Source organism: Cervus canadensis, chromosome 6 (genome assembly GCF_019320065.1).
Source record: "Cervus canadensis isolate Bull #8, Minnesota chromosome 6, ASM1932006v1, whole genome shotgun sequence".
NCBI classification, from domain to species: Eukaryota; Metazoa; Chordata; class Mammalia; order Artiodactyla; family Cervidae; genus Cervus; species Cervus canadensis.
The window spans coordinates 22,055,275-22,199,453 of NC_057391.1; the positions used below are offsets into that span (position 1 = coordinate 22,055,275).

Here is a 144,179-nt window from a genome sequence, read left to right on the forward strand (position 1 = left end):
TTGGTTTATATACTTTGCCAAAACAGCAAGAAGTCTATCCATTTCATCCACCTTCCAGGAAGAACGTCAAGAGGCAACTGAGCACATGCTGGCCACGTCAACCATTTTCAGAAGCTTCACCCCTCAGCTCCTACTTGCATTTCACTCACGAGTGTTAGTCTGTGTCTCCACATTTCTTCCATCGGCAAAGGAGACAGGGGTATCAGGATTTTTTCAGTCTCTGCATGTTGTCGCTCACACAAAATTGTTGTTCTCAGTTCAATTCAGCTTAGTCGCTCGGTTGTGTCTGACTCTTTGCGATCCCATGGACTGCGGCACGCCAGGCTTCCTTGTCCATCACCAATTCCTAAAATTTGCTCAAATTGATGTCCATTGAGCCTGTTATGCCATCTAACCATCTCATCCTCTGTCATTCCTCTCTCCTTTCGCCTTCAATCTTTCCCAGCATCAGGGTCGTTTCCGGTGAATGAGTTCTTCACATCAGGTGATCAAAGTATTGGAGCTTCAATTTCAGCATCAACCTTCCAATGACTATTCAGGACTAATTTCCTTCAGGATTGACTGGTTTGATCTTCTTGCTGTCCAAGAGACTCTCAAGAGTCTTCTCCAGCACCACAGTTCAAAAGCATCAGTTCTTCGGTGCTCAGTTTTCTTCATGGTCCAACTCTCACATCATACATGACTACTGGAAAAATCATAGGTTTGACTATATGGACCTTTGTTGGCAAAGTAATGTGTCTGCTTTTTAATATGCTGTCTAGGTTGGGATATCAGGATCTTTTCAATCTCAGCATATTGTCACTCACAACAAAATTTTGGTTCTACCATAATTGAAAAAGACACGTGTACCCCCGTTTATTTAAGCACTATTTACGATAGCTAGGACAAGGAAGCAACCTAGACGTCCATTGACAGATGAATGGATAAGGAAGTTGTGGTACATATGCACAATGGAGTATCACTCAGCTATAAAAAGGAACACATTTGAGTCAGGTCTAAAGAGGTGGATGAACTTAAAGCCTATTGCACAGGGTGAAGTAAGCCAGAAAGAGAAAGACAAGTATCATGTATTAATGCATATATATGGAATCTAGAAAGGTGGTGATGATGACCTATTTGCAGGGCAGCAAAGGAGACACAGACATAAAGAACAGACTTTTGGTCACAGTGAGGAAGGGAGAGGGTGGGAAGACTTGAGAAGGTAGTACTGAAATATATACATTACTATATGTAAAACAGAGAGCCAGTGGGAATTTGCTGTATCACGCAGGGAACTCAAAGCTGGTGCTCTTCTAACAACCTAGAGGGGTGGAAGCGGGAGGGAGGTGGGAGTGAGGTTTAAGAGGGAGGGGACATGTGTATGCCTGTGGCTGATTCATGTTGATGTATGGCAGAAACCATCGCTAGAGTATAAAGTAATTATCCTCCAATTAAAAATAAAAAGATAAAGTATATAATCAACAAGGACCCACTGTAGCACACAGGGAAGGCTGTTCCATGTTCTGTAATAACCTAAGTGGGAAAAGGTTTGAGAAAGAATGGGTCCATGTTTATGTAACTGAATCACTTTACTGCTCACTTGAAACTAACATGACACTGTCAATCAACTATACTCCAACATAAAATAAAAATTAAAAAATGTAGTTCTATTAGAAGTAGTAGAAAATGAGCATTCTATAGGCAAATAGCAGTTTCTGTTGTACTCTCAATATCGGGTATATTAAGACTCATGTAGGTTTTTTGTTTGTTTGTTCTGTTTAGTGATATTCATTTTTGAAGTACTGTCTCCAGTCTGCTTCCCAGTTCTGTTGACTTTGTTTCCTAAAAGTCCTCTAGAAGGTGTCACAAGCCCCACAGCCCAACTCACCTCCACAATCCTCATTAAAAATCCATCTTAGTCTCTCGTTCAACACTCGACACACCCCATCACTCTTCCATGTAGTTCCTTGTACCATGGTGAAAGCGATTTTGTCAGAGTGCAAATTTTAGCCTGTCAGTCACCTGGATCCGCATTTGCTCTGAGGATAAAGAAAAGCTGTGTCTCCAGGTTCATTTCACTGTGTCCTAATCCCCATCTCTGTCTCTCCCTCTCTCTCAACAGAACTGATACTACGTTTGTCAAAGGCACTACTTTCCTCTTATATAACTTATTCATAGAAATTTTAGGTGATTTTTAAATTTTTTTCTTTTCCTAAAATTCTTTTCCTTGCTTCAAAAGAGTTAGAAGAGAAGAAAGAAGAGAAGTCACTCAGTCGTGTCTGACTCTTTGCCACCCCATGGACTGTAGCCCACCAGGCTCCTCAGTCCATGGGATTTTCCAGGCATGAATACTGGAGTGGGCTGCCATTTCCTTCTCCATCAAAAGAGTTAAAAACATAGTCAATGCCTACTCATTCTTGTATACTTGTCCAGGAGTCAGTAGCTAAGGAAAGCTTAGTGGATAATTTTAGAATTATAGACCTCTGCATTTTCAGGTTTGTGATTTATTTTTATTTCTTTCATTATTTGTTTAAGGTCTATTTTCAGTCCTACTCTGTGATCTCCTTAATGATAGTGTCCATAGCTGTGTTTTTCTTTCTTGAAAACTCAGCATCAGTGTATCTTAGGCATTTGTTGTTCTTGTTTAGTTGCTAAGTCGTGTCCAGCTCTTTGTGACCTCATGGACTGTAGCCTGCAAGACTCCTCTCTCCACTGGATTTCCAGGTGAGAATACTGGAGTGGGTTGCCATTTCCTCCTCCAGGGGATCTTCCTGACCCAGGGATTGAATCCACATCTCCTACATTGGCAGGTGGATTCTTTACCACTGAGCCACCCGGGAAGTATCTTTGGCATTAGCATCATTCAGTCTCCTTCTTCTTTTCTATCCATTAATGTGTTCTTTATTTTAAGCCTCCTCAAACACCTATGATAATATTTAGTGAAAAAAATAATCTTTAGAGGTTTATGGATAAATTCTAGGAGTAAATAGGGGATTGGCAAAGGATAGCCACAGGGCAAAGTAGCTTGATGCTTATGTTTATAAGTAAAGTTTTGTTGGAAGACAGCCGTGCTCATTTATTTATGCATTGACCATGGATACTTTGTGCTATACCAGCATGGTTGTAGCAGAGACTATATGACTTCAAAACCTAAACTATTTACTATTTGACCTTTTATGGACAAAAAAGTCTGCCAACCTACAGGGTGTAGGAATTACATTAGAATTTTTCAATTTGGATTTTTTTGTTTGATGACAACAAATTAAATAATAAAGGCATATTTCTAATCATCTGTTGGGCTTATTTAGAATACTCCCCGTCTTTCTGAAGATTTTGTGTTATGTCATTTTTAAAATCTAATTAAAGACAAATGGAATAATGACACTTTACAAATAAAAGCATCATAGGTCTTTAAATGGATAAAAGTTTTAAGAATATTTTTTAAACATTTACAAAGTTTGAATGTATCAACATGGAATTCAGTAGAAAAAAAGAGTAGCAGTAAATGCACAATATTTTTTTCAGTGCTGATTTTTTGATGCTTTGTTCAATAATAGAGTTATATAATGCTGACTTAAACGGATATTTTTGAATAGAAGTAAAAATACTGGAAATCACTAATCACAGTAATTCAGACAATAGTGCATGAAGCTCCAAATCATTTTAATCAGGTGAATTATTGAATGACACCATCTATAGCTTTCTTCTAATGAGATTTTACCACCTCTTTAATTTCAGCAAAATATCACTCCTCACATTAATGTTTTAATATGAATTTTATTAATTTTGTATTTTGTATGCATGAGTTTCCCTGATAGCTCAGTAAAGAATCCACCTGCAATGCAGGAGACCCTGGTTCGATTTTTAGATTGGGAGGATCTGCTGGAGAAGTGATAGGTTATCATTCCATATTCTAGAGCTTTGCTTGTGGCTCAACTGGTAAAGAAATCCATCTGCAGTGCGGGAGATCTGGGTTTGATCCCTGGGTTGGGAAGATCCCTGAAGAAGGGAAAGGCTATCCACTCCAGTATTCTGGCCTGGAGAACCCCATATAGTTCAAGGGGGTCGCAAAGAATCGGACACGACTAAGCGACTTTCACTTTGGTGATTAAGAACTGTGAACCGAAGACATTTATACTTAACTTGAGTTTTGTATGTATTAGTTCAGTTCAGTTGCTCAGTCGTGTCTGACTCTTTGCATCCCCATGAATTGCAGCATACAAGGCCTCCCTGTCCATCACCAACTCCCAGAGTTTACTCAAAACCACGTCCATAGAGTCGGTGATGCCATCCAGCCATCTCATCCTCTGTCATCCCCTTCTCTTCCTGCCCCCAATCCTTCCCAGCATTAGGGTTAATGCTACAATATTTTTTAAATAGTCAGTATGAGAGTGGTCTCTTATATGAAGAACTGTGTCTTAGTTTTGAGAAATACCTAATGCCCCTGTGTTCAGACCCTAGACATGCGTCTGGAAGAAGCTCATCATACCACGGGCCTGAGAACTATTTCTTGTAGAGACTATACTTCATAAACAGATCATTGTACACCCAGACATGTCCACTCATTCACTTATTCATTCATTTTTCAAATATTTTTAAACCATTTGTTCTGAACTAGCGTTCTGTGTATTTTGAGAAGTTGGCCACTGAGATTAAGTTCCTGATCTCAGGTGCATCAAACCTAGTTTGAAAAACAACACACAAATGATTCCAATATGGTGTAGAAATGACAGTGATATATGTGCATACAAGGTATGGTGGGAAGAGAGGTGGGTCCTAAGTCAGCCTGAAGGACTGGATCAGTACTTTCATAAGGAGTTGGCATGTAAATTGGTTCTTAAAGAAGGAATAAAAAGTTGCCTAGGCGAAGATTCTGGGCAGAAAGGAAGAACATTCTAAGCAGAGACAGCTCATCCCGCAGTTCTAGGGGGCCAGTGAGGGAAATGACAAGAAGAGATCTCAGTACAGTCTTTTTTCACACTCATACTGTAACTTAAGTTGCTTAAACGAGCTTATTGCTCAATGTGATCAGACAATAGATGCTGGGTCTGGAAAGCCTTAAGGGAACTGTATTTCTCTGCATCTTAAAGACAGAGGAATTACCAACTGTCTCAACCTCGGGCACCATTGCTAAGTCTGCAGAAATTATTTGGTGCTTCCTTCCTTGAACCCTACGCACACCCCAGATACCTATTTCCCTTCTATGCCTACAACTTGAGCTCTTTTTCAGGGTAAATACCAGATGTACCCTGGAGAAGGAAATGGCAACCCGCTCCAGTATTCTTGCCTGGAGAATACCATGGACAGAGGAGCCTGGTGGGCTACAGTCCATGGGGTCGCAAAGAGTCGGACACGACTGAGCGACTTCACTTCACTTCACCAGATGTACAGCAGACTGCAGGAACAGAGGGAGAACAACAGAGGGCGCTGCTCCCTCTCGCTGGTGGTTTGATATCAATTCATCTTTCATGTCTGAGAACCTTTCTCTCTTGCTCAGCCTACAGCATGATCGTGTAGGGGAGTTTGGCTTACATAACGCATGAACCAGTATTTTCTTGAAGATTTCAACAAAAGATCAAGAAACTAGAGGAATAGTTTTTTCAACTTTCCTGTATCTCCAAACTCAGCCTCCCACTGCTTCTGGGCCAGCTATGCTGTCTGCTTTGTGCTTAGGACTTGTGGTCTTGTTGACAATGCGTGAGTAACATTTATTTAAAATTTCTAAGATGTTCTATTCCTTGGTTTTAGGTTGCCATGTAACCTCTATCAAGTGGGAGATGGTCCCTCTTCCTTAGCCAACTTAACAAAGTCTTACCGTGTGTGTGTGTGTGTGTGTGTGTGTGTGTGTGTGTGTGTTGTTGTTGTTTTTAAGGAGGGACCAGTGGAGACTCGGTGACCCAGACAGAAGGCATTGTCACCCTCCCCGAGAAGGCTCCTCTGACTCTGAAGTGTACTTACCAGTCCAGCTATTCAGTTGCTCTTTTCTGGTATGTCCAGTACCAAAACAAAGAACTTGAGCTGCTCCTGAAAAGCTCATTAGGAAACCAGGTGACCAGCAGAGGTTTTGAAGCCACTCATACCTCGAGTGACAGCTCCTTCCACCTGCAGAAATCCTCCGTGCAAACATCAGACTCAGCTGTGTACTACTGCGCTCTGAGGGACACAGTGAGGGAGGCTGCAGGGGGAGCTGAACGCAAACCCAAGGGCACAGATGGGATCAGGCTGTGGGCAGCTCTCCAGAGCTCTATGCCAGAGGCATCATCAAAGCACTGTCAGCTCGGGAGCTCAGAGCTAAGAACCTTGGAATTCTTGGATTGCCCTACAGAGAGGAATCTGGGGCGGGACAGTGTAAAGAGGAACCTAAGGGCTTTTCTCCAGAAATGCCTGTTTTCAGCCCATTCACATTCCCCCAAAAGGCACAGAATCCCTTGAAGTGTCATTAACTCTTCAGTGACAATTCAGTTGATATATGCTGAAATATTTCACAACCTGTTAATGAAAACTCCCAGGAACATTGTTAGTGGATGACTGTGTGATCTGGAAGGTAGTCTCTGGTTTTTATAATTCAGACTGTGATTGTATGTCTTGCTGAGATACACCTGCAGACACTCCATCTTCAGTGACTAGGAGCTTTATTCTCTCTTCCCTTGACTTTTCCATCCCCTCTGGTTGCTACAGCAATGCTGCTACCTAAGTAAGTTCCAGGAGGAGAGTTTTCTGACAAGATATTCCTTCTGTCAATGGCCTTGTGGGTCAAAGCAGTCCTGTTGGTAAATATTGCATGCATGATGTGTACTGTTTGTATTCAAACAGGGTACAGGGTATTCTCTTTGCAGTAATAACATCACCTCAGGAGAAATTTATTCATTAGTCAGTCAGACTTCTGATACATGAAAAAGTGTTTATGTACTCTTACAATAACTTTGGAGTGGAGTGAGCTTTTCACCTGCTCCAAGAAACTAGGAGCAAGTATCACCCACTCCCAAGGCAGGAACATCTCCCCCCTCCTCTGCTCATGAGCAGGAATGTGGAGCCACTTGGGTCGGTGCTCTGCATCTCTGCAACAGTCATGCCCATTGCACAGAGCATCCCCTCTGCATCTCTGAAGGTGGAACTCCGGTCCGCGCCTTTGGGGACCAGACTTTCTAGAAGGAGAGTGGGGGACCAGAAGGTGTGAAAAGAGATAAGGTTTACTGCCAGGCAGTCAGGGAGTTGTGGCCTAGACACTGATTATTTGTCATCTCATAATTTATAAGCACAGCAATCAAAATACAGAGTTTAATAGTTAGAATAGTTCTAATTGTCCTGGAGGATGTAGTCCCCATCCTCATTTAACAGGGTGGATGTCTGGACACCTACCTGAAGGTCAGTGCAGACTTCCTCCCTAACATCCTAGAGTCTGCCCACTGGGTGTTGGCCACCTGAGCACTGGGGCTTCAACATCTTGATAAACAGGCCAGAGAAAGGGAGAGGGAGATGAAAAGACAAAAATAAATCTTACAGTGGAAAAAAAGTATTCAAGCAGGTTTTATTTCTTGGTGGTAACTGTATTAGCTCTCTGATACAGTTCTGGTCTGATCTCTCATTCCACATCTCTGGGTCCAGGCTAGTGGGACTACAGACAAAATTTGTTTCATGTATTTTGTCCAGTTTTCTAGTTGTAAGGTCAACTCTACCTTTAACTGTGAAAAAGAAGTAACGGTAATTTTTTTTTTTTTATTTTAAAAAATGTGTCATTTTATGATGGTAGGGTATATAATAATAACCTTCTCATTCAACCACATATTATTTGAGACCTGCTGTAGATAAGGTTTCCTCCATGGCATGTTGACTGAGTCTTGGGGATGAACAGAGCTAATTCAGGCAAAGAACTTGAGGAGAGGAAGGAGCACTTTCCATTCAGGGAGATCCTTCTCTGATTCTTGGGAATCTTGGAGACATATGGAAGGAAGAAATCTCTGACTATTCCATCTAGAAATTGTAACTGGGGTTCTTGCGAAGCTAGAGATACCTGTACCATGCAAAAAATTATGGAAGTACTAATAGTTTGCCTAAGCACGCTTATGTTTAGGACTCTCTTCTTAGGGTCCTGTCCCATTCTCCTGTATGTAATCCCACAAGCTATTATCAGGAGGAATAGGTCAGACTCGACTGTGGTGCAATTCTCACGATCACCACCAGATGGCGGGGCTTCCTTCAGATGCGGTTCCTCGTGTTCAGGAGCCGGTTTCACTTGCCTACTTTGCAGCCACAAGACAGAATACTGCCATGGTACAGAAAGGGGCTCTCAGTTTCTGAGTGAGGAGCTTCTGTAACATTCAGATGGAGACTAGATTTATTAGATTTGCGTATTCCAGGGAACAAGAATCGTTTTCTTTTGCCAGCATGCATTCTGCTACTCAGTTCTTCTGATCATTTTAATATTCAGTAAGTAGCATTTTATCCTAAATGTTTATGATTTTTCACTTTCCTATGATTATAGGTAAGTTTTATTTTTCTTCTCTGGCTGAAAACTCTACTCCTGTACATTTCTATCATAACAAAGTGATTTTCTTGTAGGAGGGACCAATGGTGATTCAGTGAACCAGACAGAAGGCCCAGTGACTGTCTCAGAGGGGGCTCTCATGACCCTGAACTGCACTTACCAGACTGCTGGTTCGGCTCCCTATCTTTTCTGGTATATCCAGCATCTCAACAAAGCTCCTCAACTCCTCCTGAAGGGCTCGATGACAAACCAGAGGCCCGAGCATGAAGGTTTTCAGGCCACTCTTGTTAAGAGGGACAGCTCCTTCCACCTGCAGAGACGGGCAGTGCAAGCATCAGACTCGGCTGTGTGCTACTGCACTCCGAGTGAGATGTGACTCAGGGCTGCAGGGGGAGCTGAGCACAAGCCCAGAGCGCAGATGGGGCTCTGGCTGTGGGCAGACCCAGAAGGTCTGTCTTCACTGTCTTCAGTTTTTTATGCTAGCTGTGTTGTTGTTTATTTGCTAAGTCATGTCAGACTCTTTTGCGACCCTATGACTGTGGTGGGCTTCTCTGTCCATGGAATTTCCCAGGCAAGAAGACTAGAGTGGGTTGCCATTTCTTTCCCCTGGGGATTAACCCGACCCAGGAATGGTACCCATGTCTCCTGTTTGGCAGGCAAATTCTTTACCACTGAGCCACCTGGGAAGCCCCTGTTTTATGCCAGAGGCATCGTCAAAGTACTTCCAGCTCTGAAGTGCAGTGCCAAGAACCCTGGAATTCTTGGATTGGTCTACAGAGGAGAATCTGGGAGGGTACACTGAAAAGAGGAATCTAAAAGGCCTTCTCCAGAAATGCCTGTTTTTAGCCCAGTTACATTCCCCCAGATGGCATAGAATTCCTGGAAGTGACATTAACTCTGTTCAATGACAGTTCAGTTGATATATGCTGAAATATGTCAGAACCTGTTGATGAAAACTCCCAGGGCACCTCGTTCAAGGATGAATGTATGACCTTGAACCTACTGTCTGATTTTTATAATCCAAACCAGAATTTTGTGTCTTGCTGAGTTTCACCTGCAGACACTCCATCTTTAGTGACTGCGACCTTTACACTCTCTTCCCTTGACTTTCCCAACTCTTATGGTTGCTCAAGAAATGCTGCTGCTGTGAGTCCCATGAAGATGGTTTCCTGAGAGGATATTCCTTCTGTCAAGGGCCGTGTGGGTCAGAGCAATCTAGTCAGTGAACATTTTGTGCGTGAGGTGTCTTGCTTATATAATGCTGACACAGCCCACCTTCATCTTGTCATCATGGCAGCTCTTTACAAAATGCTAGGTCATGATCCCGATTCTGGTCTTGAGGATCTGTGCTGTGAGAAATTCTGGACATGAACATGACCACGTAACCAGACAATTATCTTTATCGCTGTATTGAGGCCTCTGATCCTTTTGAAGTGTGTCAAATTCAGTGACCAAGCAAACACTTGGTCTGTTAGTGAAAAGAGGGCACATGGACTCTTGTTGACTGGGATTCTAAGTTCTTAACATATTCACAGCATTCCCACAGCAGAGGAGCAGAAAACAGAGAAATGTGTGGCTCTTACTGTAAGTTGCAATGAATGAAACTCACCAAGAGAAACTTGTCCTGGCATTCTGGAGGTCTCTGAACCTCACCTTGTGAGGCGAGCAGAAGTAACGCAACTTAGATTAGGAGTAGGCCTTCCTACTTGGTAAGATTATCAGGTAGCTTTCGCTTAACAATGACCACTGTTTGCCAATTAGGACCAATTGGCATTCACTTAACACTGACCGATGTTTGCCAATTAGGAAATTAGGAATGGGGCAGAAACCCCCAGGAAAGTCCTGCGCGCGCAAAAGTATTGACCAATGAAATTGTTTAACCAATCCGCTTCTCACCCTATAAAATTGTGTAACAGCTTGGGCTCGGGGCTCTCTGACCTGCACCACTGCATTGGTTGCGGCAGGGAGTCCTGACTCGAGTCAGTAATAAACTTCCCTTCCTGCGAGTTGCATTGTCTTGGAGGCCTTCTCTCTTCCCGCTCGGGGATTCGGACATCAGGCATAACATTTGGGGGCTCGTCCGGGATCCCTTTACCGGGGGAAGAGAACACTTCCAGGACAGAGGGGAAGGATAGATAATAGCACCGGTGCTCAGGAAAACTCAGGGGGCCCGAAAACCCAGCGCTGTGTTGTCAGCTGTCCGTGTGTTTGTCTTTGGCTCTCCATGTTTGTGTGTGTGCTGGCATTGTCTCAGGCAGGACAGGAAGTCCAGAGTAATTCCAGGGCCCTGCTGTAAAGCAGGAAGGTATCTGGCACAGGAGAAAGCTTTCTCCAGCTGGCGTAAGGCCGAGGCCAGCGAGCGCGCTGGAAGGCAGCTGGCTCTGTGGGAAGGAGAGTTCCTCTCCTGATCCCGAGTCTGGTCAGGGGGCCCGAAAACCCAGCGCTGTGTTATTGGCTGACGTTTGTCTGTCCGTGTGGTTGTCTTCGGCTCTCCGTGTTTGTCCGTGTCTGTGTGTGTGTGTCGGCATTGTCTCTGGTCTCGTTCCTACTCTTTCAGGAGTTTCAGTGAACAGGCGAATGGTTGTGGGGCAATTGATGAGTCCCGGCCAGGGCTACACTCTGGCGGACTCTGAAGGCCCTACAATAAGTGAGCCTCAGTAACTAGAGCCCAACCAGGTGAAACTCTCCTTTCACTATGATTGTCAGCAGCTGTTGCAGGAGTGAATTCTGGCAGAAGCGCGGAAACGGGTCCCAGGGGCCGACGGGAGGCCAACCGCCCAGCCTCATCTCGTGGACGAGGGGTTTCCTCTGTAGCGGCCTAACTGGGATTTTGAGCGAGCGGAAGGTAGGGAGCGTCTCCGAGTGTACCACCAGACTCTGATGGCTGGCCTGTGGGCCGCAGCAAGAAAGCCGACAAATTTAGCAAAGGTAAATTTAGTAAGGCAAGAGCCCACTGAGAGCCCGGCAGCCTTCCTAGAGAGGCTAATGGAAGCCTTTAGGCAATATACACCTATGGACCCCCAGGCTGAGGAGTCAGTGCTGCAGTTCTGTTAGCATTTGTAAATCAGGCAGCCCCAGATATTAGGAAGAAGTTACAAAAGATAGAGGGATTGGGAGAACAGACGATACAGGATTTACTGAAAAGGTATTTAATAATAGGGAGACCCCAGAAGAAAGGGAAGAACGAGGGAAAGGGAATTAGCTGAGAAGATCAGGAAGGAAAACCGGAAGAACCAGAGGGAGCTAGAGAATCTCCCCTGGAACTTGAGTTCTATGCGGGGGAAGACAGTGACTACGGGAGTCAAGACTCGGCACCCCTCCCCAAGTCCTGGGTAATGAAAAGTAGATCTGGGGACCCACCAGGTGTCCCATTCGTTTTTGGTGATACCAGAATGCCCAGCCCCTCTACTTGGAAGAGACTTGTTGAATACTACCGATGGCATTCCCTGTGGATATGTTGGATAATTGCAGTCATGAGGAACTGGAAAATTCTGCTGAAGATTACATGTTAGATCTGAGGTGTTGGGACCCTGAAAATCGGGATCCTATTAGCCTGTCAAATGTAGGCTTTGTACATCTCTATGGTGGAGATCAGACCCAGAAAGTTCTTGCTCTTTTGCACCTGAGGACTCACTCACAGCTGTGGCACTTTACCTTGCTGATCAGTGGTGGGCTATTGATGATATTGTGAAAACATCTGTCCCTTCTAGAGAGGGGCTTAAGCAGGTGAGAACTCTTGGGGAGAGAGTGGTTAAAGCAGGAAATAGAGAGAAATGAAATCCCATTCCTGTGTCATAGCAGTACTAATTATGCTAAGATTCTGTGGAAGAAAGGAGAGGCCATTGGGTTTTATTCAGTTAAGCCTACAGAGCTGGGAGAATGACAGTCACATGTCTTATCCTTAGCCTTAAGAGATGAATAAATACCCGTTGGCCTGGGCTGAAACGGCAGGGATGGGACTGGCCAAACAGACATCCAGTCGTCATCGAGCTAAAGGCCTAGGCAACTCCTGTGAGGGTGAGACAGTACCCCATAAGCCAGGAAGCTCGGTGGGGGATCACTCCCCACATTCGATGTCTCATGGATGCTGGAATTCTCAAGCGGTGTCAATCCCCTTGGAACACCCCCTTACTGCCGGTGAAGAAGCCAGGGGGGACAGATTACCTGCGAGAAGTCAACAAACGGGTGAGTGACATACACCCCACTGTCTCTAACCCGTATACCCTCCTGAGCAGTTTGCTGCCTGAGTACACTTGGTACACTGCGTTGGACTTGAAAGATGCCTTTTTCAGCCTACCCCTGGCGGCCCAGAGCCAGGAGATATTTGCCTTTGAGTGGACTGAGGGGGAAGGCCAACCGGTAATCCCACAGAGGTTCAAGAGGCTCTGAGTGAGGACCTCTACGAATATCGGACTTGCCACCCAGAGGTCCTTCTGCTACACAATTAATAGCCCAGCAAGAGGTCACCTGTTTGGGGTATAAGATCAGGCAGGGGCAAAGGTGGCTAACCCAGACCATGAAGGCCCAAGACCCCCCGCCAGGTGAGAGAGTTTCTGGGGACTGTTGGATATTGCAGACTGTGGATCATGGGGTTTGCTGAGAAGGCCCGGCCCTTGTATGAGGGAAGTAAAGAGACCCCAAACTGGACTTGGACTGAGCCAATGAAACAGGCTTTCCAGACACTCAGACGGGCCCTACTAGAAGCCCCAGCCCTTGCCCTGCCTAACCGAAATAAGCCATTCCAGCTGTTTGTAGCTCCATGATTGCAGCGAGATACTGGCTGAGGCCCTGGTGGCATGAAAAGACTTAACTGATGTACCCCTAGACAACAGTGAGCTAGTATGGTTCACCGATGGGAGTAGCTATGTAAAAGATGGGCAAAGGAAAGCGTGAGCCGCCGCGGTAGAAGAGTACAGTTGTGAATATGGCTCCGCGAAGTTTTATGCACTATGTGGCTTTGGTGGGGTCTTAAGTTGTGGTCTGACACACACTGCTGTTGTTCCTCTGGATTTAGTGAAATGCCATATGCAGGTGGACCCACAGAAGTACAAGAGCATTCTTAATGGATTTTCAGTTACACTCAAAGAGAATGGTTTCCATGGTTTGGCCAAAGGATGGGCCCCGACCCTCACTGGCTACTCCCTGCAGGGGCTCTGCAAGTTTGGCTTTTACGAAGTACATGTTTGGAGAGGAGAATGCCTATCCATGGCGCACATCACTGTATTTGGCTGCCTCTGCCAGTGCTGAATTCTTTGCTGAGATTGCTCTGGCTCCTATGGAAGCTGCTAAGGTTCGAATTTAAACCCAACCAGGTTATGTTAACACTCTGAGGGATGCAGCTCCCAAAATGTATAAGGAAGAAGGCTTAAAGGCGTTCTACAAGGGGGTTGCTCCTCTTTGGATGAGACAGATAACATACACCATGATGAAGTTTGCCTGCTTTGAATGTACTGTTGAAGCATTGTACAAGTTTGTGGTTCCCAAGCCCCGAAGTGAATGTTCAAAGCCAGAGCAGCTGGTTGTCACATTTGTGGCAGGTTACATAGCTGGAGTCTTCTGTGCCATTGTTTCCCACCCTGCCGATTCCATGGTGTCTGTGTTGCATAAAGAGAAGGGTAGCAATGCCTCTCAGGTCCTCAAGAGACTTGGATTTAGAGGTGTATGGAAGGGACTCTTTGCCCACATCATCATGATCGGCACTCTGACTGCACTATCTATGATTCTGTGAAGGTCTACTTCAGGCTCCCTCGCCCTCCTCCCCCTGAGATGCCAGAGTCTCTGAAGGAGAAGCTTGGGTACACTCAGTAGATAAATGAAAGCAAATATGGACTGAATCTGCGTGTTGATCAATGTTTGAGGAAAATACAACTGGACGAGAGATAATCCAGGCTTGCAAAGCGTGCCAGCTGATGAGGACAGGGAAAAAGCAGCACACAGGAACCAGGTACTGAGGGGAAGAGCCAGGGCAACACTGGGAGATAGATTTCACTGAGGTAAGGCCAGGCAAGTACGGGTATCACTATCTGTTGGTTCTGGTAGATACCTTCTCAGGGTGGGTGGAAGCCTTCCCCGCTAAGGGAGAGACAGCAATAGTGGAGGAGATAGTGCCTAGGTACGGGCTGCCACTGACTATGGGCTCTGATAACGGACCTCCCTTTGTGAGCCAGATTGTACAAGGGCTGGCCCGAGCTCTGGGGACAAAATGGAAGTTAATATAACCCCCAGAGCTCAGGACAGGTTGAGAGAATGAATCGGACCCTAAAAGAAACTTTGACAAAGTTGGCAATAGAGACTGGCGGGGACTGGGTGACCCTCCTTCCCTTCACACTCTTTCAGGTGTGTAACACCCCTTATAAGAGATTCTGTATGGAAGACCCTCTTCTGTGTGTATTAGAACCTAGATGGAAAGGCCCTTATGTTGTTCTCCTTACCACTCCTACTGCTGTCAAGGTCGGCGGGATTGAACCCTGGGTTCACTGCAATCACGTGCGGCAAGCCACACTGGAAGAACAGGAAAAAGCACGAGAAGAATGGAAGGCGAGTCCTCACCCGTCAAATCCTTTGAAACTGAAACTCGTCCACCGGGAGGTCTCCTAATTCTCCTGCTGATTATTGCAGGAGCTGAAGCTGCGTAACCTCTTGTGATGGGCCCCGGGAATGGGACGTAGGAAACAGAGATTTGGTAGCCCCGAGTGTGGCGCAACCCGCAGGGCCAAGTACCTCAGATATGGGTGAACCAAGCTTTACTATCTCTGCAAGGCCAAGGGCTTTCCTCCCTACGAGCTGCTGTAGATGACTTGATTTTTTTCTCCAACAAGATAGGGTCTGCAAGGTTTCTATGCAGACCATACAAGAGTGGTTAGAGAATCAATCAGTCATTTAGAGAAGTCTTTGACTTCCTTGTCTGAGGTGGTCTTGATTAGAAAGAGAAAATGGGAAGCCCAGCAGAGATGGTTTGAGTCTTGTTTTCAACACTCCCCCTGGCTGACTACCTTAATTTCCACCCTCCTGGGTCCACTTATAGTGTCAGTGGCCCAAGATTGAAAAGAGGAAGATTCCTCTATTTGAACAACAGACAAGGGGGAATGTGAGGTGAGCAGAAGTAACGCAACTTAGATTAGGAGTAGGCCTTCCTACTTGGTAAGATTATCAGGTAGCTTTCGCTTAACAATGACCACTGTTTGCCAATTAGGACCAATTAGCATTCACTTAGCACTGACCGATGTTTGCCAATTAGGAAATTAGGAACGGGGTGGAAACCCCCAGGAAAGTCCTGCGTGCGCAAAAGTATTGACCAATGAAATTGTTTAACCAATCCGCTTCTCACCCTATAAAATTGTGTAACAGCTTGGGCTCGGGGCTCTCTGACCTGCACCACTGCATTGGTTGCGGCAGGGAGTCCTGACTCGAGTCAGTAATAAACTTCCCTTCCTGCGAGTTGCATTGTCTTGGAGGCCTTCTCTCTTCCCGCTCAGGGATTTGGACATCGGGCATAACAACCTGTCCTTTATCCCTCTTGTATGACTCTGCGGGACTGACAGGCACAGATGAAAGTTTTGCAAAGCCTGAGCCTTCTTTGATTTCAGAGGCTCTTCTTAAGAAAAAGAAAATGAAATTACAAAATCAAGTTTCTTGACCCAGGACACTAAGGGATCCTGAAATACAAGCTGACTTTGCATCATGGTAAACCCTCATCATAAATTTTACCCTCCTCTTTAAAATCAAAGCGTTATAACCGTCTTATATCTTTTTGTCCTGATATTGGCAGATTAGAACCCCCCAGGACTCTTTCTGTCCCAGAACTTGATCTGTAATTAATATGAGTATTTTCAGCTCTATCACTTTTTAAATAATGGCTTTATAAAGGTAATTCACATATCATTAACTTCCTACTTTTAACTGTACAATTGAGTGGTTTTTAGCCTGTTCACAGAGTTGTGCAGTTATCAATACTATCTGATTCCAGAACTCCATTCCAGGAAGAAACTTTGTACCCATTAGCAGTCACTCCCATTCCCCCTTTCACCCAGACACTGGCATCCACCCCTCTGCTCTCTGTCTCTGTGAATCTGACTGTTCTGGGCGTTTCCTGGAGGTGGAATCAGACAGCAGATGGCGGTGCCTGTCTGCTGTCACCTGGAGGACTCTCTCCACGGCACGTCTCTACGTCAGCTCTTCACTACTCCTCATGCTCAGTAATAGGCTGCTCTGTGATCCCACCTATTCTGCTTATCCATTCTTCCCTTGAAGAATGATTGTTTTGGAAACATTTTGGCTGTCTCCACTTTTTAGCTCTTATAAACAATGCTGGTGTGAGCACTCGTGTGCAGGAGCTCCATTGTTCTAAATGAATGTACTTACAGTTAGAGGTTTGACTTTTCATGTTTTCATATTTGTTTCATTTCATTTTGCTTTATTTGGTACCAACATTTCCTTATGGATGTAAAATGAGTAAGTACAAGAGAAAATGCTCTTTAAAATTATGACTTAATGCTTACATGAGATAGAGTCATTCCAAGCTACACCTGCGTTCATTCAGGAAAGCTTTTGAGCACCTACTCATATGTGTCAACCGTATGAATAAGTGTTGAGAATAGAGTAAACATGACTGAGTCTCCTGCTTTAGGATTGTATTGCTTTAAGACACCACACATGTCTTAAAATAACGTTTCTTTCACAAATCATTTTATTCACTCATTGAGCTCCGTTTGTCCCCAGTATGTGACATTGACAGGTTTATGGGCAATGGGCTAAGCATTTTAAATCCCTCTCCACCTCTTCAGGTAGATGCTAGGAAACTTCCAATTTACAAATGACAAAATTGGGGTGTAGAGATGTTTAGTAACTTAATTAAGGTTACATAACCAGTTAGGAGCAGAGCTTGGGTATGACCTCAATCAGTCTGAGGCATGGCTAATATTCTTAAAAGCTACTTGATAGAACCATCATGAAATCTGTTTCTTTTTTGTTAAATACCATTGCATTCTTAGAATTTTATAATTTTTGAAATTTTCATTTGATGAAAAATAAGTTAATGGAATAATGAAAGCTGTACTTTACTCAATGGGCAATCATAGGAGTCTATATATATATTCTTGAACACTGAAGCCAAAAAGTTGCAGTCATCATCTTTTATGTCTTTGAACAAAAAGTTGCTCAGATTCTCTGTGATTGAATAATCTGCTTATTCCAGGGCTTATAGCTGAGCCTTAGCAGCCATATTAAAGGGGACATACACTACAGGTCTTCCCCATGGTAATGAGGACTATATTTTTCAGGAAAAAAAAAAAAAAACCCTTCAGGTGGCAAATATGTCTCCTCATTGAGACTGTAAGACACAGCATTTTCTGTTCTGCCACAGTGTATATCTTATTAAAGCAAATTCTTTTTTTAGACAATTAGTAAATATGGGTCTGGGTGCCCCTGGGGGCTCAGTGGTAAAAAATTCGCCTGCCAATGGAGAAGATCTTCAGGATGAGTTCAATCCCTGGGTAGAGACGATCCCCTGGAGAAGGATATAGCAACCCACCCGAGGATTCTTGCCTCAGAAATCCCATGGACAGAGGAGCCTGGTGGGTTACAGTTCATGGGGTTGCAAAGAGTCGGACACAACTTAGTGACTAAACAGCAACAAATATGGGTATGATGAGGAAGTTTCATTGATTTATCTAAGCACTTCAGTAATTTGTGCCAAAGCCAAAATTTTCAAAGGCAATTTTCTATCAATAAAAAAGCCTAAAATCTAGTGTTTGCTTTAGTGGCTTCAAGAATTTCTAGGGTTTTCAAGCGAAAGCTACCTGATAAAGCTGAGAGGGAGGGTAAAAAGAATGCTGGTCCATCTTCATCTCTAGCATTAAGCAAATTGATTTATCAGGAATTCTCCAGGTCAGAATACTGGAGTGGGTAGTCATTCCCCTCTCCAGGGGACCTTCTCAACCCAGGGATCAAACCCAGGTCTTCCATTTTGCAGGCGGATTCTTTACCAGCTGAGCCACCAGGGAAAGCCCTTATGAAGAATAATAATATTTAAAATTTGGATGACCTTGGTCTTACATGTCCTCACAGTGAGACACAGCTCCCAATATTAAGATGGCAAAGAGTTTTAAGACTGTGATGCAAGGAACAGACATCAGTGGAGATTGAACTCTGCTGGCATTTCTAATAGGATTTCTATTGCTTTTGATAATGCTTTGGCTCCAGACTTGTGTATTTTTAGGGTTTTCCCTATCCCAATTTCCACCACAATTAATGGGCATGGTTTGGAAGAGTTGGGGGTGATTCAGAAATACATGGATTGAGTTTTAACAGGAATTCTTATTTTTAGGCACTGACTAAAATTTTCTGAATTTACTTTTGTTTACACACATACACACATGTAAATTGTGATCACATATACATGTATTTCTCCCCCTGCTGCTATTTAGCATGGCACACACTTGACAGATTTTGTGACGCAGAGGCAAGATATGAGATCATTCATAGACAACAAAATATTCCGCAGGTAACTTTTACTAGATTCCATAGGAGGCAGAAACGAAGATGGAAGCAAAATTCTGCCTTTCTGTTAGAGCTGAAACCCCATGATTACTTTTGATTCTCTGATCCAAAGACGAATGAACTGAACACGATTCAGTTTTACCACTGTTTATTTCTAGTCTGATAGTGTTATAATTCTACAAACTGTTGTGCAGAAGTCTAGCATTTCCCTCCTATAAAGGAAGCGTGTGACGTGACACAAACTGCCCTCCCTCTGCTGACTCGTGGGGCAGAAGCATCACAGCCCAGGAGCTCCGCCTGTGCCTCTTGAGCAGAGGGCACAGAATTTAGATCTGGATTTGAAATGGGACAGGGGACGTTTCACTGTAGGGAGGAGCTACCAATATGCTGATTGCCGGTGTGCTGAGGGCAGGCATAGCCTCTGTCTGTCTTGGTAAGGATGCTCACACACAGAACTCATGCTCCTCTCTCAGTTCCAAGGTTGTGGGGCTGGACAGATCATTGTTATCTGATGCATCTTGAAAGGAAGGCGTAATGGGCAATTGGAATCAGGGCATTAGGTCCAAGCCACTTCATCCCTTATACCATCATGGTTATAAATAAGGGCTCTTTCCTGCAGGATCCAGCATGACCTAGAAAGTAACTCAAGCCCAGTCTGCAATTTCTGTGGTTGAGAAGGAGGCTGCGACCTTGGACTGTGTATATGAAGCTAGTAGTTATGGTTATTATTTAAAAATCAGACATCACATTGAAAACTGGATTTCTATTCTCTATAAAAATATCTAAGAGCACAACATCCTCTGGGGTAGAGATCAAAAGTTGTGTTTGATTGCATATTATGCCTTTGACATAGGCTCATTTTATGTTTAATATCTATGCAAATTTACAACATGAATAGCCCAACAATAAAATTTTAAATTATTAGTCATAACATAGAAGCTGATCCACAAAGCAAACGAATCTGAATTAACATCTCATGGAAATATACCTGTTTTTCCCTCCCTGTGATTTTTATCATCACAGCATGGATTCCAGTGTGAGAAATTTCAGTATAGTTTACTCATTAATTCTTAGTTTTCTGGTAAGCACTGGGGAAACGTTAGTTGGCAAGACAGATGTGATTTCTGCTTTTATGGAACTCATGTCCCAGGGGCCTGAGTGGTATCCAGTACCGGATAGTAGGCAGAAAGGACATCACAGCACAGACTGTGTGGCCTTAAGCAGGTTGTTCGCTGTGACTTTCTGTTTCTTCGTCTGTAACATGTGGAGGTTTGTTATGAAGCTGCTGTTGAGTTATCGTTAGTCGCTCAGTCGTGTGCAACTCCTCTGCGGCCCGGTGGGCTGGAGCCCACAGGCTCCTCTGTGCGTGGGAGTCCGCAGGCAGGAATGCTCCAGTGAGCTGTCACTTTTTCCTCCAGGGGGTCTTCCTGACCCAGGGACTGAACCCAGGTCTCCTGTATTGCAGACAGATATTTTTTCCGTCTGCGCCACCAGGGAAGTCCTTTCCAAATTTTTACTAACCTTACAGGACCACTTAGTTCACTATCCTTTTTGAGTTCCTAACACCTACTATTTACCCCTCCCTTAGTTAAGAAAGGACTATTAGATGTTGTAGACATTATCAAGGTGCTTCTCACATTGTCTCACAGTGTTAGAGTGATAAGAAGCCATGGGCGCAGGAAGAGAGTAGAGTGACATGGGAAGTCACCGACCTTTAACGCATAGAAATACTGTTCTGTGTCGCTGGATGGGAGAGGGAGGAGGGAAAGGGAGAGGAATGCAGGCAGGGGGGAGGGCAGGCACCGACTTTGTTCTTTCATCCTGAAAGCTTTTGTATACGTTTGATATCCTTAATAAAATGATGAGTTGAAATTACGTGGGTTTAAACCGTGTCATCTGCATCACAGCACGACTTCTGAGGTCCTCCTTAGCCTCTCTGTGCATCAGTTTCTTAGTATGTAAAATGGCAACAATAGAACCTACTTCATGGACTTAAGAATCAAAATCATCTATATATCTCTATCTGTTTAAAATCATTATAAAATTAAATTTTATATACACACTTGCCTGTGTGTTTTATATAAATAAAATTTTAAGCACAGGTATATATTATGGCATCTTGATACAGCAGGGATCACTCACTGATGACCATTATTAATATAAAAGGCAGAGTTTCTTTCAGTACCTACATCAGATTTTCATTCATGTCATTTTTTTATAACACAAAGTTTCTCTTTATTTTTCAAGAAAGGAACCAAAGCTCAGTGAAAAGCCAGGGCCATGCTGGCACTGCTAGAAATGTCGCCTGTGGTCAATGTTCCCATCCTCAGCAGCCCCTCCAGACAAGCCCCTGGTCCTGACAGAGAAGAGCAGGTGACTTATGTTCAACATAAAGGTGCCCTTCTCAGGGCCAGGCAGGGCTACTTTAATTCCCCTGACTATATAACTGAAGGCGTATTCTCCCATATTTGTTGACAGATCAATGAAAAAATGCTCTAAGACATGATCAATATTCATTGCAGCCTTCAAACTGATTTGGTTTCAGCCTTGCACACAGTTAATAAACATTCAGCAAAGTTCCACATGTCAAGATAAAAGATAATGAAGAAATGGCATTTTTTCACCTGAAAAAAAAATATTGCTATTGGATAACGTGTGAGACACAATGTTTTTATTTTAAACACTTTTTCAATATATCTGAAATATGATTGATTGATGAATTAATTTTCCCTGAGATGATGTGATCACTGGCAAAGAGGATATTCTCATCCTGTATCCAGTTTGAAGGCAGACTGCCATTGGAGTGGAGTGAGTTTTTCACCTGCTCCAAGAAACTAAGAGCAAGTATCACCCCCTCCCAAGGCAGGAACACCTCCCCGCTCCTCTGCTCATGAGCTGGAATGTGGAGCCACTTGGGTCAGTGCTCGGCATCTCTGCTACAATTGGGCCCATTGCACAGAGTGTACTGTCTGCATCTCTGCAGGCCAAACTCCTGTCTGCAACTTCGGGACCAGACTTTCTGTAAGGACAGTGGGGGACACAGAAGGAGAAAAGAGATATATGTTTTATTTCTGGGCAGTCTAGGAGATGTGGCATAAACACTGAATCATTGTCATTTTATAATTTATAGGCACAACTATAAAAATGCAGAATTTAATAGTTATAATGGTTTAATATTCCTGGAGGATATAGTCTCCATCCTTATTTAACAGGGGGGATGTCTGAACACCCACTTGAAGGTAAACACAGATTTCCTCCAAACATCCTAGAGTCTTGCACCCTGGGTGTTGGACACCTGAGCACTGGGGCTTCAACATCTTGATAAACACGGCTTAGGAAGGGAAAGGGAGATGAAAAACAAAGCTAAATCTGAACAGTGAAAGAAAAGTGTCCAAGCAAGTTTTATTCCCCTGGTGGTAACTGAGTCAGCTCTCTACTTCCGGTCTGATCCCTCATTCCACATCTCTGGGTCCAGGCTCCTGGGACTACAGACAGGGCAGAGGATTTTTTTTTTTTTTTTTTTTTTTAACCTGCTCCTCAGTCAACTGAAAGCAGTTTGAAATAGGAATCATGTCTGGTTTTGGTTTCCACGTTGTAGACAACTCTGTAAGTTTCCAGAATGAATGCTGGAGCCTAGGGATTCCTGAACATGCACAAAAGTTTACAGAACCTTGGTGATCCACTGAGCCAGACAGTCCTGCCAGCATGATAACTTGACTCAATAACCTAATTTTAGGGAGAACTTTGGACCAGGGTATAGGACTCTGTGCTCCCAGTACAGGAGCCCTGAGTGTGATCCTTGATCAGAGAACTAGATCTCACAAGCCGAAATTAAGACCCAGCACAGCTGAAAACAAAAACAAAACAGAACAACTCAGCAAACAGTTGTGCATTAAAAAAATACCCTAATTTTAGAAAAACAGGTCATTTTGACTGTTGAGAAATTCTATGTCCATTAATAGGTATCATTTGAAGAAGACTGTTTTTGTGTTCAACTGACTTGGTCATTGTCATTTAGAAAAATTTATATTTAATTGGAAGATAATTGGAAGACTATAGGTAAAAGGATGATACTAGAACCCTTCCAAACACCATACACAAAAATAAACTCAAAATGGATTAAAGACTTAAATGTAAGGTCAGAATCCATAAAACTCTTAGAGGAAAACATAGGCAGTACACTCTTTGACATACATCACAGCACGATCCTCTTTGACCCACTCCCTAGGGTATTGGAAATAAAAACAAAAATAAACAAATCAGACTTAATTAAACTAAAAGTCACAGCCATTGTTCCTGGGTAGACAGCACTGCCCTGAGAGCCTGTGTAAGGCAACCTCACAGCTGTCTGCAGCCGCAACTATTTGTGGTAAATCCCTCATGCACTGGTGCCTAGAAGCTGCCTCCATGAAGTAAGCTGGGCAATGTTAGTGCTCATTTCATCTGTTTTCCTTATCTCGGTGCTTCCTGATGTTCAAGGTCCAAAAATAGTTTTCTAGTTAGAAGATCAACTCTACTGTTATCAGTGAAAAAGAAGTCACGTATTTTATTTTTATTGTGTTATACAAATCTATCATTCCATGATAAATCAGGATAATAACCTTATCATTTGACTACACATTATTGGACACCTGCCTTAGATAAAATTTTCTCCACGGCATGTTGACAGAGTCAACATGAATATAACTACTTCAGAGAAATGACTTGGGGAGAGGAGGAAGCACTTTCCATACAGAGGGATCATGCTCTGACCCGACGGGAATCGGAGACATACGCGAGGAAGAAACCTCTGGCTATTCCATCTAGAAATTGTAACTGGGGTTTCTTGTGAAGCTAGAGGTACCTGTGCCATGCAAAACATTATGGAAGTAATAATAGAATATTTCCCTAAGCACGCTTATGTTTAGGACTCTCTTCTTAGGGTCCTGTCCCATTCTCCTGTATGTAATTCCACAAGCTGTTATCAGGAGGAAGAGGTCAGACTCGACTGTGGTGCAATTCTCACGATCACCACCAGATGGCGGGGCTTCCTTCAATGCGGTTCCTTGTGTTCAGGAGCTGGTTTCACTTGCCTACTTTGCAGCCACAATCAGAATATTGCCGCTGTGCAGAAAGGGGCTCTCAGTTTCTGAGTGAGGAGCTTCTGTAACATCCAGCTGCAGGCTAGATTTGTTAGACTGGTGTATTCCAGGGAACAAGGATCGTTTTCTTTTGCGAACATGCATTCTGCCACTCACTCAGTTTTTCTGATCATCTTAATATTCAGTAAGTAACATTTTATTTTAAATGTTAATGATTTTTCACTTATAACCATAGGTAAGTTTTATTTTTCTTCTCTGGCTGAAAACTCTCCTCCTGTTCATTTCTACTATAACAAAGTGATTCTCTTGTAGGAGGGACCAGTGGTGACTCAGTGAACCAGACAGAAGGCCCAGTGAGTGTCTCAGAGGGGGCTCTCTTGACCCTGAACTGCACTTACCAGACCACGTATTCAACTTCCTATCTTTTCTGGTATGTCCAACATCTCAACAAAGCTCCCTCAATTCCTTCTGAAGGGCTTAACAGCAGACAAGAAGGTAGAGCATGAAGGTTTTCAGGCCACTCTTGTTAAGAAGGACAGCTCCTTCCACCTGCAGAAACAGGCAGTGCAAGCATCAGACTCGGCTGTGTACTACTGTGCTCTGAGGGACACAGTGATGGAGGGCTGAAGGGGGAGCTGAGCGCAAACCCAGATGCAGATGGGGCTCCGGCTGTGGCAGACCCAGAAGGGGGTGTTGTCTCTCTTTCAGAGGTACTGTCAAAGCACTCCCAGCTCTGATACTCCGAGCCAAGGACCTTGGAATTCTTGGGTTGCCCGACAGAGGAATCTGGGGCAGGACAGTGTAAAGAGGAACCTAAGCACTTTTCTCCAGAAATGCCTGTTTTCAGCCCATCCACATGACCCCAGATGGCATAGAATCCCTTAAAGTGACATTAACACTTCAACAACAATTCAGATTATATATGCTGAAATATTTCACAATGTGTTAATGAAAATTCCAGGGTTCATTGTTGATGGAGGACTGTGTGATCTGGAAGCTAGTCTCTGGTTTTTAAAATTTAGGCCAAGATTGTGTATCCTGCTGAGCTTCACCTGCAGACACTCCATCTTCAGTGACTGGAGCTTTATTCTCTCTTTCCTTGACTTTTCCATCCCTTCTGGTTGCTCCAGAAATGCTGCTGCCTAAGTAAGTTCCAAGAGGAGAGTTTTCTGACAAGATATTCCTTCTGTCAAGGGCCCTGTGGATCAGAGCAGCCCTCTCTGTAAATATTGCAGGTGTTGTGTGTATTGTTTGTATTCAAACTGGGTGCAGGATATTCTCTTTGCTAATAACCTCATCTCAGGGAAATGAATGCCAAAGAATGTTCAAAACACCATACAGTTGCACTCATTTCACATGTTAGCAAGATTATGCTCAAAATCCTTCAAGCTATGCTTCAGCAGTACATGAACCAAGAACTCCAGATGTAGAAGCTGGGTTTAGAAAAGGCAGAGGAACCAGAGCAGATCCAATATCTGCTGGATCACAGAAAAAGCAAGGGAATTTTAAAAACAAATCTACTTCTACTTCATTAACTACGCTAAAGTCTTTGACTGTGTGGATCACAACAAACTGTGGAAAATTCTTAAAAAGATGGGGATACCCAAGAATCCTGTATGCAGGACAAGAAGCAACAGTTAGTACTGCACAGGGCACAATGGACTGGTTCAAAGTTGGGAAAGGAGTACATCAAGGCTATATATTGTCACCCTGCTTATTTAAATTATATGTGGAGTACATCAGGTGAAATGCAGGCCTGGATGACTCAAAAGCTGGAATCAAGATTGCCAGGAGAAATATCAACAGCCTCAGATATGCAGATGACACCACTCTGATGGAGAAAGTGAAAAGAAACTAAAGAACACCTTGATGCAGGTGAAAGAGGAGAGTGAAAAAGCTGGATTAAAACTCAACATTAAAAAACCTAAGATTACGGCATCCGGTCCCATCATTTTATGGCAAATAGATGGGGAAAATGTGGAAACAGTGAGAGATTTAATTTTCTTGGGCTTCAAAATCACTGCAAATGGTGACTGCAGCCATGAAATTAAAAGATGCTTGTTCCTTGGAAGAAAAGCTATGACCAACCTAGACAGCATGTTAAAAAGCAGAGACATTACTTTACCACCAAAGGTCCCTATAGTCAGAGCTATGGTTTTCCCAGTCATCATGAATGGATGTGAGAGTTGGACCATAAAGAAGGCTGAGTGCCAAAAGAATTGATGCTTTCTAGCTGTGGTGTGGGAGAAGACTCTTGAGAGTCCCTTGGACTGCAAGGAGATCAAACCAGTTCATCCTAAAGGATATCAACTGTGAATATTCATTGGAAGGACTGATGCTGAAGCTGAAGTTCCAATATTTTGGCCACCTGATGTGAAGAACCAGTTCACTAGAGAAGACCCTGATGCTGGGAAAGATTGAGGGCAAGAGGATAAGGAGGTGACAGAGGATAAGATGGTTGGATGGCATCACTGACTCAATGGACGTGAGTTTAGCAAACTCTGGGAGATAGTGAAGGACAGGGAAGGACACACACCTGCAATATTTACAGAGTGAGCTGCTCTGATCCACAGGGCCCTTCAGAAGGAATATCTTGTCTGGAAGCTCTCCTCTTGGAACTTACTTAGGCAGCAGCATTTCTGGAGCAACCAGAAGGGATGGAAAAGTCAAGAAAAGAGAGAATAAAGCTCCTGGCGTGCTGCAGTTCATGGGGTCGTAAAGAGTCAGACATGACCTAGGGACTGAACGGCAACAAAAACAGGGAAATTTAATTCATCAATCAGTCATATTTCAGACATTTGGAAAGAGTGTTTATGCACTCTTACAATATGCTATCTTGGCAGCAGAGTGAGCTTTTTCACCTGCTCAGGAAACCAGAGAAAGTATCACCCACTCCCAAAGCAGGAACGTCTCCACACTCCTCTGCTCATGAGCCACTGTGGTCCCTGCTCTGCATCTCTGATACAATCATGCCCATTGCACAGAGAGTCCCCTCACCTTTTCAGGCTGAACTCCTGTCTGCAACCTCGAGGACCAGACTTTCTGGAAGGACAGTGGTGGGCACACAAGTGGGAAGAGATGAATGTTTCACTGCCAGGCAGTCTGTGAGATGTGGCCAAAATATTGAATCATTGTCATTTCATAATTTATAGGTGTGTGTGATTTGCTAAGTTTTGTCTGACTCTTTGTGACGCTGTGGACTGTAGCCCACCAGGCTCCTCTGTCCATGGAATTTTCCAGGCAAGAATGCTGGAGTGGGTTGCTATTCCCTTCTCCTGGGGATCTTTCTCACTCAGGGATCGAACCCTCATCTCCTCAATTGGCAGGCAGATTCTTTATCACTTAGCACCTGGGAAGCTCAAATTATAGACACAGCTACTTAAATGCAGAGTTTAATAGTTATAGTAGTTTTATGGTCTTGGCAGATGTACTCACCATCGTCACTTAGGGTGGGTCTGGACACCCACCTGAAGGTGAGCACTGCCTTCCTCCCTAACATCCTAGAGTCCTGCTCACTGGATGCTGGCCACCTGTGGCCTGGGGGTTCAGCATCTTAATAAACAGGCTGAGAAATGGAGAGGGAGATGAAAGAGCAAAAATAAATCTTAACGGTGGGGAAAAAGTATTCTAGCAGGTTTCATTTCCCTGGAAATGAACTGCTTCAGTTCTCTGCTTTCAGTCTGATCCCTCATTTCAAGTACTGAGGGCCAGGCTAGTCGGAGTACAGACAGGGCATAGGATTTTTTTTTTTTTTTTTGCTTACCTGCTCCTCAATCAACTGAAAGACTTTTGAGGTAGGAAATGTGTCTCATTTTTGTTTCCACGTTGTAGACAATCCTGTAAATTTCCAGAATGAATGTTGTAGGGATTCCTGAAAATGCACAAGAGTTTAAGAGAATCTAGGTGATCTGCTGAGCCAGAGTCCTACCAGCACGATAACTTCAACTAAACATTCTGATTTTAGGGGGAGCGTTGGTTCAGTGGCTGGGACTCTGCACTCACATTGCTGGAGGTCCAGGTTCGATCCCTGGTCAGGGACTAGATCCCACAAGCCTAAACTAAGACCTGCGCAGACAAAAGAACAAAACAAGCAAAAAGAACAGCTCAGCATCAGATGTGCATTAAAAATGATCCCAGTTTTGGTAAGAACTAACAAAGTTCATTTTAACTGGGGAGAAAATCTCTGTAGGTGAAAAAGGCACATTTGAAGAAGACTGTTCTTGTGTTCAGCTGACTTAGTCACAGCCGTTGTTACTGGACTGACAACACTGAGAGCCCGTGTAAGGCACCCTCACAGCTGTCTGCAGCCACAACGTCCCCAAGCCTTGAAATGGTTTATGTCAGCAAAGAACAATGTTTTGACTTCTTACCATATTATAGTTAGACTTTGCATAAAGTAAACTCAATCCTACAGAAAAGACAAGCTATGAAATGACCCCATTAAATCTTCTGCTGGGTTCACTTCACTAGCTCAAATAATTGCACAGGGAACTAGACAAACAGGCTGACAGACACTGAGCAAACAGTTCTTTCCATTGAGATTCCTGAATCTCTAATAAATAAACAGAAGACAGATAAATACCACACACATGCCTCTGGAATGAAGAGTGTCTGGCTAATATATTCAGCATCTAAACTTGACATTCTAAAAAAAAATACTTAGTTGAATTAAAGCAAGAATGTGACAAGAGGTATAAAGATGTTTCAAGAACCAGATTACCTAAGTAAGGTCACCTGTGCCTCATGAGGCTAAAGCTGTAAGGACCATCACCCAGGATGGTCCAACTCCCCCCCACTCGCCACCCCCCCCCCCCAACCCCTGCCTTGCTCTTATTTCTCTCTCTTTCTCTCTTTTTTTGTCAACATTCCTCCCCTCTGGTACAGAGGTCCACAAGTTTTAGGTATTTCAGGATCTCTGCTCTCCTATTCTGTCTCAATCCCACAGAGAGACAGCTGCACTTTTTTTGGTAAATCCCTCATGCACTGGTGCCTAGAAACTGCCTCCATGAAGTAAGCTGGGCAATGTTAGTGCTCATCTCATCTGTTTTCCTTATCTCTGTGCTATCTGATGTTCAAGGTCCAAAAATAGTTTTGTAGTTGGAAGATCAACTCTACCGTTATCAGTGAAAAAGAAGTCATGTATTTTATTTTTATTGTGTTTTACAAATCTGTCATTCCATGATAAATCAGTATAATAACGTTATCATTTAACTACACGTTATTGGACACCTGCCTTAGATAAAATTTTCTCCACAGCATGTTGACAGAGTCAACATGAATATAACTACTTCAGAGAAATGACTTGGGGAGAGGAGGAAGCACTTTCCATACAGAGGGATCATGCTCTGACCCGACGGGAATCGGAGACATACGCGAGGAAGAAACCTCTGGCTATTCCATCTAGAAATTGTAACTGGGGTTTCTTGTGAAGCTAGAGGTACCTGTGCCATGCAAAACATTATGGAAGTAATAATAGAATATTTCCCTAAGCACGCTTATGTTTAGGACTCTCTTCTTAGGGTCCTGTCCCATTCTCCTGTATGTAATTCCACAAGCTGTTATCAGGAGGAAGAGGTCAGACTCGACTGTGGTGCAATTCTCACGATCACCACCAGATGGCGGGGCTTCCTTCAATGCGGTTCCTTGTGTTCAGGAGCTGGTTTCACTTGCCTACTTTGCAGCCACAATCAGAATATTGCCGCTGTGCAGAAAGGGGCTCTCAGTTTCTGAGTGAGGAGCTTCTGTAACATCCAGCTGCAGGCTAGATTTGTTAGACTGGTGTATTCCAGGGAACAAGGATCGTTTTCTTTTGCGAACATGCATTCTGCCACTCACTCAGTTTTTCTGATCATCTTAATATTCAGTAAGTAACATTTTATTTTAAATGTTAATGATTTTTCACTTATAACCATAGGTAAGTTTTATTTTTCTTCTGACTGAAAACTCCTCTCCTATGCATTTCTACAATAACAAAGTGATTTTCTTGTAGGAGGGACCAGTGGTGACTCAGTGAACCAGACAGAAGGCCCAGTGAGTGTCTCAGAGGGGGCTCTCATGGCCCTGAACTGCACTTACCAGACCACGTATTCAACTTCCTATCTTTTCTGGTATGTCCAACATCTCAACAAAGCTCCTCAATTCCTTCTGAAGGGCTTAACAGCAGACAAGAAGGTAGAGCATGAAGGTTTTCAGGCCACTCTTGTTAAGAAGGACAGATCCTTCCACCTGCAGAAACAGGCAGTGCAAGCATCAGACTCGGCTGTGTACTACTGTGCTCTGAGGGACACAGTGATGGAGGGCTGCAGGGGGAGCTGAGCACAAACCCAGATGCAGATGGGGCTCCAGCTGTGGGCAGACCCGGAAGGGGGTGTTGTTTCTCTCTCCAGTGTGCTATGCTAGAGGTCTTGTCAAAGTGCCTCCAGGTCTGCTCCTCAGAGCCAATTAGACCTAGGAATTCTTGGGTTGCCCTACAGAGAGGAATCTGTGGCAGGACAATTCTAAAAGGAACCTAAGAGCTTTTCTCCAGAAATGCCTGTTTTCAGCCCATCCACATGACCCCAGATGGCATAGAATCCCTTGAAGTGACATTAGCTCTTCAATGACAGTTCAGAAATATGATGAAATATTTTACAATGTGTTAATGAAAATTCCAAAGCACACTGTTAATGGATGACTGTGCAACCTGGAAGCTAGTCTCTGGTTTTTAAAATTCAGGCCAAGATTGTGTATCCTGCTGAGCTTCACCTGCAGACACTGCATCTTCAGTGACTGGAGCTTTATTCTCTCTTTCCTTGACTTTTCAATCCTTGCTGGTTGCTCCACAAATGCTGCTGCTTAAGTAAGTTCCAGGAGGAGAGCTTCCTGAAAAGATATTCCTTCTGTCAATGGTCCTGTGGATCAGAGCAGACTTCTCTGCAAATATTGCAGGTGTTGTGTGTATTGTTTATATTCAAATTGGTACAGGATATTCTCTTTGCTAATAACCTTATCTCAGGGAAATGAATGCCAAAGAATGTTCAAATTACCATACAATTGCACTCATTTTACATGTTAGCAAGATTATGCTCAAAATCCTTCAAGCTATGCTTCAGCAGTACACGAACCAAGAACTTCAGATATATTGAGTTTAGAAAAGGCAGAGGAACTAGAGATCAAATTACCAACAGCCACTGGATCACAGAAAAAAGCAAGGGAATTAAAAAATCTACTTCTGCTTCATTGACTATGCTAAATCCTTTGACAGTGTGGATCACGACAAACTGTGGAAAATTCTTAAAGAGATGGGAATACCCAAGAAACCTGTATGCAGGACAAGAAGCAACAGTTTGTACTGCACATGCAACAATGGACTGGTTCAAAGTTGGAAAATGAGTACTTCAAGACTATATATTGTCACCCTGCTTATTTAACTTATATGCAGCTGAGCTGGATGATTCACAAGCTGGAATCAAGATTGCCAGGAGAAATATCAACCTCATATGTGCAGATGATACCACTCTAACGGCAGAAAGCAAAGAGAAGCTAAAGAGCCTCTTGATGAGGGTGAAAGAGGAGAGTGAAGAAACTGGAGTAAAACTCAACATTCAAAAAACTGAGATTATGACATCTGGTCCCATCACTTTATGGCCAATAGATGGGGAAAAAGTGGAAATAATGACAGATTTTACTTTCTTGGGCTCCAAAGTCACTGCAGATGGTGACTGCATTCATAAAATTAAAAGACTCTTGATCCTTGGAAGAAAAGATATGACAAACCTAGACAGTGTATTAAAAAGCAGAGACATTTTTTACCAACAAAGGTCCCTATAGTCAGAGCTATGGTTTACCCAGTAAGCAGGTATGGATGTGAAAGTTGGACCATAAAGAAGGCTGAGCGCTGAAGAATTGATGCTTTTGAACTGTGCTTTTGGAGAAGATTCTTCAGAGTCTCTTGAACTGCAAGGTGATTAAAGCAGTCAATCCTAAAGGATATCAACCCTGAACATTCATTGAAAGGACTGATGCTGAAGCTAAAGTTCCAACATTCTGGCCACCTGATGTGAAGAACCGATTCACTGGAGAAGACCCTGATGCTGGGAATGATTGAGGGCAAGAGGATAAGGAGGTGACAGAGGATAAGATGGTTGGATGGCATCACTGACTCAATGGACAGGAGTTTAAGCAAATTCTGGGAGCTAGTGAAGGACAGGGAAGACTGACGTGCTGCAGTTCCTGGGGTGGTAAAGAGTCAGACATGGCCTAGGGACTGAACAACAGCACAAGCAGGGGAAATCTATCCATCAGTCAGTCATACTTTAGACACATGGAAGCAGTATTTATGTACTCTTATAATAGGCTATCTTGGCAGTGGAGTGGGCTTTTCACCTGCTCAGGAGACTAGGAGAAATTACCACCCACTCAGCGAGCAGGAGCATCTCCACACTCCTCTGCTCGTGAGCGGAATGCAGAGCCACCCTGGTCCCCGCTCTGTGTCCCTGCTACAGTCGTGCCCATTGACAGAGAGTCCCTCATCTTCTCAGGCTGAACTCCTGCCTGCAACTTCTGGGAGCAGACTTTCTGGAAGGACAGTGGTGGGCACAGCTGGTGGGCAGAGATGGATGTTTTACTGCTGGGCAGTCTGTGAGGTGTGGCCAGGACACTGAATCCTTGTCATTTCATAATTTACAGGCCTGTGTGTATTGTGTCTGGTGCTCAGTTGCTAAGTGGCCTCCAACTCTTTGCAATCCTGTGGACTGTAGCTGCCAGGCTCCCCTGTCTGTGGAATTTTCCAGGCAAGAATACTGGAGTGGGTTGCTATTTTCTCCTCCAGGGGATCTTCCTGACCCAGGGATGGAACTCTCATCTCCTCAATTGGCAGGCAGATTCTTTACTGCTGAGCTACTGGGGAAACCCAATTTATAGACACAACTACTCAAATGCAGAGTTTAAGGGTTATAGTAGTTCTATGGTCTTGGCAGATGTACTCACCATCGTCACTTAGGTTGGGTCTGGACACCCACCTGAAGGTGAGCACTGCCTTCCTCCCTGACATCCTAGAGGCCTGCACACTGGGGGCTGGCCGCCTGTGCCCTGGGGGTTCAGCATCTTAATAAAGAGGCCTAGAAATGGAGAGGGAGATGAAAGAACAAAAATAAATCTTAACGGTGGGGAGAAAGTATTCTAGCAGGTTTAATTTCCCTTGGGGTAACTGTATCAGTTCTTTACTTCCAGTCTGATCCCTCATTTCATGTATTGGGGTCCAGGCTAGTGCGAGTACAGACAGGGCATAGGGTTTTTTTTTTTTTTTTAATTCTTACCTGCTTCTCAATCAACTGAAAGCAATTTGAGATAGGAATTGTATCTGATTTTGGTTTCCACATTGCAGACAACCCTGTAAATTTCCAGAATGAATGCTGGAAGCTAGGGATTCCTGAAAATGCACGAGTTTAAGAGAATCCAGATGATCTGCTGAGCCAGAGAGTCCTGCCAGCATGATAACTTCAACTCAAGATTCTCATTTTAGGTGGAGGGTTGGTTTGGTGAGTAGGACTCTGCACTCACATTGCTGGAGGCCCAGGTTCGATCCCTGGTCAGGGAACTGGATCCCACAAGCCTAAGCTAAGACCTGGAGCAGACAAAAAACAAACAAATAGAACAACTCAGCAAACAGCTGTGCATTAAAAAGGTCCCAGTTTTGGTAAGAACTAACAAAATTCATTTTAACTGGTGAGAAAACCTCACTAGGTGATAAAGGCACATTTGAAGAAGACTGTTTTTGAGTTCAGCTGACTTAGTCACAGCCATTGTTACTGGATTGACAGCACTGCCCTGAGAGCCCGCCTAAGGCAACCTCACAGCTGTCTGCAGCCACAACATTCCCATGCCTTAAAATGGTTTATGTCAGCAAAGAACAATGTTTTGATTTCTTACCATATTATAGTCAGACTTTGCATAAGTAAACCCAATCCTAGAGGAAAGAACAAGCTATGAAATGACCCCGTTAAATCTTCTGCTGGGTTCACTTCACTAGCACAAATAATTGCACAGGGAACTAGACAAACAGGCTGACAGACAGTGAGCAAACAGTTCTTTCCATTGAGATTCCTGAATCACTAATAAATACACAGAAGGCAGATAAATAGCACACACATGCCTCTGGAATGAAGAGTGCCTGGCTAATATATTCAGCATCTAAACTTGACATTTAAAAAAAAAAAAACTTAGTTGAATTAAAACTCTTGCCTTAAATGTGACAAGAGTTAAGAAGATGTTTCCAGAACCAGGTTTCATAAGTAAGGTCACCCTTCCCTCATGGGGCTAAAGGTGTGAGGTGGCGGTCATCCAAGTAGGGTCCAGGCCCCAAAGGAGGCCCCTTCAGGGAGGTTTACCAAGCTCATTGGGTCTTCTCTCTTTACTTACAGGTCAGTACTCAGTCCAAGATTCACAGTGACTCCTCCCCCCACCTCTTTGCCCTCATCTCTCTTCCTCTCTCTCTTTTGCCCACGTCCCTCCTCTCTGGTACACTGGTCCACAAATTTCTAGGTTCCTCAGGATCCCCAAAATATTATTCCATCTCAGAGTGAGACAGTTGGGCCATTTTTGTTAAATCCCTCATGCACTAGTGCCTAGAAGCTGCCTCCGTGAAGAAAGCTGGGCGATGTCCTGGCTCATCTCATCTGTTTTCCTTATCTCTGTGCTACCTGATGTCCAAGATCCACAACTTGTCTCATATATTTTGTCCAGTTTTCTAGTTGGAAGGTCAACTCTACCTTTATGAGTAAAAAGGAGTAACAGCAATTTACTTTTTAATTTTACAAATATGACATTTTATGATGGATAGGGATAATGACCTGCTCATTCAACCACACATTAGATGAGATCTGCCTTAAATGATCAGGTGGCTCAGATGTGTGAAAAATCCACCTGCAATGTGGGAGATGCAGGAGACGCTGGCTCATTCCCTGTGTTGGGAAGATCCCCTGGAGGAGGGCATGGCAAGTCACTCTAGTATTCTTGCCTGGAAAATCCCATGGACAGAGGAGCCTGGCAGGCTGTAGTCTCTAGGACCACAAAGAGTCAGACACGACTGAGCGACTGAGCCCAGCACAGGGCGCAGGGATCATTCATTCACCTGATTGTTCAGCCACACATTGAGACCTGACTTAGATAATGTTTCCAACATTATGTAACATTCCAACATTCCAGCAGCATGTTGGCTGTGCCTTGGGGATGAATAGAGCTAATTCAGGTGAAGGTCTTGGGGAGAGGAGGGAGCACTTTCCATGCAGAGGGGTCCTTTTCTGACCCATGGGAATCATGCACATATGTAAAGAAGAAACCCTCTGACTATTCCTCCTAAAAATTGTTAACTGGCATTATTTGCAAAGCTAGTGATATCATACCACACAGAAAATAATGGATGTAATAATGGAACATTTCCCAAAGCAGGTTTGTGTTTAGGGCTCTCCTCTTAAGAGTCTTGTCCCATTCTCCTGTGTGTACCCCACAAACTCTCATCAGGAGGACTAGGTCAGGAGTAGGTCAGGATGAGGAGAGTGAAAAAGCTGACTTTAAACTAAGCATTCAAAAACTAAGATAATGGCATCCAGGCCCATCACTTCATGGCAAATAGATGAGGAAACAATGGGAACAGTGACAGACTTTATTTTCTAGGGCTCCAAAATCACTGCCAATGGTGACTGCAGACATGAAATTAAAAGACACTTGCTCCTTGGAAGAAAAGCTATGACCAACATAGATAGCATATTAAAAACAGAGACATTACTTTGCTGACAAAGGTCCATATAGTCAAACCTATTGTTTTTCCTGTAGTCATGTACGATGTGAGAGTTGGACCTAAAAAGAAAGCTGAGAGCCGAAGAATTGATGCTTTTGAACTATGGTGTTCAAAAGAGAACCCCTTGGCTCTTGAGAGCCCCTTGGACTGCAAGGAGATCAAACCTGTCAGTCCTAAAAGAAATCAGTTCTGAATATTCACTGGAAGGACTGATGTTGAAGTTGAAGCTCCAATACTTTGGCCACCTGATGCGAAGAGCCGACTCATTAGAAAAGACACTGATGCTGGGAAAGATTGAAGGTAGGAGGAGAAAGGGACGACAGAAGATGAGATGGTTAGATGGCATCCCCGACTCAATGGACATGGGTTTGAGCAAGCTCTGGGAGCTGGTGTTGGACAGGGAAGCCTGGCCTGCTGCTGTCCATGGGGTCACAAAGACACGACTGAGCTACTGAATGGAACTGAGGTCAGACATGACTGTGGTGTAATCTTTAAGATCACCACCAGAGGGCGGGGCTTCCTTCAAATGTGATTCCTTTTTGTATTCAGGAGCTGGTTTGACTTGCCTCCTCTGTAGCCACAAGACAGGTGACTGCTGCTGTGCAGAAAGGGGTCCCCATTTTCTGAGTGAGGAGCTTCTGTAACATCCAGCTGAAGACTACCTTTGTTAGATTTGATGTTTCTAGGGAACAAGGACTGTCGCCAGAATGTTTTCTGCCACTCACTCAGTTCTGGTCATCGTCTTAATACTTGGTAAGTAGCATTTTATCCTAAAATGATTTCTCATTTTCCTATGATAACAGGTCAGTTTTATTTTTCTTCTCTGGCTGAAAACTCTCCTCCTGTTCATTTCTACTATAACAAAGTGATTCTCTTGTAGGAGGGACCAATGGTGACTCAGTGAACCAGACAGAAGGCCCAGTGACTGTCTCAGATGGGGCTCTCATGACCCTGAACTGCACTTACCAGGCCACGTATTCAAATATCTATCTTTTCTGGTATGTCCAGCATCTCAACAAAGCTCCTCAACTCCTCCTGAAGGGCTTAACAGCAGACAAGAAGGTAGAGCATGAAGGTTTTCAGGCCACTCTTGTGAAGAGGGACAGCTCCTTCCACCTGCAGAAACGGGCAGTGCAAGCATCAGACTCGGCTGTGTACTACTGTGCTCTGAGTGACACAGTGATGGAGGGCTGCAGGGGGAGCTGAGTGCAAACCCAAGGGGAGCAGGAGGCTGATGTCAGGAAGAGGTATAGTCTCTCCTTGATCAGAGTTTAGTGTACATTTAGAGTTTTTCAGGGAAACCAATCAAACTCAGGTCTAATCCTAGAAACTCAGGGGGTTTGGAATTGCTCTACAGGATAATAGGGTGGATGTCAGTCTTAAAGAAGACCCAAGCTCCAATCCCAGAAGCACCCCTGTTCAGCCAGAAGGATTCCTCTCTTCTCTAGACGGACCTTAAAAAAAATCTATTTTTCTCACAATGTAAGATGGATATTAGATGTCACAAAATTAGTAGTTCATGTAGAGAAAAGAAATAGATGATTAAAAGCGCATCACCTGAATCATAATCATAAACCAACACAGAGGTACCAGGCAAATCACATAGCAGTCTGCGTGTGGCTGAGATATAACGCTATTGAGGTGCTGTTTGCAGTGAAAGCCTTTGGACCGGAGCTGCTGCAGCCGTGGGATGAAAAAGCGTTTGTGACTTTTGAGTGGCCATGTTTCTTTTATTACTTATTTGTTTGTTTTATTTTTGGTCCGGCTGGGTCTTTGTTACTGACCTTGGGCTCTCTCCAGTTGCAGCGGGTGGAGGTTGCTCGTCATTGCGGTGCAGGGGCTTCTCACCGCGGCGGCTCCTCTTGGTGCAGAGCGCGGGCTCCCGCTGCACGGGCTTCAGTAGCGGCGCCGCACGGGCTCAGTAGCGGCGGCACGCAGCCTGTAGGGCTGCATTTCTGATGTAAGGAAATAAGGATGCTTGGTCTGGTGAGCTTGTACTCATTTTGGCTATAGGGTGGACATTTAAAAGCAAGATTATTTTAGCACACTTTATTGATTCCTGTTAGACACATACAGCTGGACAAATTTTGTCCACCAGGAAGCTTGCTGTGATTGCATTAAACAGACAAGGAACTTTATCCAGTGTAAATTTCCACAGAAACCCATGCCTTAGAGTGTAGGAAGAAAAGTTACGACGATTAAGAGTAAACAGTTTTATCTTCCTGTATGAAAGAAAAACTTGCGAGCTTATTTCACTGTAGATTTGGGCTGCAGATCTCTCCTCCCCCAAAAAGAGCTATACAAAAATGGATGCCTATTTGTTCTCAGAGGTCACTATAATCATAATAAATTGTTTTTGTCACAAAATGTATGTCTATCCTAGATGCGTTGACTGAATATGCATGCAGCCCTGATGTAACTGTTGTTAATTTAATTACAGCATGGCAACCCACTCCAATATTCTTGCCTGGAGAATCCCATGGACAGAGGAGCCTGGTGGGCTACAGTCCATCGAGACACAAAGAGTCAGCTATGACCAAGTCTAAATAGGCAGCTTACAATCACCAACCACATCAACAAGCCATGACATGACGCAGGCAAACTGGTATCAGCCAGTTACATCTCCTGTTCTGATGCAAAAGCGTCTCACAGTTCAGTCACTGTGCCTGTGCCCTCAGGCACGGGTCGGGCATCTACTCAGAGGAAGAACTTCCCACATGGGGCTCCCTGGCCTGCTCAGAGCTCTCATAGCTTCTGTCTGCCTTGGTAAGGCTGGTAAGGATGACCGCCAGCAGACTCAGCTCTGCTCAGCTCCCGTGTGAGAGGTAGGGCAGGTGATTATTGTCTGTTGGGGTTTAGGAGAGTTGGTTAACTGGCAGAGGGATTAGAACTCTTAATCCTCTGTTTGTTCCTTGAAGCCCTCTGAGTTCCACCAGGAGAATCAGCCTCTTCCTCTCTGTCTCTCTCTCTCTCTCTCCATATATATATATATATATATATTTTTTTTTTTTTCTTTCTTCTCTCTAGGATCCATCATGGCCCAGAAAGTAACTCAAAACCAACCAGAAATTACTGTGCTGGAGAAGGAGGATATAACCTTGAACTGTGCATATGAAGCTAATAGTTATAATTATTTATTCTGGTACAAGCAACAACCAAGTGGGGAAATGATTTTCCTTATTCATCAGGAGTCTTTCAATGAGTTGAATACAACAAAAGGTCAGTATTTTTTGAACTTCAAGAAAGCAACGAGTTCCATCAGCCTCACCATCACAGACTTACAGCTCGAGGACTCAGCGGTGTATTTCTGTGCTCTGAGAGACCATAATGATGCCGGTGCCTGAGGGAGCCCCACAGAAACCTCAGATGTCAACATGTGGAGTCCCCCAGCTATGAACACCTTCGTGAGATTCTCAGTAAGGACAGGAACAGGGGTTAGAAGTGAAAACCTCACTGTAAGGAAAATGCTATCTCTTTGGCTCAGAGAGCATATCTCAAAGTGTCATTCATCAAAAATACCTTTATCTTCAATTCTTTATCTTGCAGAAGATCGTTTGCCAAATTAAAAAAAAAAAACTTAAATGGTGATTTCATTGAAGCATGAAATTTGGCTTTAAAAAATTCAATAGTATTTGACTAAATCTGCATCTGAGTTGTTAGAGTTGTAGGTTCACTGCACAAATATTTATGCATTGCTAAGTCTGGCCATCACTGTGGATCTGAAATATCTCTGAAAGGACACTTCTTGGAGCCTCCCTGTGCCCTGCCTCACCTGTGCCGTGAATGACTTGGAATGATGTGCATAGAGTAACTGTTACACAAATCTTCACCCCAAGGGGAAATGAAACCCTGCAGTTTGCTCAGAACTAACCTCATCACCTGGTCACATTCTTTATATGTGATTACAGAGTTATGTACATTTAAGGTAGAAAATAGAATATGCAAAGAAGGAATGCTAAAAACAAAATAACTCACCAATTTTACTAGTCACAAAGAACTCTATTAGAGATTCATACCTTATAGGATATTTCTATTCTGAGTTTTTACCTGACAGTATATTGTGAAATAATTATTTCACAACAATATTTGCAGGCCAACATCACACATTCTAATGGTGATATTCCAATGTGTGATTTTATCATACTTTTGGGCTAATTCCATTTTACTAGCTTTTTAGGTTGTTTTACTGACTGTAGTAAACAATACTGGAATAAACACAAAAGCATTTTGTGTTTTTCTTGATGACTCCTAGGAGTTTAATAGGAGTTTACCATTAAATCTTTCTGATGTGGCTCCCTGCTCATTTCTGTGACCCTGGAGTATAGAGCATTTTCACTCTGCAATTACTAAACAGTCATATTTTCCTTGTTTCACAAAATTCTTTTATAGGAAGGCTTTGCTTTATACTTTAGTCCCAGTTAACTCCAGATGGCTTCAATTTTGGATGATTCCGCACCACATGTGTGCAGAGTAGCTGCCATATAACATCTAAAAGAGTTAAGTCTCTGCACTATTCTTGGTGACATCAGGTGGGAATTAACCTAGTAGATTTGCTTTCATCTGGAATTCCAAAAGGGAAGATACTACTCTTCCTTGTGTAAGGATTTTCTGTCCCTATTGTACAAATAACAAGGATCCCAATAAAGAGCAACTTTCCAGAAAAGAAAGTATAAGCGTGTGTGTGTGCATGGCACGCAAGTGTGTGAAGGAGAGGGAGAGATGAGAGAGACAACAGACTTACATAGCCAAGTCATCAAGTAATTAGTTAAAAGAGTTAAATTTGTAAAAAATATTGGAAAGAAGGAAGTAAAGTCACCTAGAGACCAACTTTTAATGAAGAAAATAGATGTAAGCAGTTTCAAGGAATAAATCAAACATGTGAAAGAAGAAAAATGTATCCTAGAATTGACTCTTTGCAATCCCATGGACTGTAGCCCACCAGGCTCCTCTGTCCATGGGATTTCCCAGTAAGAATGCTGGAGTGGGTTGCCATTTCCTTCTCCAGGGAATCGTCCCGACCCAGGGATTGAACTCGCATCTCCTGCATCGGCAGCCAGATTCTTTACCACAGTAAAGTGAGAGAAGTTGTCATTGCAACCTAATGTGAGCCTCAAAATCCTCCAGACTTCAGGGGAATATTTCAAACTCTCTGAGTCAACCCTTTGAATCTCCTCTAACTTGAGGAAGATTGAGAAAAACACGCACCATCAGAGCTTCACTTTTTTCTCTTTTGTTTTTAATATTTTTTTAAAATTTATTTGGCTGTGCCAGCTCTTAGTTGCAGCACATGGGATATTTTCTGTCTGGGGTCAAACCCAGGTCCCTAGCTTTGAGAGTTCAGCATCTTAGCCACTGCACCACCTGTGAAGTCCCTATTTATTCTAACTCTTTAGTAAATTATCAGTTTTCTCATATATCATTATCGTGCAGAACAGGCTAAGGAAAGTTAAAAAGTGGGCTTTATATATGTTTTGCAAGTGTCTTCAAGTATGTATTGTGGTCTCTCTCCATGAGTTCTCATGTACTGCAGGCTGTCTTCAAAGCCCAAGACAAAAGGGATGCTGCAATTAATATGCTTTTATGTATCTACATCTATATCTATAATTATGTATTGTATTTTTCAGTAGCTAAGTCATGTCCGACACTTTGTGACCCAGTGGACTGCAGGACACCAGGCTTCCCTGTCCTTTGCCATCTCCTAGAGATTACTCAAACTCATGTCCCTTGAGTCAGTGATGCCATCCAACTATCATCCTCTGTCATTCCCTTCTCCTCCTTCAATCTTTCCCAGCATCAGGGTCTTTTCCAATGAGTTGGTTCTTTGCATCATTTGGCCAAAGGACTGGAGCTTCAGCTTCAGCATCAATCCTTCCAATGAATATTCAGGACTGATTTCCTTCAGGATTGACTGGTTTGATCTCCTTGCAGTCCAAGGTACTCTCAAGAGTCTTCTCCAACACCACACTTCAAAAGTATCAATCCTTCGACACTCAGCCTTCTTTATGGTCCAACTCTCACATCCACACATGACTACTGGAAAAATCATAGCTTTGACTATATGGACCTTTGTTGGCAAAGTAATGTCTCTGTTATGACTATAACTGTGAACTCCATAGGGTCAGGAAACGTGAATACATTGTACATTACACAGTACATAGCACATAGTGGTTGCATATTAAATATTCGTTGACTGAAGAAGAAGAATTAATTCATAAAATCAACAGATATAGAGCTTCTACCCTTTGGATGCTGTTAGGTAATTGTGGATCTATTTTTTCTTGTAGTTCATTTCTCATCACCGTAAGAATACTTCTGTTTATATGTGTCATAAGTTCCCTTTCTGTTTGAACAGATTTTCTTCATATGGTACTATTTTCAGGCTTGCAATTAAATTAAATGGTCTCCCTCCTGTTGGCATAGACAGAGCCATCTTAATCACCTGAGTGAGTCTATAGTGAGGTATATTGACTTGTTCTCTTGTAAACTTGGAAGTCCCTCTTATCAGTGATTCTTCTAGGGTTCAGCCAATGTTAACGTACCCCTGTGTTATCTCTTTCTTGCTTTCATTTCTATACTTTTTAATCTTCAGATTTTAGCCTCAAATATTTACTTGCTGTGGCTAAAGATATGAATCCTATTAAGCTAAGGATGGTAGTGGGCAAGGAGGGAGCAGTGGTCCAGACTGAAAGAAAGTCATACTTACCTTAGTTCTCTTTGAGTCCCAATACTTTTCCTTTCCATCCTAATTTCTAGGGTTCAAAGGAAATGACCTTTGTATAGCAAGTAGTCTCCATACACTAGATTTTGCCCATGAGTACAACTGGATGGTGTCAAACTATCTGTTTCTATTTATCTTTACCATTGCCATGACTTGAGCTGCTTCTTTGTATGTTTTTTCTTTCAAATCTAAAGACCTAGTTTAGGGATAAATACTCCTACCATTGGGAGTCCTAGCCCAAGACAAGAAAAGTGCCTTGTCTGTATTTCTAGTTTCTGTTTTCAAGGGCTGACTTATTTTGATCAAGAAAAATTTTAAGCTCCTGGATTCACAACACTTAAGAAAGTTTTTAGAAAGTGTTATCCTCAATTGTAATTCTATATTTAAAAAATTGGTATTTAAAAGACTCTGCCCCTGGGACACTAGAAAGAAGAATGACTACATCCTTGGAGAAATGAGCTGTTTGACCTTGGAAAGCTGATTGTGAAAAAAAGGTCAATGGAAACCTATAATTTTAGCAAAAAGTAATAACAGAAAGAGGGGATTTTCATTCTTGGGACAATTTGTAAAGAATATTCTCTTCTTCAAGAAACACATGCTCAATTATAGGAAAGACGTTACAGACAAGGAAGGAGATTCTGACGTTTAGCTCAGTTTGATGACTTAAAGATTGATAGGCATCTTTCTCAGAGAACTTTAAAGTTTAAAATGTGAATGTTAGAAGAGATTACAGTTATCTTCAATCAAAAGACAGATGTAACCATTTTCTGAATCTATACTAGAAAGCATTGCCCTGTAACACATGATAGAGGATTTCAGAGGCGATGAATTGAGAAGGGCTTGGCTTTTTACTACAATTTTAACTTTACTCTTTAGGTAGAGAAATCACACTAAGTATAAAAAGGGAAAGTCACAGGCTCAAATAACATTTTTTTTTCACTCCCCTATGAGAAGTCTTCAATCCACACTTTGGTTATGTTGCTTTGAAGTAGTTACTTGATAACAGCAAATAGGTAAAGCCTGAAACAAAGATGATGACACAGCCCTTTAAAAAATATTTTAAAAATATATACATTATAAAAGTTAGCTCAAAATGGATCATGGACTTAAATGTAAAATATAAAACTATGCAACTCTTAAAAAAAATGAGAGAAAAACTTCAGGCTTGCATCTAAGTAAATCTTAGATTTGACACTGAAAGCATGATACACTCACACACACATGCACACACCAAACTGAATCAAAATTAAAAACCTTTCCTCTGTAAAAGACCAGGGATTTTCCAGGCAAGAGTACTGGAGTGGGGTGCCAATGCCTTCTCTATGGGGTGTCATAGAACCAAGCAAATTAAGCAAGGCTAGTTTTGCTATACTTATCTTCTGCTACCCACTCTGCCCTGTGACTTTCTGACCTGTCTGATGTCTATATTGGAGAGCTCTTCTTTCCCTCTGCCATGATCGCCCATTCTGTCCTCCTAAGATCTATCAAGTTCTTGACCCTGAGTTTTAGTTATGCTTGGTCCCTGAAGCCAGACATAAAGTTATTTGATGAAATGGATTTCTTAACTTATATTCCCAATTCTCTGTCAAAGAGGTTTCCAGACAGATGCACAACCATTCTATCCCTCTGCTTCTCTCAGCACTCTGGTCTTTTTAAGGTCTCCCCTGCTGAGACTCTTGTGTACCGTAGAGGGAAACACAGTCCATTACACCAATGCCAGTGCTGCTATGTCCCTTCAGTCGTGTCCGACTCTGTGCGACCCCATGGACTGTAGCCTGTCAAGCTCCTCTGTCCATGGGATTCTCCAGGCAAGAAAACTGGAGTGGACGGCCATGTCCTCCTCCAGGTCAACTTTCCGACCCAGGGATTGAACCCACGTCTCTTACACCTCTTGCACTGGCAGATGGGCTCTTTACCAGTAGTGCCACCTAAGAAGCCCCATTACACTGATGCTTGGGCTCATCTCCTAGAACCCTTGGTAGCAGTTTAGCTTTAAAGTGCATTCAAGGAACAATGACATGATTAAAATCGCAGGCAGAGAAGGCTTTTCTGATTACTGCTTTAGACCTCCTAGGTACTGTGCCCACCAACATAAAGGATGTACTTCCCTCAATATTTGTCTTTGTAAGTGGCATAGTTGTCCAGTGAGATGTTTGTGTTTGTGACCACCAGGGGGAAGTGATTCCATTCCTTTCATTTTTCCAGTGTCTTAAAAGTCAAAAGCATGAAGCTACTTGAGGATTTGCTCATGATTGGCTGAGCCCAGCAGAAAGGCTCTCTTGTGCATTAGAGAAGAACAAAGACACAGGAGCAGCTCCTCAGGGGAGAAGATTTGGAATCACTAAAATTGCATCAAGAGTGAGGTGGCAGGATGGAGAACATGCTGGAATGTGCATTCATAGTCTTGCGGGTTCAGCTTGGATATAAGTTGCCGGTTAAGAGGTGAGAACTTACGGGCGCATTTTTCCAAAGACGGGGAGGAGAGAGAGAGGAGTCTAGACACTGCTCATCCCAGGCTTTGTGTTGGGATTTTAAGCACTGCTGAACGGAAAGCTTTGCGCTGTTTCTGACTTTGTTCTCCTGAACAGGGCTGCGTGGAGAAGACCGAGTGGAGCAGAGTCCTCAGACCCAGAGAGCCCAGGAGGGGGGCAGTCTCAGCCTCAACTGCAGCCACACTGTCAGCAGCTTCAGAGGGCTACAGTGGTATAGACAAGACCCCAGGAAGGGCCCTGAACTCCTCTTCCTTCTTTACTCAGCTGGGGATGAAAAGCAGAAAGAAAGACTGAGAGCCACCTTGTTAAAGAAGGGAAGTTCTCTGCACATCGATGCCCCCAAACCCGAAGACTCAGCCACTTACCTCTGCGCTGTGCAGACACAGTGCTCCCCAGGCACCTGCAGACCGTACCCAAACCCTGAGGCTGTGGCTCTAGAATAAGGGCGTCTTTGCTGTTTTCCTTCCTCCTGAGCAACCAGAGACTCTTCCCAAGTGGTCCTATGGAGAACGAACTCTTGTGACGCAGCCAGACAGCAGAGATTACTGGGCATTCTGTCCAGGATCCTAGACAGTCCCCCCCACCCCGGGTGTCCATGGATCAGTCTGCTCTTTTAAACAGCCCAGAGCTTCCCCCGTGTAGATTCGAAAGGGATAGTGGTGGTATTGGAGTCTTGGTTTCCAGTCTTGGGCCCCTTGAAAAGATACCACAGGAATGCACCTTCTTCCCTGAAATAAATTTTTCGGCATTCTCTTATAATAATCTGGCCACATGTCTGTAAGAAAATCTTTCCCATTTTAATATATTCTCAAAGGTCATATCTCCACCAGCCCTATTACTACATTTTTCTTCTCCTTAATAATCAAGTTAGTTGACTGTCTAGACTTACTGTCTCCATTTCCTCAAGTCCCAGTCCTCCTCTCCTTGAACCTGTCTTCTGTGAGCATTACTCTGAGAGAAGCTCTCACTTAAACCAGTGGCTCTGGTGGTGATAAAGCCAATGATTATTTTTCAACCTCGTCTCATCTGAGATTCTCACTTTCTCATCCTTTTTAAAAATAAAATTTCTTTTTTAAAAATCAAAATAATACTCTCATTTATTTACAAAATCAAATAACACTCTCTTTTTCTTCCCACTCTTCCACATAGTCTATTTTTGCCTCCCCAGAGGAACCACTTTTTATTCTCAGGTGATGACACTGACGTTTATCTCAATATTCAAAATGTTTCTTGGCTTTCTCTTCTCTCTCTCTCTGTAACTGAGGTACAACACATATAATAAAATGTACAAAATGGAAGCTTAGAACTCAATGAAATTTTACACTTGTTAATATCTACATGCATAGTGTATATTATCTCTGGTTTTCTTCACTCAATATCTTTGCAATTCACTGGTGTCATTTTGTGTATGTCTTGTTTGTTCTTTTTTTAATTGATGCATAGAGTTCCTCTACATGAATATCTGACAATTTAATTATCCATCCTCCCAGAAGTAGATATTTGGGTTGTTTGGATTGATTACGGTTTTGTGCTATTGTGAAAAAAGCTGTGTGTGAGGGGGAAAAAACAGGTTTTTTTCCTTCTTGTGTAGGGAAAAACCGAGTTCTGCCCTATTATGTCCTTCTTTCCTATGAGTCTCCTTTACTACTCACACAAAACATTTCCAGTCAACAAATGTGTTTTTTCCCATACCAAGCAATTCTTTGCAATCCCACCTGAGTATCCTATCATTCTAGTCAGTTCTGACACTTTCTACATGAAAAAAGCATGCCAGTCACAAGACCAAGTGATCAACTGTGCTTCTGAACAAAAGACTGTAGATAGAAGATTCCCAAAACAAGACAAAACAAAACAAAACCCTGGGCTCAATTAATTTGCTAGAGTGACTCATGGAAATAGGAGAAATATTTCACTTATTTTTACCTGTTTATTATAAAAACCACTACAATATTGTAAAGTAATTAGCCTCCAACTAATAAAAATAAATGAAAAAAAAAAGGCTATGATAAAGGATGCAGATGAATATCCTGATGGAAGAGACGTGTAGGGTCAGGTTTGTGAGAGGAACTGTAGAGCTTCCATTTCCTCTCCAGGGACCACTCAGCTAGCACCTCTGTGTGTTCACTGATGGAAAGCTCTTCAGTAGGTCTGGGGTCTGGGCAGTGGTCCTACAAGATGACTCTCCAGCCCACTTGTTCTGCATTTTCATTTTAACTGCACTCCACAAATGATATAGCAAGTCCTACTTAACTGGCTAAGATCACCTATAAAATGTTGAATACAATTCTTCTTATTACCAAACTCAGAGGTAAAGCATTCCATATTTCACTGTGCCTATTAATTATAGTGTTTTTGATAAATATTCTTTATTTATTTAAATTGATTTTTAAATGTGAAACCAACTTTCATTTCTAGAGTTAAGTGCTTTTAGGAATGTTGTTTTGTCCTTTTTACATAATGAAACATTGATTTGGTATTATTTTATTGAGCACTTTCCCCCCATTTTCCTGAATGATACTAGTATTCGACTTTTTCTTTTCTATGTTAATATCAGATTTTGGTATCAAGATTGTAATGGTTCATTAGGTAACTTTCAATTTATGGCTTCTTTTCTACCTATAGAAGAATTTGTGTAGGGTTTTTAATGATTTAGAAACAATTTTCAGAAAGTTCACTATAGTGAGGCCATGTAGCATAGCCTTATGGGAGAAACTTGCTAATCCTTAAATTATGGATTCAGTTAGTTTAACAGATAAAGGGTTCTTTATACATTTATTTTTCTTTTATGACGGTTGATAAATTGTGTTTTTTTTCTGCTCATGTTTTATTATTTGCTACCTTTACTTTTTTTATTTTAACTTGCTACTTTTTCTAGTTCTTTGAGTTGAAACTTTGCCTATTAACTCTCAACATTTCTTCTTTCCTGACAAATATAATTTAAATTCATAAATTTGTCTCTAATTTCAAATATTCCTTGACTTAAAATGGTGTTATGTGCCAAAAAACTTACCATAAGCTGATAATATCTTTAGTCAAAAGTTCATTTAATATACCTGAACTCTGAACCTCATAGCTCAGCCTAGCCTACCTTAAACATGCTCAGAACGCTTATATTAGCCAATAGTTGGGCAAAATTATCTAACACAAAGCCTATCTTGTAATTTGATGCTGACTACCACATATAATTTATTTGGCACTGTACTGAAAATGAAAAGCTGAGTGGTTGTCTAGGTTCAGAATGGTTGTGTGTTGGTTGTTTACCTTTGCAGTCGAGTAACTGACTGGGAGCTGCAACTTGCTGCTGATGTTCAGCATTAAAAGACAGCATCATGCTAGCCCATGAACAAAATTCAAAATTTGAAGTGCAATTTCTACTGAATTCATATTATTTTTGTACCATCATAAAGTTGGAAAACAATAAGTCAGGGACTTTCTGTACTGCTTTTGCTGCATCTTACATGTTTTGATATGTCATATATTCATTACTATTCATCTAAAATAATTCCATTTGAAGTGGGACCTAAGAATGGCCAAATCCTGCCCTGCTCACCACAGGGAAGATTCCTGAAGATGCTGTATATATTAGCTTAATACAAACCGAAAGTGAAGAAGGACTTTTAGCTGACCCCTGGACCTAATTTCCTCCAGGACCTAATATCACTGGTCCTCTGATTACCTCTAGGAAAGGTGGGTTTGAGGTTCATGCCTAAGTAGAGTTTCCTACTTCCTTCTGAATCTAGAATAGCAAGTTCAGCATTCCTATAAGGATGACATGGAAAGATAGGACACACCTCAAACTGGCCAAGAGTTGATTTACTTTTCAGGCATCTGGGCTGAAATAGAAAGAAGAGGCAGCCCATCCCAGGGCACTAAATTAGCCCTCTATAGAAATGCATTTATCACAGGTAGGCAAAACCTTCAAAATGCAGGAGCTATAAGCAGAATAAGTGGACTCTGGAGCCCTGTGTTTAAGTTAGACTGAGAACTCATCTCCTGGGCTTCTCTGGGGGCTCAGATGGTAAAGAATCCGCCTGCAGTGCAGGAGACACGGGTTCAACCCCTGGGCCAAGAAGATCCCCTGGAGAAGGGATTGGCTACTCACTCTAGTATGCTTGCTTGGAGAATTCCATGGACAGAGGAACCTGGCAGGATACCGTCCATGGGGTCGCAAAGAGTTGGACATGAATGAGCGAGTAGCAGTTTCACTTTTTTTTTTCAATCTCCTACTCATAAATGGACTCTGAACGACAGAATCAGCCCTCCTCACTCCTCCTTTGTGGGTAGAAGAAGAGGGGAGGTTTACAAAGAAGGGAAGAAGTGGACGCTTCCTGATTCAAGGAGAGGTATTCTTATCCATACCTCCTGGTTTTGTTCAGTTTTGATCTTTTGGGTTTTTAGCTTTATAGTCTGCCCAATGTCTTCAGTGGAATAGATCCGAGAATTATCATGAGATTCTTGTTTCTACCTGCTGTCTTTTTGTCATTCTCATCTTCAACACCAGAGTCTTTATTATCATTTATTGAACCACTACCATATGCCAGGTCCATTGTTCAGCACTTTGGATACTCCTTCTGTAATCTAAAACCCACAAAGTAATATTAATCTATCCTCAGGTAAGGAAACTGAGCCTTAAACATGTTTAAAGATGAAGGGATTTCTGAGATAAATGCTGCAGGCAACATAAAATGAGAATTAAAAAACACAAACTCCAGAGTTAAACAGTTCAAAAATATTTCTGCTATACAGCAGAAAGTAACATAACATTGTAAACCAGCTATACTTCAACAAGAATTAATTTAAAATGTAAATAACCAGGTTGAATAAGTCCAAAAAATCTTTGCAAGTCAGAAATAAGTCTACTTACTCTTTGACACCTGTATAGTATATTATAATATAGATATATCATAACATATTGAATATTTGTATTGAAGGATATTTAAATATCCTTGCTGCATACAATATGCAATTTTATAATGTATTTATAAGGCTATTTCTTAAAAAATTCTCAGACAAGTGGAATTTCTGGCCAATGACATGTGAATAGTACCTAGGAATCTTATTTCGCTTATACTTCATTATAGGATGTGAAAGTGCCTATTTCCTGATTTATCACACACATTAAATGTGAATATTAATGATTCTTAACTCTTTTTGCAACCTGATGGCTGAGAAATTATAGAAAGGGGTTTTCAAGAAAGTGTGAATTAAAGAAAACAGTTCTTAAGAACTGAAGTGGCAAGAGGAGGGAGCAGTTACAGGAATGTGAAGAGGTTCAGCTGCAGCTGTGCGGTGAAACTTACAATTTCTTCTTTTCTAACATAAGCATTTAGGCTTACAATTCTCTCTAGGTACATGTGTGTATTAGTTACTCAGTAGTGTCTGAGTCTTTGTCACTCCGTGGACTGTAGCCCACCAGGCTCCTCTCTCCATGGAATTTTCCAGGCAAGAATACTGGAGTGGGTTGTCATTCCTATCTCCAGGGGATCTTCCCCATCCAGGGATCGAACTTGGTTCTCCCGCATTGCAGGCAGATTCTTTACTGTTTGAGCCATCAGAGAAGCCCCTCTAGGTACATACTTAGCCACATTCTGCAAATCTGATGTGGTAAAAATTGTTTTCCCTAGGAGGAGGGAAAGAGGAGGGAAAGAGATAAGCATTTCTCTGGCAACGCTGGGCTTGATCTGGAGATGACAGTGTTTCCATGGCAACCTCGCACTCCTGGCAGATGGGTTTCTGGCGGGTCCTCCTCCGTGCCTCTGTGACTTGCTCTGATTGGCTGGGCTGACTCTGTGTTTCCTGTAGAAAGTTTTGAACACAGGAGGCAGCAAAGCAGGTCTTTTATCCTGCGAGTCCTTGAATATTCTACAGACACAAGAATTCAGTTCTCCAGTGAGTCTAAATGACAGAAGGAATGGACAAATCCCTGAGCCTGCTCATCCTTTGGTTACAACTAAACTGTGAGTTAGAGGGATTTGGAAATGGGCAAAGAATGGGCGACTCCCGGATATTCCTCCCTAGGGAACACAGGAAGTCAGGGAGTTGTACTTGCATGGTTTCTGGGAGTTCCTGTGGAGAGCGAAAAAGTAAATTTAAAATTAGTTTCCAAAAAATAATCAGCCGCTGACCAGCCTGTCTCTGTTTTCTCTTTCTGAACAGGCGTGAACAGTAAGCAGGACGTGAGTCAGAGTCCTGAAGCTCTGAGCGTGAGAGAGGGAGACAGCGTGGATCTCAACTGCAGTTACACCGACAGCGCTCTGTACTTCCTGCAGTGGTTTAGGCAGGATCCCGGGAAAGGGCTCACATCCCTACTGTCAATTCAGGCGAATCTGAAAGAGCAAACAAGTGGGAGAATTACAGTCTCGTTGGATAAACCATCAGGACACAGTGCTTCACACATTGCGACTTCTCAGCACAGTGACTCGACCACCGACCTCTGAGCTGTGAGCCCCAGTGCGCAGAGGGAGCCTGTTCCCAGGACTCAGACTGCAGATGGGGCTCCAACCACGTCCTGGCTTGGCGCTGAGGAAACTTCTTCCATTATGGGGTTTTCTATATTGACTTTCCTTCCAGAAAGATGCAATTAGCAAGGGTAGGATGATTTGAGAGAATAGCATTGAAGCATGTATATTACCATAGGTAAAATAGATGACCAGTGCAAGTTCCATGCATGAAGCAGGACACCCAAAGCCCACGCTCTGGGACAACCTGGAGGGATAGGGTGGCAGGGGAGGTGGGAGGGGTGCTCAGGATGGTGGGGACACAGGTATACCTGTGGCTGATTCATGTTCATGTATGGCAAAAACCATCACAATATTGTAAAGTAATTATCCTCCAATTAAAATAAATAAATTAATTTTTAAAATCTGATAAAATGATCTAAAATTATATTGTGAAATCTTTGATCATTAGATTTTCATCAACTTCAATTTAAATTATAGTTTTACAATTTAAATGGGAAAATAATTTGAAAAGGAATAGATACATGTATATTTATAACAGAATCACTTTGATATACACCTGAAAATAACACAACATTGTCAACCAGCTCTTCTCTAATATAAAATAAAAAGTCAAAAAATAATAGTCTTGTTGAGTTTAAGTAACATTTCACACAGTTCACTCTTTTAAATGAACACCTAAGTGTGCGTCTAGTATATTCACAACACGGCACAATCATTGCCTCTATCTAGATCTGAAACCTTGTCATCACGCCGAAAGGAAACCACGCGCCCATGACACAGTCATTCCCCGCGCTCCCCATGCACACGTCCCTGGGAGCCACCCACCTGCTTTCTGACCACGGGTTTGCTTATTCTACGCATTTCATGCAAGTGGGATCTTACGATACATGGCATTTTGGCATTGTTGACTTTACTTAGCATAATACTTCGGAAGTTCATTCAACTCAGGACCAACAGCTAGTGTTAGTTAGTGAAAGGCTCTCAGTCGAGTCCAACTCTTTGTGACTATAGAGTCCATGGAATTCTCCAGGCCAGAATACTGGAGTGGGTAGCCTTTCAATTCTCCAGGGCATCTTTCCAACTCAGGGATCAAACCCATGTCTCCCGCATTGCAGGTGGATTCTTAACCTGCTGAGCCACAAAGGAAGCCACAAGGGAAGCCCAAGAATACTGGGGAGCATATTCCTTCTCCAGTGGGTCTTCCCTGCCCAGGAATCGAACTGGGGTCTCCTGCATTGCAGGCAGATTCTTTACCAAGTGAGCTATGACAGAAGCCTAGGACCAACTGGAGAAAGGCAAATGTTCATCCTTAGCCAATCACATGGGATGCCATACTGCTAATTAGCCTGCTGACATTGTCCCTGTTCTTTCCACTCCCCTCCACCTGTCTGTTTTGCTAGAACTTTGTCAGTTTTACTGATCCTCTTAAAGAACCAACTCTTTGTTTCATTGATTTTCTCTATTGTTTATCTCTTTTAAATTTCATTGATTTCTCCTTTTATCTTTATTATTTTCTTATGCTTGTTTTGGATTAATTTATCTTTTCCTTGTCCAGGTTCTTCAGGTAGAAGCTTAGATAATCTGAGATTTTATTCTTTTTTAACCTTTGCATGTGGTGCTAAAATTTCACTCTCAATACTTCTTTGGCTGTGTCCCCCCAATTTTGGTATGCTGTATTTTAATTTTTATTCAGCTTGTGGGAAATTCAATGATTTCTCTTGAGACATTCTCTATGACACATAAATTATTAAGAAGTGTGTTGTTTGGTTGCGAAATGTTTGGGAATTTTCTGGTATCTTTCTGTTATTTATTTATACTATTATTTCATTGTGGTTGGAGAACATACTCTTTATATTTCAGTTCTTTTACATTAGATTTGTTGAGTTTTTTTTAGGTCCCAGGATTTGGACTTACCTGGTATATATTCCACGGACACTTGACAAGAAGTATATTCTCCTCTGGTTGGGTGGAGTGTTGTATAGCTGAGAATTAAATCCTACTGGTTAATGGTGTTATTGAGTTCTTCTATATATGTGCTGATTTTCTGGCAAGTTATTCTACCAGTTGTTGAGAGAGGAATATTGAAGTATTTAGCTATATTTCTAGATTTGTCTCTTTTCTTTTTAGTTCTAATTTTTGTTCCACTTATTTTTCAGCTCTGTTAGTTGGTACATATACATTTAGGATTACTATGTCTTCTCAGTAAATTATCCTCTTCATCAGTAGATAATGTTTCTCTGTCTCTCGTAATGTTCTTTGTTCAGGAGTCTGTCTACTTTATCTGATGTTAATATAGCCATTATACTTTCCTTTGATCAATGTTTGCATAATACATCTTTTCCCATCCTTTTACTTTCAAGATGACCATGTCTTATTTGAAATTAATTTCTTTCAGACAGTCATAGTTGGGTCGTGTTTCTTAATCCACTTTTTGTCTGAACTGTTTTGTCACTGGTGTGTTCAGATCGACTTCTGTGTCTTAGTTTTTGTGTGTGGATCACTTGTTTTTAATGTCTTGATATTTTAGGGCTTATTCTTCCATTTTATTTGATATTTTCTTTGCGCTTTTTTTTTTGTCCCCTATGTTTTTCCTTCTAACCTCCTGTGAGTTATTCAACATTTTCTAGGATTACACTTCAATTTATCTGCAGTGATTTTGTGTGTGTGTGTGTGTGTGTTAGTTGCTCAGTTGTGTCTGACTCTTTGCGATCTCATGGACTGTAGCCTACCATGGAATTCTCTAAACAAGAATACTGGAGTGCATAGCCATTCTCTTCTCCAGGGCATCGTGTCGACCCAGGGACTGAACCCAGGTTTCCCGCACTGTAGGAAGATTCTTTTACAGTCTGAGTCACAAGGGAAGCTCCTATAACATTTCAGTCTGTTCACTTCAGTCGCTCAGTCATGTCTGACTCTTTGTGACCCCATGAACCACAGCATGCCAGGCCTCCCTGTCCATCACCAACTCCCGGAGTTTACTCAAACTCATGTCCATCGAGTTGGTGTTGCCATCCAGCCATCTCATCCTCTGTCGTCCCCTTCTCCTCCTGTCCCCAATCCCTCCCAGCATTGGCTTTTCCAATGAGCCAACTCCTCGCATGAGGTGGCCAAAGTATTGGACATTAGCATCACTCCTTCCAATGAACACTCAGGACTGACTTCCACTAGGATGGACTGGTTGGACCTCCTTGCAGTTCAAGACATTCTCAAGAGTCTTCTCCAACACCAGAGTTCAAAAGCATCAATTCTTTGGTGCTCAACTTTCTTCACAGTCCAACTCTCACATCCATACATGACCACTGGAAAAACCATAGCCTTGACCAGATGGACCTCTGTTGGCAAAGTAATGTCTCTGCTTTTTAACATATCTAGGTTGGTCATAACTTTCCTTCCAAGGAGTAAGCATCTTTTAATTTCATGGCAGCCTATAGCATTTATATATATCTTATTGTATAGCTGTTTTTATATGGTTGCTCCAGTTATTGCATTTACATAACATAGTCTATTGGTAATATTATTTTACCTATTTGAATGAAGTGTATAAATATTGCCTCCCTTTACATCTATTTATTCTCCCCTATTCATAAAATAATTTTCTTTAGTATTTTCTCTATGTGTGTCTAGAGCCTAGACAGTATTATAATTTTTCCCAGATATATAATTATATTATTATATATGTTATTATATAACACATTTAATATGCTATAAAATATTTCCACCAAATATAATTTAGGAAATTCAAGAGGAAAAGTCTATTGTATTCATCCATATTTTTGCTTATTGTATTCTTTATTTCTTCTTGTTGTTTCAAGACTGCTTCCTTTGTAATTTTATTTCTGTTTATAGAGCTTCCTTTAGACATTATTTTAGGAAAGGTCTTCTGGTGACCACTTTTCTTAGTTTTCCTTCAACTGAGAATGTCTCAATTTTGCCTTTATTATTGAAGGCTTCTGGATTAATGGCTCTTCTCTTTCTGTAGTTGAAATATATTGGATTATTTCCTTCTGGCTCATAGTTAAATCTGGAAACTAAAAAAATTGTAATATTGTGATTTTATGTTTCATTCTAAAAATTATTTTATATCTAACACTTAAAAGTTGAAGGATAGCTGATTGACAATGTTATGCTAATTTCTTCTGTAGAGCAAAGAGACTCAGTTATACATATATAGACTTTCTTTTTTCTTTTCCATTATTGTTTACCCCTGGATATTGAATATAGTTCCCTGTGCTATACAGTAACACAGGGAATTTTTAACTCACAATTCTGTTTTTTTTTAAAAAGCCAAATAGTTCAAGGCTGACAACATATAAATCCTCTTCTGTAGATAGTCATAATGCTTTGAAATTCAACCACAGAAGGGCAGTAAAAAGGTGGGGCATGTTAACGAAAACAGTGAGCTTCTCCATAGTTCTCTGTTTGGCCTCTGGAGGGCACTGCTGCCTAAATTGGAAATTGGTTTTCTGTAAAAGATCAGAAGAACCTCACAAAAACCCTATGGTTTAAAGAGATATTCTGACCATTTTTTACACAGTGAGATGTAAAGCATCTCAGACACCAGAGATAGGCATTTTGTTAAGACAGCTTCTCTTCCTAACAACCTCCCTACAATCTCCATCAGAAGAAATATATATCCTTTGTCATTCTTAACTTCAGAGTCAGCCAGTCTTCAAACTTATTTGTGGGGAACCTGTTAGAAAGGAGCTCACTGCCTCTTCACTGCTCCACTATGACCTTGGTGTTCACCTTGATGCTTGAGATGTTCCTGTTTCTGAGTGAGTATTACTCCATTTTACTCCTTTGTCCACACGTGGAATATTGCTCCATGTTGAATAGGGACTTTTTGTCTTAGCTGAGTTCACTGATTCAGCACTGATGTTTCAGCAGGAGCTGGAGCCCAGTTGTGACCCAGCCTGATGACCACATCACTGTCTCTGAAGGAGCCCGTCTGGAGCTGAGGTGCAGCTACTCATCTTCTGTTTCACCATACCTCTTCTGGTACATGCAGTACCCAGACCAAGGACCCCAGCTTCTCCTGAAGTACGTGTCTGGAGACAATCTTGTTTCAGGCATCAGAGGTTTTGAGGCTGAATTTAGGAAGAGTGAGAAGTCCTTCCACCTGAGGAAAACACCAGCTCATTGGAAAGACTCGGCCAAGTCCTTCTGTGCTCTGAGTGACACGGTGCCCGGGGCTGCAGGAGGAGCTGAACACAAACCTCCTGGACCCTGTAGCTCAGTCTTTGTTGTATTAGGAGGTTGGCATGTTCTGTGAAGGCAAACAGCACAGACAATACAGAATCCTGGAAGTGTTTCGTTCCCGTGGGCATCTTAGATTCTTCTTTTCTTCATTTTTTCTTGTCTTTTCTATTCTTTTTTTCTTTATCATTTTCCAAAGGAAAGACTCCTGTTTTCTGAAATTTGGCATTTTTGTCCTCTAGAATCAGAATTCTAGGGAAAATGAGGCCGTAAAATTTTCAACAAGCTGGAGAAAGCTACTTACTCCCGTGTCATTTGGAATAGTGATGGGCTGAGATATAATAGCTTGAGGTTGGCCATGTGAGTTGATATAACACAAGTCAGAGAATTTGCTTTACAATACTAATCTCATCTCTCAAGCAAACAAAAAGCCCAGGACAATGCCTTATTTCTAACTGCATTATCTCCAGACTATTTTGCTAGTATCCTAAGAAGCTTCTTTCCTTAAAGGATTTCAGCTCTTTGACTAAAGTGTTTGGGACTGGTTGAGCTAATTACTGTTGGCACATAAGGATGTATATGGGTGACCTTTCCAAACACAATATAGTGTGAAGCAAAAAAAGTTCTCCTTTATTCATCAGTCTCCATTAATAGGCTTCCCAGGTGGTGCAGTGCTAAAGAATCTGCCTGCCAATCCAGGAGACACAAGGGCATCCTCCCTAATGAGGAGGAAGATGAGGAGTGCAGTGAAGAGGTGGTTAAGTCATCTGTATGGGGAAGTTCTTCTGGGTCTGTGTTTATCTTTGGCCAGATATCTCTCTCCTTTTCCCACATCAGACCTGTTTTAGGACACTCCTGAAACATGCACGTGCATCTTTTTGCCAAGATGAATTCCAGCACAGAGCTTTGTGGGATGCTTGGCATCATCTGTTATGAGGTGATGCCACCTCCTTTTTGAGCTCTGAGGAGTCTCTCTGTGCCTGCACAGTTTTCCTTGACCTCTTGACTTCAGAAGTGGTCACTTTTTTACTATAGCAGAGCTCAGCTCCTGCTGTTAATTGTCTTGGTTACTGAGGCTAATTAGCATGAGAGAAGAGGTGTGGGGGCAAGGAGTTTATTCAGAAAGCTGGCTGACCAAGAAGATGGCAGACTAATGTCTCAAAATAACCATCTTGTCTGGGTCTGGATGCCAGGTTCTTTTACAGAACAGGGAGGGGGAAGGTGAGGAAACAAATTAAAAAGGCAAAATTAATCTTGTAAACATCTCCTAGAATGGCAAGCCTCAGGCAGGGGATGTATTAATTTCTTCTTTCCTACCATCCACAGGTGGACAGGTCATGAACAAAAACCCTTTAGCAGTCAAGCCGAGGGGCTGATTCTCTGAGGCAGCCCATTATGTATGATTATAATAACAAAAGCAGTGAAAAGCAAGTCAAAGGAACAGTTCCAACAAGGTAGAATTGGTTCTTCCCTCAGTATTTGGAGTGTGTAGGGAAAACAAAGCTTGAATTTTACTCTGCTTGACAAATACCAGCTGTCTAGCCCAGGGGCCCATCTACCTCCTACCTCCAAAACTCATTCTGAGTTTTCATGTGTTCAGTCGCTCAGTCCGGTCTTACTCTTTGCCATCCCCTGGACTATAGCCCTCCAGGCCCCCCTGGCCATTGGATTTGCAAGGCAAGAATACTGGAGCTGGTTGCCATTTCCTTCTCCAGAGGACCTTCCTGACTCAGAGATCGAATTCCCATCTCTTTCATCCCCTGAATTGGCAAGTATATTCTTTACCACTCCATCCCCTGGAAAACTCTTTCAAATGGGGGTTAGTAATAATAGAGGAGGATAATTTTGTGTGAAGAAAAGCTAAATCATTATTGGCATATACGAAGCATGCTTTTTGATGAATAGTCCTTTCAATTAATAGCTCTGTCTCATTCCCTGATTCAAGCACTAGACATTTATAACCATAATGCAAAATATCTATATTTACATTGATTGTTATTATCTTTATCTACGTCGTTATCTTTATCCATAGCTCTCAGGAAAGTCCCCTGGATCAAACAGGGAGTCATAAACAAAAGGTAAGATGGAAAATTTTGAAGTATAGATACCAGCTTTTTCTGATATTTTTCCACTTTTATTGCCTAAGATTTATTTATTAATATATATCAGGAGAAAATAGGAACTTCCATTTCACAAGTTCAAAATTATGTATAAAACATTGAATGTCATCTTTTCCCTCCACTCTCACCCCTCTTTAACCTGTTTTTAGTTCAGTTGAGACCAGAGGGTGGGGCTCCCTGTCACAGAGTATCAGCTGAGCAGGGTTTGTTGTCTGAGCTGATTGGTTGCAGGAGCTGAAACATCCAGACAAGTCGTGACACTCACCATCCAGGGTTTGCTATGTATCTTGTGAATGTTTTCCAGCAACAAGGCAAAGCGTCATGAAAAGGCTAGTGGACACTGTACTGGGGCTTTTGTTTGCCCAGGTTTGCTGTGAGTTGGGACTGCCCCACAGGGGAATCTGAAGGAATGAGCAGCTTCTCTTTTGTTGAAGGAGGAAGAGGAGCTGACAAGTCCTGCAGACTTTCCATCCTTATCATTTATGGGGTTGGGGGTGTACTTTCCGGGTTTTGCAGGAGCTCTGTGACCCTCACCTGTGACTGTTTCTCTTCTTTTCATCAGGTGTGAGAGGGATGGATGTGGTGCAGAGTCCCCCAGCCCTGAGTCTCCAGGAGGGAGCCAGCTCTACTCTGCAGTGTAATTTCTCCACCACCCCAGACGATGTGCAGTGGTATCTTCAGAACCCCGGGGGCCACCTCATCCGCCTGTTTTACATTCCTTCAGGGACAAAGCGAGATGGAAGATTAAATGCCACGACAGTCCTAGAGAACGCCGAAGCTCACTGCACATTTCCTCTTCGCGGACCACAGACTCGGGCACTTACTTCTGCGCTGCGCAGCACGGTGCTCCCCAGGCACCTGCAGCCTCTACACGAACCCTCCCGGGGCTCAGCCCCTCCTCCAGCCTCAGTCACACCGTGGGCCCCACAGGGCATTTGCAGTGCTTCATGTTACTCACCTGCATCAGAACAGCTTTAACCACAGACACTTCTTGGCCTACAGATTACGGACTTCGGTCTCTACCTCCCCTTTTCAGTCTGTCTCCTTCTGCAATAGAAACTTTGAACTGGGAACTAGCAGAGTAGTTGATACGAGGATAGAATTAAAATAAATATTTAACCACAGCTTCCCAGGTGGCTCAGTGGTAAAGAATCTGCCTACCAATGCAGGAGACGCAGGAGACATGGGTTTGATCCCTGGGTAGGGCAGATCCTCTGGAGGAGGAAACAGTAACCCATTCGAATATTCTTGGGAAAGACTGGGAAAGCTCATGGACAGAGGAGCCTGGTGGGCTAACAGTCCATGGGGTCTCAAAGAGTTGGACTGACTGAGTGACCGAGCATGCATGCTGAACTCAGAAATGTTAAAAAGTGAAAGGAATGAAATGAAATCACTCCATAAAGATATTATCCAGCTTAGTTGCCTTCTCCAGAATGTTCAAATCTGCCTCACCATGAAGTGTTCCAACAGACAACTGCAAATATTAACATGCCATCCTACTACTCTGGAAAGCATACAAAAAATGTTTGCTCAATGTTTAATATGAACTTGATAAGTTAAAACAAATGAATTCTCTTATAGTTCTGGGTTGAAGAAGTATGAAAGCAATTTTGCTTGGCTGGCTGATAGGTTTCCTCTAGAGGCTTTAAGGAAAAATCCATTACCTTGCATTTTTCTAGCTTCTGGAGGTCACTTGGAATCCTCAGGTCATAGCCCTTCCTTGAATCACTGCAACCTCTTCTACCACCTCAGCTCCTTTCTCTTCTGGAGTCAAATACTCTTCTGCTTCTAAGGTGTAGGAAATTAGTAAATAAACAGAAACTCATTTAAATAGAGTTGGGAGACAGGGGGAGCTCTCATACCCTGTGAAGATAAGAGGATTAAAGGGCAGAAGAAAGATGCCACCCCTTTTCCAGGCAAACACTGGGCCAGTGAAAAACCATGGACTCTGTTTACTTTGTGTGTGTGAGTGTGTGTTTGTGTGTGAGTGTGTGTGTGCGTGCGTGTGTGTGTGTGTCTGTGTGTGTGAGTGTGTGTGAGTGTGTGTGTGTCTGTGTGTGTGAGTGTGAGTGTGTGTGTGTGTGTGTGTGAGTGCACGTATGTGTGTGTGAGAGTGTGTGTGTGTGTGTCTGTGTGTGAGTGTGTGTGTGTGCACGCGTGTGTGTGTATGTGTGTGTGCAGGGGCTTCTCTCGTTGCCGAGCACTATCTCTAAAGTGCGTGGGCTCCGTAGTTGCAGCACATGGACTCTCTAGTTATGGCACATGGGCTTAGTTGCCTGGTGGCATATGGGATCTTAGGTCCCTACCAGGGATTGAACCCCATCCCCTGCATTGGAAGGCAGATTCTTGAGCACTGGACCACCAGGGACATCCCAATGTAAACAAATGTAAACGTCTGTTTACAGTAGCCCTCCCAACTTCTTTTTCTTCTCTATAAGATCGTTCTTCTCTTGTCCTGTGGGACTTGCATGAGGCTTGCCATGGTTGCAGACCCCAAATTGCAATCCTTTGCTGATCCCAGCTAAACTCATCTTTCTAGAAAAATATCTGATAGTCTTTTTTTTTTCTCGTGTCAGCAAAGGATGCATTGTTATGTATAGGACCTACCCAGATAATCCAGAATAATTTGCATTGAGAGAGTCAATTCCTAGGCAGGTTGATAAGAAGTCCAGGGGTCCCCAAGGAGAGAGGTGTCTGGAATTCTCAAGGAGGAAGAAAGGACAAATTTTTTCCCCTCTACATTCCTTAGGATTGTATAACAATAATGTATCCTGCTTGAGGACAGTCTCTGGAAAAAACCTTCTGGCTAATCTTATTATCTTAAAATGTAAATTATGGGAGTAGGTCTAGTGAGGTCTTTACAGCCTCCAGACATTCTTTTGATTCACTGTAATAACTAAGTAGAGAGCATATAACTCCATGACTAACACTAGCAAGGGGGTACTCTTTCTGCCCCCTTCTGATGCCTATGTCAGAAGCTTTCTCTATCTCCTTTATACTTTAATAAAACTTTATTACACAAAATCTCTGAGCGATCAAGCCTCGTCTCTGGCCCCGGATTGAATTCTTCTCCTCCAGAGGCCAAGAATCCTGGCATCTTTGAGTGGTTCAGCAAGAACCTTTCAGTATCAAGATCCTTCAACTAATCCTACACCTAAAGTCTACTTTGCCACATTTTTATCTAATTAAAACTTTTAAAATTGAAACATAGTTGACTTATGATACTATATTAGTTTCAGATGTACAGCATAGTCATTTGATATTTTTGATAAATTACATACCATACAAAATTATTATAAAATGTTGATCATATTTCCTTTGGTGTACATTACAAACTTATGATTTATTTATTTTATAACTGAGTGTGTACCTCTTAATTCCTTTCACCTATTGCACTCCTACACTCACTTCTCTCCCATCCAGTGACCACTAGTTGTTTCATTATATCTGTCAGTTTGTTTCTATTTTGTTATATTTGTTTTTCAGATTCCACATATATGTATTAAAACATAGTTTATTTGTCTCACTCTGACTTATTTCAATAAGTATAATACCCTCTGGGTCTATCCATGTTGTCCCAAATGGCAAGATTTTAATTTTTTATGGTAATATTTCACTATTTATATCTATATTGATCTATCTATCTATCATCTAGATCTTCTTTATCCATTCATCGATGATATGAATGAACACTGAGATGTCTTCAATATCTTGACTATTGTAAATAATGTTTCTGTGAACATTGGGGTGCCTATATATTTTTGAACTAGCCCTTTTGTTTTCTTTGGATAAATACCCAGGAGTGGAAGTTCTATATCATGTAGTAGTACTATTTTTAATTAAAAAAATAAAAAATTGTCAGTCAATTTGCTGTTATCTTTCCCACCACAACCACTAAAACCAGATAGGATCCTATTCACTATCTCTTTCCCCCCGAAGGTGCTACCTCCTTTCCAAGCAATTGAGGAAAGATAAGACTTCAGGTTGCAGACACCATTCCATTTTTAATCTGGGGAGGGCAGAGCAGGGAAAACCTCCATACTGTTTTCCACAGAGGCTGCACCAGTTTATATTACTACCAACAGTTCACAAATATTCCCTGTTCTCCACATCCTCACTAACTCCTGTTATTTCTTGCCTTTTTGATGACAGCCCTAGTAAGGTGATTTGCTGATTTGTTGTTCTCATTTGCATTTTACAGATGACTAAAGATATTGAGCATCTTTTCATGTGCCTGTTGGCCATCTGTATGTCTTTTCTGGTAAAATGCCTATACAGGGCCTCTGCCTAATTTAAAATAAGATCATGTTTTTTATATCAAATGTATAAGTTCTTTATATATTTTGGATATTAAATCCTTGCTGACATGTTGTTTGCAAATGTCTTTTCCTTTTCAGATTTCCTTTTCTTTGTGTTAATGGTTTTCTTCTCTGTTCAAGAGTTTAGTTTGATTAGAAAAAAATATTATAAAGATGAATGTCACAGAGCATACTGTCTATATTTTCTTTTAGGAGTTTTATGATTTCAGTTCTTACATTTTAGTCTTTAAAGCATTTTGAGTTATTTTTATTCATGCTGTGAGAAAAATTTCTAGTTTAATTCTTTTACATGTAGCTGTTCAGTTTGCTCAAAATCTACTTATTGAAGAATCTGTCTTTCCCCCCACTGCATATTCTTGCCTCTTTTGTCATAGATTGATTGATCATAGCTGCATGGGTTTATTTTGGTTTTATTTTGTCCCATTTATCTATGTCTGTTTTTGTGCCAGTACCATACAATTTTGGATTACTATGACTGTGTAGCATATTTTCATATCAGAGAGTGTAGTATTTTTAACTTTGCTCTTTTTTTTTTTCAAAATTGCTTCAGCTGTTGAGGTCTTCTGTGGTTCCATACAAATTTTAGGATTATTTTTTCTAGTTCTGTGAAAAATGCCATGGGTAATTTGATGAGGATTACATTAAATCTGTGGATTGCTTTGGGTGTATGGATATTTTAGCAATATTAACTCTTCCGGTCCATGAACATGAGATATCTTTCTATTTATTTGTATTGTCTTAAATTATTCTCATCAATTCTTATAGTTCTCAAAATACAGGTCTTTCAACTCCTTTGTTGAAATTATTGCTAATTATTTTATTCTCTTAGATTCAACTGTAAATTTGATGCTTTCTTAAATTCTTTTTCTTATAATTCATTATTAGTGTATAGAAATGCAAAAGATTTCTATATATTAATTTTGTACCCTGCAACTTTATTAAGCTTTACTTTCATTTATTTATCCTAATAGCTTTTTGATGGTACTTTATAATTTTCTATACACAACATCATGTCATTTGCAAATAGTGGCAGATTCTTTCTTCAAGCTTGGATGCCTTCTCTTTCTTTTTCATATTTGATTGCTATGGCTAGGACTTCCAGTACTATGTTAAATAGAAGTGGTGAGATTTGCAGACTTGTCTTGTTTAAGGTCTTAGAGAAAAAGCTTTCATGTTTTAAAACAACTGATTGTGATGTTAGCTGTTGGTTTGTCATAAATAACCATTATTTTGAGGTACATTTTCCCCATATCAAGTTTATTGAGAGCTTTTATCATGAGCAGATATTGAATTTTGTCAAATGTATTTTTCTGCATCTACTAAGTAGTTATGTGGTTTTTACCTTTCATTCTGTTGCTGTGGTATATCACATTGATAGATCTGAATTACTGAATCATCCTTGCATACCTGGAATAAATCCGAGATGATCATGACGTGATTACAAAGGGTCTTTTTAGAATAGTTCTAGTTCACTTGCTTATTGTTTCATTCTGTTGGGGTCTTAAATATTTCTGTACAGTTACTGTCTCAATAATAGATTCAATAAACAATGCAAAAACAAAAACAAGCTAAACTCATGTCATCAGTGTGCAAACAAAAAAAAATAAAAAGACAGCAGTATTAAGTGTGGGCAGAATATATAACACAATTTTCTGATTTAGAATCTATTTAGAGACATTGTCTCTTCAGTATAAAGGGGTCTTCTTGATTTACTGTTGACATTATGGGAAGAAAGACAGCTCCTTACACTGACTCAGTCTGAGGGTCAATATTTCAACAAGGTAAAATCTCCTTCTGTCTCAAGAAATCACTGATTCAAGATGAAGACTTGGTTACATATTTCAGTGCTCTGATTGATGTTCATAGGTGGTGAACATGAATTTTTAAGAAGCTATATACACTTTTTCAGCATAACTTCTTTCTATGGCCACAAAAGGGGCAATGCTGCTTCAGAGATTACAGTAATGCTTGTCCAACATACACATATTCTTCAAGTAGCCAGAAAGGATCCTTTAAAAATCTACTAAAGTTTTATCTCCTCTTATGTTTCCATTTACATCTATCAATCATGCATGAATGTATGGTATGTTTCTATCTATCCATCCACCCACCTAGGTAGTATCTATGTATATTGTAGTCTAATAGTTTAAAATATGGCTTTGAAAATCAACATTTCTCTGAATAATACATGCTGTCCTCAAGGATATGGCCACATTTAGCTTCTCTAATATAAATGTATACCACACTTAGTTAATCTGTGCCTATGGTTCATGTCGTCCATCTTTATGGGAAATGTAGTAGTGGTGTAAGTTCCAGTTCAAGTATCGCCTCCATTAAAACTGTTACCTGGTTGAATTGAGAAGCAGAGTTTATTACTTTTATCTTTGTCATATCTTAGAGATATACATTTCTCCTTAGTGGCTTTTATCTGATTGTACTTGAGTATTGGGCCTCAGTTGACTGAAGATGGGAACTGTCTCTTTCCTTCTTGAGATCCAAGTATTGAATATTAAGTAGTCACTTAGCAGCACTCATTAAATATATATTGAGATGCATTAATGAATGAATAAATGAAAAATAAAATATATCAGAAGTCTAACAAACAATAAATGTTCCCCTTAGAATGATGGGGTAGATGGGATTTGACTGAGGAATGAGAACTTTTATTGTTTCTCCTGTTGGACTGCAAAGATGTTCTCTTTGAATTTGAGATGACATCAAATACAGAAACAAAATGCTGGGCTTCAAAAACATATGCTCCTATTTTTTTAAATTTTACAAATAGTTGGGGCAAATAGATGGGGGAACAGTGGAAACAGTGGCAGACTTTATTTTTTGGGGCTCCAAAATCACTGCAGATAGTGACTGCAGTCATGAAATTAAAAGATGCTTGCTCCTTGGAAGAAAAGTTATGACTAACCTAGACAGCATTTTAAAAGGCAGAGACATTGCTTTGCTCACAAAGGTCCATCTAGTCAAGGCTATGGTTTTTCCAGTAGTCATGTATGGATGTGAGAGTTGGACTGTAAAGAAAGCTGAGTGCTGAAGAATTGATTCTTTTGAACTGTGGTGTTGGAGAAGACTCTTGAGAGTCCCTTGGACTGAAATGAGACCCAACCAGTCCATTCTAAAGGAAATCAGTCCTGAATATTCATTGGAAGGACTGATGTTGAAGCTGAAACTCTGAAACTTCTACCACCTGATGCGAAGAACTGACTCAATGGAGAAGACTGATGCCAGGAAAGATTGAAGGCAGGAGAAGAAGGGGACGACAGAGGATGAGATGGTTGGATGGCATCACTGACTCAATGGACGTGAGTTTGAGTGAATTCCGGAAGTTGGTAATACACAGGGAGGCCTGGTGTGCTGCAGTCCATGGATTCACAAAGAGTTGTACATGACTGAGTGACTAAAATGAACTGATATCTTCAATAGACTTTAATTTGTACTTGTAATTAAAAAAAGAGAAATGCTCATCTTGTGATTTCATGGGAATCCCTCTCTTCTCCATTGTAAAATAACGTAATCCCTGTTAAGATATCAAGTTGACCTGATACATGATTTTTAACCTTCTTGGAAATGTGAAGAAAAAGAAGATGAGGAATAGGGAAGAGAAATTCTAAACTAAGCATATTCCATGTGTAAGGAGGGGATTTCTGCTTTTCATTGAAAGTAATTTTGAGCAAGTCTAAGATAGAGAAAATCAAGAAGTGCTTGCTTTGAAAAAAAAAATAGCTTTAGTTGAAAGTACTTGTGAGAAGGTGGGACCTCTTGAAAGAATTAAAGCTGATGTGAACCTTAAGTCAGAGTTCTAGCTGGCTGAGGAGACCAGAGGAAGAACCTGAGCTGTCATTGAACTTTGGTGCCAGGAACAATGGACAAGATGCTGCAAGCATAATTCTTAATTCTGTGTCTTCAAGTAAACTGTGAGTTATGATGGAGAAACCCCAGGATATCTCATTAATTTGGGGGAGTGAGAAAATTGGAGTATGGGCAAATTCATCAGATAGAAACTTTAAGAAGGAAATACCAGTTTGTGGACCTAATGACTTTTTATCTTTTTAAGCAGGGGTGAGTGGACAACAGAAGGAAAAAAGTGACCAAGAGCAGGTGAAACAGAGCCCTCAATCTCTGACAGTTCAGGAAGGAGAAATTTCCATTCTGAACTGTAATTATGAGAAGAGTGCATTTGACTACTTCCTGTGGTACTGGCAATACCCTGGTAAAGGGTCTGCATTCTTGATAGCCATACGTTCAGCTGTGAATGAAATGGAAGAGGGAAGACTCACAGTTTCCCTCAATAAGAGTGCCAAACCGCTCACATTGCACATCGCAACTTCCCAGCCTGGAGACTCAGCCGCATGCTTCTGTGCAGCAAGTGCACGGTGCTCCCCAGGCACCTGCAGCCTGTGCCCAGACCTGCAGCCAAGGCCCCAGACACACCCTGAAGTGCAGATGAAATACACACATATACATGCTTGTGCATAAGAAGTCTTAATATAAGAAAACTGAAATTATACAGAATTTATTCTTTCACCAAAATGGAATGGATATAGAAAATCAGTTGTGAAAAAATGTCTCTAGAAACTCCCAAACATTTGGAATTTAGGCACTAAATTTAAAACAATTCATATGTATGTTTAAGAAGCAATTACAATGACTATTAAAACCTTTCAACAAAAGCAGATAGAAAAAGAACAAATAAAACCCAATATAATTTAAAAGAAGGATAAACTTAAAAATTCAGATTGGTGAACTCTAAAACAAACAATAGAAATAACCATTAAATATAGTTAATTTTCTTAAAATGATTAATAACATTGATCTATTCCTAGCTAGAATTATTAAGGGAATTATCAATATAATAAAAGAAAACATGAATTATACACATGAGAAAATCATATGCAGATTCTGCAGTGTGAAAATGGTAATAAAACAATATTGTTAATAAATTTATGCCTCTGGGTAACACTATAGAAGTAGACTCACACAGGGAGAAAGCTGGTTAATAAAATTGATCTGTTTCGAGGTAGAAGTATCAAGGGAAAAAGAGAAAAACATGAATTATGAATATAAGGAATGAAAAAGTAAACCATACTACAGATGCTAAAAAGATAATTAAAAATCATTGCCAAGTTTATGTCACTGAGTAACAGTACAGAAGTCAACTCACACAAGTGGGGAAAATTGATTTTTTGACAAAGGTGCAAAGACAATTGAACAGAGGACAGTTTTATCAACAAATGATACTGGGACAATTGGGTATTTATACGCAAATAATTGAAACTTGGCCTAAATCTCACACCTTATACAAAACTTTGAATTCAGTCTCAAAATGGATCATACATTCAAATGTAAGACTACAAATATTTTAGAAGAAACCAGAAGAGAAAATCTTTATAATGTAGTGTTAGGCAAAAAGATTTTTGACATGACACCAAAAGCACAATCCATAAAAAAACTTAGATTTCATTAAAATTAAAACCAGTTTCTCTGTGAAAGTTATTATTAAAAGAATGAAAAAGACAAACCACTGAATGGCAGGAAATGTTTGCAGATTATATTTCCATCAAAAGAGTGGTATTCAGAATATAATGGACTCCTAAACTCAACAGGAAGAAAACAAACAATCCAGTTGAGAAATGAACAAAAGACTAACACGAGCACTTTACCAAAGAGGATATGTAGTAGGGATAAAAGCATATAAATAAGTATATGAACAAAGGTTCAACATCTGTAGCCGTTAGGGAAAGGAAACTAGAGACCCGATGAGACAGCACTCCACATCTGTCATAAAGGTTAAAACTAAAAGTACTGATAATACCAAGTTCTGGAAATGGTGCAGAGAAATTGGATTACTCATGCATTGCTGGTGGGTGAATGGTACAGTCATTCTAGAAGACGGTACATCAGTTTCACATAAGCTTTATCCACTTTCTTTATGACTCAGCAGTCACAATTGTGGTATTAATGCTTGAGAAATAAAAAACTTATGTTCATATAAAACTCTGCAGATGAATATTCATGGTAGCTCTATTTGTGATGGCCTCAAACTGGAAACTGCCCAAACATCTTCATTAGGTAAACTGATGAATAAATAGACATATTATTTATAGATCTTCCTCAACTTATGATGGGGTTAATGTTTTAATAAACCACTGTAAGTAGAAAATATTGTATTAAGGAGAAGAAAGCATTTACTACATCTAACCCTCTGAACATCTTAGTTTAGCCTAGCTTAGCTTAAACATGCTCAACAGTTACATTAACTTACAGTTGGGAAAAATCATCTAACTCAAAGTTTATTTTATAGTAAAGTATAGAAAAACCTCATGTAATTTATTGACTGCTGAGCTGAGAGTGAAAAACAGAAAGGTTGTATGGGAACAGAAAGGTTGTTTATGCTCCTGATTCTGGGGCTGACTAGAAGCTCAGCTCACTCCCAGTATCACCTGAGAATATCATACTGCATAGTGCTAGCCCAGGAAAAGTATGCTCTCAATTGAATGCACATGGCTTTCTCACCATCATAAAGTCAATAAGCGTACCTCAAACCATCCTTAGTTGGGAAAAGTCTGTGGTGATTAAAAGGAACAGACTACTGCAATAAGCTAGATTGTTCTCAAGAGTGTTATGCTGAGTGGAAAAAGGTCTATCTCAGAAGGTTATTTGATGTATAACACTTATTGGATAGTATGATTATGATCCACAATGATTGCATACATAAGGTATGATTCTACTTACATGACATTCTTAAAAGCAAAAATATAGAAATGAAAAGGAGAGCCGTAGTCACCAGGGGTGAGCAGGGGTGAGAACATGTGCAAAGGGACATTTTTTAGAGTGATGGGACAGTTCTGTATTGTGATTTCGGTGACAGTTACAAGAACCCACACATGTGATAAAATTTCATAGAGTTATGCATCAAAAAAGTGCCGGCAAAAACTGGTGAATCAGAGTAAGTTCTGTGTTTTGATAAAAATTTATCAATATCAATTTCCTTATATTTATATCTGTAATCATTCTATTAATATACATATACATATAAAAAATATATATATATATATAATTTTATCATGCTGCTGCCTAGGCTGCTGTGAGCATCCATGATCTCTTCTACTTAGTTATAAATAATTGCAAGGGCATCAGCTGCCTGTCAGCACTCAGAGGTGAAATGAGACAGAGGAGTAGACATCTCAACTAAATACACACTTTTATTCCTGCATCTCTAGTTATCTTGTCCTAAAATTAAAGGACTGGCACTGTTTTAGAGAACTTGTCTGTATTCCTTTCTACTTATCTATTTGCCTTTGACTATTTTATGTTAATTATTCCATTAAAACAATGAAACCAGATGGAAGATTGACAGTTACATTCTACATGATCTTGTACCAGTGTGCAGAACTTCAGTCACCAGCTTCTGTGCTATTGACAGGTACTAAATGTCTGCAGCCTGTAGATGCCAACTTTGGCAGGAGTGCATTGTAGCACTGTGTCACAGAAAGATCTGGCATGCTTCTATTGACTTTATTTTACAAAGAGAAAAATAATGAGCCACTAACAAGTGAGACTGAACTCTTTGGGCCAAACACATAGAAAACGTGACATGAGGACAACTCTAGGCCACATGATCTAATAAGTATGATTCCACTTTGGGAGGCAGCAGGTCTGAATGTCCTGATCCTTCTCAATATCTAATAAGTAAGACTCATTGTCAGCCTTACAGCTGGAAGACTCCACAAAGTACTTTTGTGCAGTCTGGGAACTCACAGTGCTTGAAGTAATGGGAAAAGCTGTACAAAAAGTGTTTTATTCCTGTTATAATTTCATAAAAACATAGATAATGGAATAGATTCCAAAAGTCAGAAGGACTGATTTGTTATTCATCGATCTTGAAGTAACTTATGTACAGGAAAACCTAACTAGAACCTTAGAGTCCAGTAAACAAGAGATATATAAACTATTTGGATAAGATTGCCTTTCACTAAGAAAGCTGAAGGTCTTTGAGCTTCTTATTTTTTTTAGACTCTGGATGGAGGAGAGTAGGCATAGGCTAAATGATGACCAGTAAATAGATTATAAGAAGGGTTCATGGCATATACTAAATTATGTTTTAAATGGGCTGGTAAAGTTATTCTGCTGGATAATTACCAATGTATGTCAACTTGTTTATTCTTCTGTTCTGCTCAACTCAAACCTTTCATGAGAATTGTTTTTTTCAGGCCCCTTTCAGATACTGCATAGGTCATTAGTGACCAGGTAATTCCTGACCAGAGCAAGAAAAGTAGACAAAATAAAGGTCTGTGGTGAGTCAGACTTTTTCCTCATCTGTCCACAGACCACATGGTTTTTGAACATGACAACTCCCACTTCCTGTCGGGGGGTGTCACACAGGTACCAGGTAGTATGTATATGTGCTGCCAGGCACTCAAAGACACTGAACTCTTGGCTTGGCAGAACTGAGCACATTTGTGCAGGGGAATCCATGCCTCATGCCGCTCTCCCGTCTGCTCTGGGTGTTCCTGGCCTTCACCTTCTCTGGTAGGGATGCTCTCAAACATGGGTGCGAGTGTTTAGGGTGAAAGGACTGCACACAGGCACGTGGTGCTTCACAGGGACTTGGGGAGGGACTTGGGAGGGTTGGAGAAAAGCGTATTTATTATGATTTCAATTTGGGTTTTCTTTGGATCTCAAATTAGTCTAATTCCTATTTATTTTGTTCACTATTTCAGCTCGGTTTTCTGATTTTTTCCACAGGATCTGGTGTGGCCCAGAAAGTTACTCAAGACCAGCCATACGTAACCAGTCAAATAGGGCAATCTGTCATTCTGAACTGTCGGTATGAAGTAAGTTGGAGTGGGTACACGCACTACCTTTTTTGGTACAAGCAGCTTCCCAGTGGAGAGATGACTTTCCTTATTCGTCAGGAATCTTCTGGCCCAGATGCAAGGAGTGGCCGCTACTCTGTAAACTTTCAGAGAGCACAGAACTCTATCAGCCTCATCATTTCAGCCTTACAGCTGGAAGACTCTGCAAAGTACTTTTGTGCAGTCTTGGAACTCACAGTGCTTGAAGTAGTGGGAAAAGCTGTACAAAAACCCCAGAGCTTAATAAGTGAGAGCCCCCTTGCTGCAAGACCCCAGCTGAAATGCACACCTGCAGACCTCAGACAAGAAATGGTAGTCCTGTGGTTGCTTCATCTGTGGTCTGGATCAGAGGATTTAATTCTGTCGGGAGCCGTTATGGGAGGTCCCGCCAGTGACGAGGTCATGAAGAAAATACCGGGCAGGCAAGGCCGTCTAGGATAAGGGACCCTCCAGGTTGGCCTAGGCCTCTACCCTACCCTATGTTCTCCCCACCCCCCCCTTTTACTGCTGCTGTTCTTGTTTGCCCTGCTGTGGATTCTTGTGTTACCTGCCGAGAGCTCTCCTGCTCCTCTTTCAATGAACGAAGACCAACTTAAAACCCTAATTAATAAATCTCCTGGACGCTGGTACCCTATGAAGGGGCCAGGGATGAAGGCAATGCTTCAGTTAAAACCCTTTTGCTGGCATTCTGGCTTGTTTGATAAATGTGTGCTCTTATTGCACAAAATGCTCATGATTGTTCTAAACATCCTAAACATAGTACCCTAACAAAAGAAACTATTAAGCATAGGCCCCTTCGCGGGGTGAAAAAAGCTCCACAAATATTATAGCCACAAATGTGCCTAATAGAAAATAGTTTAGATAGAGATTAGCTGGCAACTTCTTGCAGGTAATTAACTTTTAGACTAAGAGCCTGTTTTGTGCCATATCTGCTGTTTTTGAAATCTTTTGCATTTCTGTTCTGTAAAAAATGTAATCCTATCTAGTTCCCTTGGAGATGACACCTAATAGAAAGAAAATAGATTAACCACAAAAAAGACAGGGTCAGCTACTGAAGTTGCTTAAAGTTGCACCAGGTGCAAACCATAAATTGTCAACAGGCCTGAAAGCCAAAAGATATTATACATAGAGATTAACCATTAAAAGGCCCTAATAGGCACAGAACCCTTTGGGGGGTGAGGAAGCCCTATTAGAAAATACAAAAAATATTGTTTTAAAAGTGGTTATTAGATCAACGTTTGATTGATGTTAATGTGCTGAGGTTGTGCAGTGGACACTATTGTTAATATGGTTAAAGATATAGTAAAATAAGAGTTTACCCTAGTGTAAAAACAATAAGATAATTGTTAATTTTAACCAAGAGCGCTAATCAGGGGCTGCCTCACCAGAGCCACAGAGTCTTTGTGTGTTAAACTTTTTAGATAAATTTAGCTGAGAATTTCTGCAAAAAGACTGACTTTATGTTAACAGGATTGTATTTCTATTATGTTACAACTTGCTGTACCATGAGACTGCCAATTTTCTGTTTTCTGCTAACCTCAAGGCCAGAAGATAATGTACAAAAAATCTATGGGAAAAGACTCTCATAAACAAAAATATACAGAACACACCTGGTTTCGTGAAGGACAAGCTGATATAATGTTAAACTAAGTCTGTATGCTTATCTGCCCCTTAGAAATGTACCAACTTAGGGTATAAAGGCTATGGTGAAAAATAAAGCAACTGCCAGACTCTGCTGCATATTCTTGGTCTGGTCTCTCTTTTTTTTTTTTTTTCTCTCTCTCTCTCCCTAGCAGACTTGGCCCTATCAAGGCCGGTCCTACGTGTCTCTCTCTCGCTGACACCGTTCATCCTGAGGGTTCCCCTGGATCCTGCCGGGGCTGGACCCCAGCATAATTCTAAACAAAAACTCCTTCCATGTCATTTAGAAACAGGTGTCCAGAGTAATTTTCTACTAATACATTCTCGGTCTTGAATTTTTGACTTTAAAACAATCATACAGAACATGCATTGTTTAAAGTTGAATACTTGCCCCATAATATATCAAAGTGGCAGCTTCACCTAAAGACCCTCACATGACAAACATGGGTCTAGTTATCCGGAATCATCATGAAAATCATTTCCTTAGTCCTTTCCTCTTAGACTCTGTGTCATTGAAGCTACAATCAGAAGAGCAGAACCACTAGTGGTGTCGAATAAGAGATCAGTTATTGAGACTAGAACTCAGGCAATTGCTAGAGCTGAAGGAGTCCATACAAAGCTGTTAACTTTGTATCTGGTGTTGAGACCAAATTCACTGTTAGCCAGCTAGAGTAATATTTGTGAGGGAAAGTGGGTGCAGACAAAAGCATGGACAAACTGTGACTCATAAGGACATACTAGAACCATGAGGATAATGGAACCTGCATAACACACTAAAACTTGTCTCTCACCTCCTTTAGTGTCTCACAAGAACAAGTGACCTTGAGGAGAAGAGTGTCACTTGCTGTTATGCTACATGCATACTTGGCCCAAGACGAACAGATTTGGAGATCTGGTGGGAGGTGGAAGAGGTGTGCATCATCAATAAGATGATGTAGTTGATCAGAAGCAACATGTGTGAGTTGCCACAGTGTCTGAAGCCCTGCATCAACCAGCAGAATATAAAAATATGGCTACTTCATGACAAGTACCTTCCAAATAGATTTCTAGAGAGTTAGGTTGGGGCAGTACAAAGTTACTGGAATAGCTTAACTATTTAATTGATTTGTTAACTAGGCATCCATCAGTACCTCTTTTAACAACACAATTTTGTCATAAGGTCAGCAGGAAAACTATTCTTCCTGCTGATATGATGCAATAATTCCTCATTCAACCAGTATAAGTTAACTCCCTTCTGCAAAATTATACCAAGTTCATTTATCCATTTTTTGGGTGATGTTCTTTCCTCTTCTAGCTGAATCAAACTCTTGCATTGAAACCTGTATCTTGATAACCGAGATACAATGAGATATAAGATTAACTTATATTAGCACATTTTATATACTACAGGCAAGCAAATGAGACAGGGGATTTAAAAATAATCAATGTATATGTGAATATATTCATATCAAAATGAAAAACATTAATAACATTTTATGGTTTTGTTACTGAAAATGACCAGATAACTGTCGCTGGTATTTATACCTACTTCCGTTACCCATTCCATAACCTATTTGCTTATAGGAGGCACCTCCACTCACTGCTGTATTGACTTCCTCTACAACAAGGTCCTTATTCAGGAGCAATGTTATGTGAAATGCCATAAAGATGAATAAGGAATTCTGCAAGTGGGCCATCGTGGTTTTGGCAGAAGTTTGCAAGGTACTGAAGAATCTCAGAGTCTATTTAGGTGGAAATAATCTTGCCAATACCCAGGGAAAAGTGATATATTGTATTCTGGGAACCATCATTTGAATGATACCTGCTTTCTTATCAGAAGCAATAGCAGTCACCAAAAGAAAGCAGTTCTACAGTTCTTAAAGAAAACAAACAAAACTTTCAAGCTAGCTTCTTATGAACATGGAAGTGTATTTTTAAATAGTCTTTATTAAAAAAAATAACTGCCAAGAGGGCAGAAAGTCAATTCCAGACTGGTAAACCATATTGGCAATGTATATTTTTCTAAAAAAGAACTCAAGTGCAGGATATATGAAAAGTTCATAAATCAAAAAGAAAAGAAGTTAGTTAAACAGAATGAAAAAATCTTGGAGATCCAATTTAGAATTATTATATCCATAGCCAGTAAACATACAAAAATGACCTTGATTTTATTTTTTTTTTATTTTTATTTTTTTAAATTTTTTATTAGTTGGAGGCTAATTACTTCACAACATTTCAGTGGGTTTTGTCATACATTGATATGAATCAGCCATAGATTTACACGTATTCCCCATCCCGATTCCCCCTCCCACCTCCCTCTCCACCCGATTCCTCTGGGTCTTCCCAGTGCACCAGGCCCGAGCACTTGTCTCATGCATCCCACCTGGGCTGGTGATCTGTTTCACCATAGATAGTATACATGCTGTTCTTTTGAAATATCCCACCCTCACATTCTCCCACAGAGTTCAATAGTCTGTTCTGTATTTCTGTGTCTCTTTTTCTGTTTTGCATATAGGGTTATCGTTACCATCTTTCTAAATTCCATATATATGTGTTAGTATGCTGTAATGTTCTTTATCTTTCTGGCTTACTTCACTCTGTATAGTGGGCTCCAGTTTCATCCATCTCATTAGAACTGATTCAAATGAATTCTTTTTAATGGCTGAGTAATATTCCATGGTGTATATGTACCACAGCTTCCTTATCCATTCATCTGCTGATGGGCATCTAGGTTGCTTCCATGTCCTGGCTATTATAAACAGTGCTGCAATGAACATTGGGGTGCACGTGTCTCTTTCAGATCTGGTTTCCTCAGTGTGTATGCCCAGAAGTGGGATTGCTGGGTCATATGGCAGTTCTATTTCCAGTTTTCTAGGGAATCTCCACACTGTTTTCCATAGCGGCTGTACTAGCTTGCATTCCCAGCAACAGTGTAAGAGGGTTCCCTTTTCTCCACACCCTCTCCAGCATTTATTGCTTGTAGACTTTTGGATAGCAGCCATCCTGACTGGCGTGTAATGGTACCTCATTGTGGTTTTGATTTGCATTTCTCTAATAATGAGTGATTTGAGCATCTTTTCATGTGTTTGTTAGCCATCTGTATATCTACCTAAGATATACCTACCTAAGATTTAGGAGTATATCTACCTAAAGAAACAAAAGACCTATACATAGAAAACTATAAAACACTGATGAAAGAAATCAAAGAGGACACAAACAGATGGAGAAACATACCGTCGCTGTTTCATGGTTGGAAGAATCAATATTGTCCAAAAATGGCTTATCTCTACTGAAAGCAATCATAGATTCAATGCAATCCCTATCAAGCTATTCAACGGTATTTTCACAGAACTAGAACAAATTAATTTCACCAATTGTATGGAAATACAAAAACCTCGATAGCCAAAAGTAATTCCTGAGAAAGAAGATAGAACTGGAGAATCAACCTGCCTGACTTCAGACTCTACTACAAACGCCACAGTCATCAAGACAGTATGGTAGCTGGCACAAAGGACAGAAATATATGATCAATGGAACAGAATAGAAAGCCCAGAGATAAATCTACGAACCTATGGACACCTTATCTTCACAAAGGAGGCAAGGATATACAATGGAAAAAAGACAACCTCTTTAACAAGTGGTGCTGGGAAAACTGGTCAACCACTTGTAAAAGAATGAAACTAGAACACTTTCTAACACCATACACAAAAATAAACTCAAAAGGGATTAAAGATCTAAATGTAAGACCAGAAACTATAAAACTCCTAGAGGAGAACATAGGCAAAACACTCTCCGACATAAATCACAGCAAGATCCTCTATGACCCACCTCCCAGAATATTGGAAATAAAAGCAAAACTAAACAAATGGGACCTAATGAAACTTAAAAGCTTTTGCACTACAAAGGAAACTATAAGTAAGGTGAAAAGACAGCCCTCAGATTGGGAGAAAATAATAGCAAATGAAGCAACAGACAAAGGATTAATCTCAAAAATATACAAGCAACTCCTGAAGCTCAATTCCAGAAAAATAAATGACCCAATTCAAAAATGGGCCAAAGAACTAAACAGATATTTCTCCAAAGAAGACATACAAATGACCTTGATTTTATTATTTATTAGGGAAATCAAAATAATACCTACCTCCTCTGGGTGTTCCTTTCCTGTCTTTTCTGTACCCTGAGAGTATCAATGCATCAGTGTAGCTAGTAGATATAACCCTAAAAGTATAGAGAAGAGTAATGAGTCTCCAGGAAAATAAGTGATTAAGTATCTTTCTAGAAACTCCCATCACTGACCTGATATAGAGGGGAAAAAAAGCAGTAGAAGTTTACAGACCTGGACATTGAAGGAAAGGTAGGTTTTATTAGAGAAAAGAAAATTGATATTTACTGTGCTTACTATATTTCAGGCAATGTAGGATGCATTTCAGATTCATTATCTAATTTAAATATCAAAACTATGATTTTATTGTTCCCAAGTTTTTAATTTGTGAGAAATGAGACATAACTTTTCTAACGGTGATAAGCATCTCTAATTTTTATTGCCAGGCAGCGTGTAACATCTTAGAGGATTTTTAAAGAGAAAGACTTGGAATATGGAGAAGCACTTGACGCCAGGGTGGCCGGATGTCTTAATGGTGGTGACATTACTGGTTAAAACCCGAAGTTAAAGGGAACCAGGAAAGAAGATGCCAAACCATAGACACAATTGCCTCAGGATCAGAATATGAGGAAATCATCCACTAACCAGGTAACAGTGTTGAATGCTTTGTTGTTGTTCAGTCGCTCAGTCGTGCCAGACTCTGCAACTTCATGGACTGCAAAATGCCAGGCTTCACTGTCTTCACTATTTCCCAGAGTTTGCTCAAACTCATGTCCGTTGAGTCGGTGATGTCATCCAACCATCTCATCCTCTGTTGTCCTCTTCTCCTCCTGCCTTCAATCTTTCCCAGCATCAGAGTCTTTTTCAATGAGTTGACTCTTTGCATCAGGTGTCCAAACTACTGGAGCTTTGGCTTCAGAATCAGTCCTTCCAATGAATATTCAGCTGAACGCTTTAGCAAGTGTCTTATGCAATAGTGTCCTAGGAAGAATAAGTGGCTACAGAGAAAGAAGAGATATTATTACTTAAGCACTCTAAACATGTTTCTATATCAAGACCTGAGTCCCTTGCCTTTGCCCTCGCTACTGTGACGCTATTACCCAAAACACCCACACGGTGTATCTCTGAACTTCCTTCACATCTTTACTCGAATATCACCCCTTGGTGAATGCTTTATCTCAATTTTTCTATTTTCCCTCCTAGAGAATCAGGTTCCAGCACAGTGCATGCAGCAAGTATGAAAGCTGAAGCATTGCCACCTAGGGTCCTACTCAAACATTTTGTGGGGCCTACACTAGCCTCCTTGCTCCCCTCAGTGATCGTGGGTTAAACTGTGCAGAAGCCTAATCGCCATAGGACCTGCCATTGCTGTAGCAATTAGTAAACTTCACAATGCAGAAACCATGAGTGAGAGGATTCAGGAGAACTGGCTGCTTTTTAATCTTTTGCCTGCCAGATGTGAACTTGATCGACTTCAAATGATAAATTGAACCTGGAGAGTAATAAGCTAACTTGGACAGAAAGTTTGGAATTGTTGCATGAGGTGGGGGTTTTTTCCTCTGGTAAGTGAATTTTGTCTACTGCTCTGTCTTTCTTGTAGTATAGAAATATGACAAGAAGTGGGAGCAGGACTCAATAACGGGAAAAAACCAAACAATCATAGCAAACATGACTTTGTATACTTATTTAATATTATCATATTAGTCATACGCCCAATCTCTGAACATAGCACTCTAACGAACAAATTTCCCATTAACAGTAAGAACATGATAAATTAGATACTTATGTGCTGTGTTAGCAGAACACAACAACTTAGGTTATATTTCCAAATCTGCCACTCATTAGTTGAGTGATCTAGGGAAAGTGACTTAATAATTTTTATGCTTCGGAATTCTATTTTACTAGCTGCAGGAATGCCACAACTGTTGGAAACATACCAAGTTTGTTCTGCATATAGATCCTCAAGTAGATCTGAAGTTGAAACAGTCTGTTTAATTTTGATTATTAATAGAGATACAGTCATGCCCTTTTAAATAGCCCTGTTAGAGCAAACACATTGTCTACAGCAGACAGGCACCAGCGTATAATGAAACACACGCCTTCCATAAACATCGAGGTCACGTCAGCGTATCTCTTGTGTAGCACCCACATCCATCTCCTCATTTCCAAACTCTTTGCTACTCTTCTAATTCAGCCATTTGGTGCATCTTTCTTGTTTAACTGCAGGGACCTCTTAGGCTTCTTCCTGGCTTTACTCTCAACTCCTTGAATCTAACTTCTACATGACCGTAAAGTTATTATAAAATGTATATATAATCATATCACTTCCTGGTCATCATTGGGTAATGAGGAACCATTAGAAAATACAAAGATCAAATTCTATATTAAGAAATAAAAGACAGTGTACAGTTTTCCCCTGAATTGCTTCTAGTTTTATCATTCCCCCCTTTCCACCACATACTCCCTAATGTACATCAACCACTTTAAAATTCTAACCATGTATAGACATATTAAACTCTTTCCTAAATCAGAGCCTTTGCAGATGTTGTCCTCTTTGGCCAGAATGAATTTTCCATGTAATTGTGAAAATGAACATGTGTGTTTTAGCAAATTTCTATTTCTCACCCCAAGATCCAGAGATAACATACAGTAAATACAATGCTGTGAGCTGGGAAAGCCCAGCCTTCTCCAGGGGGTGACTATTCTGTCTCAGTTTACATCCTTCTGTGTAAACTGCAGCAGGGCTCCCGATCTGCATGAAGATTAGGGAACTTTAAAAGCAACCCCAAGTGCTCTCCAGACCCCTTGCTCTTTTAGGATGGGGCAGAAGCCTTCACTAACATAGCATTGCTAGTTGCTAGGTTTGTCTTCATTTTGGTGTCCAAAGCCAACATGCCTGAGAAGAAAAAGTTGTCCCAACAATGTGCATTTCAAAAAACTTTGTTAAGTCATGGTATTTTCATTTTCCAGCGCTTCCTAAACTTGCTTCTCTCTCTTTCCATATTATGCAGTAATTCAGATTCAGATTCACTTTTGACCCTGAAAGAAATGCTGAGATTTCTATCATTCATATATTTTCATGAATTCTTCAAAGACATTAAAGACCTTATAGTGGGATGGGGAGAGGGCTCCCAAATGATAAGTCCACATCCTAATTACAGAAAGTGTGAATGTGACTTATTTGGACAAAGAGACTTTGTAAAAGTACGCAAAGTTAAGGATAGAAAGATAACGTCATCCTGGACGCTTCAGGTAGGGCCTAAATCCAGTGACAATTTTTCTTTTAAGAAACACACAGGTGAGAAAGCCTTGTGAGGCCTTCTTGATGGAGGAGGAGGTTGGGGGTATACAGTCACAAGTGAAGGAACACTTGGAGTCACCTAAAGCTAGAAGAGGCACTGAAGAATTCCCTTCTAGAACATTTGGAAGGAGTATGTTTCTGTTGATAACCTTGTCTCAGACTTCTGGCCTCCAGATTGGTTTAGTTGCTAAGACTCTTGCAGCCCCATGGACTGTAGCCCACCAGGCTCCTCTGTCCATGGGATTATCCAGGCAAGAATACTGAGTGGGTTGCTGTTTCCTTATCCAAGGGATCCTCCCAACCCAGAGATCAAACCCAGGCCTCCTGCACTACAGGCAGATTCTTTACCAACTGAGCTACCATGTAAGCCCTTCGAAATTGCAAGGGAACCATTTTTTTTTTGAAGAGATATCAAATCTGTGATAAATTGTTATGACAGACTGGAGTTTTAACAAAATTTTCCAAAAGCAACATTTCTAAATAGCTACAAGCAACTCCTGATTACAGTCACGGAAGGGTGTTTTTAAACTGATCTTAGGAATATTTTGAGTTCAAACTCTCACACATGCAGACACATCCATTTATTTATTATACAACATATACTTGAGTATCTACTATTTATCAGGTATTCAAGTAGTTTCTGGGAACATGGTGATGTTAACATACAAACACTTATTAAGTGCATACCACATATCTAGGCCTTTAATTGTGACACAAAACAGGCAAAGTTCCTTGTTTTCATAGACCCTACATTGCAGAGAATCACCACTCAGTGGGACTTTATGAGATGGTGGAAACGCCCTATATCTGCACTATTCAAAAGCCTCTGGTCAGGTGTGGGTACTTAGCCCTTGTTATATGGCCAGTATGATTGAGGAACTAAAATTTTAATATTATTTAAGTTCAATTAATTTAAGTGGCCTCATGTGGCTTGTATCTGCTATATAGGGCAGCTCAGTTCTTGAAGGTGATACAGTACACACCCTCTAGATCATGAGGCCAGTCCCTTCATTTAACAGATCATACTATGGGCTGGTATGGGCTGTAATAAGTGAGAAATTCTGTAGAGGCATACAAATGTATTCTATCTGAGAGTTTTGCTTAAGGAAGTCTTAGAGAAAGTCATATCTGATAGATAAGGCTTCCTGTCAAATTATAATAATTTTTAAAAATCACTGGTATGTGGTAAAATAATACAGTGGGACAATAAATATGAGATCCAAATTTTATAATTCACAACCAGGATAATCTGTATGACAACAGAAAAACAGGTACTTACTATCTTCCATTTCATGATCTTATGTCATCTAACAATAAATTTTGAGTCTTTGCAATACCTCTTCTACTGTCTATGATCTAATACATTCCATTAGTACATGCAGAGACACACATGTATGATTCTGATGAAACTGGAAATGCTAAATGAAAAATTTTATTTCCTCCTGATGCCCTCAGTTCAGTTCAGTTCAGTTGCTCAGTCATGTCTGACTCCTTATGACCCCATGGACTGCAGGATGCCAGTCTTCTCTGTCCATCACCAACACCTGGAGCTTACTCAAAGTCATGTCCATTGAGCTGATGATGCCATCCAACCATCTCATCCTCTGTCATCCCCTTCTCTTCCCACCTTCAATCTTTCCCAGCATCAGGGTCTTTTCCAATGAGTCAGTTCTTCGAATCAGGTAGCCAAAGTATTGGAGTTTCAGCTTCAGCATCAGTCCTTCCAATGAACATTCAGGACTGATCTCCTTTAGGATGGACTGGTTGGATTGCCTTGCATTCCAAGGGATGCTCGAGTCTTCTCCAACACCACAGTTTGAAAGCATCAATTTTTGGGTGCTCGGCTTTCTTTATAGTCTAACACTCACATCCATACCTGACTACTGGAAAACCATAGCTTTGACTAGATGGACCTTTGTCAGCAAAGTAATGTCTCTGCTTTTTAATATGCTGTCTATGTTGGTCATAGCTTTGCTTCCAAGTGTTACACCCGATGTCCAAATCCCCGAGCGGGAAGAGAGAAGGCTTCCAAGACAATGCAACTCACAAAAAGGGAAATTTATTGCTGACTCGAGTCAGGGCTCCTGCCACATCCAACGCAGTGGTGAGGGGTCAGAGAGCCCCAAGCCCAAGCTGTTACACAAATATATAGGGTGAGCACACGCTGTTGGTAGTTGGTTTAAGCGGATTGGTTACACGTTTGCAAAGCAATTTCATTGGTCAAAACTTTCACGCGCGCGGGACTTTTCCGGGGGTTTCCGCCCCGTTCCTAATTTCCTAATTGGCAAACAGCGGTCAGTGTTAAGCGAATGCTGATTGGTTGTATCCAGGTGGCCTGATAATCTTACCACCCAGAAGTAGGAAGGCCTACTCCTAATCTAAGCTGCCTGCCATGGCGTTACTTCTGCTCATCTCACACAAGGAGCAAACATCTTATTTAATTTCATGGCTGCAGACACCATCTGCAGTGATTCTGGAGCCTCCCAAAATAAAGTCCCTCACTGTTTCCATTGTTTCCCCTGATGCCCTAGTTTTAAATTTAAAAAATCCACTTTAAAAGGCAAATCGTTCCTCCCCAAACAGTATCAGCGTGAGTAAACTCGTTCTTTTCAAGCTTTGACAAACATATATACTACTTAAATTAGAAAGCATTCTGTGAAGAATTGGTTATAAAGTCAGCAATTTTAGATCCAGCCACAGGGGGGCAGCATCTGCAAACCCGCCCTGCTTTTTAAGGTGTGTGAGTAAAATAGGGGTAAGTCTGATTGGCTGTCTCAAATTGCAGTCACTCCTTTCTTTTTTTCTTTGCAAAAGGCAGTGTAGACCACAGAAACGTGTGTGGGGCTGGAAAAGCTTGTACAAGCAAAACCCTTTAGGAGCAGGCAGATTCAGCAACTCTTCCTGAAGAGGGAGAAGAGGGAAATGCTGCTCATAGCACCAGTGTTGATCTTATGGATGCAAATATCACGTGAGTTTGGGGTTTCCCTGATTGCTTCCAGAGAATTCTGCACAACGGAATCTTATCTGCAGGAAACTGTAGGAATGAGATTTTCTGAGAGAGAGCAGGATGTTGAGAAAAACTCAGAAACTAAAAAGTGGAAAGATGGAGGGAGTTGGGCAGGGAGACATGGAAAGAAGGAGAAAAATACACAAGAAGAAAGAGAGACCGTTGGAGCTGAGAGAATAGACATCTGATTAGACTTTCTCTGATACTTCTCACTGTTTTCTCAACAGAAGTGAACGGACAACAGATAAGTCAAATTCCTCAATTCTTGTTTCTACAAGAGGGAGAGAACTTCACCACGTACTGCAATTCCTCAAGCATTTTAACAACCTTACAGTGGTATAAGCAGAGCCCTGGGGGAAGTCCTGTCCTCTTGATGACATTAGCTAAGGGTGGAGAAGTGAAGACGGAACAGAGACTCACAGGTCGGTCTGGAGAGACCAGAAAGCACAGCTCCTTGCACCTCACTGCTGCCCAGCCCTCAGATGTAGGAACCTACTTCTGTGCGGGGCACAGTGCTCTGGAAGCACCTGCTATCTGTCCCCAAACCTCACTGTGGGCTCCAGGGGCCGCTCCTCTTCACCTCTTCTCAGAGCAGGGGCCAAAGAAACTTGAAGTCACGATATCTATGAAGAAACTGAATTTTTAATTAAAAAAAATCCTCAGTGTTACTAGATAATTCTACCAATCTTTTGAAGTATTAGCATGAATTATGCACTATTTCTTCCAGAAAAAAAAAGAAGAAAAGAATTCCTCACTCATTTTATGAAGCTAGTGTTACCCTGAAATTAAAATCAGACAAAGATCATAACAGAAAACTGCAGAGAAACATATTTCATGAATATAGACATAAAGTTTCTTTAAAATATTAGCAAGTAAAATTCATCTATATGAAAAGAGTAATGTACCAAGCACACATGGATTTTTTTTCAAGGATGCAAATTACTTCAAACTGAAAATCAGTTGATGAAATTCACCATATTAACAGGATAAAAAAAGAAAAATTACATCATATTAAATCTATGTAGACTAAACTTTTGCCAGAATTCAACAGTCAACTATGGTGAAGACTTTGAGAAGCGCAGGCACAGTGGGGAAGATCCTCCATAGTGAACAGTGTGCTTACTAACAGAAGGCTGTGTATGGTTCCCCAAGACTGGGAACAAGGCAAGCACGTCCACTCTCATCACTCTCCTTCAGCACAGTGCTAGACGTCAGAGCTAGTGTAGTAAAGAAAGTAGGTGTAAAGACAGTCTTGGGCCAGGAAAGACGTGAAACTGCCAGGTAATATGATTATCTATACAGAAAACTTCAAAGAACGTACCCCCCAAAACTCTCAGACCTATTGAGTTCATCAACACCATAGGAAATAAGATAAATGTATGTAGTCAACTGTATTTCTATATATTAGTGATGGACATGTGGACCTCGAAATTAAAATATAATACCATTTACAATGACTCGAAAAGAGACCCTGAGTGGTCTTTTTTGTACAGAAAACATATACAGAATTTTTAAGCTGAAAACTACAAAACACTGATGAAAGAACTTAGAGAAGACAGATGGAGAGACGTCATGAGTTTGCAAACTGGACGTTTCAAAGCAGCGAACATGGCAAGTCTCTCCAAATTCACACACACACACGTCATAGAACTCCTGCTAAAATCCATCAAGATTTAAAAAACAAACACAGGCAAGACTATTCTAAAATTTATATGAACAAGGAGAGATATTGGAGTAATTTTTAAAATCTTGAAGAAATAAGAAGTCAGAACAATCAGTCAATCTGATTTCAGGCTACAGTTATCGAGGTTATTTGGTACTGGTGCAGGGATGAACACACAGTTCAGTGGAAATGAACAGAGAAAATACATACACACAAATACGCCCAACTAACCTTTTCTGGCAAAGTGCCAAATACATTCGTTAGAAGAAAGATAACCCTTTCAATACACAGTGTTGGAGAAAGTTGAAATCCACTGGCAGGAAAAATTAACCTTGATTCAGGTCTCACACTTCATACATACATTCTTTAAAATGGATCACAGACTTAAATGTAAAATGTTAAATTATAAAAAATTTTAGGAAAAAATACAGGACAAAATTTTTATATGTGTAAGGGTCAAGAGTCTTTGGACTTGACAACAAAACAACAGTCTATAAAATTTTTTAAAACTGACAAACTAGACTTCAAAATTAAGATTGTTTGCCCTGCAAAGCAACCTGTAAGAGCATGAAAAGACAAGCTACCAACTGTAAAAAACTATTATTTTGAAACCATATATTCCACAAGGAACTAGTATCTAGAATATATACATAACTTTCAAAGCTATACAGGATTTAAATAAGGCAAACAATTCACTTAGACCATGAGCAAAGAGCTATTTCACTAAAGAAGTATAGAGATAGCAAATAAGCATATAAAAATATATCCAACATCATAAATCATCAGATAAATACAATTAAAGCCACAATAAGATATCACTAAGAGCACAATCTAGTGTTTGTGTGGTAGCAGCCCAAGGTGGGGGCTTCCCAGGTGGCTGAGACGGTTCTGCCTGCAGTGTGGGAGACTGGAGTTCGATCCTGGGTCTGGAAGATCCTCTGGAGAAGGGAATGCCGAACCACTCCAGTATTCTTACCTGGAGAATTCCATGGACAGAGGGGCCTGGCAAACTACAGTCCACGGGGTTGCAAAGAGTTGGAGAAAACAGTGACTCAGGGGGGAGGGAAGGAGCACAAGGTGGATTTCATTTACTTTTGTTGATGAGTAATGGTGTTGAACACATTTTCCTGAGCTTATTGGCCATTTGGGTGATTTCTTTTGAGAAGTATCACTTTGCATCATTTGCTTATGGATTTTTAGGTTGTAGATTATTTATTTTTACCATTTTAAAATGTATAGGCATGTTTGTTAGTCTGTATTCAAGTTGTTTATCAGATACATGCATGTATATGTGCATGTATATGTGCTCAGTCCACTTCAGTCATATCCTACTCTTTGCCACCCTATGGACTGTAGCCTGCCAGGCTTCTGTGTCCATGGGGATTCTCCAGGCAAGAATACTGGAGTGGGGTAAGATCTCCCCCAGGGGATCTTACCAAGCCAGGGATTGAACTCGCGTCTTCTGCATCTCCTGCATTTCAGGCAGACTCTTTACCCACTGAGCCATCTGGAAAGCCCTTATCAGATATACATAACACAAATATTTTAATCCAGTCTATAACTTGTGTTTTCATTCTTTTGGTGGTGTATTTGGGGAATAGATATATTTAATTTTGAAAGAGTGAAATTTAATATTTTTCCTTTTCTGATTGGTTTTGTGTATGTGCTTTTGAAGGAATCTATGCTGTCAAACTTATAAAGAAATTCTTTCATATTTTTAAAAAGTTTCATGGTTTCACTGATCACATTTAGATCTTGTATCCATCTAGAGTTAATTTTTTTATGTTATGAGGAAGGAGTCAAGGTACTTTCAAAAGATGCAAATAGCCAGTTGACAGAAATGCAATTAAAACCACAGTAAGATATCACTAAGAGCACATTCTAGTGTTTGTGTGGTCGCAGCACAGGTTGGGGGCTTCCCAGGTGGCTGAGACGGTAAAGAGTCTGCCTGCAGTGTGGGAGACCTGGGTTCAATCCCTGGGTCAGGAGGATCCCTTGGAGAAGGGCATGGCAACCCACTCTACTATTCTTGCCTGGAGAATCACATGGACAGAGGAGGCTGACTAGCTACAGTTCATAGCATTACAGAGAATCAGACATGGCTGAGCAACTAACACTAGCTGTTATCCCAGGAAGAACATCTTTTCCCCCATAGAATTGCATAGACACCTTTGGAGAAAATCAATTGATGTTGTATCCATATGGACCTATTTTTGGATTTGGTCCTGCTTACTCATCTTTATTTTATCCTCTTTCCAACAGAACATTCTGTCCTAATTACTGGGGCTTCATATACATTTTGATATCTGGAAATGCAATTCAAACTTTCTTCTTTTTCAAGGTTTATTTTAGGTCTTTGAATTTCCACCACACTTATAGAATCAGCTTCTCAACCTCAACCAAAAAACATTGCTAGTAGTTGGAATGGGCTTGTGTTGAATTTATGGATTCATTTGGGACAATTTACATCTTAACATATGGAGTCTTATGTTATCCCCTTTTACGTAGATCCTGTATAATTTATTATTATTATTTTTTTTCTGTAGAGGACTGTATACCTTGTGTTAAAGTAATTCCCATGTATTTAATAAATGAAATTTAAATTTCACTTTCTAATAATTTCACTAGTATCTAGAAATAAAATTTATATTTGTGTTTAGTGACTGTATTAATTCACCTATTAGTTCTAGCTCTTGTAATTTGTGTATAGACTCCTTTGCATTTTCTACATGCACCTATGAATAAAAATGGTTTATTTCTCCCTTTTCAGACTTAATACATCTTATTTCCTTTTCTGGTTTGATGCCAGGCCCTTCAGGAAGACAGTGAATAGAAGCAGTGATAGTCTACCTGTCTTGTTTGGGATCCTTTAGAGACTAATATTAATTTTTGATATTTTCACTGATACTCTTTATTAGATTCAGGAACTTCTCTTCCATTTCTGGACTGTTGAAAGTATTCATCATACAGAGGCATTAGCCTTTTGTCAAGTCATCTTGATTTTCTGAAAGTAAGTTGTGGGCATTATTTTTGTTTTCATCAAGCAAAGGAAGATCACCTCCCCTCATATGGTCTTAGAGATATAATCCTAAAAAATTAAGAACTCTGAAAAGAGCCAATAGGCAAGAAAACATTTTTAGATTCCTCATGGTCATACAGAGTATTTTTTGTTTTTCAGTATTATTTAAAAGGACACTTGGTAGTGGTTTTTACCATCTTTTAAAAACAAAGGCAAAGAGCCCAACAAGCAAAAAATGTACTGGTAATTGCTTTTCTTCTGCTTCTTATTAATATAATAAACTAATACACTCGTACTTACTTTAAATAATTCATTTTTATTTGTTCTTATATTTTCAGTAGTAGTGCTTGTTGGCTTACATGTGTGTGTGTGTGTGTGTGTGTGTGTGTGAGAGAGAGAGAGAGAGAGAGAGAGATTTTCCACAGAACAGGCTCCAAATGAATACCTATTTGTTAAATGAACGAAGCATGATTACCATGACATTTACTCCCGTGTCTTCAATATAATTTTCCTCCATCTTAGATTTTGAATATTTTTCCCTATTGTTGAATTTGCCCATAATTTTAACCCTTTATTTATCCTGTTAGAATCTTTTTGTTTAACATGCTTTCCATAAAATTGGAAGATTGTTTTCAGAGTAGTGGCTGAGCACAATTTCTTTCTTTCACTAAATTCATGAATAAAGATTCAACTATTCACTCAGGAAACATTCTTGAGTTCCCAGACTGTAACAACCTCTCTTATAAATGCTTGAATTATGTGGACTTTTGAAGTAACCTTTAAATATGGGAAGGTTAAAGACAAATGGAAAAGTGAAAAAGATATCAACAATGGAGAATCATAATAGGGGTTTTACTGAAATAAAACAGTCAAAAATAATTGATGGCTAAGAAAACACAGGTGAGTACAAAGGTTTTACAAATAAGATTTTTTTCTCTTTTGAACTTTTGATTTTGTATTGAGGTACAGCTGATGAACAGTGTTGTGATAGTTTCAGGTGAACAGTGAAGGGACTCAGGCATACATGTACATGTATCCATTCTCCCCCAAATCACCCTCCCATCCATGTAATGTTGAGCAGGGTTCCATGTACTGTACAATAGGTCCTTGTTGGTTATTCATTTTAAATATAGCAGTGTGTACATGACCATCCCAAATTCCCTAACTATCCTTTTCCACTTATGACAACCATATGTTTGTTTTCTAAGTCTGTGAGTCTCGTTCTGTTTTGTAAGTAAGTTCATTTGTATCATTTCCTTTTAGATCTTACATATAAGGGCTGCCATATGATATTTCTCCTTCTCTGTCTGACTTACTTCACTCAGTATGAAACTCTCTAGGTCCATCCGTGTTGCTACAGATGGCATTATTTCATTCTTTTTAATGGCTGAGCAATATTTCATTGTGTATATACACCACATCTTCTTTATACACTCCTCTGTCAATGAACATTTAGGTTACTTCTTTTACCTTCAAATATGAGCTTTTCCAAAGCTTGCAGGCTCAATAGTGTTTGAGTTTGGGAAATGCCATGGGCAGAGGAGGCTGGCAGTCTACAGTCCACGGGATTTCCCAGGTGAGAACACTGGAGTGGGTTGTCATTTCCGTCTACAGGGTATCTTCCTGGTCCAGGGATTGAACCCATGTCTCCTGCATCTCCAACACTGGCAGGCAGATTCTCACTGCTAAGCCATCTGGGAAGCCCCCTTTTAAAAGATTATATAGTAGTGTTATAGTGCTCAGTCGTGTCCAACTTTTTGAGACGCCATGAACTGTTGTAGACTGACAGGCTCCTCTGTCCATGGCATTCTTCAGGCAAGAATACTGGAGTGTATTGCCATTTCCTCCTCCAGGGGATCTTCCTGACTCAGAGGCTAAACCTCCGGCATCTTCTCCACTGGCAGGCAGACTCTTTACTCCTGAGCCACACCAGTGGGCTTTTGGCCTGGGTTTAGTTCTGCAGTTCACTTAGTCACTGGAGGGGGCTGCTTCAACTGAAAACGGTGGTCGTTTCTGGGAGAGGGAAAGGGAAACGTGTTTTCCATTGATGTACCAAATAAAAAGGAAAAATGACATACTTCCATTCTCTCTCTCTTTTTTTTAATGTTTAAATGTTTATTTTCATGTTAAAAAGGATGAGCTACCCTGTGGTTAGAATACCTTTATGCTGAACAACAAAGTCACTTTCATTTCTGAAATATTTCCAGAAAAAAAAAAAAAAAGAAAGAAAGAAAGAAAAAAGGAAATAGAAATCCAAAAGTAAGGAAGAGTAAGATCAAGCTGTTCTGGTAGATTCCATCCACAGTCCCAACAGAAGCCATTCCCTCTAAAGGCTGCGTCTCTAATCCAGTGCATTTTGCAATATCAGGTTCTGATGTCTCCCACCATCAATTTAGATATTTCTGAGCAGTATGTCTGTACATTTAAAAGCTACAGCTTTGCATGCTTTTATTTGAAAAGATATTTATTCCAACACACCTTTCAGTGTTTTAGTGTATTGCCTATTTTATATATAAAAAGTACCTGCTCTCCATATTTGAGCATAACTTCTCCACCACCCATACTGTTCCTTTACATAACGGATGATACACGATATATTACAGTTAGTACAGTTTTGAGGGAGGAGATGGTTGTTGGGTTTATAGACCACCTATCTTGCCATTTGCAGATATTAGAATGGAGAACTGAGGCCTTTTTTGAGTTGATGAGAGTAGAAAGATGATGAAGGAAGGATCCAGACGGAACCACACTCTATGGTCAGTGGCGTTGGAATGAATGGTCTTCCCTGACAGAGACTTTACTGTGGTCCCAACATCCTAACATTGGGAAGATGTTATTCTCCTTGACAGGTTGTACTTTATAACCCCTGGCTGAGGGTCCGTGGCCAAGGATTCTGGGCATCTTAGCCCAACAGCCCAAGTCCTTTCCATGTACCTTCCTGACACTGCTTTCTCTGTTTCCCTCCTCTGATTATCTTTCCCTTCCCTATTACTTATGCTTTTATCCCTTCCCCTGACTTTTTCTACCACTTACACCCACCCTACACCCCACCCCGACTTTGTTTGCATTCCTTCCTGTCTTTTCTCTCTGCTTCAGCATCCTTGGTGCACAGCGCCTACAAGCATGGGCATAGAGAACATGAGGATTAAAGATCACTCTTCAAGAAGAGTGAGGCGGACACCATCTGAGTCATCAGTTACTGTATCCTGAACAGATGCATTGAGAAATGTTTACCTAGATGGTGGTAGACACATGATTTCAAGGACCTTTACAGGAGCCCAGAATTCCAGGTTGTATAGCTTTAGTCTCAACATTATTAATATTTTCTGTCCTCCAGAGAACATCACTGTCTGCTCTGGGGTTTCACATACATTTTCTGGAATGTGGATGGAAATTTTCATCTCCTTACTATAAAGAGCCCAGGACAGTTTTCTGGTATTAAAGAACGTTTTCCATAAGCTTCACAGAACACCAGCCAATTTCTTTAAGGAACCAAATGATAGGACAATGGCTCTGGATATCATTGTGATTGGTGTTCCTTTTACAGAACCAGACTTTAAACTTCACAGAGGATGGCAGCAGACACCGTGTGAGTTGGGGATGTCTCTCCTTCTTTGGGGGACATGCCTAAAACAGGACAGGAAGACCTAGACAAGGAATTGCTTGATCATTGGCTGACAGATCCTGGCAACAACACACTGATACCTGCTCTGGTTCTAAGTCTCTACCAGCAGTAGTTGTTTCTGTTCTGTGGAAACAAGCCCAGGAGCAGACACAAGTCTGAGCTGTGAGCCCATGATCCTGGTGTGTCCTTGGAGTATGAGGCTGGTGAATGGAGTAACCGTGTTTCTAACCTTGGGTAAGTGCTCTGTGTCTACAAGGGATGACTTGAGGGCAAAGGGCCATGAAGTATTATTTGCTCCTTTCTCTCCCTGTGCCCTATTCAGCCTTATAACAATGGAACTGAGAACTGATCTATGCATTTGCTAGGGAGCACAAACTTCTACATGACAGGTTAAATCATAGCCATGATCCCAGAAGAGCACTTAGCAGTAACCAGTTTGTAAGAAATCCCTGGGTTTACTGAGCAAAGGACCCATTAGATAAAGGTTATAGAGTCTCAGATTCTTGCCATGTGTCTTTGGTCTCTATATAATAAACACCAATGATATTTTGCAGGACATAGATAAAAACACTGGAATAGGGTCCAGACAGTTATGGGAGTGTTGTACCCTTGATCCATAGAATTACACTGATATGTGGACAGGGGCTAATTTTATTTTCTTGACCCTTTAGGGACTGTGATTAATGCTAAGACCACCCAGCCCAGCTCCATGGATTGTGCTGAAGGAGAGGGTGTAAACCTGCCTTGTAACCACTCTGCCATTGGTGGAAATGACTATATACATTGGTATCGGCAAAATCCCAATCAGAGTCCACAGTATGTCATTCATGGCTTACGAGACACAATGAACAACAGCAAGGCCTCTCTGACCACAGCTTCAGACAGAAAGTCCAGCACCTTGGTCCTGCCCCAGGTCACCCTGAGAGACACCGCTGTGTACTACTGCGTCCTGAGAGGGGCACACGTGGACAGATGGGGCTGCACCTGTGCAGTATCTCTGGTGGGAAGAAGGGGGGACACAGTGGGGGAGCAGTCACAAGAGCAAATCTAGAGCCATCTGGAAGGAGAGTCAGAGAGCAGTAAGAGATGAGGGAAGTGAAGGGAAGGAAAAGGGGAGAAGATGGATAAAGAAAAGAAGAGAAAGAGGAGAAGGAATAAGCACCTAGTTCATTGATGAATCTGAGAAGAATTTTGAGGCATGTCAGAATCATAATTTTAGCACAGCAATAAAGTAAGAGGGGTTAATAATTTGTTATGGCTCCTCCTCATGTCAATAAAATGTTGGTTTTAGTGCACTAGTCTCAACATAAAAAGTGGGAAACATACAAATACTTCTCCTTGTACCAAAGGCTTCTTTCATTTGGATCCAGGGCCAAGTCCGGACTCTGATGTGTTATAGTTGTTCCACTTACCAGAAACAAACTATTCTTTCTCTGTGAAAAATTTGAAATGTTATTGTTGCTAGTCTAGAACATTCATATTTCCCATGAAGAAGTTTTTTGAAAGAAACAAAAATTAACTGAATAATAATTTTTCACTTTCTAGGCAGGTCTGGAAACGCTGCTTCTCTAAAGAGTTTTCATCACTTTTGATATTCCCTAAGCAGCACATGGGGCTTCCCTTTTGGCTAAGCATTAAAGAATCTGCCTGCTGCAGGAACTGCAGGAGAGAGACGAGGGTTCAATCCCAGGGTTGGGAAGATCCCCTGTAGGAGGGTATGGCAACCCACTCCAATATTCTTCCCTGGGGAATCCCATGGACACAAGAGCCTGGTGGACTACAGATCCTAGAGTTGCAAAGAGTTGGACATGACTGAAGCGACTTAGCACGCAGGTGTGCAAGCAGCACATGGGGCTTACTCTGGTGGCTCAGTGGTAAAGAATCTGCCTGCCAATGCAGGGGTCACAGATTCAGTCCCTGGTTGGAGAACTGAGATCCCACATGCCTTGTAGTAACTAGGCCTACGTGCTGCTACTACTGAACCATCTTTGAACTGTCCATCTGAATGTTAGTGTCTGCAGATCACTTCACTTTCACTGCAGTGAAAATATACAGTTTCTCATCTTCCATCCCTTTTACCCCCAAATCTACTGACAGAGAATCGATATTGTTTACAAAGTCTGAGATAAGAGCACAAACTAAAATTATCTTCATATAGTTTCAGAAACACCTATTTTTCTCTAAAATGGCTTACTAAAATTAGCAAGCAGAATACAAAACTAGTAATAAACAGTTTAAAAAATGTATTTACAATAGAAATTTTCTTTAAAATAATTTATTTTAAAATTATAGGTGATTTAATAAAAATAAAACTATTACAATTCAATTTTCAATGTCCAGCTAGTGGTTAAGATAACTAAAATTGCTCTTTATGCAGCCCTAGTCTAAAATAAATATATATAAATTTTCAAGTGATCAGTATCATTTTTACAGAATCCATATATATGCATTAATATGCGATATTTGTTTTTCTCTTTCTGACTTACTTCACTTTGGTTAACAGGCTCTAATTTCATCCACCTCACTAGAACTGTCTCAAATGTGTTTTTTTATGGCTGAGTAGTATTCCATTGTATATAGGTACCACAACTTTATCCATTCATCTGTTGATGGACCCTATTTGCAGAACAAAAATGGAAATGTAGACATAAGGAACAGACTTTGGACACACTAGGGGAAGGAGAGGGTGAGATGAATTGAGAACAGCATTGAAACATATGCATTACCATATGCAAAAGAGATAGCTAGTGGGAAGTTGCTGTATGATGCAGGGAGCTCAGCATGGTGCTCCGTGACAACCTAGAGGAATGGGGGGAAGGTTCAAAGGGAGGGGATGTATGTATACTTATGGCTGATTTGCATCATTGTATGGCAGAAACCAACACAACATTGTAAAGCAATTATCCTCAAATTAAAAATAAATAAATTTTAAAAATAAATTAAAAAAATACTGTTTAATACAGCAAAGTGTTCCAGCCAATAGGGGCAACTTCCAATACTGTGCTGATTCATGAGGACCCTTTAGAACCACAAGTGAGAACATAAGAGAAACAAAAGCTGGATCCTCAGCACTTCTGGGAAAAAGCATTTCATTATGGAAGAATCTACTGTATCCAGGCCATGTGAGAGGAAGATGGGGTTATACAGTTAATTTTTGCTTTCTTTTCCCTAAAATTCTCCCAAATTCCTAATCAGGGTCTGCCTTCTCCTAAATGTTCTCAGAAAATGTCCCTCAGATCATAAAATAACGATCTTTCTATTTCCTACTCTCACTCTACCCTTGGCCAGCACATTCTGAATTGCTTGAGGTGGGAGGTGGGGCGTCCTGTCAGCGTCACCTGAGCAGGATTTGTTGGGTGAGCTGATTGGCTGCAGGAGCAGGAACGACTTATGACACACTCCCTCAGGGTTTAGTGAAGTGTCTTGCAGTGAAAATGTCCCAACAACAAGAGGAAGCATCATGAAGAGGCTAGCAGGCGCTGTGCTGGGGCTTCTGTTTGCCCAGGTTTGCTGTGAGTTGGGGCTGCCCCACAGGGAACCTGGAGGAGTGAGGCGCTGCTCTATTGTTGAGGGAGGGAGAGGAGCTGACAAGTCCTGCAGACTTTCTATCCTTCTCATCATTTGTGGGGGTGGAGGGGGGCACTTTCAGGGTTTAGTAGGAGTTACAGTGACCCTCACAGTGACTGTTTCTCTTTCCTCATCAGGTGTGCGAGGGGCGGATGTGGAGCAGAGTCCCCCAGCCCTGAGTCTCCAGGAGGGAGCCAGATACAGGCTTCGGTGTAATTTTTCCACTTCCCCACAGAGTGTGAATTGGTATCTTCAGAACCCTGGGGGCCACCTCATACAGCTGTTTTACATTCCTTCAGGGACAAAGCAGGATGGAAGATTAAACGCCACCACAGTCCCTGCAGAACGCCGCAGCTCACTGCACATTTCCTCTTCGTGGACCACAGACTCGGGCACTTACTTCTGTGCTGCACAGCACGGTGCTCCCCGGGCACCTGCAGCCTCTACACGAACCTGCAGCCGAGGCTCCAGACACGCCCTCCTGTGTCGATGAAACACATACATACACACACACACACATCAGTGTGTGCATAACGAGTCTTAATATATTTAATAAAACTTTACTATGTTTAATAAAAATTTAATATATTTACAAATAATATATTTAATAAAACTGAAATTATACAGAATTTATTCTTTGACCAAGATGAAAATGATTAGAAAATCAAGTGCAAAGAGATGTCTCTAGAAACCCCAAAATATTTGGATTATATGCACTAACTTTAAAATAACTCTAGGTTAAAGAAACTATTACAATGGCTATTAGAAAATATTTTGAAAGTAAATATTGTGAGAGCACATTATATAAACATGTCTAAGATGGAGCTAAAATAATACATAGAAGAAAATTTATCTTTTTAAGTACTTATATTACTAAAGAAAGATGTTGAAAAACTGTTATGAAGACTCAGCAAAAGATGATAGGAAAGCAAATTAAACCCAACATAAAATGAAAGATGTAATAATAAAATGTTCAATTGGTGAAATACAAATAAAACTATAGTGGTAACCATGAAACAGAAATTTAATTTTGTTAAAATGATTAATAAAATCAATATATTCTTAGGTATAATTATCAAGGGAAAAAAGAAAAAAGATGAATTAGATGAATTATTCATATAAATATAAGTAATAAAAAAAGAGAGCTATTCTACAGGCTCTATAATGTTATAAATATAATGAAAGAATATCATTAACAAGTTTATGTCACTGAGTAAATGTGTAGAAGTAGATCTACACAGGTCAAGAAAATTTATTTTTTGACAAATGCAAAGACAGTTCAATAGAGGTAACAACATAGTCTTATGAGCAAATGAGGTTGGGATGATTGTATATTCTTAGGAAATTATTGAAAATTGGCATAAATATCACATCTTGTACAAAAAATTGTGTATAGTCTCAAAATGAATCATATATCCAACTATAAAATGTGGCATTAAATCTTTTAGGAAAAACATAAGAGAATATCTTCATGACCTAGGGTTAGACAAAAAGATTTTTGACATGACACCAAAAACACAATCCATACAACATAAATAACTTAGATTTCATCAAAATTAAGAATGTTTGTTCTGTGAAAGACACTATTAAGAGAAGGAAAAAGATAACCCACAGACTGGCAGGAAATATTTGCAAAATACATTTTCATAAAAAAAAAACAACAACTGTATTTAGAATACAATGAACTGTTCTAAACTCAGCAGGAAGAAACAAACAATCCAGTTGAAACCTGAACAAAAGATTCAGACACTTTACCAAAAAGCTATGTGGTAAGGAAATAGGCATATAGAGAGATGGTCAGTGTTATTAGTAGTTAGGGAAGTGCAAATTAAGCCACAAAGAAATACCACTTCACATATATCATAAAGGCTAAAATTAAAAATACTGACAATATCAAATTCTGGCAAAGATGCAGAGAAATTGGATCACTCATACATTGCTGGTGGGTGAATGCTCCCGTCATTCTGGAAAACAGTCCAAGAGTTTTGCGTAAGCTTAAATACTCACTTACCTTACAACTCAGCAAAGCACACTTCTGGGTATTTATGCTTGAGAAATGAAAAACTTACATTCACATAAAAAACCTGAATATTCATGGCAGCTATCTTTGTGGTCACCAAAAACTAGAAATCAGCCAAGTATCTTTCACTGGGTAAATGCAACTGTAATACATCTGTACAATGAGATCTTATTTACAGATTTTTCTCAACTTTCAATGGAGTTGTGTCTCAATAAACCATTTTTAGTTGAGAATATCATAGGTGGAAAATGCATTTAATATACCTAACCCAGCTTCCCTTAAATGTGCTCAACATTTACGTTAGCCTACAGGTGGGAGAAAAGTCTATTTTATACAAAAGTGTTGAAAATCTCATGTAATTTATTGAGTACTGTACGGAAAGTGGGGCTTCCCAGGTGATGCTAGTGGTAAAGAACCTGCCCACCAATGAAGGAGACATAAAAGATGCAGGTTCAATCCCTGGATGGGGAAGATTCCCTGGAAGGGGACATGGCAGCCCACTCCAGTATTCTTGCCTAGAGAATTCCATGGACGGAGGAGCCCGGTGGGCTACAGTCCATAGTGTCACAAAGAGCTGGACACGACAGCAGCTACTTTGCACACACACACTGAAAGTGAAAACCAGAATGGTTGTATGAGTACAGGATGAATGTAAGTATGTCGGTTGTTTACCCTCATGATTTCAGGGCTGGCCAGGAGCTCAGCTCACTGCTGCTGCCCAGAGTCACCAGGGAATATTATGCCATATGTTGCTAGGATGGGAAAAGACCAAATTTTAAAATTCCAAGTATGGTTTCTACTGAATGTGTATTGTTTTCTTACCACTGGAAAGTCAAAAAACTGAAATCAATACGATAAGTTGGTGACAGTTTGTAGTGATTAAAAGAAATAGACTACTGATACATTTAGTAGCCTAGATGGGCTACTAGGTGTAAGAATGCCGCAGCAAGACAAAGAGAGTGCCGGAGTATCAAGAGGCTTTTATTGGGCAATCGCTTCCGGGCAGAGCTCCCAGGCTCGAGCAGGGGGAAAGCGGGAGTCTGCAACCTGCGGGAAGGGGGGCGACACTTATATACCCTGGTGGCTGCGGACGTGGCGGGACCTTTCCATATACGGTTAGGGTCGGGCTCTAGGGTGCTGGTTGGACTTTCTGGTCTCGTGCCAGTTTTTGGTTGGCCGGAGTCTTGGCGCCTTTGTGTCCATCAGTCTGCCTGGCAACGGGCCATTGATTGGTGGATGTCTGTCCCTGGGACTTATCTGGAACTTTCTGGCGGGGGCTTCTCTGTCAGCATTTTCCAGCTGGCGCTTTCCCGCCTGCGGTCAGCGTGATCTGTCATCCCGGCCTTTTTGGTATAGGACAAGGGGCAACGTTTGTCTTCTGGCTACTTCCTGCTGAATGGGGGCGACGTGGGGGTCAGGGCCGGTTGGGACGAAAGGTCAGCTTATGCAGGATTGTGAGGTGGGTCTATGTCTTCTTGATTGAGTTGAGTGTAAGCTGTTAGTATCATGGCCTGTCCGGTTGCAGCCTGTGCTATTTCTTGGACCCTGCGAAAAACAAGTTAGAGGAGGCAGGGGCCTATGGTGAGGCCCATAACCAGCAGGAGTATAGGGCCTAGAAGGGGCAAGAGGTATGGGAGTAAACCATTGAGTCTGGTCCAGAGGGGGCTCTCCTGGAGCTGTCTACACCTTTGTTCCAGGTCGTCCTGTAGTTCCTTAATCTTAGTATGGACTATTTCGGAGCAGTTGGCATAGAAAGAGCATCTTTCCTGTAAGAAAAGGCATGTGCTGCCCTCTTGGGCGGTGAGAAGGTCTAGCCCACGTCTATTTTGGAGGACAACTTCTGCTAGAGAATCTATTTGCCCCTGAAGTTCTAACATGGTGTCAGCCACATGTTGGACATCTGCTATGATCTGTTGGGAAAGCTTGGCGTATGTGTGCTGTGAGAGGCTGATCCCTGCTGCCCCTGTCGCTAAGCTGGTGGATAAGCCCAGTCCCACCAGCAGGGCTAGCATTTGGATAGCTCGCTTTTTTTTTCCCGGCCACTTGGTCTAGAGTGGGCATGGGGACTGGTTCTTTTCCTGATATCAGGTCAATGTCTGGGAGCAGGACTGCGAGTATGCAGGTTCCAGTCCAGTTTGTAGGGAGGAAAGTATAGGCCAGGTTTCCTCCACAGACAAAGACCAGGGGATGAGGGGAGCATATTGAGGTGGTGATGTTCTGTATTGTGGTGCAGCTGGCAAAGTCTTCCACCCCCACGTCTAGAGCTGTCTCATTGTCTGTTATTTGGCCTCTTAGGCAGTATCCTATTGAGGCTTCTATCGGTTGTACCCACAAAGGTGGTGTCACTTTACACGCTGCTGGGTCTACAGAGGTGTTGACCGGTTGGGAGAGGTTGGCCGGCATGGCTAGCGGGCGAGGGGTTCCTACGGCTAGGCATATCCAGCAACCTTGGGCCCACTTGGGGCTGGACTGATTTAGGGTGTTCCATGTTAGCTGTATTAAGTTTGTAGTTGCTGGGTCTAGTTGTAGTGGGCCCCGCCGATCAGGCAGGGCCAGGGGATGGTAATGGACTTTTGGAAAGTAATGGTCCATTACTTCTTGGAGTCTTTGTTGGGCTTGTTCTCTTCATGCCATATCCTGGACCCCTCCTCCGTCTGAGACGTGTATGGGTGCCTTTAGGTTTCAGCAGACCTCTTTACCTGCCTTATTTGGGCACGCAGGTGAGGAAGGGCCTGGGCCCAATGTACCTGGGAAGTGTCCTGTTTGTGTTGCAGTCCAATAAGTCTTATTTTTTGGGCCCCTGCATTGGCGTGCCTGTTCCTTAAGGTAGCATAGAGAGTGGAGAGTTTCCTGGTATTCTAAGCAAGAGCAGTTCTTGAGCTGACCTGGGGGGCAGGGGTTCTGGGGTCTGGATGGCGTTAACACATTGCCATGAATTGGCTTTTCCAATGTGTGAGTATCCATTTGAGGAAGACTCATATCCCGACCCTATAAAGTTGTAAGCCATTTTGTCCCCTCAGTTGACTGATTGGACGTGTCTGACCCTTCCCTCGGGATATTGGGAGAGAGTCCCCCTGGCGCAGTCACAAGGCTTTCCCATTTGCCTGGCCAGGATTTGCCTCGCCTTAGCTGGGTCATCAAATCCCCCGTAGGTCTGACCGAGGAGAACAAGCAATAGGAGGGTACCCGTCATTCTTTGGCCGCTGGTGGGAAGGGGGTCTGAGAGATTTTTAGTTTTGTGGGCCCTGTTAGAGAGGACTGGTATGTGTGTCCTGGCGAAGCCTTTGGACCCGAGTCTAAGCCTGGATCCCTTTCTGGAAGGCCTAGGGGGGCTCGTTTGTGCCTGGTCATGTGGTACCAGGGTTTGAGGCCTGATAGCTTGGCTGCAGTGGGGGTGGTCAGGACTACTGTGTAAGGACCCGTCTAACGAGGTTGGAGGGGCCCAGGAGACAGGGCCCCTGGACAGGACCAGTAGCACCTGGTCCCCGGGCGACAGCGGTCTGATGGAACCGTCACCTTCTCCAGGTTGTGGCAGGACCCGATCTGCGTGTTCCCTGATTAAGGTGCGCAGGCAGGTGAAGAGGGGCAAATAATTGGCCAGGGGAGGTGGTTTTTCTGGGGGCAGATGGGTCAGCAGGTAGGGCCTGCTGTACAGCAGTTCGAAGGGGGTCAAACCTGTCTTTGAGTGCGGTGTTGTGTGGATGCGGGTGAGAGCCAAGGGGAGGAGGTCGACCCAGGAGAGCCGCACTTCTGAGGTGAGCTTGGCGAGGTGGGCTTTGAGGACCCCGTTGGCCAGTTCCACCTTACCCGATGACTGGGGTCTGTACGGGATGTGAAGATGCCAAGTGATGTTGAGGGCTGCAGCTACCTGCTGGGTTATCTGCGAAACAAAAGCAGGTCCGTTATTGGATTGGAGGGAGCTAGGGAGTCCGAACCGGGGGGTGATGTGTTTGACCAGCGTTTCGGATACTATTGCGGCCGTTTTGCAGGAGGTGGGGAAGGCCTCGATCCATCCTGAGAATGTGTCCACGAGTACCAGCAGATAACGATAAGCCCGGTGTCTGGGCATGTGAGTGAAGTCCACCTGCCAATCTTGACCGGGCAGATGTCCTCTCAGCTGGTGGGTTTCCTGGGGGGCCGGAGCCCTCCTTGAGGAGAGATCATTGCGCAGGTCAGACAGGAGCGATGTACGGTCTGGATGGCATGTCTAAGGTGAAGAGGAGAGAAGAGCGGTCTAAGGAAAGTTAAGAGAGCTCGTGGTCCGACATGGAGGGTGTCATGGATCTGCTTTATGATGGTGATGGCTTGTTGTTCAGGGAGGACCAGTTTTTCGTGGAGGGTGATCCATCCAGAAGGATGTGTTTGTGTCCCCTCCTGGGCAAGTAGAGCTCTGGTTTCTGCCTTGGTGTATTTAGGGGTAAAGGAAGTTTCCAGGACCAGTAGAGGGAGTTTCCAGGACCAGTAGAGGGACTGCCTCTTGCTGCAGGGCGGTTTGCCGGGCCACTTGGTCAGCCAAATTATTACCCTGGGCTATTTCATCGCGAGCTGCCTGGTGTCCCCGGCAATGTAAGATGGCTACTTCTTTTGGCAGGGGGATGGCCTCCAGTAGTCTGGTAATATGGGAGGCATTACATATTGGGGAGCCCTTAGTTGTGAGAAAGCCTGTCTCTTTCCAGATTGCCGCGTGTGAGTGGGCGATTAGGAAAGCATACTTAGAGTCTGTGTAGATATTGGCCCTTTTGTTTCTTGCTAGGTGTAGGGCTTGGGTCAATGCAGTTAGTTCTGCCTTTTGGGAAACTGTTCCTAGTGGGAGGGGTTGGGCCTCAAGGACTTTCTGTAGGGTGACTACAGCGTAGGCCACTGCCAGGTGCCCATCTGGGTCCTTTTTGGAACTCCCGTTGACAAATATGGTTATATCGGGATCCGGCAGTGGCTCTGCAAAGAGGTTTGGAGGTGGCTGTGTCAGAGAGTCCAAGATCTCAGTACACTGGTGAGCAGGGACTCTTGAGGAAATTGGGAGAGAGGGAAGCGCAGGTAGCGGGTTCAGCTGGGAACTACGTCCCACGGTGACCTGCGGGTTGTCTAGGAATATTAAGTGGAACTGCTGTAGTCTGGAGTCACTGAGGTCAGAGAGGAATCTGGAAGCCAAGAGGTTACTGAGGCGGTGAGGGGAGAAAATGGTTAGAGGTTGATTTTGAAGTAACTTTTTTGTGTCCATGTAAACCGCTGCTGCCGCTGCCAGTGCTCATAGGCAGGGGAACCATCCCCTGGCAGTGGGGTCTAGTTGTTTGGAGATGAAGGTGACAGGCAGCAACTCAGAGCCCACCGGCTGTACCGGGGCCCCAAAGGTTATTCCCCCCTTTTCATCAGTATAGAGATGATATGGGTAGTTTGAATTAGGCAGGGAAAGGGGAGCGGCAGATGTCAGAGCAGACTGTAATGTGAGAAAGGCTCAGGTGACCTCGTTTTGTGAAGAGAGTGGCCCCTTTGGGGTTTCCTTTGCTGCTGTATAGAGGGGTCTTGCCAGTGAGGCATAGTTGGGAACCCAATGGTGGAAGAATCCCGCCAGGCCCAGGAAAGACAGGATTTGGTCTCCGTTAGTTGGAGGCTGGATAGACCAGAGGAGTTGGCAACGGTTGGTTGTGAGGGCCTTGGTGATGGGGGTAATTTGTAATCCCAGGTAAGTAACTGAGGACTGGGTGAGTTGGGCCTTTGACTGTGAGGCCCAGTATCCTCTGGAGGCCAGGAAGTTAAGGAGAGCTGTGGTGTGTTGTTTTGAGAGATCTTTGGAAGGGCTACATAGTAAGAGGTCATCTACATATTAAAGCAGGGTACTAGGGCTAAGAGGGCAGAGGGCCAGGTCCCGGGCCAGGGCCTGGCTGAAGTAATGAGGGCTATCTCGAAACCCCTGAGGCAGGACCGTCTACATGAGTTGAGTGGCCTGTCTGGTGGCAGGATCAGTCCAGGTGAAGGTGAACAGAAATTGACAGTCGGGGTGGATTGGGATGGAAAAGAATCCATCTTTGAGATCGATTACCGTGAAGTGGGTGGTGCCCGAGGGTATTTGGGACAATAAAGTATAGGGGTTGGGGACCAGCGGGTGTGTAGGGACAACGGCCTTGTTGATAAGCTGGAGGTCTTGGACTAGTCGGTAGGCTCCTGAGGCCTTACGGACCAGAAGGATGGGGGTATTACATGGGGACGAGGCGGGGACCAGTAGGCCCTGTCCCAGGAGGCAGTCAATGATTGGCTTAAGCCCTCGAAGGTTGGGCTGGGACAGGGGGAACTGGGCCTGAGCCGGAAAACAGGTGGGGTCTTTTAGGTGGATGAGGACTGGGGGTTGGTGTTGGGCAATTGTTGGGATCTTGATGTCCCAAAACTGGGGATCTATTTGGGAGCTAGAGGACCCGGTGAGTAGCAGTAAGAATCTGCCTGTGGAAGGGAAAGGCCCTGGGGCTAGGTGAAGTGTGGCCTTGAGTTTTGTTAGAATATCTCTCCCTAGCAGAGGGGTCGGGCAGGAGGGAATAACTACAAAGGAGTGGGTGAATAGGCAATTGTCTAATTGGCAGTTCAAGGGCTTGGTCTCTAAAGGCTGTGACGGCTGGCCATTAATTCCCATTACCGAGACCCGGGAAGGATGCAAGGTGCCTCCGAAAGAGGGAAGGACCGAATAGGTAGCCCCCGTGTCAACCAAGAAGTCGATCGACTTACCCGCTACCTGGAGCATTACCCTGGGCTCGGCTTGGGTTATCGGGGTTCCCGAGTCTGGGCGGCTTCAGTCTTCATTGAAGGTCAGCAGTTGTAGGGCGGGGTCTGGGCTCAGAGTCATCCTGGGTCGCTCTGGTCCCTTACCCCCTGGGGTCAGGGCCCAAGAGGCCGAGGGACAGTCACTTGTCCAGTGTCCGCATTGCCTGCACTTTGGGCAGGGCCTTGTGGGCGGTCTTGGGTTAGGACACATTTTGGCCCAGTGTCCCTCTTTGTCACATTTGAAGCAGGATCCCGGTGTGGGTTTTTGTGAGCCTGAGCCCATTGCCAGCTGCAGGGCTGCTATCAGAGCCTGGGTTTGTTGGTTGAGGAGGCTGGCCTGGAGTTTGGCCTTTTGTCTCAGTCTGGCTTTATTACTAGCCTCTGCAGTCTCTTCCCAGGCATTGTAAATTTTAAAGGCCATTTTTACCAGGTCTCGCATGGGAGTCTGAGGGCCGCCCTCAGCCTTGGCCAGGTTTTTTCGGATGTCGGGGGTGGATTGAGAGATAAAACAACTGGCCAGAGTGACTGCTCTGGCTGGGGAGTCTGGAGCCAGTCGGGTATGTTGGATAAGGGCCTCTGTCAGCCTATTTAAGAACATAGCGGGGTTTTCGTCAGGGCCCTGGGTGATCTCATCTAGCTTGAGGAAGTTGACCACTTTATTAGAAGTGGCTTCCATGCCACCCAGGAGGCACTCTACCATATACCTGACCCTGAGTTCGCCTCTCCCAGTCTCCTGATAGTCCCAGTTAGGGTCTGTGTCGGGGACTGCCTGGGCCCCTGGGGGGCGCTCGGGAGAAGGGTTAGCGAAGTGTCTCTGGTCTACCTGGGTCTTAGCGGCTGTCCAGATGGTTTGTCGCTCTTCTGGGGTGGTGGTGGAACCTAAGACCACATAGATATCTTTCCAGGTTAAGGTGTATGAGCGGGTCAGTTGGGTGAACTGCTTGATGTAATGGGTAGGGTTGGATGAGAATGACCCAAGCTTGGCCTCTATTTGAGACAGGTCTTGGAGGGAGAAGGGGACGTGGACTTGTGCCAAGCCCTCGGCTCTGGCTACTTGTCTCAGAGGGAGTAGGGGAGCCGGGGCATGGGGAAAAGAATCTCGGGACGGCTGTCCGTGGAACCGTGTGTGTGAGCTGTCCGGTGATGGGGAGGGTGTTAGGGGAGGTATGGAGGATAGAGAATGGGAGTAGGAGGGGGGTGTATAGTTTCAGTCGGTTGTGTATTGATTGAGGAAGTGTGGGGAGGTGTTGTTGAGGCAGCTAGGGGAGTGGGAGTGGGGGAGGGAGCTGCTGGAGTCAGAGGAGCATAGGGCGGGGGGGGGGGCGACCAGGTCTCCTGGGGGAATAGAGAAGGCAAAGGACTCAGGGCCTGGCGATTCTTTGGGAGGGGGTCTGGATTTGGGCAGGTGGGCCGTTTAGGAGCCATGGTGAGCATAATTTGGGTCGGGGAGCAGGTTGTGCAAAGGGTAGGGCGGGAGCGCAGTGTCCAGAAAGCCTGTACGTAGGGGACCTCAGACCATTTTCCCGTTCTCCAACAGTAATTATCTAGATCACGGAGGACATCAAAGTCTAGCGTCCCTGTGCGGGGCCAATGGGAATCATTGTCTAGGGGGTATTGAGGCCAAGCCTCTGAGCACAAAAAAGTGAGCCATTTTGGCCGGACGTAGCCCGTTAACCTCAGATTTTTTAGGTTGGTTAGCAGGCATTCTAGTGGAGTAGACCAATTGGACTCAGGTTTGGAGGCCGCGGACCCCATGGCGACCACGTAGGGCTAGCCTCTATTGTCCGGGCATCCCCGGGCAAACAGAGGCAGCCAGATTGGAGGTCTCAAGAGAGACCGGGGGTTACTCAGCCAATTAGGACGTCTCTGGCACGAGCTGAGAACCGGGAGGAGGCACAGCTGCCAGATAAGGGCCCGATAAGTGCGCACCAGTTATCTGGCCCTAGGAAGTGGTCGCCCAGGGTGGCGGGACCCAAAGCTGAAGGGACTTACCCCGTCGTTTGCCATCCGGGAAGTTGGTCCATGTCTGAGGCGCGTATGGCCGTTGCGGTGGAGCTCGAGGGGGCCCGCACGGCGTGAGCCGGGGCCCTCACCTCGAGCCCCACGTTGGGCGCCAAATGTAAGAACGCCACGGCAAGACAAAGAGAGCGCCGGAGTATCAAGAGGCTTTAATTGGGCAATCGCTCCCGGGCAGAGCTCCCAGGCTCGAGCAGGGGGAAAGCAGGAGTCTGCAACCTGCGGGAAGGGGGGTGACACCTATATACCCTGGCGGCTGCGGACGTGGCGGGACCTTTCCATATACGGTTAGGGTCGGGCTCTAGGGTGCTGGTTGGACTTTCTGTTCTCGTGCCAGTTTTTGGTTGGCCGGAGTCTTGGCACCTTTGTGTCCATCAGTCTGCCTGGCAATGGGCCATTGATTGGTGGATGTCTGTCCCTGGGACTTATCCGGGACTTTCTGGCAGGGGCTTCTCTGTCAGCATTTTCCGACTGGTGCTTTCCCGCCTGCGGTCAGCGTGACCTTTCACTAGGTGGATCAGTGGTAAAGAATCTGCCTGTAATGCAGAAGACCTGGGTTTTATCCCTGGGTTGGGAAGATTCCCTGGAGAAGGAAATGCAACTCAGTCCAGTGTTTTTGCCTGGGAAATTCCATAGACAAAGGAGCCTGGCGGGCTACAGTATATGGGGTCATAAAAGAGTCAGACAGGACTTAGCGACTAAACAAATATAGCCTAGATGGATCTCAGGTGCTATGCTGAATGAAAAAAGTCAATCTCAGAGGCAACATCGTGTATGATAACACTTACTGGATTATTACGATTATATATCTAGTATGATTCTACTTATATAACATTCTCAAAAGGACAAAAAACAGAGATGTAAAGGATATCAGTAGTTACTGGGGTTATAAAGAATTGCAGGCATGGGGAGGGTATGCAAAGAGGGTTTCTTTAGAGAAATGGAACAATTATGTGGCATGATTTTAGTGATGGTACAAGAACCTATAAATGTGATAAAACTTCACAGAGCTTCATATCAAAACCAAAGAGCATATATAAAAACTGATGTGTAATATTACAGTCTATATTTTGGTAAAAAATTTTATCAGTATCAGTTTCTGCTGGGAGCCAGCACAGGAGATCCCACCCATGACAAGGTCATGAGGAGAAGACCTGACAAGCAAGGCAGATCAGGACTTCAGGGATTTAGAAAAGCTGCCCCAGCACTCACCTTAAAGATGATCTCTGTCTTTCTGATGCTTGCTGTATTAGACTACTCCCTAATTTCTGTGACACAGGACTTCCCCGATCTCTTTCCAAACAGAATCAACTTAGAACTTTAATCAATATCTCCCCTGGATGGTGGTATCCTATAAGATTATCCAGGATGAAAGGAGTGTTTCAATTTAAACTCCTTTGCTGGCATTTTAGTTTTTTTGGCAAATGCATTTATGCCCTCGGCACTAATATGCATGACTGCTCATAATACCCTAATCATAAAACAGCATAGAGAACCTGATCACATAAAGGCCCTAATAGGTACAGAGCCCTTCGGGGGTGAGGAAGCCCTATTAGAGAACACAAAAATATTATTCTATAAGTGGTTATAGTTAAAGATTTAGAATAATAAGAGTTTAGAATTGTTAATTTTAACCCGGAATGCTAAACAGGGGCTGCCTCACCAGAGCTGCAGAGTCTTTGTGTGGTAAACCTTTTAGATAAATTTAACTGATAACTTCTGCAAAAGGACTGACCTTTGTGTTCAACAAAGAATAGATTACGGAAAACAGCTTTGCATTCACCTAGGTCATAAAATGTCAATAGGTCCCAAGGCCAGAAGATAATGTACAAGACTCTCAGAAAAAAGTATGCAGAAAACACCCTGGTTTTGTGAAGGATAAGCTGATGTAATATTAAACTATCTTCCCCTTAAAAATGTACTAACTATAAAAGCTACGGTAAAAAATAAAGATTTGCCAGACTCTGCTGCACACCCCCAGTTTGGTCTCTCTCTCTCTCTCTCTCACTGATGCCATTCATCCTGAGGGTACCCCTGGATCCTGCCGAGGCTGGACCCTGGCAAGTTTCCTAATATATATGTAATTACTATATTAATATATATCTACATTTTATAACATCATGCTGCTGCACAGGCTGCTGTGGTCATTCATGATCTCCTCTGCTTAGTTACAAATAAATTCAAGCCCAGGCATTTGTTGCCTGTCAGCACTCAGAAGTGAAATGAGACAGAAGAGTAGATGTCTCAGATAAATTCAAACTTTCCTTTCTGCTTCATTCATTCATGACTTATTTTGATCTTAAATCACATGAACTGGCACTGTTTTAGAACTTGTCTGTATTTTCTTTTCTACTTGTCTATTTGCCTTTGGTTCTTTTATATTAATTCATCTATTACAGCAATGAAACCAAATGGAAGATTGACAGCTACATTCCACATGAACATGAAACAGTGCAGAGAACTTCAGTCACCAACTTCTGTGGGGTTGACATGTACTAAGTGTTTGCAGTCTGTAGATATTAAGTTTTTTAGGAGTGCATTCTAGCATTACATCAGAGAAAATTCCAGCATGTCTATCTTAACTTTATTTTACAAAGAGAAATAATAATGAGTGACTGACAAGTGAGACTGAATACTCTGGACCAATGAGACAGAAAATGTGACCTGATAATTCTAGGACACATGATCTAGTCAGTACAATTCTACATTTACAGGTAACAGGATTGAATACCCTGATCCCCCTCAAAGTCTAATACATAAGAATCAATATCAGATTTCAAAAGAATATTTTATTCCTGTTATAATTTCATTTAAACACAAACCACTGAACAGACTCTGAAATTCAGATGGACTGATTTTTAAAAAATCATTTCATGTTGAAGTGGTTTTATTTATTGAAAAATCTAAGTAGAGCCCTGGAACTCAGTTAAAAAAAAATAGAGAGAGAGAGATACATTAATTATTTTGGATAATATTGCTTTTCACCCAGAAGGCCTAAGATCTGTGAATGTTTTAAACAGTCACCAGATTCTGGGTGGAGAAAAGTAAGTAAAGGCTAATGAATGACTAATCAGTAGATTATAAGAATGTTTCATAGGCTATACAAAATTATATCTTAAACAGGATGGAAAAATTATTTTACAGAATAATTACTGATGTATGTCAACTTGTTTAATCTTCAGTTTCCCTCAGTTCAAACCTTTAATATTAATTGCTTTCTTCATGCCCCTTTTCAGGATCTGCCAAATGTAATGGCCAGGGAAAAATAGGTAGACAAAGTAAAGATTTGTGGTGAGCCAGACAGTAGTCATATACTTAAAGCTATGGTTTTTCCAGTAGTCATGTATGGATGTGAGAGTTAGACCATAAAGAAAGCTGAGTGCCAAAGAATTGATGCTTTTGAACTGTAGGATTGGAGAAAACTCTTGGGAGCCCCTTGGGCTGCAAGGAGATCAAACCAGTCCCTCCTAAAGGAAATCAGTCTTGAATATTCATTGAAAAGACTGATACTGAAGCTGAAACTCCAATACTTTGACCACCTGATGTGAAAAACTAACTCATTTGAAAAGACCCTGATGCTGGGAAAGATTGAAGGCATTAGGAGAACAGGATGACAAAGGATGAGATGGTTGGATGGCATCACCAACTCGATGGACATGGGTTTGAGTAAACTCTGGGAGTTGGTGATGGACAGGGAGGCCTGGCGTGCTGCGATTCATGGGGTCGCAAAGAGTCAGACACGACTGAGCAACTGAACTGAACTCAACTGAACTGAATTGCTAGATACTGTGGAAGAGTGTATACAAAACTGTTATCTTGGTATCTGATGTTGAGACTGAACTCATTGTTTGTCAGCTAGAGTAATATTTGTAGAAGAAAGTTGTATATAGACCAAGGCATGGACAAACTATGACTCATAAGGACAAACTAGAACCATGAGGTGAATGGAAACCACAAAGGCACACTAAAATTTGTCTGTGTCTCACCTCCTTTAGTCTCACAGTAGTGGGTGACCTTAGGAGAAGTGGGTGTCATTTGGCATCATGCTACATGCATACTTGTTCCAAAACAGAGAAGATGAGGAGGAGGTTTGGTAGGAAGTGAAGGAGTTGTGAATCAACAATAAGTTGAGCTATCAGATCAGCAGCAACAAGAGTGAGCAACCATAGTCCCTGGAGCCCTGTACCAACCCCACAAACATAAAAACTGTGGCTGCTTCATCACAACCACCTTGCAAATGTTACACGAATTTATTTGTGGCCAACCCTAACCAAGAACAATACGGGAAGCACAGTGTGGGAAAGATTTCCAGTTAGTTTAGATAGTACAAAGCTGCTACAGTACCCTCTTTGTTAACCTGGCATCCATCTGTACTCTCTTAACAACTTTTGAATAAAGAAAGCAAAACTATGCTTCTTGCTAATGTTGTTGTTGTTGTTCAGTCACTAAGTCATGTCTGACTCTTTGTGATCCCATGTACTACAGCCTGTCATGCTCCTCTATCTTACACCATCTCCCAGAGTTTGCTCAAATTCGTGTCCCTTGATTTGGTAATGCTATCTAACCATCTCATTCTCTGCCGCCCCCTTCTCCTTTTGTGTTCAATCTTTCCCAGCATCAGGGTCTTTCCCAATGAGTGGCTTTTCTCATAGAGTGGCCAAATTACTGGATTTTCAACTTCAGCATCAGTCCTTCCAATGAATATTCAGGGTTGATTTCCTTTTGGATTGACTGACTTGATCTCATTGCAGTCCAAGGGACTCTCAAGAGTCTTCTCCAACACCATGGTTCTTGCTAATATAATGCACTAATTCCTCATTCAACCCAAAAGATTCTAACTTCATCCTGCAAAGATTATTGCAAATTCATTTATCCATTTGGGGGTGAAGTTATTTTCACCCCCATTGAATCCTTTATCTTCACTACTGAGCTATAATAAGATAAAAGATTGACTTATATTAGCATATTTTATGTTACTACAGGCAGGCAAATGGGAGAGGGGAATTAAAATTGGTTAATGTAATACATAAATATATTCATATCAAAATGAAAAACAAATTCACACAAGTATTATTGTTCTCATTCCTGCAAATGACCACATGATTATAGCTGATATTTATAACTACCTCTTCTATTACCCATCCCATAACCTCTTTGCTTATAGCAAGCATTTCCACTCACTGCTATACTTGACTTGCCATAAAACAATCTCTTTATTCAGAAGCAATGCTATGAAGAAAGCCATAAATTTGAATAAGGAATTCTGCAAGTCCACCACTCTGGTTTTGGTAGAAAATTGCAACTTTCACTGCAATGCATTGAAGGCAAATTCAAAAGTCTATTTTAGTGGAAACAATCTTGCCAATACCCACGGAAATTTTCCATATTATATGCTAGGAAACATCATTAAGAATGATACCTAACTTCAGATCAGAAGCAACAGAAGCCACCAAGGTAAAATATTTTTAAAGTGCTTAAAGAGAAAAAACAAAACTTTCAAGGTAATATCTTATGAACATGAAAATGTATTTTTAAATTGTGTTTGTTATAAATCACTACTAAGAGTTTTGAAAGTCAGTGCACAGACTGATAAACTATATTTGCAATATGTATTTCTGAAAAAGGACTCAGATGAAGATTATGTTAAACAGAATATATTAAAAGTTCCTCAAAGCAATAAGAAACCAGATAACGAGAATGACAAAATCTTGGAGAGCCAACTGAGAAATATGATATCCAATAGCTAATAAATATATAAAAACTTTAATGAAAATAAAGCCTTATCTGAGTGTTCCATCTGGGTCCTTTCAGTATTCTGAGTGTGTCGATGTGGCTAGGAGAATATGACTCCAGGGAATAGGGAAAATAATGACTGTCTCCAGGAAAATAAGTGATTAAGTGAATTTCCTAGAAGCTTCCATCATTGAACTGATGTGGAGTAAAGAACAAACAGTAATAGGTCACAGACCTGGACATTGACCGAGATGTAGGCTTTACTAGAACAAAGAAAGTTGGTATTTATTGAGCTTGCTCTTTGTCAGCCACTGTGGTCTGCATTTCCAATTCATTGTCCAATTTAAATATAAAAATCCTGTGAGGTAGGTTTCATTATTCACAGTTTTTTAATCTATGGGAAATGAGCCATAACTCTTCTAACTGTGAAAAGCATCTCCAGCTTTTATTGCCAGCCAGAGTGTATCATTTTAGGAGCTCCTTAGGAGAAAGATTTGGACTATGACCCCAGAACATAGTGGCTAGAAGTCTTAGTGGTGGTGACATTACTGGTTTAAACTGGAAGCTAAAGGGAACTAGGAAAAAAATGTCAAACCATAGATTCAATTGCCCCAGGATCAGTAGATGAGGAAATCATCCACTAACCAGTTAACAGTGCTGGATGCTTTAGTTTCCTGTGTAATAGTGTGCTGGGAAAAACAAGAGCTACAGAGGGATTTTATTCCTTTAACACCCTAAGTTTGTTTCCCTATCAAGACCTGTGCCCCTTGTCTTTGCCTTCTCTACTGTGATGCTTGGTTGTTGTTTTAGTCACAAAGTTCTATCTGACTCATCCTCAGTGATAGTCACCTACACACTAGGCCATCAGTGAATTCCAGCCTTTTGAGTTCTGGCTGCCTGGACTACTTGCTTGGTGTCCTGTGATAAACACTGAATTTTGCTTCACTGCAATCCGCACGAGCAAGTGGACCCTAGAAGATTATATATAACCTTGGGTTGGGCAACCATGGGTTGCCATCTCCTTCTCTAGGGTATCTTCCTGACCCAGGAATCTAACTTGCATCTTCTGCATTCTAGAGGGATTCTTTACCACTGAGTCATCTGGGAAACCCAATATATAAATATGTGTGTGTGTGCAAAAGATAAAAATATTTCTAGAGTTCACACTATTCAAACTCTAAAATAAAAGACTAAGTTGGACTCATTTTGATTTTTTATCTAGATGTCAACATTTCTACCTTGCAAGCCTCTTCAGGCAATATTTATTAATTTACCTAGTGGTCAATTGGCTTGGCCTCTATTTCAAATAATTATGATGGCTTTAGATTTCAGGATTTTGCCTTATTAGTTGAAGGAATGCTCCCTGCTGTTGGAGACACATACTTCCTGGTTTGGACAAAGCCCCTCCAATATGTGGGTAAATTTACCAAGGAATTAGTAGTCTCATCAGAAATAAGCTCCATAGTGAATGAGCTTTCTGAATGGTGTGGTCTTGGCCTCACATTCCTAGCTTCAAGCGGTCTGATTGCTGCAAGTGGGCTGATTGCTGTGATCTGGAAGGGAAAAAAAGGAAATTGATTTGTAGTGACTTCTGTGTGTCAGGGCTTCCCAGGTGGCACTAGTGGTAAAGAACTCACCTGCTAATGCTGGGAACACGAAATGGGGGTTCAATCCCTGGGTCAGGAAGATCTCCTGGAGGAGGGCATGGCAACCCACTGCAGTATTCTTGCCCCAAGAATCCCACGGACAGTAGAGCTTGGTTGGTTACAGTCCCTGGGGTTGCAAAGAGTCACACATAACTAAGTGACTTTCACTACACTACACTACTATTTATCTAGCATTCCTTCCCCAACCATATATTCATACTTCTAAATAAGAGATGTTAATGAGGCTTTTCAGATATTCCTTTATTAACCTTAGCTGCATCTCTTTTCTTGGGAATTTAGTCAGAATTTGGCCATTGAGATGCCTTCCAATCCTGTTTCACTTTTCATAACACAATTTAAGTTTGAGGAAGTGGAAGGCCCTGCTCTGACTTTTAGCACCTACCCCATACGGTTTGGGTGAGACAGAATGAGGTTGTTAGATAGTATCCCTGACTCAATGGACGTGAATTTGAGCAAACTCCGGGACATAGTGGAGGACAGAGGAGACCCGTGTGCCTCAGTCCACGGGTCACAAAGAGTCGAACGTGACTTAGTGACTGAACAACAACCATGCTGTTTCCTTTGCTTATTTCAGTTGTTCACTGCAAAGAAGATTTTGTAGTCAGGCACCTCCAGATTCTAATATTTGAGAATGTGAAGAATGAACACTCTGTAGAGAAATCAGTTTCTGTGACTGACACTGTCTTTCTGAACAGGAGTGAGCAGCCTCTTGACTGTGGAAGATCGTCCTGCCTTGCTGTGGTTCAGGAAGGAGAGAGCGCCAATTTCACCTGCAGTTTCCCTTCCAGGTCTTTCTATGCTTCACACAGGTACAGATGGGAACCTGCAAAAACCCCAAGAACCTGTTTGTAGTGAGTGCAAATGGGGATGAAAAGAAGCGAGGAGGAGTGAGAGTCACTCTGAACACTAAGGAGGACTACAGCTCCATGTACTTCGGAGGATCCCAGCCTGAAGACTCAGCCACATACCTCTGTGCCTCCACACAGTGCCCCTCAGCCCCCTGCAGCCCACACCCAAACCCGGGCCTGCTGCTGCTCTGGGACCAGCGCTGAGGAAGAGCCATTGTCGGGAGGAAAAGGGAAAGTCAAAGAAAGACAGTGTTTTTGGTAATCAGGGGGAAATGCAGACACAGATAATCAGGCATTCCAGTCACTGTAGCTCCCTCAACTAAATGGACTGTTAGTGAACACCAGGAACCTTGACTCCTACCACTATATTGGCCACATCATTGAGTGAGATCTCTAGCCTTCTCTTTTACCATGATTTAAAGTGTACTAAATGATTATTCAAAGATGTCAAACAAAATAATGTGGTTCAGCTAGGGCAACATTTAAACTTCATTGTTGCTACATCCTGAGCCTAGACCTTCTATGGTATTTCTTCACGTGTATGAATGCAACATGGAGATATGCCTTCTTCTCACACACCTGGCATGGAAATCTGCATGTTTTATACCACAACAGTCAATTATGCCTCATTAACTCATTGGAGATTTTGATTTTGGTTTAGTTCAACCCTCTGCATCTGTAAAAACCACTCGATATCTGAAAGGAGCAATGATAGGGGAAGTTCACCACTGTCTCCTGAGAAAGCTGTAGTGGGTCAAGAAGCTACATTTAGAATCAGACATAGAACAGCAGACTGGTTCAAAATTGGGAAAGGAGTATGTTGGGGCTGTTATTGTCACCTTGCTTATTTAAGCCTATGCAGGGTACATTACACAGAACCCTGGGCTGGATGAATCACAAGCTGGAATCAAGACTGCTGGGAGAACTATCAATAACCTCAGATATGCGGATGACACCACCCTAATGGCAGAAAACAAAGAGGAACTAAAGAGCCTCTTGATGAGGTTGAAAGAGCAGAGAGAAAAAGCTGGCTTGAAAGTCAACATTCAAATAGTCAAAACCAAGGCATCTGGTCCCATCACTTCATGGCAAATAGGTGGGGGAAAAGTGGTAACCGTGGCGAATTTTATATTCTTAGGCTGCAAAATCACTGGGGATGGTGACTGCAGCCATGAAATTAAAAGACACTTTCTCCTTAGAATATAAGCTATGACAAATCTACACAGTGTATTAAAAAAACAGAGGCATCACTTTGCCAAGAAAGATCTGTATAGTCAAAGCTATGGTTTTCCCAGTAGTCATAAATGGATGTGAGAGTTGGACCCTAAAGAAGGCTGAGCACAGAACAGATCGTTTTGAATTGTGGTACTGGAGAAGACTCGAGAGTCCTGGGACATTGTGGAGATCAAAGTGGTCAATCCTACTGGAAATCAACTCTGAATATTCTTTGAAAACACTGATGCTGAAGCTGATTCTCTGATACTTTGGCCGCCTGATGCGAAGAGCTAACTCATTGGAAAAGACCCTGATGCTGGGAAAAATCGAGGGCAGGAGGAGAAGATGGAGACAAAGGATGAGATAGTTGGATGGCATCCCTGACTCAATGAACACATGAGTGAAAGTTGCACATGTCCTACTCTTTGCAACCCCATGGACTATACAGTCCATGGAATTCTCCAGGCCAGAATACTGGAGTGAGTCATCTTTCCTTTCTCCAGGGGATTTTCCCAACCCAGAGATTGAACCCAGGTCTCCCAAATTGCAGGCGGATTCATTACCAGCTGAGCCACCAGGGAAGCCCAAGAATACTGGAGTGGTGGCCTATCCCTTCTCTAGCAGATCTTCCTGACCCAGGAATCCATATGGGTTTTCTGCATTGTGGGTGGATTCTTTACCAGCTGAACTACCAGGGAACATGAGTTTGAGCATATTGGGAGATAACGAAGGAAAGGGAAGCCTGGCATGTTGTTGTCCATGACATCACAAAGAGTCAGACACAACTTAGGACTGAACAACAACAAGAATTTAATATGTAAACCCCAGAGAACACTCTTAGCAGCTTAGAATGGGAAGAAATTTAAACCTAGGTAAGAACAGGGAGGAAATGGGCCACAAAAGACTCAGTAGGAAATTTACTCCAATTTTTTACCTCCAGGGGGTGATGTTGCATTAACTGGAAATGTCACCTCTAATAAAAGCTCCATTTCACTTCTATGAGCTTCTGTACCTCACAGCTCACTGAGGTGCACATTTGAACAGGCTCAACACCAGGAGCAGTGCTTATCAAGGAAGCATCTCTTACTGATAGTCACTAGAACTTGCTTGCATTGGGATCCTTTGAATCTCAGATTTCCCTGTAATAGGACTCAGCACACTCTGGCACATTCCTTCCTTCTCAGGAGAGATCTTCCGAAATATGACTCTCAGCTTCCTTCCTCTATAGCCATGTTCTCTACCACCCTTCGCTTGTTGGGAATGCTCTTCATAGGGAATCAGTAACATTATATTCCATGCTCCTTCCTCTATAGAACAAACCAGTTCTGGTTGAAATCTGAATAGAGACATTATCTTATTGTAGGCAGATTTGTCCTGGTCTCACTGATTCAGCACTAGTGTTGCAGGCAGAACCAGAGGCCAGTCAGTGACCCGCCTGACAATCACATCACTGGCTCTAAAGGGGCCCCCTGAAGTGGAGGTGCAACTATTCCTACCTCCAGTGAACTTCCTTATCTCTTCTTGTATGTCCAAACAATAGAATATGAAGGAAAAAAAAAGGCTTTGTTTACCCAGTGGTCACCTATAACGGGCATTCTAGGTTAAGCACATTTTTGTGGCAAAGTTCCAACTGACCCGCTCTGGTTGCCCCTCTCCTCTTTTCTCTCTTCTAATTCTATTTCTCTAATATCCACTGTGTGGCCAATAATAATTATTATTACTTTTATTTTTCTACACTGTTTCTCACAGTTCCTTTAGTCAACATTTGCAACCGTTTCGAACTGTCCATCTGATCCTGAGTCTGCAGATCACTTCAGTTTTACTTCAGTGAAAATATACAAGTCCTCATTTTCTATCCCATTTACCTCTAAATCCATATATAGGGAAACATTATTAATCATAGACTCTGAGAAAAAGCACAGAATTGATTTTCACATGTTTTAAAAAATACTTACTGTTCCTTTAAAATAACCTACTAGAGGTAAAAAGCAGAATACAAATAACAATAATCAACAGTTAAAATATATTTAGTGTAAAATAGATAGCTAGTGGTAAGGTGCAATATAACATGTGGAGCCCCTACTGGTGGTCTGTGAGGAACTACAGGGTTGGTATGGAAAAGGGGAGGGAGGCTCAAGAAGGATGGTATGTATATATATATATAACCATGACTGATTCGCATTGTTGTATGGCCAAAATTAACACAAGAATGTAAAGCAATTATCCTCTAATTTAAAAAAATAACAAAATAAGTACATTTAAAACTTATTTTTATTTAAAAATTATGTTTTAATAAAAAATAAAACAATTTACAATTCAAATTTCAGTGCCCATCTAGAGATTAAAATTGATATAACTTTTTATGTAAGTTCAGTCTAGAATACGTATATATACATAATTTAAAAATGAAACTGTTCAATACTGAAAAGTGTTCCAGCCAAGACTGTTACGAATACTGTGCTGATTCGTGAGCACCCTTCAGAATCACAGGTGAGTACACAGGAGATGCCAAAAAAAAAAAAAAAAAAGGATCCTGAGAACTGAGAAAATATTTCATTATGCAAGAATCTCCTGCATCCATGCCATCTGAGACTAAAACTATGGCTAGATAATTAATTTTTGTTTTCTCTTCCCTAAAATCCACCACAAATTCCAAATCAGAGTCTGCTTCACTGCAGTATTCTTAGAAAATGCCCCTCAGGTCGTAAAGTAATGACCTTTCTATTTCTCACTCCCCTCCACTCCTCTCTAGTCCATTCTGAATTGGTTGAGGTGGGAGGGCGGGGCTTCCTGTCACAAAGTGAGGGCCTGAGCAGGACTTGGTGGGTGAGCTGATTGGCTGCAGGAGCGGGAACATTTCCACAGCAGCTTATGACACTCCCTCCCTCAAGGTTTAGTGAAGTATCTGACAGTGAAAATGTCTCAATAAGAAGAGGAAGCATTATGAAGAGGCTAGCAGGCGCTGTGCTGGGGCTTTTATTTGCCCAGATTTGCTGTGAGTTGGGGCTGCCTTACCTGGGCTTCTGAAGGATTGAGCAGCTGCTGTATTGTTAAGGGAAGGAGAGGAACTGCCAAGTCCTGTAGACTTTCTATCCTTCTCATCATCTATGGGAGTTGTGTGTGTGTGTGGGGTCACTTCCAAGGTTTTGTCAGAGTTACAGTGACCTTCTCCTGTGACTGTTTCTGTTTTCATCAGGTGTGCGAGGGGAGGATGTGGAGCAGAGTCCCGCAGCCCTGAGTCTCCAGGAGGGAGCCAGCCACGTGCTGAGGTGTAATTTTTCTGCCTCTGCGACCAATGTACACTGGTATCTTCAGAATCCCAGCGGCCGCCTTATCCACCTGTTTTACATTCCTTCAGGGACAAAGCAGGAAGGAAGATTAAAGGCCACGACAGTCGCTGCAGAACGCCGCAGCTCACTGTACATTTCCTCTCCGCGGACCACAGACTCAGGCACTTACTTCTGCGCTGCGCAGCACGGTGCTCCTCAGGCACCTGCGGCCTCTACACGAACCCTCCGGGGCTCAGCCCCTCCTCCAGCCCCAGTCACACCGTGGGCCCCACAGGGCATTCGCAGAGCTGATTGTTTCTTACCTGCACTGGTACAGTTTAATCACAGACACTTTCCGCCTACAGATTATGAACTTTGGTCTTTATCTCCCTTTCCCAATCTGTATCTCCTTCGGCACTAGAGACTTCTAACTTGGAACTAGCAGAATAGCTGATAAGGGGACAAAAATAAAATAAATATTCAACCACAGTATGCTGATCTCAAAAGTGGTAAAAAGTGAGAAGAATTCAGAGGAAAAAAATAACTCCAATAAAGTTGTTATCCCGATTAGTTAGCTGTCTCAAGAATGTTCAGATCTGCCTCACCAGAATGTGTCCCAAAAGACACTTGCATCATCCCATCCTATGAGTACAGCAAAGTGAGCAACAACAATAAACCTTACTCAGTGTTTAATATGAGCTTGATAACTTAGAAGAAAATTATTCTGGATGCAAGAAATCTTAAATCTATTTCCATAGTCAAGGTCTTAGAAGAGTTGATTGCTTCTTGAGATCCAAGGGATAATCCATTTCCTTGCCTTTTTTAGCTTTTGAAAGCTGACTAAATTCTTTGGTTCATGACTCCTTCTTGAATCGCTAGAACTTCTTGCTTCCCTCACCATAGCTCCTTCCTCTTTTGGAGTCAAATATCTTTCTGTCTCTGTCCTATAAGGTATAAAAAATATTAAACAGAAATCTCAGTTAAATAGAGTTGGGAGACACGGGGAGCTCTCATGACCTGTGGACATAGTGGAGGGTAAAGGAAGATGAGGACACCTCTTATTTCCTGGCAAGGACTCAGCCAATGAAAAGCCATGGAGTCTTGTTTACTGCAGCCCTCTCAGCTTCCTTTTTCAATTTACATTGTCTTAAATTCTTTTCAACAATGTCTTACAGTTTTCAGAGAACAGGTTTTTCACCTCATTGGTTAAATTTATTCCTAGGTACTTTTTATTCTTTTTGATTCAACTAGAAATTGGATTGCTTTCTTAAATTCTCTTTCTGATAGTTATTATTGGTATATAGAAATGCAACAGATTGCTGTATATTAATCTTGTATCCTGCAACTTTATCTTGTAATCAACTTTGTTGATTGTTTTTATTAGTTTTTTTGGTGGCATCTTTACAATTTTCTATGTAGAGTATCATGCTGTCTGTAATTAGAGACAGTTTACCTCTTTCTTTTCAACTTGGATGCCAATTATTTCTTTTTCCCATTTAATTACTGAGACTAGGACTTCCAGTACTGTGTTAAGTAGAAATGGTGAGAGTTGCATCCTTGTCTTGTTACTGATCTTGGAGAAACAGATTAAGTCTTTTACCATTTATTTGATGTCAGCTGTAGATTTTTAACAAATGGTCTATTATTTCGAGGCATGCTCTCTTTATACCAAATATGTTGACAGTTTTTATCATGAATGTTAAATCTTGTCAAAATCTTTTTCTGCATCTATTGACATAGTCGTGTAATTTTTATCCTTTATTCTGCTAACCTGGTATATCACTTTGCTTCATTTGTGGATAGTGAACCATCGTTGCACACATGAAATAAATCTCTTGGTCATGATGCATGATTCAAGTTTTGTTGAATTCAGTGTGCTACTATTTTGTTAAGAATTTTTGCATCTATATTCATCAGAAATATTGACCTGAATTTTCTTTTTTGTAGAATCTTTGTCTGATTTTGGTATCAGGATATTGTAGGCCTCAGAGAATGAGAGTGAGAGCATTTCCTCATCTTTGATTTTTAGGAATAAATTTGCAAAGGGTGTGTACTAATTTTTCTTTAAATATTCAGTTGAATTTCTTCTTGAAGCATATGGCCCTGGATTTCTGTTTCTCAGGAATTTTTTGATTACCGGCTCAACTTAATTACTAGTAATTGGTCTGTTCAAATTTTCTTTTTCTTTCACATTCCGTCTTGGAAGACTGTATGTGTCCAGAAATGTATCGCTTTTACAGTCATATTTTTAGGTTCCAGGCATTAGGACTTGAATAACTTTGGGAGTCCTTTTTCAGGCTACCACATTTATTACAGCTACTCTGACTATCTGTTTTCCACCCCTCTTGCACTTGCTGTTATCTGCTTGTTTATTTGTCTAGTGACTTGATTATTTCAGGTAAGCTAATTTTTCCCATAGTGTACAGCCTATGATGTTGTTCCTCAAAGGATATAGTCTTGGGTACATTCTCAGACATCCTGATGCAGTAGTGGGTCAGCAAGGCTCTTTAACAGTCTTTTTCTCTAATTTCTATGCTAGACTATTTGCTTCTGTTTGTATTCAGTTCAGTTCAGTTCAGTGGCTCAGTCGTGTCCTACTCTCTGCGACCCCATGAATCGCAGCACACCAGGCCTCTCTGTCCATCACCAACTCCCAGAGTTTACTCAAACTCATGTCCATTGAGTCAGTGACGCCAGCCAGCCATCTCATCCTCTGTCGTCCCCTTCTCCTCCTGCCCCCAATCCCTCCCAGCATCAGGGTCTTTTCCAATGAGTCAACTCTTCGCATGAGGTGGCCAAAGTATTGGAGTTTCAGCTTCAGCATCAGTCCTTCCAATGAACACCCAGGACTGACCTCCTTTAGGATGGGCTGGTTGGATCTCCTTGCAGTCCAAGGGACTCTCAAGAGTCTTCTCCAACACCACAGTTCAAAAGCATCAATTCTTTGGCACCTAAGCAATAGACTCCACTAATTTCTGGCTGATTTTTTCCAAAAATGCTATGAAGCCAAAAATTGTCCCCAGGACTCATCTAATTAAATCAAGCCTATTTGCAGAGACAGCCTTTGAAACTTTTCTTTGAGGTCTTCTGACCAGAGAGGACTTTTGCTATCTATCCCCTTTCCTGTACTTTCTGTTAAGATTTTAAGTTGTTGTCTATGAATTAGCTTGTTGCTCTCTTTGAGTTGCCAGCCTCCTCTTAATTGTTTACCATAAGCATCTCCATTGTTTCCAACAGCACCCTTAAACTTGGGCTTCCCAATGATGGTTTCAAATAAAGTCATCTCAAAGGGAGGCCTCTGTTTTTACAGCTGCTTCTCTCCAATGGGCACAACAACTGAGCCACTGCTCTGGACCTGTAATAAGGGACAGTTGGCTGCTTGTCTCAGAGTGACATCCCTGTGTTATGAGAAGCGTGATGGAAGGGAGCAGTAGCCTCTTGTCTTCTTGGCTTGCCTTTGCCAGCATGAAATCACCACTCTATGAGCTGGGATGAGAGCGAGAGGACCCAGTATTCTCAGTCCACCATGCCTGACATAGAACTTCTGTGCTGTAAGTGAGGTGAGAAGTGGCCATAGAGCTGTCAGCTTTTCTTGTTTGTAGCACAGTTTCTGTAACACAGGCCTGGGGGAGGTAAGGAAGGACAGCAGTCAGCCCCTCTGTAGGAGATACGATAACCCTGCACTGTGGACTGGAGGGAGGAGGAGACTTGTGTCCTTGGTTATGTCCACCTTGAGTAGAACTTCCATCAACTTGAGCTGGGGGCGGGGAGTGGGTCATGGTACAATTGCCACAGATTCTTTCTGCTATCATGGAGAGTTAGTAGATTTTATGACTAAATGTGTCTCTATTACCCTTTTTATATGCTCTATAACCTAAAGACTATGTCCAGTGGTTTAGTTTCTTAAAAATAATTTTCATCTATTTTAACTATTTTGTTGGGGAGAGTATCCATAAATCAACTCACAAAGTCATTCTGGAAGGTACAGTCTGCTATTTACATTATTAGCACAAATAGAATAGGATTAGACAGAATATAATCAAAATTTGAGCTTTTCTTTGAGACTCATTGGCTTTCTCCATTGACAAAAAAAGTTGTCTTCTTGTCTTTAGCCTAAACATGCCACAAATATAATTCTACCATGGATCTCCATATTAACACAATCATGTTTTCTGAGAGTATTAATATTGAAAAACAGGAATATCATATCTTTTCTGAAACACTATTTGTACTTAGAGCTATTATTCATAGTATAAAGATTAACAGTCATAACTACTAAGTTTTAACTCTTCAACAGAAGGCATCATTAGTGTTGGTTTTTATAATATCTAATATTAGTGTATCAAAGATAGCATAGTTATGAGAAGTAGTATAATTTTTCATTAATGAAAATAATGGACAAGCTATTTAAATACTCTCTGCCTTGGGTCCTCTTCCTCAGACTCACACCTCGAGAGGAAGATCCACCAGCTTCCTCTGCCCGTGGGATTTTCCGGGCAAGAATACTGGACTGGGTTGCCATTTCCTCCTCCAGGGGATCTTTCTGACCCAGGGATCGAACTGGAGTCTCAGGTCTCCTGCCTTCGCAGGCAGCTTCTTTACCACCAGCACCGCCTGGGAAGTCCACTGACTAGGGAAAAGGAAAAGGCCAAACAAGAGGAAGATTTCAGATGTTCCTGCTGTTCTGTCTGCCTGATTCTGTGGGGAGCACTAGAGCACATATCAGACTATACTGTACCACTTAGACAAAAGAATTGGATAGTTCCAGAAATCAGTTATTATCTAAGCTGCTGGCAGCAAGACACAAAGAACTTGGGGACTGAGCACAGATGAGGTTTCTGAGAAAATTTGAGCAAGGTACCAACAATGTCTAATATAGCCACTGTCCCAGCACTATCCACTTTAATCTTCACACTTCTCTGCTCCCTAAGTGATGAAGGACATTTTTTACTCACAAACCTGTGTTTCTCTCCTGACCCTGGGTATTTCTTCCCCAACCTTTCTTTCAGACCTCTTACTCTTTGATCCTTGATATTGCTCCTCTTATTCACTATATTTTCCAGAATCATCTTTACCATCCACAGGTGGTGGATTGTTTTATTCTCTCTCTGATAAAATATCAGCAGAAATGGTCATGTGATCTTAATGACATCAGAAGCTGAGGGACATCTGTGATACCGATGTGTGTGAAGGAAGAGACAGAGTATGCAGATGTCTTAAATCTGTACAGATTCATAATTTAAAACTCACTTTTTATACTTCAACCCTTGTCAAAAGTGTTCTGAGCAACCCTAATGTCAGGATCCATGATCACCTTGGAAATATTCCATTTGCCTAATTTATATTTTAGGAAAAGTAAATTGAACTTGATTGGTTTTCTGTCATTTTTTTAGGGTCGTGTAAAATGTGGACACATCTGAAAATTTGTGTCAAAATTGAAGTTCTGTCCCTCTGTTCAGATCCATGACTTTATCTTGTCATGATATATATTATGGTTCTGTGTATCTTCAATGGACTTTAATTAATATTTATAATAAAAAAAAGAACTATCCCTCTGCACACTAATTTGTAACTTCATGGGATTCTCTCTCTTTTCCATTGTAAAATAATGTAATCTCCATTAACATATCATGCTGTCCTGATATATGAGTTTTTCTAGGAGGTGTTAAGAAAAAGAAGAGATGGAGAGCAGGAGAGAAATTCTAACCTACTCTTTACCCATGTGTAAGCAGAGTATTTCTGATTCCCAATGAAATTAATTTACAGCAATTCTAGTCTCAATATGGGGAAAGCTTTCCTTGATAGAGATAGGTTTAAGTGAAAGCACTTGTAAGAGGATGAGTCTGTTGAAATCATTAAAGCAGATGTGAACTTAAAGTCAGAGTTCTAGCTGGTTGAGAAGACCAGAAGAGGAAGGTGAGTTATCACTGACCTTTGGTGCCAAGAATAATGGACAAGATTCTGGGAGCATCATTTTTACTTCTGTGGTTTCAATTAGACTGTGGGTTGTGGTGGACAAAAACTAAGATATCTCATTAATTAGGGGGAATGAGAAAACTGGGGAATGGACAAATTCATGCAGATAGGAACTTTAAGAAGCAAATATTAATTTGTGGACCTAATGGCTTTTTATCTCTGTAAACAGGAGTGGGTGGACAAGAGAAGGAAAAAAGTGACCAACAGCAGGTGAAACAGAGCCCTCAATCTTTGATAGTCCAGGAAGGAGAGGTTTCCATTCTGAACTGTAGGAGAGGAGTGCATTTGACACTTCCCATGGCACAGTCAATACCCTGGCAAAGGCCTTGCATTCTTGATAGCCATAGGTTCAGTTATGAATAAAAAGGAAGATGGAAGGCTCACAGTTTTCCTCAGTACAGTGCCAAACAGCTCTCACTGCACATCACAGCTTCCCAACCTGGAGACGCAGCACCTACTTCTGCAGCAAGTGCAGAGTGCTCCCCGGGCACCTGCAGCCTGTGCCCAGATCTGCAGCCGAGGCCCCAGACACACCCTGCCATGTAGATAAACACACACACACACTGGTTTGTGCATGAAAAGTCTTAATACATTTAAGAAAACTGAAATTGTATAGAATTTATTCTTTGATCAAAATTGGAATTGACTTAGAAAATCAATAGCAAGAAGATATCTTTAGAAACTCCCAAATATTTGCAACTTAGGCATTAAACTTAAAAAAACCCCATAGGTTAAAGAAACAATTAGTGGGCTATAAGAAAATATTTTGAAAGAAAATATTGTGAGAACGCATACATACAAATATTTATGAGATACAGTTAATATTTTACATAGGAGAGATTTACCTTTTTAAATACTTTTATTGCTAAAGAAAAAAGGCTGAGAAAACAATTATGTAAGCTTTCAACAAAAAAAAAAGAAGAAAAATTACAACTAATGTAAACTGAAGCAAGAACATAATAAAAAATGTCAAATTGGTAAAATACAAAGAAAATGATAGAAATAACTATGAGATACCAAGTTAATTTTGCTAAAATGATTAATAAAATATACATTCCTTGGTAAAATTATCATGGGGAAGAAAGAGAAAGCACAAACTATAAATATAAGGAATGAAAAGTAAGCAATAACAGACACAACAGTTTAATCAGATAGACTCCCTCTGGTGTCCACCTGAAACTATTACAGCATTAATTGGCTATACTCCAATATAAAATAAAAAGTATAATAAAAAATACAAAAAGGATCATAAAATTCATTAACAAGTATATGTTACTGAGTTATCTCAAGTGGGGATGTGGGGAAAGTTGGGAAATCTGACTTTTTGGCAAAGGTACAATGACAGTTCAATGGAGGAATGATAGAAGCAAATGGTTTGGGGACAACTGGATATGTTCATAGGCAAGTAGCTGAAACTTGGCCTAAACCTCACACCTTATACAAAAATTTAAGGAGAATCTCAAAATGGACCATACCTCCATGTGTGAAATATAAAACTATGAACCTTTTTGAAAAAAAGAAAATCTTCAGGACCAATTGTTAGACAAAATGATTTTTGTCATGACACTGAAATCACAATCTGTAAATTTATAAATAAACTATTTCATCAAAATTAAAAATGCTTCCTCTGTGAAAGATACCATTAAAAGAATGGAAAAGACAAACCACAAAATGGCAGGAAATATTTTCACAATGTATTTTCATCAAAGGATGGTATTCAGAATACAATGTATTCTCAGGAAGAAAACAAGCAATCTAACTGAAAAAGGAACAAAAGGTTCATCCAGACACTTCATGCAAGAACTTTGTATTAGGGAAATAAGCATGTAAATAAGCATGTAAACAGATGTTCAACATCATTAACCATCAGGGAAATGGAAATTAAAGCCACAGTGAGATACCAGTCCACATCTTTCTTAATGGCTAAAATGAACAATACTGATAACAAGTTCTGGCAATGATATAGAGAAACTGGATTACTCATACACTGCTGGTGGGAAAATGGTACCGTCATTCTGGAAGACAGTTTAGCAGTTCCACATAAACTTAAATATTCACTCACCGTACAACTCAGCAATGATACTCCTTTATGAGCGTCTATACTTGAGAAATGAAAAACATGTTCACACAAAAATCTGTATATGAATATTCATGGCAGCTGTATTTGTGATGGCCAAAAGTTGGAAACCAGCCAAATGTTCTTCATTGTGTGAATAGATAAACATGCTGTGGTACACCTACACAATAAACTATTACTTATAGATCTACCTCAACTTGAAATAGGGTTAAGTCTCAATAAACCAATTTAAGTTGAAAATATCATAAGTAGAAAATGAATATAAGAAGCATTGGGAATCAGAGTTTAGCCTAGTCTAACCTTAAGTTGTTGTACTGAAAGTGAAAAACAGAGTGGTTGTATGAGTGCAGAATGGTTGTAGGTATATCCGTTGTTCACCCTCATGATCCCAGGGCTGATGGAGAGCTCAGCTTGTTGTTGCTGTTCAGAGTCATTAGAGAACATCATGCAGCATGTCACCAGCATGGGGAAAGATAGAAATTGAAAATACAAAGTATGGTTTCTAGTGAATGCATATACACCTTTCTCATAACCATAAAGTCAAAAATCCTAAGTTGGTCCATCATAAGCTGGGGACAGTCTGTAGTGATTAGAAGAAATACACTATTGATACATGCAATAGCCTAGATGGATCTCAATGGTGAGTGAAAAAAAGTGTCTTGGAAGACTACATGGTACATGCTTACACACTATATTATTACAATTGCATACATAATGTATGAGTTTACTTTTACAGTATTCTCAAAAGGACAAAATATAGAGACCAAAAGATCAGTAGTTTCTGGGGGTTATCACGAGTTGCAGGGGTGGAGATAGTATGAAAATCGCTTTCTCTAGAGATGGAACAATTCTGTATCATGATTTCTGTAATGGTACAAAAACCTACACCTGTGATAAAATTTCATAGAGCTATGCATAAAAAAGTGCATATAAAACTAATGTATCAGATTATCATTTGTATTTTAAAATCTTTTATCAATATCAACTTTCTGGTATATATAATGTATATAATTGTTATATATAAATATATATGCTACATGTACAATCTCATGCTGCTGCCCAGGCTGCTGTGAGCATTCATGATCTCTTCTTTGAAGATACAAGCAAACCAAGGCATCAGCTGCCTGACAGCACTCAGAGGTGAAACGGGACAGAGGAGAAGACGTCTCAACTAAATCTGCACTCTCCTCTGTGTATCAGTCATTAACGACACCACTCAAGGAGCTTAAAACCAAGGAACTGACACTGTTTCAAAGACCTTGTCTGTACTTTCTTTTCTATTATCTATATGTATTTTATTCTTTTTATTAATTCATCCATTAAAATGATGAAACCAAATGGAAGATTGACAGCTATATTCTAAATGAAAGTGTCAGTTCAGTTCAGTTCAGTTCAGTCGCTCAGTTGTTTCTGACCCTTTGTGACCCAATGGACTGTAGCTTGCCAGGTTTCCCTATCTATCACCAGCTCCCCGAGCTTATGCAAACTCACGTCCCTTGAGTTGGTAATGCCATCCAACCATCTCATCCTCTGTCATCCCTGTCTCCTCCTGCCTTCAATGAACATGTAACAGTTTACAAAACTTCATGCATCACCATCTATGGTGTAGATACTGCTTGTAGATACTAAGTTTTGTTGGAGTGCATTGTAATACTGTGGTACAGAAAGGTCCAGCATGCTTATGTAAAGTATATTTTGCAAGAAGAAAAAATAATAAGCAACTAACTAGTGAGACTGAACAATTTGGGCCAGTGGGATAGAAAATGTGACATGAGGACAATTCCAAGACACTGATGATCTAATAAGTACAATTCTACTTGTGGGGGCAATGAGACTGAATATTCTGATCCTTCTCAAAATCTAATAAATAAGACTGAATATCAGGTTTCAAAAGTATAATTATTTTATTCCTGTCATAAATTCATATAAACACAATCAATAGGATAGACTCTTAAAGTCAGAAGGACTGATTTTTTGTTATCATTTGATGTCAAAGTAATTTTACATATTGAAAAAACTAAGTAGAGCCCTAAAACCCAGAAAAAAATACATTAAAAATTTTGGATAAGACTACATTTCACCAAGAAGACCAAAGATCTGTGAGTTCTTAAATAAAGTACTTAGATTTTGGATGGAGCAATATAACTGTAGGCTAAATAAATGACTAGTAAGTAGAGTACAAGAAGGGTTCGTAGCTTATACTAAATTTTATTTTAGATCTGTTCATGTTGCAGCAAATGGCATTATTTTATTCTTTTTTTTTTAATAGCTGAATGATTTCATCATGGGTTTCCCTGGTGGCCCGGCAGTAAAGAATGCATTTGCCAAGCAGGAGACATGGGTTTGACCCCCGGGTCAGGAAGAACCGCTGGAGAAGGACATGGTACCCGACTCCAGTATTCTTGCCTGGGAAATCCCATGGACAGAGCAGTCTGGAGGGCTACAGTCCATGGGGTTGAAAAACAGGCAGACATGACTTAGCAACTAAACAACAACGGTAACAATTTCATTATACACATATTCCATCCACTCCTCTGTTGACGGATATTTCATTGTGCTGTACAGCAGAAGCTAACACAACACTGTAAATCAACTATACTCTAATGAAAAGTTCAAAAACAAAAAAACAAATGTTGTTTTAAATGAGATGGCAAAATTAATGTGTTGAATAATTATCAGTGAATGTCACCTAGTTTGTTCCTCAGTTCCCCTCAGCTCAAACCTTTATTACTAATTGCTTTTGTGACGCCCCCTTTCAGGATCAGCCTGACTTAATTACCAGTGAAAGAAAAATTGAGAAAGTAAAAGTTTGTGGTGAGCCAGACTTTTTTTCCCACCTGTGCACAGACCACATGACATATGTAAATGACAAATCCCACTTCCTGTTTGAAGGAGTCACACAGGACCTGAGGTAATATGTATATGTGCTGCCAGGAGCACAAAGACACTCTCAGCTTGAGGCAAAACTGAGCACAATTGTGCAGGGGAATCCATGCCTCATGTCGCTCTCCAGTCTCCTCTGGGTGTTCCTGGCCTTCACCTTCTCTGGTAGGGATGCTCCCAAACATGGGTGTGCGTGTTCAGGGTGAAAGGACTGCACACAGGCACGTGGTGATTCACAGGGACTTGGGGAGGGAAGGAGGACTGGAGAAAAGCAAGCATCTTATGATTTCAATTTGATTTGGGGGACAGTGGTCCTAAATGAGTCTAATTCCTACATTATTTTATTCACTGTTTCATCTCTGTTTTCTGATTTTCCCCACAGAATCCAGTGTAGCCCAGAATGTTATTCAAGACCAGCCAGACATATCCAGTCGAGTTGAGGAGTCAGTTACCCTGAATTGTCGGTATGAAACAAGTCAGAGCAGTTACAGCATTTTTTGGTACAAGGAACTTCCCAGTGGAGAGATGATTTTCCTTACAAGGGGTGGCCATTACTCTATAAATTTTGAGAGATCACGTAAATCATCCAGCCTCACTATTTCAACCTTACAATTGGAAGATTCTGCAAAGTACTTCTGTGCTCTCTGGGAACTCACAGTGCTTGAAGCAATAGGAAAAGCTGAACAAAAACCCCCAAGCTTAATAAGAGAAAGCCTCTCTGCTGTAGGACCCTACCTGAAATACACACCTGCAGATCCCAGACAACAAATGGTAGTCCTGTGGTTGCTTCATCTGTGGTCTGGATCAGAAGATTTAATTTTAAATATAAGCTCCATCCGTGTTGTATGGAAGCAGGTGTCCAGAGTAACTTTCTACTGGTACATTCTCCTCTTGAATTTTTGACTTTAAATCAACTATACAGAACATGTGTAAAGTTGTCTAAATTTGAAAACTTGCCCCATAATGATAAAAAATGACACTTTCACCTAAAGATTCTCACATCACAAATCTTGATATAGTATCTGAAATTGTCATAAAAATCATTTCCTTAGTTCTTTCCTTTTAGGGCTTCACAGACATTAGGGGTAAAGAACTCACCTGCCAATGCAGGAGATGTAAGAGACACAGATTTGATCCCTGGTTAGGGAAGTTCCACTAGAGAAGGGCATGGCAACCCACTCCAGTATTCTTGCCTGGAGAATCCCTTGGACAGAGGAGCTTGGTGGGTTACAGTCCATAGGGTTGCAAAGAGTAGGACACAACGGAAGCGACTTATTACATAGCCCTTTCCTCTTAGATCGTGTCAGGGCATATTCAGAGAAGGAGAACTACCAGTGATGTAGAGTAAGAGATTAGTTATAAGGATTATTCCACTTCTCTTGTGGCTCAGCTGGTAAAGTATCCACCTGCAATGCAGGAGACCTGGGGAGAGTCCCTTGGACTGAAAGGAGATCAAACCAGTCAATCCTAAAGGAGATCAGTCCTGAATATTCATTGGAAAGACTGATGTTGAAGCTGAAACTCCAATACTTTGGACACCTGATGCGAACAGTTGACTCATTGGAAAAGACCCTGGTACTGGGAAAGATTGAAGACAGGAGAAGGGGATCACAGAGGATGAGATGGTTGGATGGTATCACTGACTCGATGGACATGAGTGTGAGCAAGCTCTGGGAGTTGGTGATGGACAGGGAGGCCTGGTGTGCTGCAGTCCATGGGGTGACAAAGAGTCAGACACCACTGAGCGACTGAACTGATAAGGATTATTCACTGACAGGGGCTAGAGCCAGTGGAAGAGTCTGTTCCATTTGTATTCCAACACTAAATACAGATGAAAAATGTTATATTTGTATTTGGTGTTGTGTCTGAATTCACTGAAAGTCAACCAGAATAACATTTGTGAAGGAAAGTTGGATGTGGACAAAAGCATGGACAAACTGTGGCATGTATGGAAATATATGAGGACAATGGAACCCACAAGATACACCAAACCTTGTATTATTCTCTTACCTCCTTTAGGCTCAATGTACTGGGTGACCTTTAGGAGAAGTGAATGTCATTTGCCATCATGCTACAAGCATACTTAGTCAAAGACAAAGATAACATGAGTAAGAGATCTGGTGGAAGGTCAAGGAGTTGTGAGTCAACAATAAATTGAACTACCTGATCAGCAGCAACATTATGAGTTGCCATAGTCCCTGGAGCCCTGCACCAACCTGTGGAAATAGAAACATGGCTACTGCATCAAAAGTACCTTCCAAATCTTACGCAGACCTCTTTCACGGCCAACCATAAATGAGAACAATACAGGGAAACAAGTTCTGGGAAACAGATTTCCAGATAGTTAAGTTGAGGCACTACAAAGCCACCGTAATAGCTTAACTAGTTAACTTCATTCCTTGTTAACTAAGAATTCATCATTGCCTCTTTGAAGAACAAAACTTTCTGATAAGGACAACAGGAAAATTATGATTCGTGTTCAGTTCAGTTCAGTTGCTCAGTCATGTCAGACTCTGCGACCCCATGAACTGCAGCACGCCAGGCCTCCCTTCCATCTCCAACTTCTGGAGTTTACCCAAACTCATGTCCATTGAGTTGGTGATGCCATCCAACCACATCATCCTCTGTTGTCCCCTTCTCCTCCTGCCCTCAATCTTTCCCAGCATCAGCATCTTTTCAAATGAGTCAGCTCTTCGCATCGGGTGGCCAAAATATTGGAGTTTCGGCTTCAACATCAGTCCTTCCAATGGACACCCAGGACTGATCTCCTTTAGGATGGACTGGTTGGATCTCCTTGCAGTTCAAGGGACTCTCAAGAGTCTTCTCCAACACCACAGTTCAAAAGCATCAATTCTTCAGTGCTCAGCTTTCTTTATCATGCAACTCTCACATCCATACATGACCACTGGAAAAACCTTAGCCTCAACTAGTCAGACCTTTGTTGACAAAGTAATGTCTCTGCTTTTTAATATGTTGTCTAGGTTGGTCATAACTTTCCTTCCAAGGAGTAACCATCTTTTTATTTCATGGCTGCAATCACCAATTGCAGTGATTTTGGAGCCAAGAAAAGTAAAGTCAGCCACTGTTTCCACTGTTTCCCCATCTATTTGCTATGAAGTGATGGGACTGGATGCCATGATCTTAGTTTTCTGAATGTTGAGCTTTAAGCCAACTTTTTCGCTCTCTTCTTTCACTTTCATCAAGAGGCTCTTTAGTTCTTCTTCACTTTCTGCCATAAAGGTGGTGTCATCTGCATTTAGATATTTCTCCCAGCAATCTAGATTCCACCTTGTGTTTCTTCCAGCCCAGTGTTTCTCATGATGTACTCTGCATATAAGTTAAATATGCAGGGTGACATTATGCAGCCTTGATGTAATCCTTTTCCTATTTGGAACCAGTCTGTTTTTCCATGTCCAGTTCTAACTGTTGCTTCCTGACCTGCATACAGGTTTCTCAAGAGGCTCCTCAGATGGTCTGGTATGCCCATCTCTTTTAGAATTTTCCACAGTTTATTGTGATCCACACAATCAAAGGCTTTGGCATAGTCAATAAAGCAGACATAGATGTTTTTCTGGAACGCTCTTGCTTTTTCAATGATCCAGAGCATGTTGGCATTTTGATCTCTGGTTCCTCTGCCTTTTCTAAAACCAGCTTGAACATCTGGAAGTTCATGGTTCCCGTATTGCTGAAGCCTGGCTTAGAGAAGTTTAAGCATTACTTTACTAGCATGTGAGATGAGTGCAATTGTGCTATAGTTTGAGCATTCTTTGGCATTGCCTTTCTTTGGGATTACAATGAAAACTGAGCTTTTCCAGTCCTGTGGCCATTGCTGACTTTTCCAAATTTGTTGACATATTGAGTGCAGCACCTTCCCAGCATCATCTTTTAGGATTTCAAATGGATCAACTGAAATTCCATCACCTCCACTAGCTTTGTTTGTAGTGATGCTTCCTAAGGCCCACCTGACTTCACATTCCAGGATGTCTGCTCTAGGTGAGTGATCACACCATCATGATTATCTGGGTTGTGAAGATCTTTTTTGTACAATTCTTCTGTGTATTCTTGCCACCTCTTCTTAATATCTTCTGCTTCTGTTAGGTCCCTACCATTTCTGTCCTTTTCCAGCCCATCTTGGCATGAAATGTACCCTTGGTATCGTTAATTTTCTTGAAGAGGTCTCTAGTCTTTCCCATTTTATTGTTTTCCTCTATTTCTTTGTACTGATCACTGAGGAAGGCTTTCTTATCTCTCCTTGCTATTCTTTGGAACTTTGCATTCAAATGGGTATATCTTTCCTTTTCTCCTTTCCTCTTCATTTCCCTTCTTTTCACAACTAATTGTAAGTCCTCCTCAAACAGCCATTTTGCTTTTTCGCATTTCTTTTTCTTTGGATGGTCTTGATCCCTATCTCCTGTGCAATGTCATGATCCTCTGCCTATAGTTCATCAGGCACTCTGACTATCAGATCTAGTCCCTTAAATCTATTTCTCACTTCCACTGTATAATCATAAGGGATTTGATTTAGGTTATACCTGAATGATCTAGTGGTCTTCTCCATTTCTTCAATTTAATTCTGAACATGTTTCCTGTTAATATGATGCAATTAATCTTCATTCAACCAAAACAAGCTCTCTCCTTCAAAGAGAATACCAAGTTCATTTATCCATTTACGGGTGATATCCTTTCCTCATCTAGCTGAACCACCCTCTCCCATTGAATTCTGTATCTTAACTACTGAGTTACACTGAAATGTAAGATTAAATTGTAGTGGCATGTTTTCTTTTACCACAGGCAGGCAAAGAGGAGAGAGAAGCTAAAAAATGGTTAATGTATACATAAATATATTCACATAAAATGAAGATAATTTTATAACTATTTTAGCTTTTGTTATTGCAAATGACCACATGATTGTAACTGGTATTTATAACTACCTCATCCATTACCCATCCCATAAGCTCTTTATCATAGCAGGAACCTCCACTCACTGTTGTACTTTACTTCCTATAAAGCAAGCTCCTTATTCAGAAGCAATGCTATGTGAAAAGTCACAAAGATGAGTAAAGAATTTTGCAAGTTCACCACTATGGTTTTGGCAGAAGTTTGTAAGGCATTGAAGACAAATCCAAGGGTCTAATTTAGGGGAAGAAAATCTTGCTAATAGGATAAATCAGTATGCTGTGTTCTGGGAAACATCATTAAGAATGACACCTGAGTTCTCATCACAAGCAATGACAGTCATAAAAGGAAAGCATTCTCAAAGTTTTTAGAGAAAACAAAACTGTCAAGGAAGTTTCTTATGAGCATGAAAGTATATTTTTAGATTGTCTTTTTTGTTAAGAATCACTGCTAAGATAGTGCAAAGTCAATGCGATTGGAAGGCTATACATGCAATCTGTATTACCGAAATGGGAATCAAATGCAGAATATATTAAAAGCTCATAAATCAATATGAAGTGAAAATAGTTAATATGAATGACAAAGTCTTGGAGATCCAATTCAGAAATATTATATCCAATAGTAGCTAGTAAACATGAAATATGTCCCTGATTTTACTATTTTTAGGGAAACCAAAATCAAGCCTCACCTGATTCATCTGTGTCCTTTCAGCACCCTGAGTGTATCAGTGTAGCTAGCTGGCTATCACACCAAAAGGATAAGGAAAAATAATGACTATCTCCAGGAAAGTAAGTGATTAAGTAAATGTCCTAGAAGCTTCCATTACTGAACTGATGTTGGGGGCTTGGGGGGAAGCAGGTCATAAGCCCGGACCTTGAAGGAAAAGAAGGTTTTAGTAGAATAAAGAGAGTTGATATTTATTGAGCTTACTATATGTCAGGCACTGTAGGATAAATTTCCAATTCATTATCTAATTTAAATATCAAATCCCTATGGGACAGGTTTTGTTATTCTAATTATTTTTATCTTTGAGAAAAGAGACACAACTTCCCTAGCTGTGAAAAGTGTCTCAAACCTTTATTGTCATTCAGAGTGTACCATTTACAGGGCTCCTTGGAGAAGATTTGGTTATGAGGAAGGCTTGACCCAGAACAGGATGAGTGCATGTCTCAGTGCTAGTGACAATATGAGTTTAAACTGGAACCTAAAGGGATCTATGAAGAATGGTTCTATCAAGATCTACAAGACTTTCTAGAACTACAACCAAGAAAAGAGGTCCTTTTCATCATAGGGGATTGGAATGCAAACATAGGAAGTCAAGAGATACCTGGAGTAACAGGCAAGTTTGGCCTTGGAGTACAAAATGAAGCAGGACAAAGGCTAGCAGAGTTTTGCCAAGAAAACACACTGGTTGTAGCAAACACCCTCTTCCAACAACATGAGAGCACACCCTATACATGGATATCACCAGAGGGTTAATACAGAAATCAGATTGATTATATTCTTTGCAGCTGAAGATGAAGGAAATCTATAGAGTCACAAAAAGAAAATCTGGAGCCGACTGTGAACTCCTTATCGCAAAATTCAGGCTTAAGCTGAAGAAAGTAGGGAAAACAACTAGACCATTTAGGTATGACTTAAATCAAGAACCTAATGATTATAGAGTGGAGGTGATAACTAGATTCAGGGATTAGATCCCATAGACGGAGTTCCTGAAGAACTGTGGTTGGAGGTTCATAACATTGTACAGAAGTTAGTGACCAAAACCATCTCAAAGAAAAAGAAATGCAAGAAGGCAAAATGTTTCTCTAAGAAAATAGCTGAGTCATTACAGGGAGCCAAGATGGTGGAGGAATAGGACGGGGAGACCACTTTCTCTCCTACAAATTCATCAAAAGAATAACTGAACGCAGAGCAAACTTCACAAAACAACTTCTGATCGCTAGCTGAGGTCATCAGGCACCCAGAAAAGTAACCCATTGTCTTCGAAAGGAGATAGGAAAAAATATAAAAGATAAAAAGAGAGACAAAAGAGCTAAGGATGGAGATCCGTCCCAGGAAGGGAGTCTTAATAGAGGAAGTTTCCAAACACCAGGAAACCCTTGCACTGGCGGGTCTGGGGGAAGTTTTTGAATCTCAGAGGGCAACCTGACTGGGAGGGGAACAATAAATAAAACCCACAGATTATGTGCCTAAAAGCAACTCCCAGCAGAAAAGTACCCCAGACACCCGCATCTGCCACCAGCAAGTGGGGGCGGAACGGAGAGGAGCGGGCGGCATTGCTTAGGGTAAGGACTGGGCCTGAGGGCCCTGAGGACAATCAGAGGGAGCTTTTTTGAGTTACCAACTTAAACTGTGGGACTGCAAAAGAGAGAGAGAAAATTAACCGGCCCTAACACACTGCTGGCCGTTCGCAGAACAAAGGGACCGAGCAAGTCCAGAGGAGAGCTCGCAGGCTATGGTCTGGCCCAGCCCCACCAGAGACTGGAGGCAGGGGGGAGGGGAAAGGGGCAGGCTCGGCCCCAAGGCCCGCATCCCCTACCACTGCAAACAGGCCTCCAGTTTCTAATCAAAGACCTCCTGAGATTCTGGATGGTCGACATCTGCCCGGAGGGTCATGGCGAGACACAGGGCGCAGGCACCCGACTGGCGCGGGCGGGACTGGGGCTGGGGACGCGGAGGGCAGAAGGTGCACCGCACCCGGGAAGAGTGCGCCTGTCAAGCTCCTGGCTGCCTGAGCCACTCTGACGGGGAAGGCACAAAAAGCAGGCGCAGCTTTTTGTTCCGCGCTTTTGTGGAATACCCGAGGGCTGGAACCGCGCGCAGCGCAGGGCACGCTCCATATAGAGCAGCCGGGAGCCTGAGAAGCATAGAGGGGAAAGCAGCACCAGCCCCTCCCTGCAGCACGACGGAACTAGCAACCTGAATAAGAGTCCACCTCCGCCCGCCTGTGTCAGGACGGAAATTAGGCACTGAAGAGACCAGCAAACAGAAGCCAAATAAACAAAGGGAACTGCTTCAGAAGGGACCTGTGCAACAGATTAAAATCCCTGTAGATAACACTGACTACACCAGAAGGGGCCTGTAGATATCGAGAAGTGTAAGCTGGAAAGAGGAGCTATCTGAAACTGAACCAAACCCACACTGACCGCAACAGCTCCAGAGAAATTCCTAGATATATTTGTACTTTTTTTTTTTTAATTTAAAAAATAATTTTTTTTCTTTTTTCTTTTTTCTCTTTTATTTTCTTTTAAAATTCCCTATTACTCCCCCATTACTCCTTAATTTTCATTTTCATAGATTTTTATGATTTTTTTAATTAGGAAAAAATTTTTTTCTTTTTTTTTTTCCTTTGTTTCCTTTTTCTCTTCTATTTTCTATTTTTCTTTTTCCCTTATTTCCTTTTAAAGTCCTCAATTACTCCTTTACTACTCCTTAATTTTCATTTTCATTACACTATAACCTTACAAAGAAAAAAAAAGAGAAGCCCTATTTTTAAACCAAACTTCATATATATTTCTAAAATTTACTTTTGTGTGTTTTGCTTTTTGTTTTTAATATAGTATTTTTAAGAGTCTAAAGTCTACTCTAGATTTTTAATCTTTGTTTTTCAGTATATGATATAAATTGTGGACATTTAAGAATCCAATATTCAGTTCCCATTTTTACTCAGGAGGGTGTTGATTATTCTTTCCCAATCTTGACTCTCCATTTTCTACCTCAGAACACCTCTATTTCCTCCTTTCCCTTCTCTTCCCATTCCAATTCTGTGAATCTTTGTGGGTGTCTGGGCTACGGAGAACACTCTGGGAACAGACAACTGTGTAGATCTGTCTCTCTCCTCGTGAGTCCCCCCTTTTCTCCTCCTGCTCATCCCTATCTCCCTCCTCCCTCTCCTCTTCTTCATGTAACTCTGTGAACCTCTCTGGGTGTCCCTAATGGGGGAGAATCTTTTCACCATTAACCTAGAAGTTTTATTATCAGTGCTGTATAGTTGAAGAAGTCTTGAGACTACTGGAAGAATAAAACTGAAATCCAGAGGCAGGAGACTTGAGCCCAAAACCTGAGAACACCAGAAAACTCCTGACTACATGGAACTTTAAGTAATAAGAGACAGTCCAAAAGCCTCCATACCTACATTGAAACCAACCACCACCCAAGAGCCAATAAGTTTTAGAGCAAGTCATAACACGCAAATTCTCCAGCAAAGCAGGAACATAGCCCTGAATGTCAACATACAGGCTGCCCAAGGTCACACCTAACACATAGACACATCTCAAAACTCATTACTGGGCACTCCATTGCACTCCAGAGAGAAGAAATCAAGTTCCATGCACCAGAACACCGACACAAGCTTCCCTAACCAGGAAACCTTAACAAGCCAATCATCCAACCCAAACCACTGGGTAAAACCTCCACAATAAAAAGGAACCACAGACCTCTAGAATACAGAAAGCCCACTCCAGACACAGCAATCTAAACAAGATGAAAAGGCAGATAAATACCCAACAGGTAAAGGAACATGAAAAATGCCCACCAAGTCAAACAAAAGAGGAGGAGATAGGGAATCTACCTGAAAAAGAATTTAGAATAATGGTGATAAAAATGATCCAAAATCTTGAAAATAAAATGGAGTTACAGATAAATAGCCTGGAGACAAAGACTGAAAAGAGGCAAGAAATGTTTAATAAAGACCTAGAAGAAATAAAAAAGAGTCAATTAAAAATGAATGATGCAATAAATGAGATCAAAAACACTCTGGAGGGAACCAAGGGTAGAATAACAGAGACAGAAGATAGGATAAGTGAGGTAGAAGATAAAATGGTGGAAATAAATGAAGCAGAGAGGAAAAAAAGAAAAAAGGATCAAAAGAAATGAAGACAACCTCAGGGACCTCCGGGACAATGTGAAACGCCCCAATATTCGAATCATAGGAGTCCCAGAAGAAGAAGACAAAAGAAAGGCCATGAGAAAATACTCGAGGAGATAACAGCTGAAAACTTCTCTAAAATTGGGAAGGAAATAGCCACCCAAGTCCAAGAAACCCAGAGAGTCCCAAACAGGATAAACCCAAGGCAAAACACCCCAAGACACATATTAATCAAATTAACAAAGATCAAACACAAAGAACAAATATTAAAAGCAGCAAGGGAGAAACAACAAATAACACACAAAGGGATTCCCATAAGGATAACAGCTTATCTATCAATAGAAACCCTCCAGGCCAGAAGGGAATGGCAGGACATACTTAAAGTAATGAAAGAGAATAACCTACAACCTAGATTACTGTACCCAGCAAGGATCTCATTCAGATATGAAGGAGAATTCAAAAGCTTTACAGACAAGCAAAAGCTGAGAGAATTCAGCACCACCAAACCAGCTCTTCAACAAATGCTAAAGGATCTTCTCTAGACAGGAAATGCAGAAAGGTTGTATAAATGTGAACCCAAAACAACAAAGTAAATGGCAACGGGACCACACCTATCAATAATTACCTTAAATGTAAATGGGTTGAATGCCCCAACCAAAAGACAAAGATTGGCTGAATGGATACAAAAACAAGACCCCTATATATGCTGTCTACAAGAAACTCACCTCAAAACAAGAGACACATACAGACTAAAAGTGAAGGGCTGGAAAAAAATATTTCACGCAAAAGGAGACCGAAAAAAGCAGGAGTCGCAATACTCATATCAGATAAAATAGACTTTCAAATAAAAGATGTGAAAAGAGACAAAGAAGGACACTACATAATGATCAAAGGATCAATCCAAGAAGAAGATATAACAATTATAGGTATATATGCACCAACATGGGAGCACCGGAATATGTATGGCAAACACTAATGAGTATGAAAGAGGAAATTAATAGTAATACAATAATAGTGGGAGACTTTAATACATCACTCTCAACTCTGGATAGATCAACTAAACAGAAAATTAACAAGGAAACACAAACCTTAAATGACACAATGGACCAGCTAGACCTAATTGATATCTATAGGACATTTCACCCCAAAACAATCAACTTCACCTTTTTCTCAAGTGCACACGGAAGCTTCTCCAGAATAGATCACATCCTGGGCCATAAATCTGGTCTTGGAAAATTCAAAAAAAATGAAATCATTCCAGTCATCTTTTCTGATCACAGTGCAGTAAGATTAGATCTCAATTACAGGAAAAAAAAATTGTGAAAAATTCAAACATATGGAGGCTAAATAACACGCTTCTGAATAACCAACAAATCATAGAAGAAATCAAAAAAGAAATCAAAATATACATAGAAATGAATGAAAATGAAAAGACAACAACCCAAAACCTATGGGACACTGTAAAAGCAGTGCTAAGGGGAAGGTTCATAGCATTACAGGCTTACATCAAGAAACAAGAAAAAAGCCAAATAAATAACCTAACTCTACATCTAAAGCAATTAGAGAAGGAAGAAATGGAGAACACCAGGGTTAGCAGAAGGAAAGAAATCTTAAAAATTAGGGCAGAAATAAATGCAAAAGAAACTAAAGAGACCATAGCAAAAATCAACAAAGCTAAAAGCTGTTTTTTTGAAAAAATAAACAAAATTGACAAACCATTAGCAAGACTCATTAAGAAACAAAGAGAGAAGGACCAAGTTAACAAAATTTAGAAATGAAAATGGAGAGATCACAGCAGACAACACTGAAATAGAAAGGATCATAAGAGACTACTACCAGCAGCTCTATGCCAGTAAAAAGGACAACTTGGATGAAATGGACAAATTCTTAGAAAAGTATAACTTTCCAAAACTGAACCAGGAAAAAATAGAAGATCTTAACAGAGCCATCACAAGCAAGGAAATCGAAACTGTAATCAGAAATCTTCCAGCAAAAAAAAAAGCCCAGGACTAGATGGCTTCACAGCTGAATTCTACCAAAAATTTAGAGAAGAGCTAACACCTATCTCTCAAACTCTTCCAGAAAATTGCAGAAGAAGGTAAACTTCCAAATTCATTCTATGAGGCCACCATCATCCTAATTCCAAAACCAGACAAAGATGCCACAGAAAAAGAAAACTACAGGCCAGTATCACTGATGAACATAGATGCAAAAATCCTTAACAAAATTCTAGCAAACAGAATCCAACAACATATTAGAAAAATCATACACCACGACCAAGTGGGCTTTATCCCAGGAATGCAAGGATTCTTTAATATCTGCAAATCAATCAATGTAATACACCACATTAACAAATTGAAAGATAAAAACCATATGATTATCTCAATAGATGCAGAGAAAGCCTTTGACAAAATTCAACACTCATTTATGATTAAAACTCTCCAAAAAGCAGGAATAGAAGGAACATACCTCAACATAAAAAAAGCTATATATGACAAACCCACAGCAAGCATCACCCTCAATGGTGAAAAATTGAAAGCATTTCCCCTGAAATCAGGAACAAGACAAGGGTGCCCACTCTCACCACTACTATTCAACATAGTGTTGGAAGTTTTGGCCACAGCAATCAGAGCAGAAAAAGAAGTAAAAGGAATCCAGATAGGAAAAGAAGAAGTAAAACTCTCACTGTTTGCAGATGACATGATCCTCTATATAGAAAACCCTAAAGACTCTACCAGAAAATTACTAGAGCTAATCAATGAATATAGTAAAGTGGCAGGATATAAAAATTAACACACAGAAATCCCTTGCATTCCTATATACTAACAATGAAAAAACAGAAAGAGAAATTAAGGAAACAATACCATTCACCATTGCAACAAAAAGAATAAAATACTTAGGAGTATATCTACCTAAAGAAACAAAAGACTTATACATAGAAAACTATAAAACACTGATGAAAGAAATCAAAGAGGACACAAACAGATGGAGAAACATACCATGTTCATGGATTGGAAGAATCAATATTGTCAAAATGGCTATTCTACCCAAAGCAATCTATAGATTCAATGCAATCCCTATCAAGCTACCAACGGTATTTTTCACAGAACTAGAACAAATAATTTCACAATTTGTGTGGAAATACAAAAAGCCTCGAATAGCCAAAGTAACCTTGAGAAAGAAGAATGGAACTGGAGGAATCAACCTGCCTGACTTCAGACTCTACTACAAAGCCACAGTCATCAAGACAGAATGGTGCTGGCACAAAGACAGAAATATAGATCAATGGAACAGAACAGAAAGCCCAGAGATAAATCCACGAACCTATGGACACCTTATCTTTGACAAAGGAGGCAAGGATATACAATGGAAAAAAGACAACCTCTTTAACAAGTGGTGCTGAGAAAACTGGTCAACCGCTTGTAAAAGAATGAAACTAGAACACTTTCTAACACCATACACAAAAATAAACTCAAAATGGATTAAAGATCTAAATGTAAGACCAGAAACTGTAAAACTCCTAGAGGAGAACATAGGCAAAACACTCTCCAGCATAAATCACTGCAGGATCCTCTATGACCCACCTCCCAGAATATTGGATATAAAAGCAAAACTAAACAAATGGGACCTAATGAAACTTAAAAGCTTTTGCACAACAAAGGAAGCTATAAGCAAGGTGAAAAGACAGCCCTCAGGTTGGGAGAAAATAATAGCAAATGAAGCAACAGACAAAGGATTAATCTCAAAAATATACAAGCAACTCCTGAAGCTCAATTCCAGAAAAATAAATGACCCAATCAAAAAATGGGCCAAAGAACTAAACAGACATTTCTTGAAAGAAGGCGTACAGATGGCTAACAAACACATGAAAAGATGCTCAACATCACTCATTATCAGAGAAATGCAAATCAAAAGCACAATGAGGTACCATTACACGCCAGTCAGGATGGCTGCTATCCAAAAGTCTACAAGCAATAAATGCTGGAGAGGGTGTGGAGAAAAGGAAACCCTCTTACACTGTTGGTGGGAATGCAAACTAGTACAGCCACTATGGAAAACAGTGTGGA

At 41.3% G+C, this 144,179-nt stretch overlaps 1 long non-coding RNA gene, 1 pseudogene and 5 gene segments (V, D, J or C); all 7 read left to right on the forward strand.

Annotated features, from left to right (window-relative positions):
• Positions 1-5,506: 5,506 nt before the first annotated feature.
• Positions 5,507-59,639, forward strand: LOC122443259. The segment is given in 5 exon segments: positions 5,507-5,676; positions 8,539-8,656; positions 56,377-56,529; positions 58,718-58,763; positions 59,368-59,639. Coding segments are annotated over 5 exon segments (369 nt in total).
• On the forward strand, positions 8,706-14,298 carry LOC122443985 (annotated as a pseudogene).
• LOC122443273 lies at positions 29,779-40,119 on the forward strand. The gene is made up of 4 exons (XR_006269958.1): positions 29,779-29,905; positions 30,032-30,149; positions 36,699-36,816; positions 38,846-40,119. It is a non-coding gene; the product is annotated as an uncharacterized LOC122443273 (long non-coding RNA).
• LOC122443263 lies at positions 50,849-52,004 on the forward strand. The segment is given in 2 exon segments: positions 50,849-50,985; positions 51,185-52,004. Coding segments are annotated over 2 exon segments (339 nt in total).
• Positions 59,640-71,582: 11,943 nt separating the features above from the next.
• LOC122444204 overlaps positions 71,583-144,179 on the forward strand; it is a 118,220-nt gene continuing 45,623 nt past the window's right edge. The window contains 1 exon segment of the V gene segment in view: positions 71,583-71,665. Coding sequence covers positions 71,617-71,665 — 49 coding nt within the window.
• Positions 95,743-96,455, forward strand: LOC122443249. The segment is given in 2 exon segments: positions 95,743-95,840; positions 96,033-96,455. Coding segments are annotated over 2 exon segments (408 nt in total).
• Positions 119,017-120,918, forward strand: LOC122443237. The segment is given in 2 exon segments: positions 119,017-119,136; positions 119,338-120,918. Coding segments are annotated over 2 exon segments (546 nt in total).